At 47.6% G+C, this 128,077-nt stretch overlaps 6 protein-coding genes and 1 long non-coding RNA gene across 14 annotated transcripts; 5 read left to right on the top strand and 2 right to left on the bottom strand.

Moving 5' to 3' along the window:
- Window positions 1-13,529: 13,529 nt before the first annotated feature.
- On the bottom strand, window positions 13,530-36,490 carry CLPTM1 (CLPTM1 regulator of GABA type A receptor forward trafficking). Its single transcript, XM_083369235.1, has 14 exons — window positions 36,370-36,490; window positions 31,238-31,356; window positions 25,942-26,065; window positions 24,988-25,146; window positions 23,400-23,517; window positions 22,988-23,073; window positions 21,531-21,651; window positions 19,844-20,088; window positions 19,087-19,180; window positions 18,160-18,350; window positions 17,435-17,530; window positions 16,111-16,246; window positions 14,901-15,068; window positions 13,530-13,890 (listed from the first exon to the last, which is right to left on the bottom strand). The coding sequence occupies exons 1-14, from the start codon at window positions 36,427-36,429 to the stop codon at window positions 13,571-13,573; spliced, it is 2,037 nt and encodes a 678-aa protein (XP_083225361.1). The 5' UTR covers window positions 36,430-36,490; the 3' UTR covers window positions 13,530-13,570.
- Window positions 36,491-39,923: 3,433 nt separating this feature from the next.
- LOC310644729 lies at window positions 39,924-45,589 on the top strand. Its single transcript, XR_014493364.1, has 3 exons — window positions 39,924-40,080; window positions 44,967-45,023; window positions 45,555-45,589. It is a non-coding gene; the product is annotated as an uncharacterized lncRNA (long non-coding RNA).
- A 1,148-nt stretch (window positions 45,590-46,737) lies between these two features.
- On the top strand, window positions 46,738-58,374 carry RELB (RELB proto-oncogene, NF-kB subunit). The gene is made up of 9 exons (XM_083369236.1): window positions 46,738-47,265; window positions 48,081-48,238; window positions 49,390-49,481; window positions 50,321-50,452; window positions 51,944-52,048; window positions 52,475-52,690; window positions 53,154-53,222; window positions 53,996-54,073; window positions 55,383-58,374. Exons 1-9 carry the CDS (start codon window positions 46,858-46,860, stop codon window positions 55,727-55,729), a joined length of 1,605 nt encoding a protein of 534 aa, XP_083225362.1. The 5' UTR covers window positions 46,738-46,857; the 3' UTR covers window positions 55,730-58,374.
- A 1,037-nt stretch (window positions 58,375-59,411) lies between these two features.
- CLASRP (CLK4 associating serine/arginine rich protein) lies at window positions 59,412-80,180 on the top strand. Of its 3 annotated transcripts, XM_083368917.1 has the most exons (22): window positions 59,412-59,631; window positions 61,302-61,398; window positions 62,048-62,162; window positions 62,892-62,989; window positions 63,629-63,730; window positions 64,197-64,276; window positions 65,332-65,416; window positions 66,240-66,385; window positions 66,504-66,600; window positions 67,376-67,454; window positions 67,798-67,871; window positions 68,449-68,490; window positions 70,388-70,609; window positions 72,426-72,701; window positions 73,166-73,348; window positions 73,641-73,680; window positions 76,721-76,781; window positions 76,894-76,952; window positions 78,004-78,050; window positions 78,144-78,226; window positions 79,310-79,334; window positions 80,000-80,180. In XM_083368917.1, exons 3-22 carry the CDS (start codon window positions 62,064-62,066, stop codon window positions 80,046-80,048), a joined length of 1,947 nt encoding a protein of 648 aa, XP_083225043.1. In that variant the 5' UTR covers window positions 59,412-59,631; window positions 61,302-61,398; window positions 62,048-62,063; the 3' UTR covers window positions 80,049-80,180. The 3 variants fall into 3 exon arrangements, 1 of the variants encoding a protein (XP_083225043.1); XR_014493231.1 differs by having other exon boundaries at window positions 73,641-73,684; window positions 78,004-78,226; window positions 80,000-80,041; XR_014493232.1 differs by lacking the exon at window positions 80,000-80,180 and having other exon boundaries at window positions 73,641-73,684; window positions 79,310-79,332.
- Window positions 80,181-80,406: 226 nt separating this feature from the next.
- Window positions 80,407-91,747, bottom strand: GEMIN7 (gem nuclear organelle associated protein 7). Of its 4 annotated transcripts, XM_083368923.1 has the most exons (3): window positions 91,626-91,699; window positions 90,642-90,692; window positions 80,407-81,733 (listed from the first exon to the last, which is right to left on the bottom strand). In XM_083368923.1, exon 3 carries the CDS (start codon window positions 81,722-81,724, stop codon window positions 81,344-81,346), a length of 381 nt encoding a protein of 126 aa, XP_083225049.1. In that variant the 5' UTR covers window positions 81,725-81,733; window positions 90,642-90,692; window positions 91,626-91,699; the 3' UTR covers window positions 80,407-81,343. The 4 variants fall into 4 exon arrangements, with proteins under 4 accessions (XP_083225049.1, XP_083225048.1, XP_083225047.1 ...); XM_083368922.1 differs by lacking the exon at window positions 90,642-90,692 and having other exon boundaries at window positions 91,626-91,747; XM_083368921.1 differs by lacking the exon at window positions 90,642-90,692 and having other exon boundaries at window positions 80,407-81,736; window positions 91,626-91,704.
- LOC310644146 (bone morphogenetic protein 2-like) lies at window positions 84,289-89,709 on the top strand. Of its 2 annotated transcripts, XM_083368919.1 has the most exons (4): window positions 84,289-85,116; window positions 85,517-86,118; window positions 86,774-87,120; window positions 88,720-89,709. In XM_083368919.1, the coding sequence occupies exons 3-4, from the start codon at window positions 86,781-86,783 to the stop codon at window positions 89,598-89,600; spliced, it is 1,221 nt and encodes a 406-aa protein (XP_083225045.1). In that variant the 5' UTR covers window positions 84,289-85,116; window positions 85,517-86,118; window positions 86,774-86,780; the 3' UTR covers window positions 89,601-89,709. The 2 variants fall into 2 exon arrangements, with proteins under 2 accessions (XP_083225045.1, XP_083225044.1); XM_083368918.1 differs by having other exon boundaries at window positions 84,289-86,118.
- A 392-nt stretch (window positions 91,748-92,139) lies between the features above and the next one.
- PPP1R37 (protein phosphatase 1 regulatory subunit 37) lies at window positions 92,140-127,468 on the top strand. 2 transcript variants are annotated; one of them, XM_083369382.1, is made up of 14 exons: window positions 92,140-92,615; window positions 93,505-94,460; window positions 108,824-108,921; window positions 110,467-110,512; window positions 112,402-112,502; window positions 113,155-113,274; window positions 114,122-114,272; window positions 116,575-116,730; window positions 117,959-118,071; window positions 119,409-119,550; window positions 119,642-119,808; window positions 120,257-121,226; window positions 122,278-122,368; window positions 122,707-127,468. In XM_083369382.1, the coding sequence occupies exons 2-13, from the start codon at window positions 93,716-93,718 to the stop codon at window positions 122,358-122,360; spliced, it is 2,892 nt and encodes a 963-aa protein (XP_083225508.1). In that variant the 5' UTR covers window positions 92,140-92,615; window positions 93,505-93,715; the 3' UTR covers window positions 122,361-122,368; window positions 122,707-127,468. The 2 variants fall into 2 exon arrangements, with proteins under 2 accessions (XP_083225508.1, XP_083225507.1); XM_083369381.1 differs by lacking the exon at window positions 92,140-92,615 and having other exon boundaries at window positions 92,828-94,460.
- The last annotated feature ends 609 nt before the right edge of the window (window positions 127,469-128,077 follow it).

The following is a 128,077-nucleotide window of genomic DNA, read 5'->3' as shown; positions in this document are numbered from 1 at the left end:
GCTGGAGGCAACTTATCCTTGCAGCCAACGGCTCGGGACAGAGAGTGTCGGGTGAATTGGCGGGCCGAAGGGCAGAGGGCCAAGGGCCCATTGGTGGTGGTGGTGGCTGGCTGGGGGAGGGCAGCAGAGGAGGAAAGCTTCCTGTAAATGGGCCGAGGAGAGTGGCAGGGGGCGAAGGAGGGGTGGCCAAGGGTCCGTGCCTAAGCATCCCACTCCGCTCCCGAGGGGGGGGGTCTTTCAGTCCCTGAGTTACCACTCTGGAACCCTCACCCTGAATGAGAAGGCGGCCAGTCGGCTCCCAGACTCATTCGGTCCCTGAGCAGACACTCCGTGAGACTCACACTGGGACGGAGACCCTTTCGGTCCCTGAGTGAGCAGCCAGGGGGAACCACACTGGAGGAGTCAACAGCGCCCCGGTTGGAAGCCTCTCCCAGTCCCTGAGGATCCCCAGCTGAGTCTCAAACTGGAAGGGAATCCTTTTGGATTGCTTTCCTCCCAACATGATACCCTGAGATATGTCAGTAGCAGCCAGATCTCTTAGAACCAAAAGTCTCTTATAGTTTCAGCAATTCTTCTAAAAGTCAGTTTTGATTGCATTAAAAAGGACCATTGAGGTTTGCTTTCTGCTTCTAAGAACCATTGCCATGGCTAAATTTACGCCAGGCAGAAAACTATAAAATCTGTTACCAAGCACTGGCCACACTGGTCATTTACAGGGGCCATTGTGGTTTGCTTCCTGGGTCTAGGAACCATTGTCTCAAACTGGAAGGGAATCCTTTTGGATCGCTTCCCTCCCACCATCATCCCCTCAGAAATAATGTGAGTAGCAGCCAGATCTCTTAGAACCAAAAGTCTCTTATAGTTTCAGCGATTCTTCTAAAAGTCAGTTATGAGCTTTCTTGATGGAGATCATGTTCATTCTTGCATTCCATTCCTCCTTCTTCCATCAACGCTACAGGCTGACGACTCAGTCTTCTAAGGTGTGCAGAGTAAAGGCCTTTGAGATAAAAAAAACCCCTAACATTACTTCAGCTGCCGTTGGACTTTTACTCCTAAGAATGCACAGTACACACTGCTTACTATTACCTCAGTTTATTTATTTAATTAATTTATTTTATTGGATTTGTATACCGCCCTATTCCCGTTGGACTCAGTTGCAGTTTCAGGTGTTACTTAGCTAGGAGGGACCATCAAGTAGTGGAAGACCATCCACCTCCCTCCATATCCCAAAACTTTGAAGAATAAAACTTACATAACAGCTGAAGGCTAACAGGGCTTGAGCTGGAGACATTTTCATGCTGTTTTTTCTTCTTTCTTCTCTTGATTTTGTTTCTTCCTCTGCCATGCTAGCAACTCTTGTCTCTTTCCACGAACCTTTGGCAACAGGTGCGCCATTCTTCCTCCCCTCAGGTTCAAAGACTCAAAAACTACAGTATCTTCTATTGATCAACGGACACACCTTGCATTAAAGAGGGCCGTCGAGGTTTGCTTTCTGGTTCTAAGAACCATTGCCACGGCTAAATTTACGCCAGGCAGAAAGCTATAAAATCTATTATCGATCAACAGCCACGCCTAGGATTAAAAAGGGCCATTGAGGTTTTATTTCTGGTTCTAAGAACCACTGCCACGGCTAAATTTACGCCAAGCAGAAAGCTATAAAATCTATTACCAAGTACTGGCCACACTGGTCATTTACAAGGGCCAATGAGGTTTTATTTATGGTTCTAAGAACCCTTGCGACGGCTAAATTTACACCAGGCAGAAAGCTATAAAATCTGTTATCGATCAACAGCTACACCTAGGATTAAAAAGGGCCATTGAAGGTGTTTTTTTGGTTCTAAGAACCCTTGCCATGGCTAAATTTACAGCAGGCAAGAATGGTATAAAACCTATTATCTAAAGGTCAGTTGTGATTAGCGTGGGGAAGTAGCATTCTTAATGGAGATCATATTCATTCTTGCGTTCCATTCCTCCTCCTTCCATCGACGATGCAGGCTGACGACTAAATCTTCTGTCTTCTAAGGTGGTGCAGAGTACATGTCTTTGAAATAAAAAATAACCCTAACATTACTTCCCTTGCCATTGGAGTTTTACTCCTAAGAATGCACAGTACCCACTGCTTACTATTACCTCAGACACAGGTGCTATACTTACTTATCTAGGCATAAGGGACCATCAAGTAGTGGAAGACCATCCACCTCCCTCCATATCCCAAAACTTTGAAGAATACGAGACATGGCTAAACTTACCACAGCGTAGGAGGCAACATCACAGCCAAAGCCTAACAGGACTTGAGCTGGAGACATTTTCATGCTCTTTTTTCTTCTTTCTTCTCTTCTTTCTTCCTCTGCCATGGTGGGCAAGTCTTGTCTCTTTTGAGGAACCTTTGGCAGCAGATGTGCCATTGTTCCTCCCCTCAACCTCAAAAACTCAAAAACTACAATATCTTCTATCGATCAACGGACACACCTAGCATTAAAAGGGCCGTTGAGGTTTGCTTTCTGGTTCTAAGAACCGTTGCCATGGCTAAATTTACACCAGGTAGAAAACTATAAAATCTATTATCAATCACCAGCACACCCAGCATTAAAAAGGGCCAGTGAGATGTTTTCTGGTTCTAAGAACCAACATCATGCCTAAATTAAGCCAGGCAAGTAATCTACTAAGGGTTTCCATGGCGACATCTAGAATTAAAAAGGGCCACACAGATTTATTTTCCAGTTTGAGGACCTAATCTAATGTCTCACCCTAGTAAAAAATCTAGTTACTAATTTATTGAGAAGGCAATACCTCATAACAAAGTTACACATCAGATTTACTTTGGGTTCTAAGAGATCTGTCTGCTACTGACATTATATCTCACAGTATCATGTTGGGAGGGAAGTGATCCAAAAGGATTCCCTTCCAGTTTGAGACTCAGCTGGGGATCCTCAGGAACTGGGAGAGGCTTCCAACCGGGGGCTGTTGACTCCTCCAGTGTGGTTCCCCCTGGCTGCTCACTCAGGGACCGAAAGGGTCTCCGTCCCAGTGTGAGTCTCACAGAGTGTCTGCTCTGGGACCGAATAAGTCTGGGAGCCGACTGGCCGCCTTCTCATTCAGGGTGAGTGTCCCAGAGTGGTAACTCAGGGACTGAAAGACCCCCCTCGGGAGCGGAATGGGATGCTTAGGCACGGACCCTTGGCCACCCCTCCTTCGCCCCCTGCCACTCGCCTCGGCCCATTTACAGGAAGCTTTCCTCCTCTGCTACCCTCCCCCAGCCAGCCACCACCACCAATGGGCCCTTGGCCCTCTGCCCTTCGGCCCGCCAATTCACCCGACACACTCTGTCCGGAGCCGTTGGCTGCAAGGATAAGTTGCCTCCAGCCAATAGGGGGCAGCGTGCGATGGGGGATCGCAGGGCCTGTGGGCTGCGGTTGCTCCCCGTGTTTTGGGGCCTTGCAGCTCTCTCGCCAGGACCGGAGGGAGGGGGAGTGGTGAAAGGGGTCCCAGCCACTGGGGCCACTGGGGGGGACAGTCAGGCAAGAGTGTGTTGGGGGGGACCAGGGAGGGAGGGGCAGGCGCCTCAAGGAGACTTCACAGACACATTGACTCGCAACTCAAAAGAGGGGAGGAGGGGGTGATGGGGTGATGGCGGGCTGGGGGTACACACAGGCAAACAGCAAGGCCAGTGTGGCTTTTGCCCACGCTTCCCTCCCAAGACGGTCACAGTTCCAGCCACCCAGCCCTTGCACATTGCCCACGCTTCCCTCCCAAGATGGTCGCAGTTCCAGCCACCCAGCCCTTGCACATTGCCCGTGCTTCCCTCCCAAGACGGTCACAGTTCCAGCCACCCAGCCCTTGCACATTGCCCGCGCTTCCCTCCCAAGATGGTCGCAGTTCCAGCCACCCAGCCCTTGCACATTGCCCGTGCTTCCCTCCCAAGACGGTCACAGTTCCAGCCACCCAGCCCTTGCACATTGCCCGCGCTTCCCTCCCAAGATGGTCGCAGTTCCAGCCACCCAGCCCTTGCACATTGCCTGCGCTTCCCTCCCACAACAGTCACAGTTGCAGCAGCTAAGCTGTCCTTGCTGTTCGCCTATGTGCGCCCCAGCCCGCTGCCACCCCCCCGCACCAGCCTTGTTCCTCCTCCACACTTTTGTTTGAGTTGCGAGCCAATGTGTCTTTGTGAAGCCTCGAGGCGCCCACCCCTCCTTCCCTGGTCCCCCCAACACACTCTTGCCTGACTGCCCCCCCAGTGGCTGGGACCCCTTTCACCACTCCCCCTCCCTCCGGTCCTGGCGAGAGAGCTGCAGGGCCCCAAAACCCGGGGAGCAGCCGCAGCCCACAGGCCCTGCGATCCCCCATCGCATGCTGCCCCCTATTGGCTGGAGGCAACTTATCCTTGCAGCCAATGGCTCGGGACAGAGAATGTCGGGTGAATTGGCAGGCCGAAGGGCAGAGAGCCAAGGACCCATTGGTGGTGGTGGCTGGCTGGGGGAGGGTAGCAGATGAGGAAAGCTTCCTGTAAATGGGCCGAGGCGAGTGGCAGGGGGTGAAGGAGGCGTGGCCAAGGGTCCGTGCCTAAGCATCCCATTCCGCTCCTGAGGGGGGTCTTTCAGTCCCTGAGTTACCACTCTGGGACACTCACCCTGAATGAGAAGGTGGCCAGTCGGCTCCCAGACTCATTCGGTCCCTGAGCAGACACTCTGTGAGACTCACACTGGGACAGAGACCCTTTCGGTCCCTGAGTGAGCAGCCAGGGGGAACCACATTGGAGGTCAACAGCCCCCGGTTGGAAGCCTCTCCCAGTCCCTGAGGACCCCCAGCTGAGTCTCAAACTGGAAAGGAATCCTTTTGGATTGCTTCCCTCCCAACATGATACCCTGAGATATAATGTCAGTAGCAGCCAGATCTCTTAGAACCAAAAGTCTCTTATAGTTTCAGCAATTCTTCTAAAAGTCAGTTGTGATTGCATTAAAAAAAGGCCATTGAGGTTTGCTTACTGGTTCTAGGAACCATTGCCGTGGCTAAATTTACGCCAGGCAAAAAACTATAAAATCTATTACAAGCACTGGCCACACTGGTCATTTAAAGGGGCCATTGAGGTTTGCTTCCTGGTTCTAGGAACCATTGCCATGGTTAAATTTACACCAGGCAGAAAACTATAAAATCTATTATCGATCAACAGCTACACCTAGGATTAAAAAGGGCCGTTGAGGTTTTACTTCTGGTTCTAAGAACCATTGCCACGGCTAAATTTACGCCAGGCAGAAAACTATAAAATCTATTATCGATCAACAGCTACACCTAGGATTAAAAAGGGCCGTTGAGGTTTTACTTCTGGTTCTAAGAACCATTGCCACGGCTAAATTTACGCCAGGCAGAAAACTATAAAATCTATTATCGATCAACAGCTACACCTAGGATTAAAAAGGGCCGTTGAGGTTTTACTTCTGGTTCTAAGAACCATTTGCTATGGCTAAATTTAGGCCAGGCAGAAAACTATAAAATGTATAATCCATCAACAGCCACGCCTACGATTAAAAAGGGCTGTTGAGGTGGGGTTTTTTGGTTCTAATAACCATTGCCATGGTTAAATTTACGGCAGGCAAGAATGGTATAAAATCTATCATCTAAAGGTCAGTCGTGAGCATTCTTGATGGAGATCATATTCATTCTTGCGTTCCATTCCTCCTTCTTCCATCGATGATGCAGGCTGACGACTCAGTCTTCTGTCTTCTACTGTGGTGTAGAGAGTACATGTCTTTGAGATAAAAAACCTAACATTACTTCAGTTGCCATTGGAGTTTTACACAGTGATTACTATTAGCTGAGTTTGCAGGTGTTACTTACCTAGGAAGGACCATCAAGTAGTGGAAGACCATCCACCTCCCTCCATATGCTAAAACTTTGAAGAATACGAGACACAGCTAAACTTACCTCACAGCGTAGGAGGCCACATCACAGCCAAAGGCTAACAGGGCTTGAGCTGGAGACATTTTCATGCTCTTTTTTCTTCTTTCTTCTCTTGTTTCTTCCTCTGCCATGCTGAGCAAGTCTTGTCTCTTTCAGGAACCTTTGGCAGCAGGTGTGCAATTCTTCCTCCGATCAGTCTGCAAAGCTAGAAAACCCTAACCTCTCTTATAAATCAACAGCCACAGCTAACATTAAAAAGGGCCGTTGAGGTTTTATTTCGGGTTCTAAAAACCATCACCATGGCAAGAAAACTATACCGCAATCAAGGAACGGTCAAAGAAGCTAACAACGCATAGTGCAACAAAGAACCACCAAAACTATTTTCAACAACAATGAAAGAAGCCAAACATAAACTGACAGCAAACCAGACTCCCTTCTGCTAGCACTGATGATGTTCCCTAGTTTGCTAATGAGACGTCTACAAGAAAACCGCCAAGCTCAGAGAGCACCAAGGACGCCTCATTTCAACTCTGAGGTGGGAGGGAGGTGATGCGAAAGGATCGCCTTCCAGTTTGAGTCTCAGTGAGGGGGTCCTCAGGCACTGGAAGAGGCTTGTAGCTGAGCGCTGTTGACTCTTCCAGTGTGATTCGCCCTCACTGCTTGCTCAGGGACTGAAAGGGTCACCCAGGCTGACCCCAGGGAGGACTTCCAGTGTGAGTCCCCCACAGTGTTTACTCAGGGATTCAATGAGACAGGTAGCAGTCTGACTCCCGGGCTCATTCAGTGTGAGTGTCACAGAGTGGAATCTCAGGGACTGAAAGACCTCCACCAGTAGGGGCATCGCCATGCTTGTTGGTATGTGGAATGCTCTACTACTGCTCTTTGTACCACTGCTACTTTGTAAACATTTTTGCAGCAATAAACATGTTGCAAACAGTAACTGCCAGGCTTCCACACTTTCATGATATACTGGAGAGTGAATTAAACCATCTCTCTTACTGTTGATGTCTTCTTCTTCGTCTATATGGATTCATGCCTTTGAAATTAAAAGAAATCAACATCACCAAATGACCAACTTATGTTCAGAGACTAGAAAAGCAATCAATCAAAGGGGATTTTTGTGTTTTATCCTATGAGTGAAAGAAGACAATGTACAATGAATTGGAACATTGTCCCCTTGAGAATTCCTGAGAACATGCAACTAGTTGTCTTTTACATGCTTTGCTTCTTTTAAGGACTTGAGCCTTGACTAAAATTTCCTCAGGTCTCAAGAGTTGACTTGGGAGGAAATAAGGGCAACTCCAGGTACTGAAGCAAGTTCCTGAGAGTTAAGCCAGGTCCTGGGTCTGAAGTAATTTTTAAAAGGACATAATAATAATAAAGTTGGAAGATACCTTAGAGGTCATCTAGTCCAACCCCGCTCAGGCAGGAAACCCTATACCATTTCAGACAAATGGCTGTCCAGGCTGAGGTTATCTCAGATTCCACCAATATTTTACTCTAAGAACTTGAGCCTTGGCTAAAATTACCACAGGCCTCCAGAATTGACTTTATATCAAGAAAATAAGTCCAATTCCTTGACCTGAAGTAATTAGTGTTAACTTTTTTGTTTAGTTACTTGAAGTAGCTAGTCCTCTACATATTTTGCTTCTTTTAGGGACTTGAGCCGACTAAAGTTACCTCAGGTCCTAAGAACTCACTTTATTCCTGAGAGCAAGATCAGCTCCTGAGTAATTTTATCTTTACCTTTAAAATTATTTTTAATTCTGACTTGCCTATAGTGTTTTGTTCCTTCTAAAAGGACATGGATGAGATTACCTCAGACTCCACCAATATTTTAAAATGTGCACCTTGGCTAAAATTACTTCAAGAGCTGACTTTATTTCAAGAAAGTAATGTCAACTTCAGGACCTGAAGTAATTTTAGTTAACTTTTCCCTTTAGTTACTTGAAGCCACTAATCCTCTACGTGTTTTGCTTCTTTTAAGGATTTGAGCCTTGACTAAAACTTCCTCAGGTCCTAAGAGCTGACTTTATTCAAGAAAGGGCAACTCCAGGGACTGAAGCCATTTTGCCTTTAAGCTAATTTTAATGCTTGTTCACTTGTGGTAGTTTAGCCCTTTTAACCACACCTGGCTAAAATTAGCTTACTGCAAGGACATGACTAAGATTTTTTTCTCCGAAGACTCAGGGCGGCTTACAAGATTGCCTCAGACTTTACTCCAAAGCTAATTTTAACTCTTATTCGCCTGTGGTGGTTTGGTCCTTTTTAAAAAGGACATGGCTTCCACCAAAATTTTATACTAGGAACTTGAACTCCTGGCTAAAATTCCCTCAGGCACCAAGAATTCACTTTATTCCTGAAAGGAAGGTCTGCTCCTGAGGCAATTTTATCTTTCAAGCTAATTTTAACTCTTATTCACCTGTGGTGGTTTGGTCCTTTTTTAAAAAGGACATGGCTGAGATTACCTCAGTTTCCACCAAAATTTTAAGAACTTGCGCTTTGACTAGAATTACTTCAAGACCCAGCGGTTTGCGTTATTCCCCGAGGGAAAGACTGAGATAAGTATCTTTAGTGACCTGTGGTATTGGCGTCTTTGAATGAAACGCCCTTGAGATATTACCTCAGCCACCACTGGCGTTTTACTCCTAAGGATGCACGCCGCGCTTAACATTACCACAGGTGCTATCCTGACTCCCCGAGAACAAGCTATTAATTAGCTAAAGAACTCGCGCTCCCCTCCCTCCGTATCTCACAACGTAGAAAAGTCTCCGCTAGAATTACCTCAAAAGCTCAAAAGCCCCTGCCCGGCCTCGAGCTCGAGGACTTTGGCCGCGGGAGCACCGGAGAGAGAATTATTTGCCCTCCGGCGCCCCGCAGCATCGTCCCTTTCGGGGAACGAGAGACGCGACAGCGGCGCCTGCTGCCTGTGCAGCGGGCTCGCTTTGCTTTTTTGCACTCAGCCTGAGCAGCCCGCCAACTTTTTAAATATCCCCGCCTCTCGGAGAGTGGAACAGACCGCTCAGCCAATTCTAGGGAAGCGTTTTCGGAGCAGCCAATCACGGGCGAGATGGGCCTGCAGAAAGGAGCCCGCGAGGCGGTCCAAAGGCGCTGGGCAGGAAAGGCGCGCGCAAACACAGGTTCGAGCGTTCGGCTGCTTCCCCGGCTCGCGGGGCGGTTGCCATGGAGACGCCCTAGGGGCGCGAGGCGGCTCGTCACGGCCAGATGGGCCTCGGCCGCACAGGTGAAGGCGATTAGGCGGCTGCGACGCTGAGTGTTGTGTGTGCGTGTAAAATACCTTCTCGAGGCTTCGCCCCCACCCGGGGACCCTTGGACTGCAAATCCCATCCGTCAGACAGCCAGCGGGTTTCCCCTTATGCATAGGAGGCTGGAATAGGTTGGAAGTTGCCCCCCCCCCCGCTGCAAAAGCCCAGTTTTTAAAACATCCCCGTCATTTTTGCAGCAGTGCTTTTTAGGATTGAGAAATCCAGAGGGTGGCTTTGGGCTTCTACTGAGGAATGCTTTGCATTACAAGTCCCATCAGCTACCTCCAGGGTGGTGATGGGGGTGTTAATAGGGATGGTCCCTTCTTGCAACGAGTTTATTTTTTTTTTTTGCTCATGTTGAGCAGGTTCCCCTCCCTGCTTAAAATGCTTTTTCAAAAAAAATCTGAAAATGTAATACATGGAAAAACAAATAAAATTATGGTTATATGTACAGTATAGGAGACACTTTGGACTACAGGTCCCATTAGCTGGCCTTGGGGGGCGGGGCTGATGGTGATTGCCTCTCTTGCAACAGACTGCCCTTCTGGTTGGTTAGTAGTCCCCTCCACCTAAAATTCAATGCTTTTTTTGTTTGCATCTTCTCCACCCTGTTACAATCTTGCCAGGCAGTCCTTGATTTATTTTGAATTTGCTTTCTAGGGATTCCGCTAAAATGTTATAATAGGGTGTCTGATACATAGTATCTTGCCCAGTGAAAGAAATTGACTCAAGTTTGAAACTATTTCTTCTTTTTTCTATTGTTGGGACTCTTCCCTACCCACAGTTAAATGTTTTCAAAAGAAGTCTGATACATTTATATCCCCATCATAAGGATTTTAATAACTTGTAATTTGAGGGAACACCTGCTGCCAGCATCAAGCTCCCTTGGTCCAGTGCGCTCCCACAGGGAGGGTCTTCTCAGGGTGCCGCCGGTTCAAGATTGCCGGCGGGTAACACCCAGGGGTAGGGCCTTCCCAGTGGGTGCGCCTGCCCTGTGGAACCAGCTGCCTGCAGAGCTTAGGACTGCCCCCCCCCACCTCCGTTCATTCCGCCGGGACCTGAAGACCTGGCTCTTCGAGCTCTCTGGCCCAGGCTGAGAATTTTTTAATATTAATTTTAACTGGGTTTTTTTTATTTTTCTCAGGGTTTTATTTAATCTTTTTAAATTTATTTTAACGTTTGTATTGACTTTCTTTTAAATGCCCTGTAAACCGCCCTGAGTCCTTCGGGAAAGGGTGGTATATAAATAATGAGAGCCCTCTCCACAGTTTCCACCATGTTGCGCTCTATACTATATCTGAATAGTACCTCTGCATGCTTTGGAGTAAAAAGTTGAGCAAAATCACTCCCCGAAAGGATGTTATGAGTGAGATCGCAAAAAAAAAAATGTGGCCGGGTGGGAGAGAGGCCCGGTCCAACTCAATTCATTATTTTTTTAAGAGCTGCAAGAGATACAGAGATGGGAGGGGGGAACATAAGCCTGGAATTAAAATGGGCAGTTTCAGAGAGCGCCAGTTTAAACGTACAGGCAGTCCTCAAGTTACGGCCACAACTGAGCCAATTTCTGTTGCTGAGACATTTGTTCAGTGAATTTTGCCCTCCTGTACAACCTTTTTTGCCCCAGTTGTTAAGTGAATCACTGCAGCTGTTAAAGTTAGTAAGTTCACTGGGTGGGGGTTTTTTTTGCAGACGTTTCATAACACAAGTAGGTAACATCATCAGTGCTAGAAGGGAGGGGGGGTTGGGAGGAGGAGGATAGGTGGTGGACATGGAGGAGGATGATGACTGTGGGGTCCTTGTGGCTCTCTGAGCTTGGTTATTTTCTTGCAGACGTTTCATGACCCAAGTAGGTAACATCATCAGTGCTAGAAGGGAGTGGGGTTTGTTTCTGATTATATACAAAGAGTTTGCCCTGTAAATGCTGATGGGAGGGATCTTTCAATGGTTCCCCGAATAGGCTGTTCTTTACCACTAGCTTGTTTGTCTGAATGGGTAGTTCCTTGACTGGGGTATGTTTACTTGATTATTGGTCGTGTGTCAATTTCATCACTCAGGGAATTATCAATGCAAGCTAACAGTAAACCACAACCTAGTGGAGGAATCCCAAAAGATCCCTCCCACCAACATTTTCAGAGCAAACTCTTTGTATATAAACAGAAACAATCCCCACTCCCTTGTAACACTGACGAGATTACCTAGTTGGGTCACGAAATGTCTGCAAGGAACCCAGAAATTTCAATACAGGTAACCCTTGACTTAGGACCAGTTGGTTAGTGACCATTCAGTTACCACTAACCTCTCCAGGACAACCTATAACCTGGATTTGGAGTTCCGACATCCCCCCACCCCCTCCGGCTCCCTGCAGTCAAGCGATCGCATTTTGGGTGCTCAGAAACTGGCCGCCATGTGCAGTGTCCCATGGTCATGTGACTGCAATTTAAAATATCGTTCTTTCCCAGTCACTGGTGTTTACTTTCCGTTTCCAGCAAAAATCACCCACTGGGCATAATAAGTTTCACTTAAAAACTCTGGCATTCGTTTAAGGACTGCTGCACAAAAAGGCGGCAAACCGGACACGGTCATCTGGTGACCTGCTTAATGACCAGGAAAAGTTACAATCTAAATTCCAGTTTCAGTTACTGTCATAAGTTGAGGGCTACATGCCGTTAAGTTGCCAGTATAAGCCAGCTTCTGCAGTTATTCCCTCGACAAAGTCTGCCCTTCACCAACCCAGAGGGCGCCTTTGAACCCTCAAGAGAAGCGTTTCCCAGGAAGCACTCTGGGAACTGAAGTCCATGCATCTTAAAGAGGCCTGAGATTGATAAACCCCCGAGTTAAAGGTAAAGGTTCCCCCGCACATGCGTGCTAGTCGTTTCTGACTCTAGGGGCCGGTGCTCATCTCCATTGCAAAGCCGAAGAGCCAGCGTTTGTCCTAGGACGTCTCCGTGGTCATGTGGCCGGCATGACTAGACGCCAAAGGCACACGGAACGCTGTTACCTTCCCACCGTAGTGGTCCCTATTTGCATTTTTACATGCTTTCCAACTGCTAGGTTGGCAGAAGCTGGGACGAGTAACAGGCGCTCACTCTGTTACGCGGCACTCGGGATTCGACCCGCCAAACTGCCGACCTTCTGATCAACAAGCTCAGCGCCCTAACCCACTGAGCCACTGCGTCCCCTTAAAAAAAAAAACCCCGTTAGGTCTATAAGTCAATACAGGTAAGTCCTTAACTTACAACATTCATTTAGTGACCGTTCAAAGTTACAACAGCAAAGTGACTAATGACCGGTTTTTTTACACGCGTGACCACTGAAGCACCCCCATGGTCAAAATTAGGATGCTTAATTCATATTTAGGATGGCTGCAGTGTCCCAGGGCCCTGTGATCCACTTTGGCGAACTTCTGACGAGCAAACTCAATGGGGAGGCCAGATTCACTTAATGACCGTTAACAATTACACAGCTGCAGTGATTCTCTTAACAACCGTGGCAAGACAGGTTGTAAAATGGAGCAAAACTCAATGCTGTCTCGCTTTGCAACTGAAATTACTGAATTGTGTTCACAAGTCAAAGGACTACCTGTACGCACCAGTAACAATACACATCAATACAGCTCCATTTTTTGGGGGAGGGGAGGACCCCCCCCATCCCGGCTACAAACATGGAGCATTTTTTTAAGCAACACTAACTTCACTTTTGGTTTTCACTGGTTTTCTGCCATTCCCCCAAAGACCCAGCATTCTGCAACCTCTCCCGCCCCCCGCCCCAGAGCCCCTTCCTCAAAGTCCTTATCCCAAATCCTGTCGAGAAGAAACAGGAGGCGGCCCCAAAAAAAGAGGATCGGTTGTTTTGTTGGTTGTTTTTTTTTTAAACATAAACACCCACATGAATTTATTCAATCCATCGTCCTTCTCGGGAATGCAATGATGAGAAACGGTATCGTTGGCATGGGTGGCATCGGCTCTCTTTTTTTTTTTATATGACACGGAGACACACAAAGACTTGGCAGGAAACGAACTCCTGAAAACGACCGAACGTCTTAATGACCCGCATGATGGAGATGGCGCTCACAATGATTGGTTACTGGTTGGGAGGATTTGCTTTCAAACACAGAAATTTACAGCGGGGTTGGGGGTGGGTGGGGGGGGGCGAGGTGAGGTTTCTCTCGCAACAGATACAACATGTCACACTTCACTTCCACATTTCAAGGGGTCTCCTCGTGGCTCTGGCTGACCGACCCGTCTCCTCCCCCACCTCCTGCCTGTCTCCCCCCCTCCCCCCCAGAAGTTTTCCTGGAATATAAAATAAAGCGACTCTGCCTCTGCCCAGCCCCTACCCGTTCGCTTCCTGTCCATTATCCAACAGTGAGAGTGTCCAGTTAGGAATTTTTTTTAAAATAAAAGAGTGGGCTAATCTTTCTTCTTCTCCTCTGCCGTTTTGACCAGGTGGGCTTCAGGGACGGCATCGGGCGAGCCCCCTGAGTTGGCGGCGGGGGTCTCTCCAGCTCCTCTCTCTGTCGCTGCGGTGGCAAGGCTGTTGACGGGACCCTCGGCGTTAGCCCCCGGTGGGCTGCTGGCCAACACTGCAGGGACACCGTCTGGCTGAGCTATACTCATCGTCGTCGTCGTCCTTCCTGCTTGGTCTGCCCCACTGATGCCAAATTCATTCACGCGGGTTAGATCCACCCGGTAGATCCACCGCTGGTAGAGGTAAATGAAGAAGACCACATCTGGGGAGGACAAGAGAGCAAATGGTAAGCTTGAAGCACAGCTGGGCGAGGAAAAGAGGGTTTAGAGCGGTGTTTCTCAATGTTGGGAACTTTAAGACCTGTGGACTTCAACTCCCAGAATTCCCCAGCCAGCCAGCCGGGCTAAGTTTGAGAAACACTGATCTAAAGCTGCTGCCCCTCCCACTTTAATCTCGCTTTTCCCTCAATTCTTGGTGTCCCCTAGGGGTGATAAATGTTAAATCCAGAAGGGTTGGATGGGTGCCAGGGGAAGGAAAGGCCTTGAGGGAGAGGTTGGTGAGTTGATTGGTTGGAGAAAGAGATGAGAGAGAGAGAGAGAGAAAGATAGAAAGATGAAATAGACACAGAAAGAGAGAGAGAAAAAGAGAGAAATAAAGATGAAGTAGACAAAGAAATAAAGAGAAAGGAAGGAAGGAAGGGAGGAAGGAAGGAAGGAAGGAAGGAAGGAAGAAAAGAGAAAAAGAAAGAAAAAGAGAGAAAGAAAGAAAGAAAGAAAAAGAAAGAAAAAGAAAGAAAGAAAGAAAGAAAGAAAGAAAGAAAGAAAGAAAGAAAGAAAGAAAGAAAGAAAGAGTGAGTTATTGGCCGCCCATCTTACTACAGGGTAATGCTGGGCGGCTCAGTTACATCTAAGCTAAAACATAAAAAAGTTAAACTCTAACTTTAAAACCAAAGATCACATGGGGGGAGGGCAGGGATGAAGTGGGGAGGAAGATGGGATCTGTTGATCAACCACCTCCACTGGACTGATTTCCCACGGGGGCCCCTGAGCCAACTGGCAGAGCCACGTCTTTAGGCCCCAACAAAAGATAGGAAGGTTGGGCCCAACCTCACATGGGGTGGGGGGGGAGGTGTCCCAGAGGGCAGGAGCCACAGCCGAGAAGGCCTTCGTCCTGGAACCCCCACCAGCCAGAATAGCCGGGTTGAGGGGCTAACCCCGTGGCTGCAGGACAGAGCAGGGGAGGGAGGGCCGAGACGGAGAGAGAAGCCGTTACCGTCGCGAAGGCAGCCTATCCTGTACATCATCGGCATCTTGATGACGAAGGCGAAGAGATCATCAATGAAGGTGTTCAGGGCTTTGTAAGTGAGCATCCTCCAGGGCAGGTGAGCCACCGACTTCAGCTTGTAGTTGATGAAGAGCTGAGGCGTCATGGTGATGAAGCCTGGAGGGCGAGAGGGACCAGGTAGTCCTCGACTTACGACCACAATTGAGCCCAAAAGGTCTCTCGTCAAGGGAGACACTGGTTGAGCGAGTTTGGCCACGTGTCACCACTTTTCCCATCACGGTGGTTAAGCAAATGGCTGCAGGGGTTAGGTTAGTAGCCAGGTGGTTCAGTGAATCTGGCTACCCCATTGGCTTTGCTTGTCGAAAGGTCGCAAAGGGGATCACATGACCCGGGGCGCTGCGACCGTCATAAATGGGAGCCAATTGCCAAGCGTCTGAGTTTTGATCAGGTGCCCCTGGGGAGGCTGAAATGGTCGTTAAGTGTGAAAAAAGGGTCATGAGTCACTTTTTTTAAGGGCTGCTTTAACTTTGAACGGTCACTAAACGAATTGCTGTAAGTCAAGGGCTACCTGTACTATTGCAACAAGAAGCTTGGCAAGCACTGTTCCCTGATCTGTGGCACAATGGTTAGAGTGCAGCACCGCGGGCTAATTCTGCCCGTAGCCAGGAGTTTGATCCTGACCGGCTCAAGGTTGACTCAGCCTTCCGTCCTTTCGAGGTCAGTACAATGAGGACCCAGATTGTTGGGGGGGGGGGGCAAGAGGCTGACTCTGTAAACCGCTTAGAGAGGGCTGTCAAGCACCATGAAGTGGTATATAAGTCTAAGTGCTATTGCCCTTCCTTCCTTTCCCTCCCTCCCTCCTTCCTCCCCTTTCTCATTCTCCTTCCTGGTGCCACAGTACTTAGAATGCAGTATTGCAGGCTGACTCTGCCCACTGACAGCAGTTCGATCCTGACCGGTTCAAGGTCGACTCAGCCTTCCATCCTTCCGAGGTCGGTAAAATGAGGACCCAGATCGTTGGGGGGCAATGTGCTGACTCTCTCAACTGCTTGTAGAGGGCTGTAATGCACTGCGAAGCAGTATATAAGTCTAAGTGCTATTGCTATTGCTATGTGGACCACCTCAAAGGACTCGCAGATGGGAAGCCAGACCCGGGGGCATAAGTCAAGCTGTTAGGGGGCAACCTCTGCGAACTCACCAAAGGTCAGCAGGAACCCATAGAGCATGCTCAGGATCCAGGAATACCAGCCTTTGTGTTCCATGTAGAGCAGGCTGTATACTGCGTAACAGCCCAGCAGTGGGAAGAGAATCCAGGAGAGGTATCGAAAGGCCATCTGTAAGGGAGGTTGAGGGCAGACTGGAAAAAGTCAAGCATACCAGGAGTTCGGAAGAGGGGAACCCACCCAGGGCCACCGAGAAGCTCGTCACCAAGTTGCATGGATAAATGTTTGATGGAGTCACCCATAGGTGATATTTAGTATAGCATTTCTCAATCTTGAGAGCTTGAAGATGGGTGGACTTCAACTCCCAGAATTCCCAACAGCAAGGGAGTTGAAGTCCAGACGTCTTCGAAGTCCACGCATCTTGCTTTCTGCAAGAGCTAGGTCAGTTTAACATTCTAGGACAGTGATGGCGAACCTTTTAGAGACCGAGTGCCCAGACTGCAACCCAAAACCCACTTATGTATCGTCGGGTGCTGGGTAGGCCAGCCATGCTGAGGGGAAAGGGAGAGGTTTCCAAGCCGAGCCATGCTGGCTCAGGAATTCTGGGAGTTGAAGTCCATGAGTCATAAAAGAGCCGAGGTTGCCTACCCCTGGTCTACGGAGATTCTCAAGTCATCCAGGTTCACAGTTGTCCCAAAGATGCTTTTTCAAAAGGCAACTGGACTCCGTCTTTCCTTGAAGACGTTTCGCTTCTCATTCAAGAAGCTTCTTCAGTTCCGACTGAATGGTGGAGGATGGATTTACATTCTGTGCAGTTATCTGGTTGTTAGTACTCATTCTGAGTGAGGGGTCAAAGAGGTCAACTACATTAAAGTTGAACAACCCTCTCTCAACAGAGGGGGAGGGGTACGACACCATCTATCTCCTCTTTGCAACACGGTCCTTCCAGCAGTTCCAAGAAGGTTCCAGAACCGTTTGCACTATTCAGGTGACCCTGGGGGCACAGATAAACAAGTGGCCTCAACGACTCTCGGGAAGAGCGCCAACGACCAGATGACTGCAAGGAACATAAATCCTTCCATCCTCCACCATTCAGCAATAACTGAAGAAGCTTCTTGGATGAGAAGCGAAACGTCTTCAAGGAAAAATAAGGGAAGTCCAGTTGTCTCCCCAAAAAAGTACCTTTGGGACACCCATCTTCAAGTTGCTGAGGTGGAGAAATACCGATTTAGTACCTCTACCTCTTTCTTTGGACCACTAGAGTTGGATGCAAAGACCACCTTTCTAGTCCCGACAGGAAAGAACCAGGTATCCTCGAATACCTGGCATGTGTCCACATCTGGGAAGGCTTGAACTTACATCATCATAGATTTTGGTCGATGATTCGATGTACGTCGATTTGTCTTTGAACGTCAAGCGTGGGACAATCCCGGCAATTTTGTTCTCACGATCCAGCTGTTCGGCAGAAAACAGGGTGGAAGAGAACAGAGAGAAGGTTAGATTTTGAGACATCAGGCTGCTTTCAAAGACATTTCCCCTTCCCAGAATCCCCTCCCTGAGTGCACTGAGGCTACAATCCTCATCATCATCCCCAATCACTGTATGCCCATGATGGGCTGGGGTGGGTGGGAAAGGGTGGACTATAAGCAGGGGAGGGCTGAAAAAGTGTGTCTTACAAATAACTCAAGATGGTGAACGTATAGAATACTCCCTCCTACTCCTATTTTCCCCACAACAACAACCCTGTGAGGTGAGTTGGACTGAGAGGGACTAGCCCAAAGTCACCCAGCTGGTTTTTCATGGCTAAGGCGGGACTAGAACTCACAGTCGCCTGGTGATCTGTCCAAAGTCACCCAGCCAGCTTTCATGCTTAAGGCATGACTAGAACTCACCATGTCTTGGTGATTGGCCCAGCTGGACTTTGTGCCTAAGACAGGACTAGAACTCCAAGTCTCCTAGTGACAGCTGGCTTTCACGCTTAAGGCAGGACTTGAACTCACTGCCTCCTGCTTTCTAGCCTGGTGCCTTAACTATTCGACCAAACTGGCTTGATTCTTCCTCAAGTTATGGGTCCCGCTTCTTACCCGGACATCCATCACTTTTGTGATCTTCCAGAGATCAATGAGCAGACCGAAGAAGACGCTGACTTGCACCACAAAGTTCGTTTCGTTATCCAGGATGTAGAGGAGGACCACGAGGGACTGGAATACCCCGAAGAACACCGACCGGACAGACAGGCCCTCCAGAGACTGCCTGCTGTTCCAGAACTGAATATCTAACAGGGCGGATCAGAACACAACGAGGTTGCAAAAGGACGTAATCCTCGCTCACATCATTTGCCCTACCAGACTAGGCTCCTTTCAACAAGAATCCTGGCGACTTTTAAGTTAAATGGACTTCCAACTCCCAGAATTCCCCAGCCAGCTGTGCTGTGCTGGCTGGGGGAATTCTGGGAGTTGAAGTCCACCCCTCTTAAAATCAGCAAGGTAAACACTGGATTAAAAGAACCACCGAATGTCTCTCGAAGCCGTACTAGGTTAGAATTGGTCACGTGGCCAAACGCGACAACACGCAGCAGTGCCCACTCAACCCAGCGTTGGGAAAAAGATCCAGGAGACGTCCTGCTTTTAAACAGATAGTCCTCGACGTTATGAGCCTAAATGGAGACCACCCGTGATAGTCAGATTTTTGTAACGGCCGTAAAGTCGGTCGGTCCTGTGATTTTACGACCTTTTTTTGAGGTGGTTAAGTGAACGCGGGCGTCACTTAAGTGAACCAGCAGTTTGCAATGGGCAGAGTGCCGGAAGGAGCCGCGTGGCCCAGCACCTGGAGTTCGGTCATGTGACTGAACGTGGGAGGTGGGCGAGCGACGGAATTTCGAATCGGGATTGTAAGTCGCCTTTTCGGAGTTGGCCGTAACTTGAAACATTCGTCTGCAAGTCGAGGACTGCTGGTAATCACAGCAGGGAGACGGGAGGGGAGGAGCGATTCTCCAAGACTTTGAAACCTACCGTTCTTGAAGGCAAGGAACTCAAAAATGCTATGCACAATGGAAACAACAATAGTCAGAGCCAGCAAGTAAGGATTTGTTTCTAACAAAGCCACCTAGAAGGAAAATAAACCAAGGGGTTGTGAGACGACACACAAGAAACCATAGGCACATAAGAAAAAGATCTGTAACAATGTCCCTAGTCAGCATGACTCAAGGCACAAACCCAGATCCCCAGGCCTGAGGACAATACCCTGTCCTAGTTTTGATTTTTGATTTATGCATTTGAATTTTTGCCTTTATTATTTTTACAAATAAGTAAAGGTGGCGAATATATCCATCTTCCTCTTCCCATTTTCCCTACAACCACCCTGTGAGGTGAGTTGGGCTGAGAGAGAAAGACTGGCTCAAAGTCACCCAGCCAGCTTGCATGCCTAAGGCAGGACAAGAACTCACCTTCTCCTGGTCATTGGCCAAAAATAACCCAGACAGCTTTCATACCTAAAACGGGACTAGAACTCACCCTCTCCTGGTCATTGGCCCAGTCACCCAGTTGGCTTTCATGGCTAAGGCAGGACTAGATCTCACAGTCTTCCACTTTCCAGCCTGGTGACTTAACCACTAGACGAAACTGGCTCTCTATTTTTCCAGAATTTCTAAAACCTCCACGTTCAGCTTTTTAATACAAGGATTCTAGTCCTCCCTGTTTTAGATGCGGCTCCGGAATCCAGAGCCTGAGGTTTCCCAGGGTTAAATGAGTCGTCTTCCCCACCACTCACCTTCACCGAATCCTGCTCCTCGTCGGACTGACCGTACAAGTCCTCCCCGAGGAAATTCCAAGGAGATTTGCTATTCTGGGCAGCGTAGAGCTGCCACCGCCAGAGCGAAAGTGGACAGTAAGACAGGCGGAAGGGCAACCGTTCCACGCTCTCATTAATGGGGTAGTAATCCTTTTGCAAATTCCAGTAATCGTTGAAGTAAAGGATGGGGTAGTAGTCACCACTCACGGCGTCGAACTTCACATCTGGGAAGAAACAAGCCCAGCATCAAGATGCTGCCAGGGGAGAAATGGAGACCAGGGGGAAACCAAGTCTACGCTCAGCACCCTGGATTTTACGGAGGGCAGGGGAAAAAGGCACTTCTGGCCCCTTGCAGGATCCCATTTTTCCCACCTGTCCAGTAAAATTACTCGGAAGTTGGGAAACTGCCAGCTAGACTGCAGGGAGGGAAGTAAAGCAGGAACCTAGCTTCGAATCACTGCTGTGGGAAAAGGAGTGGCAGAACCTGGGGCCGGGGTAAAAAGAGGAATTAGCCTAGAGTCCCTATGCAGTCACAGGCAAACTGAGTCCAATCCTCCTGAAGCGCCGTTGATCCTTCTCTAACGCTAAGCAAGTGCTGACCTTAATTGAGAAGATTCTTGCGCGTGGCTGGCTGAGGAATTCTGGGAGTGGAGTCTACAAATCTTAAAAGTTGCCCAATTTGGAGACCCCCTCGAGATACAGCCAAGAAAACAGCAGTTATAATGGCTCCCCAGATTTCTAGCCTGTGCAATATCCCTGCCGTCACAGGATCGTGACTTCCTACATTGCCTGCTGGTTTCCCATCAGCAGTGTCATTGGGAAAGCCAGCAGGAAGTCAGAAATTGCAATCATGCAAGGTCCTTGCTTAACGACCCAGGTGGTCCACATGGAACAATAGCAAACTGGAATGCAAGATTTACTGTTGCAAAATGTGACATCCTGGTCCCAGTTGCTATTTTAACCCGAGGACTTACATGTACCGTAGCTTTGTAAAACACGAGGCATAGGAGAGAATGGGTGCTAAGCTGTTCTGAACCAGCCCTCTTCTCGCACCCCTAATCAAAAGAAGAGTCTGGAAAGCGTCCAAGACCAAAAGGCTTCTGCCAAGTTTTAATTACACTGTTACAAGAATACAAGAGCTTGACTTCTCAAACGGAAAAGTTGCTTTCAGCAACCAGCCCCTCCCCAAACACTTCTTTTATAGAGAGCTCAGGGCGTGGTCTCCCTGTGCCTCCTCCCGAGGAGTCCCATAGCCTTTCTTTGTTTGTCCCTGCTCGTCTGCCTCCTGCGTCGGGCGTCCTTGAACAGGGCCAGCTGTGGGTCATCATCCTCCGCACTCTCGGGCTCACACAGCTGAGAAGAGGTTCCCGGCTGAGGACTCTGCAAAGTCTCCAAATCATCATCAGCCGGTTCGTTTCCCTCCTCCCCCACATCTGAGTCCTCCGATACATCGGACCCGGCTGTCGGACCCACAGGCTGGCCCTGAGTCACAACATAAGCAAAGACATCAAGGAAAAACTGGAGAGCAGCTGCTATGCTCATAACTAGTTCCAAGCATCCCAAAAGATAATTTTGTCCAAGCGCATCAGAGAAAGGGAAGCTCCACCCGCCAGCATATCCTGCAGCCAGAGCAACTCCAGATGTTCGGAATTATTTGAAGTCTTACACTGATCCAGAGGGGGAGGAACACTGCCCTTCACCCATGGTGTGTGGTCATCCACAATATTGATGGTGAGGTTGGGGTGCCAGTGCGAGATCACCTCCACTGGGCCATAATCTTCAGCTCTCTGCAAGATAAGCACAAAGCGTAAATAACATTTCTTTTTTTGGGGTGGGGGGGTTGTAGCAAAAAAGAGAAGGGGACATTGTAGAGCTCTCAGCAGCCATCCAAAAGACTGAAATTTGATGGGTTCAGTAAAAAAAAACAAAACTATTTGGGAAGGGCTGTCTATGGAGATTCTCAGTGATCCAAGTCAGGCTTGTCCCAAAGCAGCTTTTTAAAGAGGCAACTGTGTTTTGTTTTTTTTCTTGAAGAGGTTTCACTTCTCATCCAAGAAGCTTCTTCAGTTCTTCTCTTCTCTTCTCTTCTCTTCCATTCCATATTCTATTCTATTCCATTCTATTCCATTCTATTCCATTCCATTCCATTCCATTCTATTCTATTCTATTCTATTCTATTCTATTCTATTCTATTCTATTCTATTCTATTCTATTCTATTCTTCTATTCTATTCCATTCCATTCCATATTCTATTTTATTCCATTCCATTCCATACTCTATTCCATATTGTATTGTATTAGTTCCTCACTCCACTCCACTCCACTCCTCAGCCAGCTTGCCAGAGAACCCAACAGATCTGACCGCAGGCCTAGCTAGACTCATGTAGGGTGTTTCCCAGTCGCAGTGGGAAAGGCCCTAGTGCTTCTTCCAGGTGAAATACACAGGTGTGGCTCCATCTGTATGCACAAAGCGTAACCCGAATATGATTCTCTCTCTCTCTCTGTCTCACTTTCAGACATCCACAGCTCTGCCAAGAAGTCCCAAATGGCTTAGGTTTTCCTCCCCTTCTTTCAGATCTCACGAGCTCTGTCAAACCTCGCCTCCAGTTTCCAGTGACGGCCACTTGCCACGGGGCTTCTACTGGGCTCACTTATCTTTCCAAAAGACCCCTAAGCCTTTTCCATTAAGTCCAGAGCTATAATTTGCAAACTGCCTGGATTTTTCCCCCCTTTAGTCTAAAAGATGAAAAAAAAAATCTCTATTTCATTAAATTATAAAAGGGGAAAGGGACCATTCAATCCATTTCGCTTCTTCCTACCTCCCTTGTTCTCCTCCAGTGATATGAGGCCAGTCTGTGGAATTCTACCCAGCTTCCTGTTCTTCAAAAGAAAGAGGCTGGTAGGGGAAGGTGGGGGCACTTATTGAGAAAAACCCCTCAAAGGTGCAAAGGAAACTATTTCGGCAGGCAAACTATAACAGCCGCTTGGCAATTTCTTTCTTTCTTTTTTTTTGCAGAGGCCAAACTCCATCAGAGAGCTGTCAAGCTGAGGACAGAACGGCTCTAGGGGGGAAAAAATGGGACTTTTGAAGGAGAAACAACAAGAAGAGAAAATATCGCATTACTTTTATCATTTCGGGATCCGCTTCTGTCTCCCCGGTTAGTAAGTTCTTGGTTTTCTGAAAGCGTCTACGTTTGTACTTATTGATCACTGCAAGAAAAAAACAAAACGGGGGGGGGGGGGGGGGGAAAGGTAAACTTTTGATCTAAGTTTCATCGCTTTGGTAGAGTGGTTAAGGCACCAGGCTAGAAACCAGGACTCTGGGAGTTCTAGTCCCGGCTTAGCTATGCAAGCCGGCTGGGTGACTTTGGACCAGTCGCCAGTTATAGAAAGGGATAAATGGAGACGGACAACTACGTTATTTCAGGGGAGGGGGGAACCTGTCAAATGTTGAAAGCATTTCCCACAACCACTGCCATTGCGTATTTTGGAAAAAAATAAATAAATTGAGAAACGAGCTTGGAACCGGCGCTTACTTCGAGACGTGTGAACCGTGGCAAGGCGCCTGTAGAGAGTCTTCTCTTTGGGATCAGGGTGGAACCCACTTTTCGTAAAGTACACGTGGATGTAAATGGAACCGTTGTGCTGGACGCTCTGAAATCACACATCAATATTTATAAACGTAACTTACATGCCCTCCAGCAGGGTGGGGGGGGGGTGGTTCCTCACCCATTTGATGACAAAACTATGACAGAACCTGTGAAAAGGCCCAACAGCCACCACCTGCTCCTGGAACTGGCTGGTAAGATTCATGCCCAACCACGTTAAGAACCAAGGGCTTTAAAATGTCCAAGAAAAAGCCCATTTAGTGAACGGTTACGATGTGACAGTTGTAAATTTACAATGGCACTGGAAAAAGCGACTTACCCTGAAAGTAAGGCCTACACCAGGGGTAGGCAACCTTGGCTCTTTTATGACTGGTGGACTTCAACTCCCAGAATTCCTGAGCCAGCATAGCTGGCTCAGGGATTCTGGGAATTAAAGTCCACCAGTCATAAAAGAGCCAAGGTTGCGTACCCCTGGCCTACACCAACCATAAGCCCTAGCTTGATTTCTGGGGGTGGGCCTAATATACGCCCTAACCCCAAAATAAGCCCTAGTGTTGGGGCAAGGGACACACCTAAAAATCAAGCTAGGGTGGGGGTGTGGAGCTGCCCCACCTGCCCTGCAGCCAGTCCTTTCCTTGCCGGCCCACTTCTTCTTCTGAGGCCTCTTCTGCAGCCAGGCCTGCATTTCTCAGTCACAGGCTTTTCCGGAAGGCCTCTGCAGCCAAGAACCGAGCTATGGATTCAATCCATACCTTGGTTCTGCAAGCCCTCAGCAGCCGAGCACCAAGCTATGGACCGAATCCATAGCTCGGTACTCGGCTGCTTAGGCCTTCTGGAAAGGCCTGGCTGCAAAATCCAGGCCCGAATGCAGCTGCAGAACTTCGGCTCCAGAAGACGTGTACCGGCTGGGTGGGGCTATCAGTGCTGGAGGCAAGGCCTGCCCCGAAAATAAGACCCGGTGCCTCTTTTGGAGGCAATAAATAAACAAATAAGACCCGGTCTTATTTTGAGGGAAACACAATATGATCGTTTTTCATACCAATGACCATCACAGCCTCCACGTAGTGACGTTATTAAAATTCAGACCTTTGGCAACTGACTCATATTTATGACATGTGAAGTATCCCGGGGTCATGTGATCATCTTTTACTTTTGACCAGCAAAATCAATGGGGATGCCGGATTCACTTCACAGCCGGGTGACTAACTTAACAACTGCGGTGATTCACTTAACGACTGTCGCTAGAAAAGTCATCAAAAATGGGGCAAAACTCACTTAACAAATTTCTCACCTAGCAACATAAATTCTGGGCTCAATTGTGGTTTTAATTCGAGGTGTGCCTGTAGAATCATACAGTCAATAATTTCCCGTCACATTAAAAATTGCAATTTGGTAATGGCTTTGGGACACGCTTCCTGTGGCATGGAGTGCATACAGAGCATTTGGAGCCGAGAGAAAAATCCGGCTATCCGCAAAGATATGGAGAAGAGGCCAACTCTGGCATCTGTTCACACACCTCAGGAATTTCCAATTCAGTGTAATGTTCGTAGCAGCCATCCAGATTCTCTCCACTTGTCCAGTCTCCGTAGACCAGATCTCGCTGTTCCCAAAACAGTGCCGAGGTTGCATTGAAGTCAGTAAAGTGCTCATGTTCGGATATGTAGACATGGAGATCCTGCCAAGAAAAGAAAAATTCAGGGGGAAAAAAATTCATTACAATGAGTTGGAACCCAGACTCTAGGCTGGAAGATATATCTATTTGGAGCAGACAGACCCACGTATCTTATTCTGAAGGAGGAAAGCTATGGGTCGTTGTTTGAAGCTTCTTGGGAGCAGGGGAAAAATGGTAGTTCAGCAGAGCTAGAGTGAAGGTGCTGGCCTAGAAAGCAGGAGATGGTGAGTTCTAGTCCAGCTTTAGGCATGGAAGCCAGCTGGGTGACTTAGGCCAACCACCAGGAGACTGGGAGTTCCAGTCCTGCCTTAGGCATAAAGGTTGACTGGGTGACTTTGGGCCAATCACCCAGGAGGCAGTGAGTTCTAGTCTTTCCTCAGATGTAAAAGCTAGCTGGTCGAGGTTGGGCCAATCACCAGGAGACAGTGAGTTCCAGATTTGCCTTAGGCATGTTGTTGTTGTTATTTCTAAGAAATAATATAGATGGGATAAAAATAAATAATGAAGAAGACATGTTGAGGATGTGTGTGCAATGTCCAGTATATGCAGAAGAGTAAACATGCAAGAAGACATTGCAGCATACAAAATAAGATAAAACTAGGCCGAACCATTTGACTTAGCATTTCAGAATAAAAAAGGCAGGATATAGCTAATTAACCAACACCAGTTAACAGAATGCTATTTTTTATTATTATTATTTGGGGGGGGGGGAGGAGAGAAAAACCCAAGTTTCAATTCTGCAAGCAGAATTCTCCACCCAAGAATCAAAATCCCGAATCAGGATTCAGCCATCCTCACCATTAAAGTGTCCTTAGGGAAGAGATTGCGACTTGGTGCCCTGGCTGCCCCGCCAGGGGTCGATGGATCCTGCGTTGTTGGCCCACGGCGAAACCAGCTACTGATGGCCCAGATAATAAAGATTCTGGAGGACGAGAGTGTGGGGGTGGGGGGGAGAGAGAGAAAGTTGAGCATTTGCACCAATTTTAAAACCAACTTTTTCCATCAAGAGGCAGCGGCCACTTGGGGAAATTCCAAAGAAATTCAGATTGGACAAAGAGGCCCTCAGGAGATAACCCTTTCATCAAACATTATAAACCTGATGGGGCATTAGGTTTTTTTTTATATCATTTTTCTTTTATTATTCTCAACTGAAGGGTCTAATACAGGTAGTCCTCGATTTGCAACAGTTTACAACTGCAGAAGAATCCCATCAGGCCCTCAGCACCGGGCCCCAAATTTCATCAAGACAATTCAATCAAGAGGCAAAGAAAAGTAGTTTGAAAACCAGAGTCTGGCCGGGAGTGTATATTAACCGAGAAGTTATTTTCTGAAACCAAAAGATGCTGGGTTCAAATATGGCTTCTTCCAGAAATGCAATGCTTGTATAACTTTGCTAAGCTGATTTATTTATTTTACGATAGTTTTATAGCTGCCCATCCAATATCCGTGGGACTCTTGGCAGAGTACGCAAGTAAGACACAAGCTAACAATCCAATAATTCAGACCCCTTGTGCAATTCTTCACCTCTACTACAACGCGAAGTCCACCCTACCGCAGATGGTTGTTATGAGGAATATGCTAAACATTTTATCATGTAAATACCAAGAATTGCTAATGGAAAGAATTCATCAACAGAGGGACTGTAAAAGGGAGATTCTGGCCAAAACAAGTAAAGAAGAGAGAGATCTAAATAACTGCATTTTAGCCCTTTTCCAAAATCTATCAATATTTTTAACAGTATTAAATGAATAATTTAGCAAAGAGCCAGTTTGGTTTAGTGGTTAAGGGACCAAGCTAGAAAATGGGAGACAGTGAGTTCTAGTCCCATCTTAGGCATGAAAGTCAGCTGGGTGACTTTGGACCAATCATCAAGAGACAGTGAGTTCTGGTCCCGTTTTAGGCATGAAAGCTGGCTGGGTGACTTTGGACCAATCACTAGGTAGAGATGCTGAGTTCTAGTCCTGCCTTAGGCATGAAAGCTGGCTGGGTGACTTTGGGCCAGTCCCTCTCTCAGCTTCCCCACCTCACAGGATTGTTGTTACGGGAAAAATAAGAGAAAGGTGCGTTGAATATTTTTCCAGCCTTGAGTTATTTGTACAAATAATAAAGATGGGATACAAACAAACAAATGTTTTTACCTATTCCCCCCATTTGAATGGAAGCTTCATCCCCAAGTCTAATCTATATTAAATCTATCGTGTTCTCTGATTGTCAATCATTTCTGGGTGAGGACATCTGTGGCAATATCCGCTGAGTCGATAGGAGAGATAGCATCCCAAAACTGAAAGGGCTGTTACCCTTTGTGGTTTGCTGCATTAACGACCTCCCATGTTTAAAATTAGGGCTGAAGATAAATCAACACACTGGAAAGACAAAGCCACAAGGTTGCGTTTCGGATGCTTCATGAGTCATCAGCGAAACCTGAAAAGCAAGGAGAGCCTCTGCATGTTGCCAGCTTGCTCAATCTTATGTCTTGGTTTCTTCACTTAACAACTGTGGCAAGAAAGGTTGTCAAATAGGGCAAAACTCAACCAATGTCTTCCTCTGCAACAGAAATTGTGGGCTCAATTGCAGTCGTGAGTCGAGGACTATCAGTATATATATCTTCTATTTAACGACATCTTCTCATCCTCCCTACTTAAATGGACCATAACATTTTGGACAATTTTCAATTTAAGGTGAGATGAATTATTATTTTAACGTTAAAGTGATCCACGGAGCCCATTTAGGCGACGACAAAGGAGCCATTTCCAAATTGCAGCATTCTTTGCAAACTCATGAACCGAGAAGAAACTGTAGCGCAGCGTTTGCCCATATTAGAATAGAATAGAGCTGGAAGGGACCTTGGAGGTCTTCTAGTCCAGCCCCCTGCTCAAGCAGGAGAACCTAGATACCATCTCAGACAAGTGACTATCTAGCCTCTTGTTAAAAATCTCCACTGATGGAGCGCCCAGGATTTCTGGAGGCAACTTCTGTTCCACTGGTTAATTGTCCTCACTGTTAGGAAGTTTCTCCTTAATTCCAGGTTGCTTCTCTCTTTGATCAGCTTCCAACCATTGTTTCTCGTCCTGCCCTCTGGTGCTTTGGTCAATAACGTGACCCCCTCTTCTTTGTGGCAGCCCCTCAAACACTGGAACGTTGCTATCATGTCTCCCCTATTTCTTTTCTTTAGACTATCCAATCCCAAGTCCTGCATCCGTTCTTCGTATGTTTTAACCTCCAGGCCTTTGATCATCTTAAGTTGCTCTTCTCTGAATTTTTTTTCCAAAACTCTCAACATAAAATTAGGGGAAGAACACTTGGATGCTGATCCAGTTCCCACCTGATTTGCACTCAGAGATTGAAATATTCAGCAGCTTCATTGTTTGGAAGTTTAATGAGTGGCTGGCACTCCACGGGTGCCAAAGCATATTGCTGAGGTAGCTCCAGGATGCAATCTGAAGTAATAATTTTAATCAAGGCTTTGGAAACAACATTTCTGCTCTTTCCCACTGGGTCACCTTGATTTTCAAAGAGTCCATTCTACTAGAATGGATCGGCTCCTACCTGCACAGGTAGACCACCAGTGAGCCCAAACTTTCCGTGGCTAAGCGAAACATTTGTTAAGCGAGCTTTGCCCCGTTTTACAACCCCTCTTGCCACAGTTTTCAAGGTAACCACTGCAGTTGTTAAGTTAGTAACACGGTTATTAAGTGAATCACTGAAGGTCATAAAAGATGATTGCAATGAGCCCGGAACACGGCAGCTATCATAAATAAATATGAGTCAGTTGCCAGGCATCTGAATTTTGATGACCTGACCAGGGGGATGCTGCAACAGCAGTAAGTGTGAAAAATGGTCAGAAGTCACTTTTTTTTGGGGGGGGGGTGCTGTTGTAACTTTCAACGGTCACTTAATGAACTGTCGTAAGTTAAGGTCCACTTGCATTGTTTGTGCTGCTGGAGCGGCTGAGACCTCTTTGAAAAGGTGTCATAAAAGTCTCCTCACTGGAGGAGCAGCTATATCCTGGGTGCAGATAGTTCTCAACTTACAACAATTCATTTAGTGACCGCTCAAAGTTACAATAGCACTGAAAAAAGTGACTTAGGACCGTTTTTCACACTTATGACCGTTGCAGCGTCGCCGTGATCGCGTGATCAAAATTCAGACGCACGGCGACTCATATTTATGATGGTTGCAGTCTCCCGGGGTCACGTGATCCCCTTTCGCGACCTTCTGTCCCGCAAAGTCAATGGGGAAGCCAAATTCACTTAACAACCGTGTTCCTAACTTGAACAACTGTAGTGATTTGCTTAACAAGGGTGACAAGAAAGGTCGTAAAATGGGGCAAAATTCACTTAACCAATGTCTCGCTTAGCAATAAAAATTTGGGGCTCGAATGTGGTTGTAAGTTGAGGACTCTCTGTACTGGTGTACCTTGACTTCTAAACACAATTGGGACTGGATCTCTTGATTGCAACTTGTTACAGTTGCAAGTTGAGGCACCTCATTTTGCAACATTTTTTTGCAGCGGTAATTAAGTGACTCCACTTAATGTTAAGTGAATCCATTGTTAGGCAGATTCCATAGTTGTAAATGGGAAGGTGTTATTCACAATGGGTCTGTGCCACAAACTGGCAAAAATATGCTGGAAACTGACAAAAAAACACACCACCCTGTGAGAAATTGGGGTCACATGACCACACACCACCGAAAACCTGAAGAAGGATGTTGATTTACTGTCAGGGGTTGCTTTAGTTCAATATCTCTTAAATATGGCAACTTTAGGATGTGTAAACTTCAACTCCCCAAATTCTGAGATCAGAAGTCAACATACATGGAGAACATTTCGGGAGGGGAGGCCTGCTCTGGTGTAAGAAATCAAAGTCTCAAGGTCTCTCTGCCCTGGAAAACATTGACCAAATTCTAAGCAGCAGTAAGAAATGTACAGATCCAACACTGAAAAATATGCATTGTTGCGTTGCCAGGCAATTTAACACTTTACTAAAGAGGCACTGTCACAAAAGTGCTTCTTGCATGGTTACACCTCCAGAAGTGGTGAATGCTCCAACACTGGAAGTTTTTAAGAAGAGACTGGACAGCCATTTGCCTGAAATGGTATAGGGTTTCCTGCCTGAGCAGGGGGTTGGACTAGATGACCTCCAAGGTCCCTTCCAACTTCTACTTCTTCTTCTTCTTATATTATTTTTACAAATAGCTCAAGGCAAAAAACGTATCAAACACACTTCCTTCTTCCTATTTTCCCCATAACAACAACCCTGTGAGGTGGGTTGGGCTAAGAGAGGAGGACTAACCCAAAGTCATCCATCTGCTTTTATGCCAAAGGCGGGACTAGAACTCACTGTCTCCTACTGATTGGCCCAAAGTCACTCAGTGGCTTTTTGTGGCTAAGCTGGACTAGAACTCAGAATCTTCTGTTTTCTAGCCAGGTGTCTTAACCACTAGACCAAACTACCGTAGCTCTTTCAGGCCCCAGCCCTCTCTGCATCTACAACAGCATAAGTAGCAAAATTAAACACTAGGCCTCATAGTGTAGAGAGCAACAGCCACAAAGGGGGGGGGGAAGACTCTCCGAGCTTAAGTTGATTTCTTGCAGACGTTTCATTACCCAACTAGGTAACGTCATCAATGCACCAGGACGCTGGGCTTCGCAAACGGTTGCTGAGATGCTAAACAAAAAGCAGACCTCAACTTGGCCATTGACCCTCGTATGACTCTGGGTAACCGAAAGACTAAGCTAGCAGTCAAAGGGAAGTCCCTTGCTTAGGTTTTATCTCTACAAGACTCTTGTTTGGCCACCCTGGAGAAGCCACTAGTTCCTCATCCACTGATAAGAGAAAGATACGATTGCTGCAAGAACCAGGCTGATTATTTTTCAGTAAGCCTGCGTACGTTCAAGCCCTTCAGAAACACAGCTGTTCCATTTCCTAGAGAAGCTAATGCTTTTTTCATACCACACAGCAACACAACGTGCAACGTGGGCACCTGGCCCTTTTAAGACCAACGCTCGCAGGACCGACTCACCCTTCTATCATGCATAATGCACAACGGGAAGACGAGAAGGTGGATCCAGAAGGGCTGATTTTTTTTTTACCTGAATAAAACTCCTTTGATGATCTGCCAGGCATTCGGAGCTTGTTGCTGGGGCTGGTTCTGTTGCTGAGTCTCCACGACCCCTTCGCCACCCCCTGCAGTTCCATTGCTCGTCACTTGCTTTAGGAGGAGGGAAAAAAGAGAGAGAGAACATGGGGATGACAAAAAGCCATTGGACACAATAAATCAGATTTCTTAAGTAGGGGAAATTCCGGGCAGTAGGTGCTGGTTTCGAATTCAGGTGTGGGGGGCGGGGCGGGTCTTCCACAAACGTGTCCCTGGACTTTAATTTTACAGGCTCTAGCAAGCATTGCCAGAGAATAGGGATCGTGGGGTTTACAGGTAATCTTCAGAATTTCTTCTGCTAAGCATAGCGGTGGTTAAGTAAATCGTGTCCAGTTCTGCAATCTTTTTTTTTTTTTTTTGGCCAGGGATGTTAAGCGAATCGCTTCGGTCGTTAAGTGAAACAGGCAATCTCTAAGTGCACCTGCTTTCCCCGTTCCTTGCTGGAAGCCAGCTGGGAAGGTTGCAAATGGTGGTAACGGGACCCTGGGATGCTGCAAGAGTCGTAAGTGCAAGGACTAATTATAAGTCAGCGCCACTGTAACTTGGAACGGTCTCTAAACGAATGGTCATAAGTCAAGGACTACCTGAATGCTACTGTTTTCATGGGCTGCCTCCTATTTTTTAGCAATCTAAGTCAACAATGGGTTTGCAGAACATAAGCTTGGCAGACTTGCTTTTTTCACTTCAAGCACAGACAACTGAAGCTTCCATTAATAAGTTGTTCAGATGCATTGCCTGGTTTTCATTCTAGCCTAACGCCAAAGCAGAGGCACAAAATATTATGCGTGGCTAGAAGTTTTCTAATGGATAATCAACCCATTAGATCTCCTACATGTTGGTGTGAAACTGGGATGTTATTCCTTTGTGAGCATCACTCCACTTTTGCTGATGAATCTCATGGGGCGCTGCATTCCCAGCTAACCAGTTTGGTGAGATCTTTTGTCTCCTCCTAAATATAACTTTAAAACTTGGCTCTGACCTTATTTGCAAATATTAAACAGGCTTGATTCTACTACTATGTACTAATCTCAAACAGGGAAAGTTGTCCAATTAATCTCACCTTTGACCTGTATTCTTTAATAAGTGACTAAACTTATCAGGAAGTTATGCAACAAGATCAACAAAATTACACACATAAGGACTTCTCATTGATATATATATATATATATATATATATATATATATATATATATATATATATATATATATATATATATATATATATATCTCACTGGAATTATCCACTCATGACCATTTATAAGCAAGTTGCCCTTAAGTGGGAAGGAACATCACATTTTCAATTAACTAAGTAATTGGGGTTTTAAATTTGTCTTTTTACTGTTAAAGTAGTAGCAAATTTACTAGACTGGAAATCTTCCCCTAAAAAGTATTAAGACTGGTCTGGAATTTAATTTTAATTTAATTTAATTTTAATTTTATTGAATTTATATACCGCTTTTTCCTGAAGGACTCAGGGCGGTTTACAGGGTATAATTTTTAAAACATTAATACAAAAATTAAGACCAATTTAAAAAAGATTAAACTAAGTCCCTGCAACATGTAAAAACCCAGTTAAAACCCCAATTAAAACTCAGCCTGAGCCGAGGTTTAGTAGGTTTTGATGGTGCAATTGTATTAGGATGTATGTTGGGGCACTAAATCTTAATTTTACTACCATTTGGGAATCAAATAAAGCATCAACTTTTCAAGTGTTGAATATACTATTTGCACAACACCTACCTAAATTATATTGTTTATAGCTATAGGAAACCTCCCCCAATTAATTCCATTTTACAGATTATGTTCCAGATTTACAGTTTATGTTCCTAATCAATCCATGGGGCACACACTAAGTCCACAAAGTTAGCTGAAAAACAAATATTTGAATTTGGAATATGGTGAAGGTCAAAATTCACTAGGAAAGGATTCAATCCTTTCTCCAATCTTACATTTCGACCCAGTTACAGAGGGGAATTTAAGTCTCTGAATCTGGACTGAACATTTATTAGAAATACTTGATTTTTATTCAAAGGGTAGGATTGTTATCCTTCATCTGAAAAGAAGAGAGGCAGCGCCAGATTGCAACCAGAAAATATTAAATGAAAACAGAGAATGTGATAAAGAGAATAAAGGGGAAGTCAATGAAAGCACCCAGGTGATAAATGTTCCAGGGGAATCCCAAGGCACATTGAAACGCACTGCTCTTAAAGATACGGATGGTGGGCAATCAGAGTTAAAGAGCAGTTTCCCAGCAAAGGATGCAGAACCACAGGTGTGGAAGGGTAATTCCATGGATTTATCCTGTCTGCAGCAGTTGGCACCAGCAACATTCCAGGCACTGTTGACTAAATATTGATAAAAATTTACAGCATTTCTCCAGGATATACCTCCGCCCTCTGAATCGATGGCTTTTCTGGAGAACAAAAAAAAAAGTAATTTTCCACTATTAGAGGGTGCTTGTCTAAATGTACGTGATGTTCTACTGAAATACTTCATTTTAGAGAGGCGAGCCTTGAGAAATAACTCAGGCACAGACTTTACCAATGCACCAGGCCAGGGTTAGATAACGTTGGCTCTTTTATAACTCGTGGACTTCAACTTCCAGAATTCCTGAGCCAGCCATGCTAGCTCAGGAATTCTGGGAGTTGAAGTCCACGAGTCATAAAAGAGCCAACGTTACCTAACCCTGCACCAGGCCCTGCTAAATGATTCAATAGTTCTCAACTGTTGAGATACAACAGAATTATTCCTCTCCAAAAAAAGGATGAGTATGGGAGGGAAAAAGACAGAGGACTGAACCAAGCTACTCAAGGCAGACAACACCCTCTATGAATGGGTGTTTTTGTTTAATAGTGGCTTTTTATTATCCCATTTGTTTCTTACTACATACTAGTGTCCTCTGGTACCCAGTTCCAGAATGGCTGCTGTTTGGCAATGAGCATTTACAAGGAGAGACCAGAGCATTTCGTTTCTGGTCATGAGTTCAGAAAGGATTATTTTTTTTAAATAAAATATATAGAATAAGTCTCATTGGGGAGCAGGAGGCTTGCTGCATTTTTAGAATTTTATGTGGCAGAGGGAAAGAGGTAGATTTTGTCATCTAAACCAGATTCCAGGTGATAGATCACCAGGGCAGGAACCTTTACAATAGCAGGAAGCTCGACAAAGAACTGAATCATTCACCTGGCAGATGAAAAAACAATTCAGACTCTGTGTTATTTCCCCATGGAAGAAACCACAAAGCAAAATATGCTGGAAAAAAGGAAGAAAGCAGAATGATATTGGCCTGTGGAGGGGGGGGGGAAACTGCACCTAGCAGGGAGGCCAAAAGTCAATTCCCCAAAAGAGAGAAAAGAAAGATAAGCCAAAAAAGGAAGATTGAAAGGAGTTGTTAAAGAAAACAAACACAGGCATTAATTCCCCCCCCCCAGAAGAAGCAGCGCAGTAGCAATTAATCCTGGCTAATTGCTGATGGGCATGGTGGTACTACTTAGAGAGCAGGGACAGATGCTTTAATGCAGGGGTCCCCAACCGGGGGTGGGGTGCTCAAGGATATTCCAGGGGGTGCAAAACTTGGGTTTAGAAGTTTCAAAATTATAGTGTACACACATAATTTGTTATTTTGCATTTCTGTAAGGGGTGCGAGAATATATCAGAAGCGTTCTAGGGTGCGAGGTATAGAAAAGGTTGGGAGCTGCTGCTTTAAGGGTTCACTTGGGAGGAAAGATGGAGCAGAGATTCAGCAGGGGTCTCCAACCTTGGCAGCCTGAAGACATGTGGACTTCAACTCCCAGAATTCCCCAGCCAGCATCTTCAAGTTGCCAAGGTTGGAGAGTCCTGAGATAGCAGTGGAACAAACAGAAAAATGACAGGACACGGTTCCGTCTTCATGAGGGAGGGAGAGGGAGGGGGAAAAAAGCAGAAGCAATCGACTAAACCTCGGATGAGAAAAGGAAGATGACTATCCAGAATGGTGAGTTATCAGGAAGACGGTCCTTTGCTTTACAGCTGATGAAATAGGAGGCCAAACCGTCACATGATTCATGGTTATCCAAATTGGCCATTAAGTTCCATAAATAGCTTTGACCCAACAATTGCATCCTATCCTCCGTGGCCACTGTGAACATGAAATTGAAATAATGAGAGTACTGAAGGTCCCTTCTAGTGGATTTGGTTGATGGTTGCCAGGTTTCTGCCATCATTTGCTTGGGTTTTTTTTTAATTGTTGGAATTATTTCATTGCTGAATTATTTCATTGTGGAATTCTTTTTACTGATTTATTTCACTGTGGAATTATTTCACTGTGGAATTAGGTCATTGTGGAATTATTTTGTCCTTCTGGGTGTTTCTCTCTGTGAATTGCCCAGAAAGTAGAGTGGTGTAAAACAAAAATTAGATTAGTTTAACAAATAAACATTTAACATTTAACAAATAAAATCCATATATAACACAACAGACACAGATGAAATCTTTCGGATGAGCCGATTCCACCTGATCCAAGTAGTTAGGATACCCCTTCCTTGATAAAAGCCTGTTTTACTACCCACCCTCCCTCCCTCCCTTTTCCTCGGAGTTTTTAGCCAAACAAGTTAAAATTAGGGAGGGGGGGAGGTGCCTGATCCTGAAAAGCGTCAAGGAATTCTGATCTAACCTATTTCCCACCCCACCCCTCCCGCCTTTCTGGAGACGTTGGGACTACCGTTCCCAGAAGCCCCTACTAGCAAGGGAGCGACCGCCTGGGCCGGGGATTCTGGGAGTTGTAGTAGTCCCAGCCCCTCAGGTCACGGACGACGGGATTGGGAAAGGAATCTTGACTTGTAAGAGCCCTGATGCCGAATGAGGGGAGATGGGGGTCACGTGGGTGGGGGAGAAACAGGGCCTAATGGAGGCCCGTCAGGTGATCCCAGGGAAGGGAAGGGAGGGGCGGGGAGGGGAGAAAGGAAAGTACCCCGGGGGCAAATGGAAGCTGAAGCCCGGGACCACCGCACCAAGGGGGAGGGAGGCCGCCCGGGGGAGGGGAACACCCTGAAGGGAGGAAAAAAGGCAGAAGAGCCCCGCCGCTTCTACCTGTTCAAGGCCGGCTCCCGGCCCTCCGGCCGCTACCACCTCCGTCTCCGGCGCCGCCATCTTGCTGCGCCGTTGCCTGGTGGAATTCTCGCGAGACTTTCCTCTCTTGCCCAACTCCCGTTCTTCTCTTTCGCTCGTTCCCCCCGCCCCCCACACTCACACACGCTCCCGGGTCACGTGGGGCCCTCCCTTTCTCACACGTACCGCCTCCCGCGGAGGCGGGGCTGGTTTGCAGCCTTTCGGGCCGTAATGTGGAGAGAAGCGGCGCGGCCGATTACCGTATTGACGGATTGCCTTGTCTGGGACGGGCGCTGAAGGAGGGTGAAGGAAATAGGGGCAATTAAGCTGACTTTGTAATAATGCCGCTTGGGGTGTGTGTGAAAGCCCTAATAAGCAGGCATAGACATAGAATGAAGGCTACTGCTAAGCTCGTAAGCCGCCCTGAGTCTTCGGAGAAGGGCGGGATATAAATGGAATTAAAATAAAAAAAATAAATAAAGTATGGTAGCAGGGCTCTTCCCCCCTCAGAGGGTCCGCCCTGGCGAATGCTCCCCGATCGCCTCTTGAGACTCCGAGCCAAATCTCCGCAAGAGAGGAGCCAGCAGTTTTTCCTATATGAGGGGGTCCCTGGTGCCCTCTCAGCTTGGCTCTTTTCTTGCAGACCTTTCATTACCCAGCTAGGCAACATGCCTCAGTGCAGCCTTAGAGGAGGAGAAGGGGGAAGGAAAAGGAGGAGACTCTTAAGAGTGCAGAGAAGAGCAACAAAGATGATCGGGGACTGGGGGGGGGCTAAAACATACAAAGAGCGGTTGCTGGAACTGGGTATGTCTAGTTCAGGGGTCTTCAAACCGTGGCCCTTTTATGACTTGTGGACTTTAGCTCCCAGAATCCCCCAGCCAGCCATGCTAATCTAACAGTAAACGTCACCAGATGCAGAAAAAAAGGCTAAACCCATGGTGGTCTCCCATCCAAGTTCTAATTCTAATCTTGCTTTTCAGAATAACAGGGATGTTACAGCAGTGGGTTGTTTCCCCCCCCCCAACCTCAGCAGCACATACACTGCTGGCTGGGGGGAATTCTGGAAGTGGAAGTCCACACCATTTTAATGTTGCCAAGGCTGGGAAACACTGCTTTAGCCTCTCTTGTGCATCTGGCGATGTTTACTGCTGATTATGATTAGCCAATCAGTCAGATGTTCAGATATTATTTGGCATTTTCCCCCCCACACACACACACCTATCGAGTCCTTCCCAAGGACCTGGGATAGGCAGACGTTGTTTGATGGTGTTAAAGGTCATGTCGCAGGATGTAAGCAGTTCCAAGTAAAGCTGCCTTCTGCAATTGACTGATCATCATTGTGTCAATGCCAATGTTGTTTTCAACTTATGCAGATGTTTTGGGATTGCACCCAAGGCACCGGTCACTATTGGTGCTTTTTCCCCCTCTCTTTTGCCACTGTCGTTCTATTTCCAGGTCTTTGTATTTTGTTATCTTCTCCAGTTCTTTCTCTTCTCTTCTGTTGTCTCCAGGCACTGCAAGAGCTGCTAATCAGATTTTTTTTTGCCTTTCTTATTGACAGTGGTTAAATCTGTGGTTTATTATGTGTTGCTATGACAGGTAGTGCTCAACGTATCACAATTAAGGCCAAAATTTCCATTGCTAATCAGGACAGTTGTTAAGTGAATTTTGTCCCATTTTACGACTTTTCTTGCCACAGTTGTTAGGCAACTCACTGCACTTGTTTGATCAATCAGAATAGAGCTGGAAGGGACCTTGGAGGTCTTCTAGTCCAACCCCCTGCACAAGCACATTTTGATCACATGACCAGAGGGAAGCTGCAGTGGTTGAAAGTGTGGAAAAAGTGTAACTTCGAATGATCCTTAAAGGAAGGTTGCAATATAAATTTAAAAATAAGGACTCACTGGAGAAGAGCCTCATACTGGGAAAGGTTGAGGGCAAGAGAAGAAGGGGATGACAGAGAATGGGGTGGCTGGATGGAGTCAACGAAGCAGGAGGCATGAGCTTAAATGGACTCCAGAAGATGGTAGAGGACAGGAAGGCCTGGAGGAACGTCAGATCTACACATACAGACACCCGCGAGAATCTACGAATATATATATATATATATATATATATATATATATATATATATATATATATGTGGATCCTTGGTTTTTCGGGTTTTTCCCCGCGTAGAATTAAAGGTGTAGGCGCAACGTTTCGACGGAATCCCATCCGTCATCATCATGCTTCTCCCAGAAGAAGGAAGCAGAAGCCTGATGATGACGGATGGGATTCCGTCGAAACGTTGCGCCTACACCTTTAATTCTACGCGGGGAAAAACCCGAAAAACCAAGGATCCACATACAGGCACCCGCGAAAACCTCAGAAAACAAATATATATATATATATATATATATACATACACACACACACACACACACACACACACACATATATATATATATATATATATATATATATGAAAACAAATAAGTTTGAAATGTATATCAGTCTCCCTTTAATTCTTTGTTAGCAATCTAATATATATATATATATATATATCCCATTTATATCCCGCCCTTCTCTGAATACTCAGGGCGGCTTACAATCTAAGCACAAATCAATGTGCTTAGCAATATTACAACCATTCCTTTGGGGAATTTATTTTGCATATAAATCTATCCTTAAACGTATATTACAGCCATCCCTTTAGCTACAAATATCCTCCTCGATTGGTATTTTTAACTTTGTAATTTACAACCTCCCTCACCTGTAAATTATCAATCGAGAACATTTGTAGCTCGGGATTGGAATGAGGACTTTCACTTCAGCTCCTTAAATGTCAAATTCCAACTTCCCCCCCTCAAACTCCTCCCTCCCCCCCCAAACAACTAAAAATATCACTGCAAGTATTTTCCACTGAATTTCAAAATCACCTCCTCCTAATCCAGGGGTAGGCAACCTCGGCTCTTTTAGGACTCATGGACTTCAACTCCCAGAATTCCTGAGCCAGCTTGGCTGGCTCAGGAATTCTGGGAGTTGAAGTCCATGAGTCCTAAAAGAGCCGAGGTTGCCTACCCCTGTCCTAATCCATTCCAGAGGATGCACATGACAAGGCCACCCCGTCTGGGGCCTGGAAGAAGCCGCCTTCACCGGGAAAAGACGCTCCTCGAGGCTCTTGGCAAGCAGAAAACGAAAATAAAAATAAACGCCCGAAATTCTTCATCCACTTTCCTGGAAGCGCGGATCGCTTTTTTTTTTTTAAAAAAAAATTCCCCTCCCTCCCTCCCTTCCCGAGGCTGCTTTTTTTTCCTTTTTTTTTTTAAATAAGGTCTCGGCTTTGGCCCCGCCCCTTTTCGGGCTGGGCTGGGGCTTTCCCGTTCCAAGAAGTCTGACCTCATCGGGGGCTCCTCCAATCAGGAAGCAGCAGCCGGCCCAGCAGGGGGAATTCCGAGAAACCCTCGGCTCCCTTTTTCGGGACCGAAAAGAACTTTTTTCTTTTCTTTTTTCTCTCTTTTTTTTTAAAAAAAAAAGGGAAGCGAAGAAGAAGAAAAAGATTTAAAAAAAAAAAACTTAACGATCTTCGGCGCTGCGGGGATTGTGGGCTCCCTCCGGGGGCGATGAGCAGCCTGGGACGGAGCCGGCGGCCGCAGCCGGAGCCGGAGCGAAAGCAGCCGGAGCCGAGGATGCTGCATTCTTCTCTCGGAGGTAGGTGGAGGGGTGGCCGAGAGAGAAAGTGGCCGGGCTGCGGGGGTGGCCGGAGCTGGGCTCAGCGCCACGCTGGCTCCTCCGGGCTGGGAAGAGGCAGCCGGGCCTGGGCAACGGGTGAGGGTCCCTCTCTCCCCCACCCCCCCCCCCCCCCCCGCTCGTGCTTATTTTTATTTATTTTTATTTTTATTTTATTTCCATTTATATCCCACCCTTCTCCGAAGACTCAGGGCGGCTTACAAACTTAGCAATAGCCTTCATTCTATGTCTATGCCTGCTTATTAGGGCTTTCACACACTCCCCAAGCGGCATTATTACAAAGTCAGCTTAATTGCCCCCAACAATCTGGGTCCTCATTTTACCTACCTGGGAAGGATGGAAGGCTGAGTCAACCTTGAGCCTGGTGGGACTCGAACCTGCGCTAATTGCAGGCAGCTGGTGTTACTTAAGGAGGCATTAGCCCACTTCTCTACCAAGGCTCCTTATCTTTCCCTGCCTCCGAAAATGCAAGCAGTTTCCCTTTGCAGTCCTCGACTTACAACGGTTCATTTAATGACCGCTCAAAGGGAGAACGGCACTGGAAGAAGGGACTCGAGGGCTGGTTTTTTGCGTTTAACGACCGTTGCGGTGTCTTTCCCCTCCCCCACGGACAGGTGGTCAAAACTTCAGAGGCTTGGCCACTGCTTTGTATTTACCGCGGTTGCAGCCTCCCCTGCGATCCCCTTTTGCGCCCTTCTGACAAAGTCAAAGGGGGGTGGGGTGGGGGAAGACGGGTTCACTTAACGACGGACTCACTAGCTAGCCCAAACTGGGGCAGTGATCCGCTTAACAGCGGTGGCCAGGAAGGGAGCAAGAGGGGGCAAAACTCATTTAAGAAACGTCTCCCTTAGCATCATAAATTTTGGGCTCAGCTGTGGTCGTAATCAGTGGGACGGCTTGCCTCCAGAAGTTGTGGGTGGTCCAACCCTGGAGGTTTTTAAGAGGACAAGTTGGACAAACCCCTTGCCTGCGATGGCAGAGGGTTTCTTTCCTCCGAGGAGGTCCCTTCTAGCTCTGTTCTCATTTCCAAGAATTGCCTTGTTTTCCTCGGCTGGGTTTTGCAGGTGAGCGTTGCCACAGGAGAAGGGGCTTCTTAGGCGGTCCTCCCACCCTCACCCCGTCATTTGGAAATAAATGGTTGCAAAAGAAGATTGGGCTATTTTTCTAGCTTCACTTTCCACCTGTGTTCGCTTGTGAACGAGGAATATTAAAAGTTTGCCGGTATTCAGTGGTAGCCTCTGCTCCTGGGTGGGCTATATAAAATGAGAGCGATCCCCCCCCATACGAGCACTGAAGATATTGCCTAGTTTGGTAATGAAACATCTGTAAGAAAGCCACCAAGCTCGGAGAGTACCAATGAACCTCACACTCCTCCTCCTCCTCCTCCTCCTCCTCCTCCTCCTCTTCCTCCTCTCCACAAACCTCACTCCCTTCTAGCACTGATGACATTACTTAGTTTGGTAAAGAAACATCTGCAAGAAAGCCACCAAGCTTAGGGAACACCAAGGATCCTACAGTCCTCCTGCTCCTCCTCCTGCTCCTCCTCCTCCTCCTCCCCCCCACAAACCCCACTCCCTTCTAGCAGTGATCATGTTACCTAGTTGGGTAATGAAAGGTCTGCAAGAAATCAACTAAGCGCAGAAAGCACCAGGGACCCCAAACTCCTCCTTCCTTCCTCCCTCCCTCCTCCCTTCTTTTCCTCTATGCTGCAAATCCCATTCCATCCTAGCACTGATGATGTTGCCTAGTTTGATAATGAAAGGTCTGCAAGAGAACAAGCACAGAGAGCACCCAGGGCCCCGTAGGACTTGCTTTCTTTACTGAATTTCTCCTTTTACAATACCTTTGGACTGCCTTGAGCCAAAGACGCGGAGTGACGTACAACAAAGTGTGTGTATGTGTGTCAGGGAAAGGGAGAGAGGTTATAACAGTGGGATATATAAATTACAAAATCGTGGAGTCTTTGGTGCTCTCTGAGCTTGGCTGTTTTCTTGCAGAGAGCATCAAGGACCCTACAGTTCCACTCCTAGCTACAAATATTCTCCTGTCTTGGTTAAATCACATCATTTATTGATTCCTTTCCATCTTGCTGCCGCCATTCTCTTCTTCTTCCTGTGACAAACGGGTTGGAAGGAAGACTCTGGAATTGGTTTTCCTGCTACCCGGATCCAGCAAATGGGTGTGTGGTTTTAGGAAACCTGTTTCTTGCTATTTTTGTATATTGAGTATTTGTACTGTGTTTAACTGGAATTGTTGTTGCAAGCCCTGAGAGAGTTGTCGGAGTGGACCATCTATGCCAATAATAAAAGATGCATGAATGTTGGAGTCTGGGCTTGCTCCAACTCCAGTTAATGGGCTTTGAATGAGTTTTAATGAAAAAGCAATTTATATCCTCAGCAAAGTCACTCACTCCACCTCAAATACAAACCAGGGCTGAGTTCACAAACTACAGAAGGGTAAAAATGTGTTTTCATCTATTACTGATAGTCCTCAACTTACGACCACAACTTGAAACCCGAATTTCCAGTCCTAAGCAAGGCGGCGGTCAAGTGAATTTTGCCCCATTTAACGGCTTTTCTTGTCACGGTTACTAAATGAATCACTGCAGTGGTTAAGTTAGTAACACGGTTGTTAAGTGAATCCGGCTTCCCCATGGACTTGGCTTGTCAGAAGGTCGCAAAAGAGGATCATGTGACACACACACACACACACACACACCGGGACGCTGCGACCGTCATAAATATGAGCCAGTTGACTTAATTTTAAGGAGATATTGCAAGGGTCGTAAGTGTGAAAAACGGTTATACATCACTTTTTTTTCCAGCACCATTGTAACTTTGAATGGCCACAAAGCAAACTCTTGTAAGTCAAGGACTACCTGAATTTACAACAGCTTGCAACCATGTATTTACTGAACTGTTAGAAGTTACAAGTGCACTGGAAAAAGTAACCTATGAGTGGTCCTCACACTAAACAACCGTTGCAATATCCCCAGGGTCATGGGATTAAAATTTGGGCACTTGTATGATGGGCACATAGGGACGCGGTGGCTCAGTGGGTTAGGACGCTGAGCTTGTCGATCTGAAGGTCGGCAGTTTGGCGGGTCGAATCCCGAGTGCCGCGTAACAGAGTGAGCGCCTGTTACTCGTCCCAGCTTCTGCCAACCTAGCAGTTGGAAAGCACGTAAAAATGCAAATAGGGACCACTCCGGTGGGAAGGTAACAGCGTTCCGTGCGCCTTTGGCGTCTAGTCATGCCGGCCACGTGAGCACGGAGACGTCCTCAGACAAGTGCTGGCTCTTCGGCTTTGAAACGGAGATGAGCACCGGCCCCTAGAGTCGGAAACAACTAGCACACATGTGCGGGGGAACCTTTACGTTTACCTTTATGATGGGCACATGTATGATGGTTGCGTTGTCCCAGGGTCCCGTGATCCCCATTTCCTTCTGACAAGCAAAGTCAAAGAGCGTCAGGTATGTTCGCTGCCTTGAGTTATTTATAAAAACAATAAAGGCGTGATATAAATCAGAGGCCCCCAACCTTTTGGGCACCAGAAACCGCTTCCGTGGAGAAAGGTTTTTCCGTGGACCGGAAAGTGCGTGGTTTTGCATGCTGCCTGCATCCCACAGATGGGGCTTTGCTTGTCTGTGCGGACCGGTTGCTGGCATGCTGTGGCCCGATACCGGTCCACGGACTGGGCGTTGGGGACCCCTGGACTAGAAGACCACCAAGGTGCCTTCCGACTCTTATTCTGTACCCTTGTTTTTGAATTCTGATTACGAGGGCCCCAGAGATCTAGCTAGCCTCAGTTGCATTGTGTCTCATTTTGTTTTTAGTTCTTTTGCGTTGCTGGCATGTTGTGGCCCGCTACTGGTCCACGGATCGGGGGTTGGGGACCACTGATCTAGGCCGGGTCTCCTGTTTCAGCAGGGGGTTGGACTAGAAGACCTCTAAGGTCCCTTCCAACTTTGTTGCTCTGTATTCTGATGGGGATGGACTGGAAGACCTCTAAGGCACCTCCCAACTCTTATTACTCTCTTCTGGAATCCCATGCCTTTTTTAAAAAAAATTCCATTTATATCCCGCCCTTCTCCAAAGACTCAGGGCGGCTTACAAGCTTAGCAGTAGCCTTCATTCTATGTATATGCCTGCTTATTAGGGCTTTCACACACACACCCCAAGCGGCATTATTTACAAAGTCAGCTTATTGCCCCCAACAATCTGGGTCCTCATTTTACCTACCTGGGAAGGATGGAAGGCTGAGTCAACCTTGAGCCTGGTGGGACTCGAACCTGCACTAATTGCAGGCAGCTGGTGGTACTGAAGGAGGCATTAGCCCACTGCTCCACCAAGGCGCCTTAGCAGAGTCCCAAAGACACGCTGAGATACTTCGGTGATTTAGCACAGAGGTCCCCGACCTTTTGGGCACCAGGGACTGGTTTCGTGGAGAGAGGTTTTTCCACGGACTGGAGAGTACGTGGTTTCGTGTGCTGCCTGCATCCCACGGATGGGGCTATCCTTGTTTGTGCGGACCGGTTGCTGGCATTCCGTGGTCCGGTACCAGTTCACAGACCAGGGATTGGGGACCCCTGATATAAATGAATAAATACATGACAAAGGTCTCATTTTGGCACAGGCTGTCGGATGAATCTGCAGAGAGTCAGACAAATTCAGAAAGTTGATTTTATAAAGTAAATTATAGCTAGCCAAAGGTGAGCTTCTCATTTAATTTACGCCTGATTTGTGAGGGGGAATCCAGATTGCAGGATGGAATTGTGGGGACGGGAAGAACGCCTGCGGCATCTTGCTCTGTTTTATTCTTATTTTTTTCCTTGGGTTTTTTCACAGGCACCCTGCTTGCAGCTTCTGACTTATCCACGATGCAGCCGACCGGAGAGACTTCTGGTAAAGATTTTCGGCGTCTTGCTTTGAAAGGCAGTCCTCGGCTTATAACCACAACTGAGCCCCAAATTTATGTTGTTAAGTGAAACATTTTTTTAAAGGGAGTTTTACCCCCATTTGACAACCTTGCTTGTCACAGTTGTTAAGTGAATCACTGCAGTTGTTAAGTCAGTAACACGGTTGTTAAGTGAATCTGGCCTCCCCTACTGACTTTGCCAGTCATAAGCTTGCAAAAGGGGATCGCGTGATCCCCCCCCCCCCCGGCACACTGCGACCATCATAAATATGAGTCAGTTGCCGAGTGCCTGAATTTTGATCCCCGGACCGTGTGGTCGCTGCAAAAGTCGTAACACTGAAAAAAAGGTCATAAGTCACCTTTTTCAGTTTGGTCACTAAACGAACTTGTAAGTTAAGGACCAGCCAAATTCAAGTCTTGCCAACGGCTGAGCTAAATGAGAAGCTGGTGTGGGTGCTTGCAAACATAAGGAATATGCAGTACCTCGTATAATAATATTTCCCTTTTTTCTTTTGCAGATGAACTAGGTAAGTACCTGGGGGTTAAAGAGGGGTGCTGCCAAGGACAGGTAAGGAGATTATTCTTCACCTAACTGAGCTATTAGTTTGAGGCTTGAAGCTCCACCTTTTCTTTCTGCTTTTACTCTGCATCTCCATGAAAGGGCATATATACATATATACACACATACACATACACACACATATGTATGTGTATATGTATATATGTCTGTGCATATGTATATATATACATACATATACACATACATGTACATATATGTATACATATACATACATACACACACATATACAGTATATAATGTAGGTAAAGGTAAAGGTTCCCCCGCACATGCGTGCTAGTCGTTTCTGACTCTAGGGACCGGTGCTCATCTCCGTTTCAAAGCCGAAGAGCCAGCGCTTGTCCGAGGACGTCTCCGTGGTCATGTGGCCGGCATGACTAGACGCCAAAGGCGCACGGAACGCTGTTACCTTCTCACCGTAGTGGTCCCTATTTTTCTACTTGCATTTTTACGTGCTTTTGAACTGCTAGGTTGGCAGAAGCTGGGACGAGTAACAGGCGCTCGCTCTGCTATGCGGCACTCGGGATTCGACCCGCCAAACTGCCGACCTTCTGATCTGTATATATATGTACATATACATACACACACACACACACACACACACACACACACAACCTTGGTGTTTTTCTCGCAGACGTTTCGTGACGGAACTATGCGACTTCATCAGTGCTTCCTTAAATTGTGGGGTCCTTGGTACTCTCTGAGCTTGGTGGTTTTCTTCCAGACGTTTCATGACCAAACTCGGTAACATCATCAGGGCTAGGTGATAATGCTAGCATTGATGATGTTACCTAGTTGGGTCAAGAAACATCTGCAAGAAAACCACCAAGCTCAGATGCCACCAAAGGACTCCACAATTCAGGAAACATTGGTTAAACAAGCTATGGGTGCTGGATGTGGTCTCCACTAAACCATCCTATGGGTTTTTTGTGTTTTTTTTGCTTGCTTAGCAAGTTGTCTGAACCTGATAAGTTGTGGTTTCCAAGCCACGATTTATGGGGAGTCAGCTAATTTGCCACTTAGCCAACAAAGCAGAGCTTGGACGAACGAGTTGGTCCCAACTGCTGGCCCAGCCTTTCTCTTCTCTTCCTCTTCCTCTTTCTCTTCCTCTTCTTCTTCTAGCAATCATAGATGAGTTGATTAAAGAAGATGGTTTTGGTGAGGAGCCAGGATCCGTCCGGGCCTCTCTGAACGGGCCAGCCAAGCTGATTCCCAGAAGCACCGACTTCACCCCCTCAGGCGAGATGCAGATAGCTGGAGGGATGAGCCTCTTGCAGAACGGGCTGGAGCCTTTCGGGGTCTCAGGCCCCCCCACCCCAAGTTCCCCCCGAGATTCCTTCCCCTCCCAGCTGTCCCACAGCCTCAATAATTTGTCCTTGCGGTCCCAGCTGATCTCCAGGGGGCTGCCCCCCCTTCCCCTGCCCCCCAGCCAGGACTTGGATGCTCCTTGGTCAGATCCCGGTCCTTCGGGGTGCCCCAGGGGGGCCCCAGAGCCCCTGGAGGATGCCATGCGAGACCCCCCCGAGCTGGTGATCATCGAGCAACCTAAGCAGCGAGGGATGCGCTTCCGGTACCAGTGCGAAGGACGGTCCGCAGGGAGCATTCTGGGCGAAGGGAGCAGCGAGACGAACAAAACGCTGCCCACCATTGAGGTGAGCGGCATGGGGAGGGGGGTGGAGTTAAAGGGCAAGCTCCGTCCATGGGGGAGGGGCTTAGAATGGAGAAGCCATTCTGAATCCAGGTGTGCCCTCCAGGTGTTGGGATAAGGTGGATTGCAAGTTGACTGGGAGCGTCTACTTTTCCTCTGGGGACTGATGGATAAACAGAAAACAGCCACAAAAACGCTGTTTTTATAAACTGCCGTATTTCCCCCCAAATGAGACCCAGCTGGAAAATAAGCCCAAGCATGATTTTTTGCAGGATGTTCATAATATAAGCCCTACCCCAAAAATAAGCCCCAGTTGAAATTGTCAGCAGTTTACAGAGCCAGCCTGTTGCCCCCAACAATTTGGGTCCTCATTTTACTGACCTCGGAAGGATGGAAGGCTGAGTCAACCTTGAGCCGGTCAGGATCGAACGCCAGGCTATGGGCAGAGTTTGCCTGCAATACTGTATTCTAACCACTTCACCACCACAGAAGGAAGGAAGGAAGGAAGGAAGGAAGGAAGGAAGGAAGGAAGGAAGGAAGGAAGGTCAATAGTACTTAGACTTATATACCGCTTCACAGTGCTTTACAGCCCTCTGTAAGCGGTTTACCGAGTCAGCCTCTTGCCCCCAACCATCCGGGTCCTCATTTTACCAACCTGGGAAGGATGGAAGGCTGAGTCAACCTTGAGCCGGTCAGGATAGAACTGCTGGCTGTAGGCAGAGTTAGCCTGCAATGCTGCCTTCTAAACCATTGCGCCACCACGGATAGTCTTGAACTTTTCTTGGGGGTGGCATCTGACACACCAGGTTGTTTCTCCAGCTGCAGAACTTTGAGGGCATCCCAGAAGTGAAAGTGACGGCTTGCTTGGTCTGGAAGGACTGGCCTTATCGGATCCACCCCCACAGCCTGGTAGGGAAGGACTGCAACAACGGGCTGTGCGAAGTGATCCTGAAGCCTCGAATCAATGCCAGGCACAGGTATCACCCTGTCTTTGGGGTGGAGGGTTTGGGGTTTTGAAATGATGATGACCATTGATTTTGGGGCCTTCACACCGTTGAGGTATACCCAATAGTATGCCACTGGCCATACCCAAATCCGGCAAGCGTCCTTCATATGTTTTAGTCTCCAGGCCTTTAATCATCTTAGTTGCTCTTCTTTGTACTTTTTCCAAAGATGTTGAGACTTTGGAAAAAGTGCAGAGAAGCGCAACTAAGATGATTAAAGGCCTGGAGACTAAAACATATGAAGGATGCTTGCCGGATTTGGGTATGGCCAGTCTAGAGAAAAGAAGGACTAGGGTGGGGGACATGATAGCAGCATTCCAGTATTTGAAAGGCTGCCACAAGGAGGAGGGGCTCAAGCTATGCTCCAAAGCCCCTGAAGGCAGGACAAGAAGCAACGGATGGAAACTCATCTAGGAGGAAAGCAACCTGGAATTAAGGAGGAATTTCCATCTGTTACTTGTTGTCCTGCCTTCAATGCTTTGGAGAGAGCTTGACTCCTTCTTCTTTGTGGCAGCCCCTGAGATGTTGGAACACTGCTATGTCTCACTTAACAGTGGAAATTTTGGATTCGATTGTCGTAATTCAAGAACTTACAAAAGGATTTTGCAAGTTCCTTCCTTTCATCATGGACTTTCTGTTTTCTCATATCCTGGACCGAAACTGCTTCAACTTCTCCTCCCAGGATGCTGCTGTAGGGCAATTGCATGCCAAAATAACAACATTCAAAGAAAATTATTCCCCCCACCCGCGCCATCGCTCTGCTAAATACCTAACACAGCACTAGCTTAGGCCCAAAGATATTTACCCGTGCACAGGTAGTAGGGCTGTATTGCTGTTGTCCTCCTCGTTTTCTCATCTTATCCATCTTCTCATCTTTTTTCATCTTCTCATCTTTCCTACCACCATCTCCTATTGGTATCTTACGGTGTATCGCTTGTTGTTTGTATCTTAATGATTTATGACGTTAGCTTACAATTTACGATCTATGACTTATCATTTGCTTGTTTGCACCCTGAGAGCTTGTGCGCCAGAGACCCAGTTCCTTTGTGTCCAATCACACTTGGCCAATAAAGAATATTCTGATATTCTAATCTAATATTTCTAACTGTCCTCTGCTTTGATAGCTTTAACAACCTCGGGATCCAGTGCGTGAAGAAGAAAGACATAGAGGAAGCCATTGAGAAAAAGCTACAACTTGGAATTGACCCTTTCAAAGGTGAGAAGAAGAGCTCGCTCTGCCCTAAAAGTAGCCTTGAGAAGCAAAGTGGGAGAAAGCAATGAAGTCCTCAACTTATGACCAATTGTGTAGCATCTGTTCCAAGTTATGACCTACCTGAAAAAGGCAAGTCCCTCTTTGAGGGAGATGGATGGTACAGAAATGTGGAAATAAATAAATACATACATATTCCTTTTCCTGGTCTCAAATAATGTCACTATGTACACACACAAACAAACACACACACACAATACAACAACCCAAACTCAGGTGTTTTACACAAGCATCTCAGCAGTGGTAGTTCCAAGCAGGATCCTTAATTCACAACAATAACAAATTTTTTGATTTCGCCTAGGCCAGGGGTAGGCAACCTTGGCTCTTTAATGACTCATGGACTTCAACTCCCAGAATTCCTGAGCCATCATGACTCAGCTTGGAAACCTCTCCCTTTCCCCTCAGCATGGCTGGCTCAGGAATTCTGGGAGTTGAAGTCCACCAGTCATAAAGAGGCCTAGGCCTAGGCCAGAGGTAGGCAACCTTGGCTCTTTTATGACTTGTGGACTTCAACTCCCAGAATTCCTGAGCCAACATGGCTCAGCTTGGAAACCTCTCTCTTTCCCCTCAGCATGGCTGGCTCAGGAATTCTGGGAGTTGAAGTCCACGAGTCCTAAAAGAGCCAAGGTTGCCTACCCCTGGCCTAGGATGTGCTGAATGAATTCCAGGTTAAAAACCACTGTCCTGGGCCCTGATTTTGTTTTTTTCTGTATGGATACTACATACGAGTATTCTGCTGTCTGCTATGCTTGGTCCACCTATCCTCTCTTGCTCTTTCTGTGTAGCTGGTTCACTGAAGAATCATCAAGAGGTTGACATGAACGTGGTCCGGATCTGTTTCCAGGCTTCTTACCAGGACTCTATGGGGAAAACATGGCACCTGAATCCTGTCCTCTCAGAAGCCATCTTTGACAAAAGTAGGTAGAGTTTAAAGAGAAGGAAGAGGCCAAGGTTGATTTCAGGGGAAACGGAAGGAAGGAAGGAAGGAAGGAAGGAAGGAAGGAAGGAAGGAAGGAAGGAAGGAAGGAAGGAAGGAAGGAAAAGAGGGAGGGGGAGGAAAGGAAGGGAAGAAGGAAGGAAGGAAGGAAGGAAAAAGGGAGGAGGAAAGAGAGGGAGGGAGGGAAGAAGGAAGGAAGAAAAAGAAGGAAGGAAGAAAGGAAAAGAGGGAGGGTGAGAGGGAGAGGGAGGGAGGGAGGAAGGAAGGAAGGAAGGAAAGAAGGAAGGAAGGAAGGAAAAGAGGGAGGGGAGGAAAAGGAGGGAGGGGGAAGGAGACAGGAAAGAAGGAAGGAAGGAAAGAACTTATGGCAAGTTATAGGTACATTTTGAGGATGTCAGACATTAGGAAGGCAATGCTGTTTGCGTTGCTATTTATTGTTTTGGGGGAGTTCTGATGTTGTTGGGGTTATTTTTTTTGCAGAGCTGTATGTTCCCTTAAAAAGAACAAAACCCGCCAGGAAATGTGGTATAAGAAAGGGCTGTTTTTAGTGATTTGGTTTTGAAACGGAAAGCAATGAAAGAAAACTGCAGTGAAAATAGCCTTTTTCTTTCTAGTGAAAAACGTGCTCTGAGAAGCCCCCGCCAAGGCTGGCGGTCAATTAAAAAAAAGAAACTTTATGCATCATTACACAATTTTTCACTGTTGTCCTTCCCTGTCACCCCTTGAAGTGACCTACGCATTAGGATAGGTTTTGTTGCCCCCTGGGTGTACTTGGGGGTCTGTACTGAAGTCTGTGCAGGGTTTTCTGCAAACCAACGTTTCTCTGACATGGGTCCAGTTGAGGATTGGTTTGTGTGTGTGTGTTTGTGTGTGTGTGTGTGTTTGTGTTTACGTGTGGTGAGTCACTCACAAGGACCAAAGCTTGTGAGTGTTTTCAGGCTGGAGCCAATTTCCGGAACTTCTCTCTCTTTCCAAAATGGAGAACGGAGAGGGACGGATTCCTTGAGGACGTCTCAAAGGGGTTTTTCCAAGAGGCAACTGTATTATTTTTTCCTTGGGGGAAGAAGAAGATATTTCACTTCTCATCGAAGAAGCTTCATCCATTCGGGCTGGAGGGAGGCGGCGAGGATGGAAGGGTTAGTTTGGACATCATCCAGCCCGAACGGATGAAGCTTCTCCGAGGAGAAGCGGAACGTCTTCAAGGAAAAAACAAAACAAAACAAAGGAAGTCCAGTTTCCCGAAAGCAACTTTGAGAAAACCAGGTCCTGGATGACTGAGAGTCTCCATAGATATTTTCCTGAGGATGGGCTCCAGCACGACTCTGAAAGCTCGGAAGATTAAATCTCTGGTCCCAGTGACCGACTCAGATTGTAACGTTATCCTGGGACACATATATTTGTCTTCATCGACTTACGCAAAGCACGGGGGGGGGGGGAACAACCTTAATTCCTTCGCTTTCTCTCTGCACAGAATCCACAAACACATCAGAACTCAAAATCTACCGGATGAACAAAGAACAGGGAAGCTGCACTGGCGGCGAGGAATTTTATTTGCTGTGTGACAAAGTCCAGAAAGGTAATGGGGCTGGGTGGGTGGGGGAAACTCCAGGGATCTTAAATACTCCTTCCCCATTCTACTAATTTGGTCAAATCAGGTCCCCTCTATAGTTCCAGGCACAGAACATGCTGGCTGGGGAGTTCTGGGAGTTGAAGTCCACCCATCTTAAAGCATGCTGGCTGGGGAATGCTGGGAGTTGAAGTCCACCCATCTTCAAGTTGCTGAGCTTGAGAAACACTGTTGTAGCTTTTAAGAGAAAAGCACCTCCAGTGGGAAAGCTCGTCGATAGCTCTTTGCCCTCGTAGCTTTGCTGGCTGAGGAATTCTGGGAGTTGAAGTCCACAAAGCTTGATTTACAGGGCAGCCAAAGAAGGCAGGAGAATTTAGAGTCCTTGAATTTTGGTTCCCAGCCATGCTAATCGTTGCTTCTCCGTCTGCTTTGCAGAAGACATCTCTGTCATTTTCCGGAAAGACGCTTGGGAGGGCAGAGCTGATTTCTCCCAAGCAGACGTCCATCGGCAGATTGCCATTGTCTTCAAGACCCCCCCGTACCAACACCTCGACATTCTGGAGCCCGTGGAAGTGGAGGTGTACCTGCGTCGCTTGACGGACAGTGTTTCCAGCGAACCGTTCCCTTTTACCTACCTGCCCAAAGACACAGGTAAGACAGGAATCGGAGTAGCCGCCTATTACAAGGAATCTTTGACTTACGACCGTTTTCTTTTACTCAAAAGGCGACTGGATTTTTCCTTGAAGACATTTCGCTTCTCATCCAAGAAGCTTCTTTAGTTCTGGCTGAAGGGTGGAGGTTGGAAGGATTTATGTTCCTTGCAGTCATCTGGTTGTTATTACTCTCTCTGAGAGTCATTGAGGCCACTTGGAGGTTTATCTGTACCCTCAGGGTCACCTGAGTAGTGCAGATAGGTGTGGCACCTTCCTGGAACTGCCAAAAGGACTGTGTTGTAAACAGGTGATATCGTATAGATGGCCTTTTTGACCCCTCTTTCAAACCAGCAGGCCTCTTTGTCCAGAATGTGGACAGAATGTGGAAAAAGCACCTTTGGAGTAGCCCTGACCTGGAGTAGTATCTTTCAGAATAAATGTACAGTTCTTTCTTTACACAGATACATACCGGGTCAATAAAAAACGGAAACAAGGTATGCCTGACGTCCTGGAAGAGCTTTCTGGTTCAGGTGTGTATCCTTTGGGGTGAAAACAGTGCCACATTGTGCCGATAGAAATGGGTGGAGATTGTAGCAGATGAGCAGGTGGAGCCCGAGGCAGGAGGGATCAAACACGTCATCAGCCATGAGTCCTTGCGAGCTCGCAAGAGATCTATGTTCAGCCCATCTTGAAGGCCTCTCATATCTCCCGCTCATTTCCCTTGACTGTTAGTTGTCCAGATTCTTGTAGAGAGCTTAAGCTTGTGATAAATCTTTACATTCATTTGAACTGCCTGAATTTCCTGATTTCCCGGGCGCTTGAGAGCAATAACCTGCTCTTGGTTTTTTCTTCTTCTTTGATGTCCAGATCAAATTTTAAACTGCCCAAATGAAGCCACCTTCTTGGCTTTGTCATTGGCCAAAAATACATCATCGTCAGTAGTATCCGACATACCGGCAGATGAGCCAGGCTCCCCACATTCACACATGGTGTTGTTATCCACTAAAAGCCTACGCTTGAGCATATTGGTCTTACGCTTCAAGACTCCAGCCCTGAACCTATTCAGGGTCTTCCAAGTAGTATAACAGAGGTTGGATCCTTCAGCCACATCCTTCTTTAGTGTTATTCCTAGCTTGATGGTCTCCTTCCTCCATCTTTTAATTCGGTTTTGTTCTTGCGTACCCTCAAGAATGTTCGTTCTTGACATAAAGCCGTTCCCAGATCTGAGTGGGCAAGCTTGGGGGATGCCTGGGGAAAGCCTGACCTTGGTGCCCTGACATTAATGTCCTGTTCCCGTCTTCAGATCCTCATGGGATTGACGCAAAAAGGAAGAAGAAGAAGCCTGACTATCTGGATCACTTCAACTTGACACCTTCAGTAGGTCAGTGTGTGACGCCTCACACCCCCCTTGGCCAGCGCATAGTAGGACACTATCTCCTAACCATGTGCATTTCCATTAGCTTCAGATCCCAGAATTCCATAGTCAACATGGCCACGGATGGGAATTCTGGGAACTGAAATCTACATAGTTGGAAGTGGTCACTAGAAAATAGCGCACTAGAAACATCTGAAGACCATTCTCCTGTGCTGAGTTGAAGTCCTGCATGATCCCTAGAAAGAGTCTGACTCATGGGCTGGAGAGGTGTTGGGAAAATCCCAGCCTGACTGGAAGGAGGAGTCAAGCAGGGCACTAGCCTTGAATCTTTGTGCATCCACAAGAGGAATAAGCCTTACTCCCGCTAAGTTCTATAGAAACTTATCTGGTTGTTCCCAAGGGATGGCGGGAGATACTTGTAATATAGGCAGAACATAATAAAGTTGTCACCATGGACCTTCCCCGAGTGGATCTGGTTTCAGGCACAAGCAGGAGAAAATAAACGCCACTGGTGGTCACAGAAATGTCATCAAAGCCTCACCCATATGTTGCATGTAAAAGGGGCTGGTTTTTTTATTGTGTGGTTGCATTGTTTCAGTCAGGGGTGTCAAACTGCCAGCCTGCGGGCCGGTTGCTTCATGCAGAAGGCACGCCCACCCCAGCTCCGGCAATGCAAAAAAAGTCACAATACGTCGCGACAGGTGTGACGCGGTGAGTTTGACACCCGTGGTTTAAGTTAACATCTGAGGTGTGTTGATTCAAAGATTGTTGCCTGTGATACACCGTTTTGCCCAGTTGAAGGTTACAAACAGACAAACAGAAGCGTTTTAGTTCATACAGGTAGTTCTTCACTTACAAGCCTTTGTTCAGTGACTATTCGAAGTCACACTGGCACTGGGAAATGTGATTTACAACCATTTTTCATACTTATGACGATTGCAGCATTCCTGTGATCACATGATCAAAATTCAGGTGCTTGGCAACTGGCATGTACTTATGACGGTTGCAGTGTCCCGGGGTCACGTGATCCCCTTTTGTGACCTCCTGACAAGCAAAGTCAATGGGGAAGCCAGATTCACTTAACAACCGTGTGCCTAACAACTGCAGTGATTCACTTAACAACTGTGGCAAGAAAGGTCATAAAACAGGGCCAAACTCACTTAGCAATGGTCTCCCTTAGCAATGGAAAGTTGGGGCTCAATTGTGGCCGTAAGTCGGCGCTGTGCTGTTGCAGCGCTGATTTCAAGGGGAGGCAAACCGGAATGGCTAAGTGACCTCTGGATTGCTAAACCCTGAATCCTTGTTTCATTTGCAGACTTCTCCCTGCCCTCTCCGGAAGACAGGGGTTTCCTGGCCAGCATGGACCGCATCACTCTGCCGGACCTTTTTGAGGAATTTGGCCGGTTTTCCGGATTTTCACCCTACGGCGGCCCTAGCTTGAGCGACGTGATCCTGCCTTCCGCTACGAACTATGCAGAAAGAGCAGAACAGGAATTCTTGCTTGATGCTTATTCGGTCCACTCGGGCGTCACCGTCCCTCTGGCGTTGCCCGGGGACCCAGAGCCCAACGGTGTGGCAACCTTGGTGGGAAGCAGCATGTTCCCCAGTCAGTACAAAGAGAATGAAGAAGAACTAGAAATGGAGAGCACCGCAGCCGTGTGACAGAAGGGCCGCAGTCTCCATTTTGGACTCAGGAGAAACCAATGAAAGATTTATTTCTGGCTGGCAACTGATGGAGGAAAAAGCTAGTAGTGATCCCTGTGCAAGGAGAAGACGTGAAGAAACAGGAAAAGGGAAGATGATTGCCCTAACTGTGGAATAATGGAAGAGAGACTGCAGAAGTGAGGGGGAAGGACTCCGTGTGCACGTCCCGTTTTCTCTTCTGCGGTTGTCTGCGTATAAAATCGGGGCAAGCGAGAACAGGGTGGATTTTTGAATTCCCGCTAAGCTGCAGGATGGTTTCATTGCGTTTGGCTCCGTGTGATGCATGAACCTAGGCAGAAAAATAATACAGATAGTCCTTGACTTACAACCACAACTGAGGCCAAAATTTCTGTTGCTAAGCGAGACGCTTGTCCAGTGAGTTTGCCCATTTTTATGATCCATAATAATAATAATAATAATAATAATAATAATAATAATAATAATAATAATAAAGTTGGAAGGGACCTTGGAGGTCTTCTAGTCCAACCCCTTGCTCAGGCAGGAAACCCTTTCTTGCCCCAGTTGTTAAGCGAACCCCTGCAGTTAGTAACACAGCTGTTAAGTGAATCTGGCTTCCCATTGACTTTGCTTGTCAGAAGGTTACAAAAGGGGATTGCATGACCCTGGGATAGTGCAACCATGATCAATATGAGTCAGTTGCCAAGCGTCTGAATTTTGATCCTGGGATGCTGCAATGGTCTAAGTGTGAAAATCAGTCACACGTCACTTTTCTCGGTGTTGTTGTAACTTCAAACAGTTGCTAAATGAACTGTTGTAAAGCTGAGGACTATCTGTATTTTAGGGCTTAGCATGATGTCAAAGCACAACTGAGGATGGTTGGTCTCTGACAAGTAGCAATCACACATAGGGTTGTATACCACTTCACAATGCTTTTACAGCCCTCTCTAAGCAGTTTACAGAGTCAGCCTGTTGCCCCTCCAATATTCTGGGTCCTCATTTTTACCGACCTTGGAAGGATGGAAGGCTGAGTTAACCTTGAGCTGGTCAGGATCGAACTGCTGGCAGTGGGCAGAATTAGCCTGCAATGCTGCCTTCTAACCACTGCACCACCATGCTCAGTTATGCATGCCACTTTTTTTGTACAACGTGTGTATCAGTCACGGAACTGTTTCTTAAAATGTGTGTGCGCTCACGTATTAAAAAAACAAACCCATATAAGTGCCTTGGGGCCATGCACAAACGATAGGGTTTCCCCCCCCCACACACACACACATACATCCCCCAGGACAGTTAAATCTAGATCAGTGGTTGAATATTTCTGGACGGTGTCCTCTTTTAACAGTTTCTGCACACATGACCTAAAGGAGAGAAGTGGTTTTACATGTCATGAGGGAATTGCACCGACGGTGCCATGATGTATGTGAGTTATTGTGTGACTATACTGGATGCCTTTGCCTATACGTATTGCCAGATTTAGCTAGTGTGTCACAAGGATAGTTATACAAGGGCCTTTCAGAGGCTGCCACCACATTGTCTTTGCCTGTAAGGGGAGGGCCCTGATACGCCCATTGAGGACCTCAGTTCAAAATAAATGGGGAGTAAATACATATCATCATCACGATGCATGAGACAATATTTTGTTGTGCCTTAACGTACTTCCAAGGAGTCTCTGTATACAGGTAGCCCTTGACTTACCACCACAATTGAGCCCAAAGTTTCCGTCACTAAGCAAGACAAGTGTTGACTGAGTTTTGCCCTGTTATATGACCTTTCTTGCCACAGCTGTTAAGTGAATCACTGCACTTGTTGTAAGTTGTTAAGTGAGTTTGGTTTTCCTGGCTTGTCAGGAGGTTGCAAAAATGATCCCATGACCCCGGGACATTGCAACCGTCGTAACTCTGAACCACTTGCCAAGCATCCGAATTTTGATTACGGGACCATTTGACATGCCGCGATGGTCATATGTGTTAAAAAAAAAAACTTGTCCTAAGTCACTTTTTTCAGTGCCGTTGTAACTTGGAATAGTCACTAAATGAATGTTGTACGTGAAGGACTACCTGTATTGAGTTACACAGACCTAACTCAGGGTTTCAGGGACACTGCAACCATACATAAATGCATGCCCATGGCCAAGAGTCCGAATTTTAAATGCTGAACAGTCACTAATGAATGGTTAGTGACTATTGTGACTATATACATAAAGAAGCAGCAGCTCCGGTGTTAGCCCCATTCCTTTGGTGGCCAAAGTTACAATGGCGCTGAAAAAAGGCAACTTATACAAGATATCCCCAGGTCACATGATCAAAATTTGGGCACTTGGTAACTGGCATGTGTTTACAATGGTTTGCAGAGTCCCGAGGTCCACTCAATGCAGGAAGCCAGATTCATTTAAAGACTGCAGTGATTCGCTTAACAACCATGGCACAAAAAGTTGTAAAACCGGGTGTCACTCACTTAACAAACACCTTGCTTTACAATGGATAGTCTGGTCCCCACTGTGTCGTAAGTCAAGGATTACTTGTACGCATGAATCTGTTTTTATATGGAGTTGAGCCACGAACCTAATCTCTCTGACAGTAGTTTTTCGAAAAACGTTTAAATTGTGTTTTTGAGATTCTTTCTACCTGGGAAAATTACAAAGATTTATCTGATGACTTCTGTGTGCAACGAATCATTCTCTTTGTATTCCTAACTATATTTCTTCCCCTCTCTTCAAAGCAGGGTGTTTTAATTTTGAATGGAGGTGATCTTTTTTTTTTAAAGAGGTTTGGGAAATGGCTTTGGGAAAAACGGAAAAAACCTCCTGTTTTCCCCCCCAGTCTTTCTGGTTTTTTTTTCCAGGCATTCCCAACTCTACTTTATGACCACAATTGAGCCCAACATTTCTGTGGCTAAGTGAGACATTTGTTAAGTGAGTTTTCTTGCCACAGTTGTTAACTTAATCCACCCGGTTGTTAAGTGAACCTGGCTTCCCCCATTGACTTTGCTGATCAGAAGGTTGCAAAAGGGGATCACGTGGTCCCGGGATCCTGCGACCGCCATGAGTCAGTTGTGTCTGAATTTTGGTCACATGACCATGGTGATGTTGCAACAGTCACAAGTGTGAAACACGGCCATAAGTCACTTTTTGCAGTGCCGTTACGATTTCGGTCACTAAATGAATGGCTGTAAGTCAAGGACTGCCTGCATCTGTAGCTCAGGGTTGGATTTTGCATTTTGGAGGTCACAAAAGATGCCAGGCTGGGGAATTCTGGGAGTTGCAGTCCACACATCTTAAATGGCCAAGTTTGACTTAACACACCAGGAAAGCACCAGGTGGGGATATCTGACGTGGTTTCAGACAAACGAATCATTCAGAACAGGACTCAGCCACAGCCAAACTGCCTCACAGGGGGGGCTCGGGATTCGAACCCGCGCGTTAGAACCCGCAGATCGAAGGATGCTTTCTGCGCCTGCGCATCTCTGAACGAGTAGAAGCCCCGCCGCCGCCCCCTTCTTTGCGCCTGACCTGAACTTTCTGAAGGGAGCCAACCCGAGCTTTGATTGGCTGACGCCCTCGCAGTCACACGACCTGCTTTGGCCAATCCGAGGGCCGCAGGGAGGACCTCCTGTTGCGCGCTCTTTCCCCTCCCCGGTTGCTACTCTATAGATCCGAGTCATTTCCGCTTCCGGGGGCGAAGCTGCGACTTTGGCGCAGGGTGAGGAGGGGTCTCTCCTGTCCTCTGACCGGGCGGCGGGCAACCGGTGGCCGGGAAGAGGCCGCTTCGGAGCCGGAGGACTAGGGTGGGCGATTCCGGGGGTGGAGGAGAAGCTGCCTGGATGGTGTGGGAGCCCGCCTGGTGAGGTTTCTCTCGGCCTGAGAGGCCGCCGCCTCCGTGGAGTGACTCCTTCGGCTATAGGCGAGTGAGGGCTTCATATTCTTACCCGCCTTTATAAACCAGGGGTATCCCCTTCCCCTAAAAATGTCTCAATATCCCATCCTTAACGGTTACAAAGAGCCCCATTTAGCTTCTGGCCTTGGGAGAGGAGGAGGAGGGGAGCTGCAGAAATCTAATAATAGTAATAATAGAGCTAGAAGGGACCTTGGAGGTCATCTAGTCCAACCTCCTGCTCAGGCAGGAAACTCTGTACCGTTTCAGACAAATGGCTGTCCAGTCTCTTCTGGAAAACTTCCAGTGTTGGAGCATTCACAGCTTCTGGAGGCAGGTGGTTCTTGAGGACCAGCATCGCTTTTTTTTAAATGAGGGGCAATGTTTTCTCTCACTGATGAACTAGAGAAGCGGTAGAGATCCTGAAAAGGATTATGGAAGTGTTTTCTGTCAGGTGTGGAACCGGCCTTCCAGTTTTCCTATTGGGATCTCATTCCCCTTCCCACAAAGCTTGGCCACCTGAATTCCTTCCGAGGTCGGTAAAATGAGGACCCGGATTATTGCGGGCAATAGGATGACTGTAAACCGCTTAGAGAGGGGCTGTAAAGCAGTATATAAGTCTAAGTGCTATTGGTATTGCTATACATTGTTACTATGTATGTACATATATGCTACATATATCATTACTAGAGATTTATTTGGTTACAAGTAGTCCTCGAGTTATGAGCGCAATTGAGTCGAAAATTTATGTTGCTAAGTGAGATGTTTGTTAAAGGAGTTTAGCCCCATTTTACGAACTTAGTTGCCACAGTTGTTAAGTGAATCACTGCAGTTAAGTTAGTAACATGGTTGTTAAGTGAATCTGGTTTCCCCTTTGATTTTGCTTGGCAGAGGGTCGTGAAAAGGGATCACATGACTCCAGGATACTATGACCGTCATAAATATGAGTCAATTGCCAAGCCTCTGAATTTTGATCATGAGACCGTGGGGATGTTGCAGTGGTCGTTAAGTGTGAAAAATGCTCTTAGGTTACTTTTTTCAGTGCCGTTGTAATGGTCATTAAATAAACTCTTGTAACTCGAGGATTACCTGCTAAGTCTAAGTGCTATTGCTATTAACTGCCAGTGCTGTTGTATTTATAAGCGCATAAAAATATTTTGCTTAATGATGAGAATCAGTAGGTCTGTTGTATTAATGTAGCTTCTAAAGCCTTGTTTCTTAAAGTGTGATCTGAGGACCCCTGGAAGTCTCTCAAGATTCAGGTGTCCTCAAAATTATTTGCCAGCCTATGCTGAGAAATAATATAGTATTAAAATCACATCAGACAATTGTAAGAAGCAGTAGTGGCAGAGAATGTGTCAATTCTAATGGATAATGTGATAAATATCAGTCAATGTAAGTTATAGTACCAAATGTTCTTTTTGGGGTCCTCTATAATTTTTAAAAGTGGGAAGGGTTCCTTGGAGGAATTTAAGAATCACCCTTGCATTAATTTTGATTGCTGCAGTTGTAATTTTGAATAAAATTTCCATTAAAAAAATGAATTCCCATACCTGCAATAATATTTGGTGGTGCTCTTTGTATGACTGCCTAAAATCCTGGGGAGAAAAACTGCCTGTCCATCAGGTAAATTGCGAGCTATTTAACATTTAGATTAAAAAATTACAGTCTTTACATTTTCTGACTTCGTATTTATTTAGGGCGCTCCTTTCACAGAGGAAAAACAAATATCTTAATTCACTGTGCTTGGGGAAAAGGAGAGGATCCATTTTGACATCTCTCAAGATCCTGCTCTCAGTGAGTATTGGTTATGTGTGCCAGGTCCCTGTCTGCTGTTTCATTTGCCATCTAAGGTTCTTTGACTGCTGTACTTCCCAGTTCATTTTTGCAGTTTGCAGTATTTGACCTACCTTCAAATTGTTGGGGGGTTTTTTTTTGGACCTGGAGTAATTGATCTACCTAATTCTAGGAAAAAGGCAAGTGAAAGAATCGCCATATATGAGTTTCAGTAGGTGGAATCTGCTCAAAGGCAATTCATTTTACCTTGTCTTGACGGTACTAAATGGTTCAGTAAAATCAGGTATCCAGAGACTTTGGAACTGATCTGTCTTCAAGGGGTTGTAGAAGCTTGATTGGAAGGAAGCGAGACCAGCATAGAAACTCACAGGGTGGATTAAATCTTCACATAGAACTATGCCTGATACCTCGTAAAAACAAGTTTAAATTCTGGTAGAACTGTACACAGTTCTGCTTTGTCATTTTTGTCATTTGTCATTCAGAGACCAATGTAGTATCTGATATGATTAATAAAGAATATTTTGGCAGAGTCTGTTGGAGGATGGGGCGCAGTGTGGAAAAGTGGATGTGTTAGATTTTGTTATATTTCCCTTTCCTCTTCTCTCCCCCCCCCCTCCCCTCCTTCACTTTTCCTCACCCTGTGGAACAGCCAGGAGAAAAGCAGGATGTGGCACGAAGCTCGAAAACATGAGCGGAAGCTGCGGGGGATGATGGTGGATTATAAGAAAAGAGCAGAACGTCGGAGAGAATATTACGAAAAGATTGTGAGTGTCTTTCTCCTTGGTTCATTTTGGGAGAATGCCTTACGTCTACCGCCTGCCTCTTTCAGGATTAATACTCTTCAAGAAATGAGCATGAGATGTTACATTTTTCTTGCAAACAGAATTTTCTAGTATTGAATACAGGGAGTCCTTGGAAATACAATCTTCCATTTAGTGAACATTTGAAGTTACAACGGCAGTGAAAAAAGGGACTTATGGCCACACTTATGACCGTTGTAGCATCCCCGTGGTCACGTGATCAAAATTCAGATGCTTAGCAACTGGCTCATATTTATGACAGTTGCAATGTCCCAGGGGGGTCACGTGATCCCCTTTTGCGATTTTCTGACGAGAAGTCAATGGGGAAACCAGATTCGCTTAACAACCACGTTACTAACTTATCAGTTGCAGTGATTCACTTAACAACTGAGACGAGAAAGGTCGTAAAATAGATCAAAACTCACTGAACAAATGTCTCAGCAGAAATTTTGGGCTCAACTATGATCGGATGTCGAGGACTACCTGCATATAAAAAAGGCCTTAAATGCAATCCTTACAATACCAGAAGGAGAATAAAGCTGACTTGCAGTAAACGAATTTAATCAATAAAAAATAAAATATCAATAGGACAGAATCCTGGAAAGATCCCACCCATCGGCTGTAATTGTTCTGTAGAATTGGATCAAGTGTTGTTGGTTTGGGGCAGTTACCTGTGGGTTTCTTTCCTTCCAGAAAAAGGATCCAGCCCAATTCCTGCAGGTCCATGGGCGCGCCTGCAAGGTGCACTTAGATTCCGCTGTGGCTCTTGCAGCTGAAAGTCCAGTGAATATGTAAGTAATTTGCAGTTCCAGCCTGGCCAACTGTGGAGCAGTGCTTCTCATCCTGACTGGGGAATTCTGGGAATTGGAGTCCACAGAGCTTCAAGTTGCCTAGGTTAGAAACACTCTGGAGGCGAATAAGGACGATGACCTTGATGGAGGGTAACACAAACTCTGTTGTGGATAAGCCATCCACAACAGGCAGATAATATTTGCAAGAAGCTCAAGCAGACACTCCTGCTTGTACAGCAGAGTCAGACTTGCAATTCGCTTTCCATATGGCTTACTAACTTAACTGCAGGGATGCGCGTCACAACCGCGGCAAGAAAGATCATAAAATGGGGCAAATCTCAATAGCTGTCTCATTTAGTGACAGAAATTTGGGGCTCAGTTGTCATAAGTTGAGGACTACCTGTATGTGGACTTCAACCCCCAGAATTCCCCAGCCAGCATGAACATTGAGAATTCTGGGAGTTGAAGTCCATACCCCCTGGAAATTGGCACGGTTGGGAAACGTTGCCCTGCCAGAGAGGAGAGAAACTGGAGATTTACCCGCTGAAAGGGTGGGGGACTGTCCTGTGTACAGTAAGCACTGAATGTTGGTCTTTTTTTTTAATTGGGACTCCACCCTTTGGTATTGTGTCCGTACAGGATGCCTTGGCAGGGGGATACCAACAACATGATTGACCGGTTTGATGTACGGGCTCACCTGGATTACATCCCCATGTATACTCCACCCCTGCTGAATCCAATGTAAGGCATTTGTTCCTTTTTTTCTCCCCCCATCTCTGATGCTGGAATGAACAGCTCCTTGCTTCCGTCAGAGGTTGAGAGGAGAGCTTGGTTTGGCTTCGGAGATACTTTCATTGGGAAGGGATAAATTTTTCTATAACCATGGTGGTGAACCTATGGCACGTGTGCCACAACAAAATTGCAGTCATTTGCCTGGCAAATCCCATCAGATGCAGATAGATGCTAATGGGATGTGGGAACCCAGCTGGGATAAAATAACTTGGCCTGTTTATTTTGGGGAGGGGGTGGGGGGGAGGGAAAGGCTCAGTTAACACGGGGAGTTTCTTCATGCCATGATGTTTCAGAACTGGGGTGCTGTGGGAGCAGCACACGTTGGATCTGTCCTGCAAGTCTTTGTGCAGTTTTCAAAGCAGACTTGGCCTGCTTAGAATTTTAATTTTGGCCTCTTCCTCTTAAACGCCTCCAGTTCCCCCGAGCAGGAGTCCGACGAAAGGAAATGCAACTATGAAAGATACAGAGGACTCGTGCAGAACGATTTCGCTGGCAGTAAGTTCTCAACTTTTCTTGCCTTGCTGTAGAGCACGGAGGTTTAAGGTACAAAGTGTGTGTGTCTGTGCGTGTGTGCATGCGTGCGCGTGCGTTGAGCTGAACTTCGTTGCATTGAACTTCGTTGAGTTCAAATCCTGATGACTTTATAGACTTTATAAAACTCCTCGTTTTCTTGACTAGCACAGAAGTAATCTGCTATCACGTTTTACTAGGACAGGTGGGGAACCTTGGCTCTTTTATGAGTCGTGGACTTCAACTCCCAGAATTCCTGAGCCAGCATGGGAGAACTGTGCCCCCCTTTAGGACTCGTGGACTTCAACTCCCAGAATTCCTGAGCCAGCCATGCTAGCTCAGGAATTCTGGGAGTTGAAGTCCACCAGTCATGAAAGAGCCAAGGTTCCCCACCCCTGTACTAGGACATCTCAGTCTGTCCACAGCCCTGGGATTTTTTGCAGCCTCTCATCTAGTTACTAACTAGGTCTGACCCATAAGCTGCTTTTCCAAAAGGCAACTGAAAGGTTCTTCTTCTGATCCAAGAAGCTTCTGCAGTTCTGAACCGAAGGAGCTTCTTGAATGAGAAGCAAAATGTTGTCAAGAAGGAAAAAAAAAGTCCAGTTGCCTTTTGGAAAAAGCGCCTTTGGGACAACGATGACCTGGATGATTGAGGATCTCCGTGGGTTTGACCTTGCTTAATTTTTGTTGTCTTCTATGATCAGAGGGTTGATGAAGTGCTGCCATCTGTTTGGGGCTAGCAGGGCAGGAGCCTAATCACACACACACTGCAGAGCAGCTGTCTGAAAAGATGAATTGGCCTGTTTGGGAATAGGACAAACGCTGTCACCCACACGTCTTTGGATTGGTGCTGCAGGGTCATTCATCAGAGCTGTTTGTCTTCTCCTGAGTTGGCTTTCTCCAGTTGTGCCCAGAGGGTGATGGGTGGGATAGCGGAGGAGAAACAGATCTGCGTTGTACCCGAAGCCAGCCTAGTTTTGCTGCAAATGGACCAGCTTTGTGGGAATCTCACCTGCCTGCTCTCCATCCCTGCTTTACAGTCTCAGAAGAGCAATGCCTGTATCAGATCTACATCGATGAGCTGTATGGAGGACTCCAGAAGCCCAATGAGGATGAAAAAAAGAAGTGAGTACAGTCAGCTGGACCATCTTCGGACACGTCGGGTGTGATTCCGACCCTTTCGGGATTGTGGGGTCCTTAGTGCTCTCTGAGCTTTGTTGTTTTCTCGCAGACGTTTCGTGACCCAACGAAAGAACATCATAAGTGCTGAATAGGATTTATAAAAAAAGAGCAGATCCCTCCCACTTCTAGCCCTGATGGTGTTCTCTAGTCCGGTCATGAAATTCTGCAGGAAAGCAATTAAGTTCAGAGAGAACCAAGAACCCCCACAGTCCTTCTCTTTCTCCTTCCCCTGCTTGTCTGTATCCTCCTCCTCCTCCTCCTCCTCCTCCTCCTCCTCCTCCTCCTCCTCCTCATGTTTGTCTATATTCTCCGACTTCCTTCTTTTCTTCTCTTTGTCCTTTTCCTCCCCTCCACAAACCCCAATCTCTTTTAAACACTGATGATGTTCCCTAGTTGGGTAATGAAACGTCTGCAAGAAAACCACCCAGCTCAGAGAGCACCAGGGGCCCCACTGTTCAACCCCGAGCTGCAGTTATTCTCTCCTATCGGTACCTTTTGTGCCTCTCCCCCTGTCGCTCTTGCCTGACCTTATAGAGACTGAATGTTTTGGATTGAATTCCTGAAGGGAAGAGATTTATGTTCATGTCTGGTTTGAAATCTGGCAGCTGGGAGGCCGTATTGCTTACCAGCCTACAGGTTCCATCTGGTTGAAAAGCAGTCTAAAATGTTCTGAAATAAACAGGGCGAGGGGGAGAATCCCGGCACGGATGTCCTGCCCTGGGACTCCTGGCAGCCTGTACCTGACAAGACACATTTCTCTACGTAGGTTGGCGGAGAAGAAAGCTTCTATCGGCTACACCTACGAGGACAGCACAGTGGCAGAACTTGAGAATCCTTCTGAGAAACGAGCAGAGGAGGAAGACTCTGAGGAAGACAGCAACACCGACGAGGATGAAGTCATCCCCGATATCGGTAGATCTCCAAATCACTTTTAGGATTGGGCCCGTCACAGAAGCAGGAGCACGGCAGGGAGCGGCTGGCAGGCGTGGTCGGATGGGGGCAAACGTCAGCTGTTTTACGTTGCTTTCAGATGTCGAAGTTGACGTAGATGAGCTGAACCAGGACCAAGTGGCCGATCTGAATAAACAGGCAACCACCTACGGGATGGCCGAAGGAGACTTTGTCCGGTAAGATTCCTCTTCCTTTTTTGGAACTCCTGAGAAGCTCAGACACGATACAGGTGGTCCTGTATCAGCCTATAGGAAGTCAGCCTCTTCCCCCAAAGCCCCTGAAGGCAGGACCAGAAGCAACGGATGGAAACTAATCAAGGAGAGAAGCAGCCTGGAACTAAGGAGAAACTTCCCGACAGCGAGGACAATTAAACAGTGGCAGAACTTCCCTCCAGAATTTGTGGCTGCTCCATCACTGGAGGCTTTTAAGAAAAGATCAAACAGCCATTTGTCTGAAATGCTATATAGGGCAATGATGGCGAACCTTTTAGAGACCAAGTGCCCAAACTGTAAACCAAAACCCAGTTATGTATCGTCAAGTGCCGGATGGGCGTGACCATTGGGTGGGTGTGATCCATTGGGGGGGCCAATTGGGTGGGCGTGGCTTTGGTGGTAACGGCAGACTGGGTGGGACTAAAAAGTTCAATCAATCAATTCCATCTTGGCGAGATCTTTTTTTTCCCTGCAAGAAGTTGAAATTGATTGATTAAACTTTTTTTTTTGCACACGGCGGAGGAGGCCTAAAGCGAAAAGGTTTTATAAAACCCAGCTGAAGGCCTAGGACTGGGGCGACAGCGCGTGTGCCCACAGAGGGCTCTGCGTGCTGCCTGTGGCACGCGTGCCGTAGGTTCGCCACCACGGGTATAGGGTTTCCTGCCTGAGCAGAGGGTTGGACTAGATGACCTCCAAGGTCCCTTCCAGCTCTGTTATTCTTATTTTCTTTTTCTGGAAGGATGTTGCGGAAGGACAAAGAGGAGGCAGAAGCTATCAAACATGCCAAAGCTCTGGAGGAAGAAAAGGCCATGTATTCAGTAAGGGGACAGAACTCCGGGCCGGGCCTGGCTGTTCTCTTCATTTTTTTTAAAAAATCCCATTTATATCCCGCCCTTCTCCGAAGACTCAGGGCGGCTTACAATCTAAGAAGCACAAATCAATGTGCTTAGCAATAGCCTTCATTCTATGTATATGCCTGACTGAGGGAGGCCACGTCCGATGCTTCTCCTTGCTGACTCGTCTCAGATCCTCTCCGATGCAGGCCCAAAAGCTGTGGGCCATTCTCCCGCGTCCACTGCGGATAAGCCGGGGAGCGATGATAGGCTCCATCAGAGCCTGGGGCCTTTTTCTTTGATCTCTTAGGTCTGCCTTCTCTTCCAGGGTCGTCGCTCCAGGCGGCAAAGGAGGGAATTCCGAGAGAAACGTTTGAAAGGAAGGAAGATCAGCCCTCCAAGGTAGGCCTGTCGGAGGTTTGGCCCCTTCCGCTGTTTGTTGCGCTGGAGTCTCCTGGGGTGGGTTGGTGGGGTGGGTGGAAGTTGCAGGATTCTGCTGGGAGGCAAACACTCAGCTACCGTTCATAAGTAAAGGACCACCTAAGCTGGTCTAAGGAACTTGGGTGATTAGATTGTGTGATATGACTAGATGACCTCCAAGGTCTCTTCCAACTTACCACCATCATCATCATCATCAGTAGACCCAACCAGAAAATAAGCCCTGGCATGATTAGGACGCTCCTAATATAAGCCCCATCCCCAAAATAAGCCCCAGTTAAGATCGTCAGCCAGACAGATGCATTTAGTACCGTATTTCCCCAAATACAAGCCCTAATCAGAAAATCAGCCCTAGTGTGTCTTTTGGAGCAAAAAAATAAATATAAAAGACCTGGTCTTATTTGGGGGGAAACACGGTAGATTTCCTTTTTTTTAAAAGTATTTTCTGGGCTTGGAGTGAAGTGACTTGCTGGAAGGAAGAAGGCTACAGTTTGTTTTTGAAAACAAGGTTTTTGTTCTCACAGTCTTTCTCTCCTTACAGTTATGCTCGGAGAGACAGCCCCACTTACGATCCTTACAAACGGTGAGTAAAGGCAACCAACCGCTCAGCCTTTCTTTTTGTGGCGGGGTGGTGGTGGGCAGAATCCCTTAATTTGCATTTGTGAAGGACAGTCAGCAAGGGGTGTCTGTGTGCAGAAACAGCCTGGCCTTGAAGGGAGCCAGTGTTGTTGATGACTTGGTATTTATTTTCATTCTATTTTTAATGGAAAACTTGAAAAAAAAACCTCCCACAAATGACCGCTCAGGGTTTTCCTTGCTGCAGTGCTATTTTAGTCTGTTGAATATTGATGCTTACTCGAATACCGTTTGTGTGGGGGCCTTGGTGCTCTCTGTGCTTGGTAGTTTTCCTGCAGACGTTTCCTTACCACGCTCGGCAGTGTCATCAAGGTCCAGAAGGGAGTGGGGTTTTGCTCTCATTTTTATATACTAGTTTTTATAAAGTAGTTTTATATACTAGCGGCTTGCCCTGTCAGTGTTGGTAGGAGTATTCTAGACCAGGGGTAGGACACCTTGGCCCTTTTATGACTCGTGGATTTCAACTCCCAGAATTCCTGAGCCAGCATGCTGGAACTATGGGCCCCTCATGACTCGTGGACTTCAACTCCCAGAATTCCTGAGCCAGCATGGGGGAACTATGTCCCCCTCGTGACTCGTGGACTTCAACTCCCAGAATTCCTGAGCCAGCATGGGGGAACTATGAGCCCCTCATGACTCGTGGACTTCCACTCCCAGAATTCCTGAGCCAGCATGGGGAACTATGGCCCCCTCATGACTCGTGGACTTCCACTCCCAGAATTCCTGAGCCAGCATGGCTCAGCTTGGAAACCTCTCCCTTTCCCCTCAGCATGGCTGGCTCAGGAATTCTGGGAGTTGAAGTCCATGAGTCATAAAAGAGGCAAGGTTGCCTACCCCTGCTCTAGATGGTTCTTTGATTAGGCGGTTATTTACTGTTAGCTTGTTTATCTGTGTTGGAAGCTCCTTGATTGGGGTATTGTTTACTTCCTGATTGTTGGTCTAGTGTTAATCTCTGCTCAGATGGGCCTTGATTGCTGGTGAGGTGGTGTTTTGATCTAGCTACAGGAATCCTTCCATCAACGCTGATTGGGCAAGCAACTAGTATATAAAAATAAGAGCAAATGCCACTCCTGTCTAGCACTGATGAGGTTACCTAATTTGGTAATGAAATGTCTGCAAGAAAACCACCAAAGTCAGAGAGCACCAAGGACCCCACAGTCATCGTCATTCTTCTACGCCCCCAAACCCCACTATCTCCTAGCACTGACAGTGTTAGCTAGTTGGGTAATGAAACGTCTGCAAGAATGCCACCAAGCTCAAGGGAGCCTCAAAGATTCCTTATTATATTCTGCTATGAAGTGAGACAAGGGAAATCTTGGTTACCCAAAGTCTGAAAATTATAAATATCAAAGGTGAACTTGGAATAGTGATGAGAAACTAAAAATTGGGTAAAAATTAGCAGCAGGATATGGATTGTTTATGAAGATTGAACGTAATTAAGATACGTATCAGCTAAAAAATTTATTGATAAATGTAACGACGATGTCTTTATTGAGTTGATCTAACTAGAACCGTACTACCTTGAATACGAGACAGCAAATGTTCAGGGAAGAAATATCTGATGTTGTAACCTGAGACTTGCACTAAAGATGCTGTTATTGAACTATGGATTAACCCAGTCGCCACGTTGCTTTTTAAATACTCAAATGGAAAGTTGGAAAATTAATATATTTTTTTTAAAAAAGCATCAAAGATTCCTCAGTTCAACCTTGAGCTGCAAATATTCTTTTCTGTCAGTAATGCCCTCTGCGGCAGACAAGCCTGGCAAATGCCCAAGAGCTGCTCTGGGCTGGGATCACGCACCCCCCTCTGTTCTCCAGTGATGGCCTGCCTTCCTCCCACAGATCCCCCTCGGAATCCAGCTCTGAGTCTCGCTCCCGATCCCGCTCGCCTTCGCCTGGCCACGAGGAGAAGATCACCTTCATCACCAGCTTTGGGGGCAGCGATGAAGAAGCCGCTGCTTCGCAACCCGGGGCCCCCCCTCGGAAAACGGCCTCCCTCAACAAGGCACGCTCCGGCCAAGCGCAGCAGGGCAGCGTTGCGGCAGGTCATAGTGCCTCCTCCCGGTCGGTAACTTTTGCACCCGCCTCGCCTTTTCCCAAACCTTAAAAGCAGAGGCCCCCTTTTGATCCTTCTGGGGGGTCAAAGGTTGAGAGTTGGCTTTTGACATCATCCGGTCTGAATGCTTGGTCCGGTCCCGACTGGTGTTAGGGGGATCTGCGTTGCCCTTGGTCATTCCCCTTGCCTGAACGATCCTTTCAGGATGGAATCTGGTCAGGGATCAGGAAAGAGGGTCCCCTCCTGTCCCAGGACAGATCCCACAGGAGGCATCCAACCGTTGGCTTCGTCGAAGGAGAGACGGGGCCCGGGATCCTGGATCCTGTACGGCTGCCTTAACTTTGTAGAGATCCTCTTTAAATTAAGGTGGGGGAGAATCCTTTGGCATGGGAAGCTGGTTTATTGCAAATTAAGCCCTAGCACGGGGGTCTTCAAACTTGGCAACTTTAAGGCTTGTGGACTTCAACTCCCAGAATTCCTCAGCCAGCTGGCTGAGGAATTCTGGGAGTTGAAGTCCACGAGCCTTAAAGTTGCCAAGTTTGAAGACCCCTACCCTAGCATGTTCCCAGCCAGTCAGCTCTGCACGTGAAATGATGGCTGCTCGCTCTCCCCACTGTCGTCATCGTTACCCCCAGGGTATTTTTTTTAAAAAAATCCACCATTGAAAAGACGAAGCTTGTGGTACTCACAGCTAGTCCTCGACTTACTGCCACAACGGAGGCCAGCACCAATGCTGCTAAAAGTTTGTCCAGCGTCTTTTGCCCCCTTTCGTGGCTTTCCTTGCCACCTTGGTGAAGGGAAGCCCTGCAGTTGTTAAATTAGTCACGTGGTCGCAAAGCGGATCTGGCTGCCCCCGTCGACTTCGCTCATCAGAAGGCGGCCAAAGGGGATCGCGTGACCCCACCCCACCCTCGGGACGCGGCTACCATCATAAATATGAGCCAGTTTGTCGAGCGTCCGAATGTAAATCACGTGAAAAATGGTCGCCGATCCCATTTTTTTTCTCCAGCACCGTTGTAACTTCGGCCACTAAACGTACTGTCGTAAGTCGAGGATTACCTGTATTTTGTTTCTACATAACGTGCCATGAAAAACGTAATCCGCAGCAAGATTGTGGCACAGCAGCAGAGGGCAATAAATAGCCGCGTAGCATCGGCCATTCTGCCAGCGAAACCAAGGCTTGGGAACATGAGCTTTCCAAGACCCCGTCTTTAGCAAACCCTAATCTTTACATTGTTGGGGGGGAAAAATTCCCCCTTGCCTCATTTGAGCCCTTGTGGCAAATAATAATGAACCCCGCGGGGGTCCCAGTCTCTTTTCAGCATAGGTTCCCACGTGCGGCATTTTGTTTTTTGTTTTTTAAATAAGCCTTTTCCCTGGCAGTTTTGCGAGTTTAAAGGGAGCGTTTCCTCCCTTTAAAATAAAATTTGGAATTCTCAAGAATGGGACAGCCCCCCTGCCCGGGAGGATGGGGGGATTCTGAGCTAGGAGTTTCGACCTTCTGCCTCTTGCCGTGACATCTTGCGGTCAACCACCCTCCCCGTGCCTGTTGCACTCGGCTGAACCCAATTCTCCCAACCCTTCCTGACTCCAGGAAGTGGGTGCCCGGAAGAAGACCGAGAAGGCGGGGAAGTGAAGGGCAGCCCGAACCATTTGCAGACGACTGAGCTGTGGCCGTTAATTTGGAAGCGTTTTTTCCCCCTCCTCCTTTTGGGGAATGTCCAGCAGGATTAGACCTTGGCAGTCGGGGACGTCCTTCGGCCTTTCTCCTCCACTGCCGGTCTCCTGCGTGACCAGCCAGCATCCTGCCTCTCCTCCTTCCAGGCGACGCTCCACCTCCACCTCCTCCTCCACCTCCTCCTCCTCCTCCTCTTCCTCGTCCACTTCCTCCTCCTCCAGCTCGCAGTCCAGCTCGCGGTCCCATCGGACAAGTAGCTACCACAGGACCGGCAACTACAACCGCTCCCGCAGCCACAGGTATTCCCGGTCCCACAGCAGGACCAGGCGGTACTCGGCCGGAGGCTCCCGGGACGGGCGCCGACACTCCAGGTCGCGGTCAACAGAGCGGGGCTGGCGTTACGGCTCTCGACGCAGATCCAGGTCAGTGAGCCAAGCAGCAGGAGAGCGGTATCTACCTCTTTGGGGTGTGTGTGTGTGTGTGTGTGTGTGTGTGTGTGTGTGTGTGTGTGTGAAGGATAGAGGTGCCCTAATCTGGGGGTAGGCAACCTCGGCTCTTTTGTGACTCGTGGACTTCAACAGCGTAGCTGACTCAGGAATTCTGGGAGTTGAAGTCCATGAGTCATAAAAGAGCCAAGGTTGCCTACCCCTGCCCTAATCCAACCTTGGCAACTTGTGGACTTCAACTCCCAGAGTTCCTCAGTGAACAAGAGCACTTAGCTGGCGGGGGAATTCTGGGAGTTGAAGTCCGCAAGTCATAAAGCTGCTGAGGATGGACGCCCCTGCTTGGCTGGCGGGGGAATTCTGGGATTCGAAGTCCGCAAGTTGTAAAGCTGCCAAGGTTGGGGATCCCCTGGCCTAACGCAAGGCTCTTCCCTCCCTCTCAGGAGCCATTCCCGGTCTGGGGAGCACTATCGGTGGAGCAGCGGCCGAGGAGGGAGGCACTGGAGCAGCAGCCGCAGCAGCCAAAGTGAGAGCGAATCGCGGAGCCGCAGCCGTTCAGCGTCTCCCGCCAGAGAGAAAATGCTCAGGCCTGCGGCTTCGCCTGCCATAGGGGAGAAACTGAAAAAGTGAGTGTGCAGTTGTATTCATTTTGATTTCCTGATTTCATTTATATCCCACCTCGATCGTTTTGATAGATGACTCTCGGGGGGCAAGCAGACTCAGCCAGCTCAGAGAGCAGCAGATTCAAGAGAGCAGCAGATTCACTGTCAAGGGGCAGCTTCATTAGGACACGTCAAGTTAGTCTCGGAGCTTAGCTGGAAGGCCTGCACGTTGCTGACTCAGATTAATCCCTGTCTTGCATCCATCTTTTGATCGATACCCATTTCTCTCTTTCTCTCTCTCTCTTTTTTTTTTTAGGGCTGAAACGGCTGGTGGTAAAGAGACAGGAGCTGCCAAAGTCAGTAAGAATTTAAACCTCACCTCTTAATTCCCATCACTGCAGACAAACAAAAGACTCGGGGGACCGTACACATGCGGGAAGCGTGTTTTCTGTGGGGCCTTGCCTAGAGTTTGCATGGCCGTGCTTGATGGGTTTCGTATTTAGGGAAGGGTGGAGAGATAGAACAAGAAGAGTTGGAAGGGACCATAAAAGACGGTCCTGCTTGCTGTCAGAGACCGCAGCCTCCTTTGTCACCTACAATCCTCCATTTGCTTGAGGCCTCCTTAATTCTTTCATCCCATCTTCAAATAACAGAGTTGCCAGGGACCTTGAGGTCTTCTAGTCCAACCACCCACAACCTTAGTTCTGGGAACTGAACTCTTACGTTACTTGACGAAAGCTGGCCTAAACTTTGCAGCGGCCTCGGGTATTCGTCTCATTTGTCTGGGAAGGCTTGGCTTCTCTCCTCGAGGAATAAAAGGTGGGAGGGCCAAGGTGTACCAGGTAGTCCTGGACTTAACAAATGTTCACTTAGTGACTGAAAAACGTGCCTTGTTGACCATTTTCCACCACTGCAGCACCCTCCACGGCCAGGTGATCAAAATTCGGACGCTTGGCAACGGAGTCCTATTTATGACAGGTTGCCGTGTCCCGGGGTCCCGCGATCCCCTTTTGCGACCTCCAAGTCCACGGGGGAGACAGATGGTTTCACGTAACTAACGTGGCGAGGAAGGTCGTAAAGGGGGGCGAAATTCATTTGACAAGTGTCTCGCTTGGCGATGGAAAATTTGGGTCTCAATTTTGGTCGTAAGTCAAAGGGCTACTTGTACTCCCCCGTCCTCCATTGTCCCCCCACCCCCCGGTTAGGCGAGAAAGATTGTGTTCTCTGGAATTTTCTGATTTCCAAGTATATTGAGTCGCAATTCCCAGATTTCTAGGATCAGTCCAGCTAACGGTTAGAGGCATCAGAAGGAGGATTAAAAAAAATTGGGCTTGATTCAGTGCCAAATTCCTGGCTGGGGGAGGGGGGGATGGATATTGCTTTGATCCCTGAGGAAATGTAATGTGAGTCAGAGGGCTGCAGACAGGACAGGAAAAAAATGTTCCGAGTCTGAAAACTTAAGCATCGCATTTTTGGAATCCTGCCCTGTGTACAAACAAGCTTGAAAGCCTCCGATTTCTGGAAGAATTGCAGATATGTTGAAATCAGAAAAGCAAAGGGGCTTTGATTTTTCAAAAATATTTTTTTTAAAAAAATGGGCCAATAACTCTTACTCTTGTTCAGATCTCTAGAAGGAACTTGGCCTTTGACATGAATGTCAGAAGCTTCATGATTTGGTTGCCTTGTTTCCTTATGTGGCTACCATGTGTATTGTATTTTTTATTATTATTTTTATTATTTTTTTTAAAAAAACCCAATGTTTTATTTTAAATTTATTTATTAAGATCCCACCTTTACTATTTTTACAAATAACTCCAGGTGGCAAACATATCCAACTCACATTCCTCCTCTTGTTTTCCTCACAAAAACAACCCTGCGAGGTTGGATTGGGCTGAGAGATTGACTGGCCCAAAGTCACCCAGCCAGGTTTCACACCTAAGGCGGGACTAGAACTCACAGTCTCCTGGTGATTGGCCCAAAGTCACCCAGCCGGCTTTCATGGCTAAGGCGGGACTAGAACTCACAGTCTCCTGGTGATTGGCCCAAAGTCACCCAGCCGGCTTTCATGGCTAAGGCGGGACTAGAACTCACAGTCTCCTGGTGATTGGCCCAAAGTCACCCAGCCGGCTTTCATGGCTAAGGCGGGACTAGAACTCACAGTCTCCTGGTGATTGGCCCAAAGTCACCCAGCCGGCTTTCATGGCTAAGGCGGGACTAGAACTCACAGTCTCCTGGTGATTGGCCCAAAGTCACCCAGCCGGCTTTCATGGCTAAGGCGGGACTAGAACTCACAGTCTCCTGGTGATTGGCCCAAAGTCACCCAGCCGGCTTTCATGGCTAAGGCGGGACTAGAACTCACAGTCTCCTGGTGATTGGCCCAAAGTCACCCAGCCGGCTTTCATGGCTAAGGTGGGACTAGAACTCACTGCCTTCTGCTTTCTAGTCTGGTGCCTTAACCACTAGACCAGACTAGTTAGCGTTTCCTATTAGCATCTTGTAACCAGGATGTTTTTTTAAAACAAAATATTTTGCAACACAGTTATGACTTGCAAATGAACTCTGAGTCAGTACTGTTGTGTATGTGTAGTTATTGTGTTGGGGACTCCAGGGAGCCTTTTCTTTTGTCACTTAGTGAGCTTTTGCATTTTGAATTCTGGAATTGCTCGCCCCCACGCTGTTGCTTCTTTTTACACCCCTGAAATAAGCTGCCTTTTTATTATTATTATTATTATTCCTCCAAGCTCTGATTTGTGCTAGTAGCAGTAACAGAGTTGGAAGGGACTTTGGTGGTCATCTAGTCCAGCCCCCTGCTCTCGCAGGAGACCTATACTTTTTCTGATAAATGGAGGTCCGGTCTCCTCTTAAAAGCCTCCAGTGATGGAGCACCCACAACGTCAGGAAATTTCTCCTTAGCTCCAGGTTGCTTCTCTCCTTGGTTAGTTTCCATCTGTTGTTTCTTGCCCTGCCCTCTGGTGCTTTGGAGAATAAGTTGACCCCCCCCTCTTCCTTGTGGCAGCCCCTCAAGTATTGGAAGACTGCCATTATATCACCCCTGCTCTTTCTTTTCACACAGTTGGCTTTGTGGATCCTTTGAGCGGGGAAGATAGGATCTCGCTTCTTGCTGGGCCACAGTAGCCTTACAGGGAGAGGCAGGTAGCTGGCAGCGCTTGGGAACTCAAAAATACACACTTTTTCATTCTTGTATGTTCAGTGAATGGCTGTCTCGTTCTTTTCTCTTCCCACCCCCACCCCCCACTCAATGTAAATAATACTTTATTTATAGGAGAGACTTTTTGGAGACCCTTGTCTTTCTCCACACACGCCTTCCCCAAATGGACAAGGTGTTCAGGCCCAGGATAAACTTTTTAATATGTTTCTGTTTGCTTCTGCTTGTAGCCAAAGCTGACTCCGCAGGAGAAACTGAAGCTGCGTATGCAGAAGGCGCTTAACCGGCAGTGTAAGCATCTTGAGGGTTGGCACAGGGCAGAGGCTGTCACAGACCTAGGGGACCCTCCCCATCCCTTTTTCTTGTCTGCCCCCCCCCTCACTTTTTTGCTCTGCCTCTTCAGTTAAAGCAGACAAAAAAGCAGCACAGGAGAAGATGATGCAACAGGAACACGAAAGACAGGTAAGCTGGCAGTGAACTGATTGGCCCAGTGCAGTAGGTGAACTAGCACGGGCACATTGTAAGATCCAACTGCAGCTACTCCTTGACTTACGGCCATAGCTAAGCCCAGAATTATGGTCATAAGTGTGGCCGATGGTTAAGTGGGTCACCAAGTGACCGTGGCCCAATTTTCTGACTTCTGCAGCAGTTGTTAAATGAATACAGTGGTGCCTCAGTACTCATCGTTCATTGGTTCCGGGAGGCACGATGAATAGCAAAAAACAGGAGTACCAAATTTTTCCCAAAAGGAATAAGGGAGTGTGTTGCAAAGCAGTCGACACCGACAGGTTCTAGCTTCTGCATAGAGTACCAAACAAACGATGAGTACCGGGGCAAAACTTTTACATCAAAATGCATCGAGTAGCAAATTCAATGAGTTTTCAAAGCAGTTGAGTACCAAGGTGCCCCTTTACCCCCAGTGCTAAGGGAACCCTGGACGCTTTTTGCCAGAAATGGGGAGTAAATGCCGGGTTTTAGCCAAAAGATGGGTCACAAATCATGGTCGTGTGACTGCAGGATGCCACAAAAGGCACAAAGGGGAGCTGGTTGCCCAGTGCCCAAAGATGGGATCAGGTGAGAGAATAAGAGAGTTGGAAGGGACCTTGGAGGCCTTCTAGTCCAACCCCCTGCTCTGTCAGGAGACGCTATCATCCAGGAAAAATCCAATCTCTTCTTAAAAACCTCAACATCACCCACAACATCTGGAGGCAAGTTGTTCCACTGATTGTTCTAACTGCCAGGAAATTCCTCTAGGTTGCTTCTGTCCTAGGTGATCACGGGGGGGGGGGGGAGGGAGGGGGGAGGAGACAGCAGCTGCTGTCCGAACTTTGAAACTGGGTTATAAGTAGTGCTAGCCATCAGGGTTTAAATAGTGCTAGGGAGATCAGTTGTGATGCTAAATGCCGGCCATCAGTTGAGAATCACCTGTAGAACGCAGCACGGTTGGTTGCTATGAGGATGTCCCAGGTGCCTTTCGTCCTTGGATTGACTGGACTTCCACCTTTTCTTCCAGGAACGAGAGGATGAGTTGCGTGCCATGGCTCGGAAGATCCGGATGAAGTAATCTCTCGGGTTTTCTCGTCCTTGTGGTGTGCCGGGGGTGGTGCCGGGTGTCTCCATCCCCGCGGATCTCCATTTTTTTCTTCTCTGCAGGGAGCGGGAACGGCGGGAGAAGGAACGGGAAGAGTGGGAGCGACAGTACAGCCGCCATAGCCGCTCTCCTTCTCCGCGCTACAGTAAGGGCTACCTTTAGAGTACAGAATGTTTGAAATTGGAAATGGGGGGGGCGGGGGTGCCAGACCCCAGTGGTACCTCCAGCCCAGTGATACATTCCACGAGCATTGGAGGAGGAGGAGGAGGAGGAGGCTGGAGCAAAGTACGATGGCGTACAAACACAGAGGAGCGTTGCCCCAGGGCGCCACGGGTTTTTACAAGTAGCCTTTGACTTAGTAGGTCGCTTAGCGACCATTCAGAATTAAGACGGACTACAGCAGCGGCCCCCAACCTTTTGGGCACCGGTTTCCGTGGAGGCTTTTCCACGGAGCGGAGGGGGCGTGATTCCACATGCTGCCTGCATCCTGCGGATTGGGCTTCCTTTGTTTGCACGGCCCGGTTTCTGGCATGCCACGGCCCAGTGCCAGTCCACGGCCCAGAGTTTGGGGACCCCTAGACTAGAGATACCACTCAGTTCCAAAGTTTGGCAGTGTTTCCCCCCCCCTTGTGGTCACATGACCGCATGTCGGGCACTTAACTGAGACACATTAACAGCCGTTTGGAGCATCCCACAGACCTCATTTACAACTTTTGCTGAAAACCAGCATTTATTTCAGTCCCCCCCCCCCAAAAAAAAAAGAAACAGCCTAGGGCTTTTAACTATTGCAGCATTCAATCATGGGCCGTCACATGAGGGAGACCTGATTTGCAACCGTCACAACTGACAATATTTTGCTACCTGTTTTCTAAGGGAGTTTGTTTATATCCCGTCTTTACTATATATATTTTTTTTACAAATAAGGCATTGAACATATTCAGTGCACCTTCCTCCTATTTTCCCAACAACCATCCTGCGATGTGGGTTGAGCCAAGAGTGACTGGCGCAAAGTCACTCGGCTGGCATTCATGTCTAATGCGGGACTGGAACTCACCGTCTCCTGGTTTATTGGCTCAAGAGTCTCCCAGCTGGCTTGCATGCCTAAGATGGGACTACGACTCACAGTCTCCCGCTTTCTAATCTGGTGCTTTAGCCTCTAAACAAAACTGTCAAGGTTCCGGAGATGTGAATACAGAGGTTATATGATTTGTTTGTATTTGTTTTTCAGGTCGAGAATACAGCTCCTCAAGAAGGTAAGGCCTGCTTCTTACCCGCTTAAGGGGCAAAGATGGGGCAGAATGAAGGGAGTATCAACGCCGTGTTGAAACTGGCAACTTTGGAAATGAACATTTGTCAGCCATTGGAGTTGGGAGTAATTGATGTCGAGTACCTAAGAGGCTTTGTTTTGAATGCAAGAGCTCTGCTGAATCAGGCTAAATTTATTTTTTAAATGTATTTCTACACCTCCCCCGCCAATCCCAAAGAGACTTAATAGTTTTACTTAGGGAGAAAATGCAAATGAAAACCTCCAAAGGCCCATCTGGTCCAGCACCATCACGCAGTAGCCAACTTGATGCATCCAAGAGGCACCCCAAAGTTGAATGAGGGGAACCTGTAAAATGCAGGCCAGTTTTTCCTCACGTTCGCACTATTTCAGGGGTGGGGAACTGTGGCCCCTTTATGACCTGTGGACTTCAGCTCCCAGAATTCCTGAGCCAGCCAAGTCCACAGGTCATAAAGGGAGGAGAGTTCCTCAGCCCTGCTCCGCTTGAAAAACAACAGGTGGGGGGAAAGCCATTGGTGGCTATTTTGTGGCTGAGTAGTGAAAAGGAAAGTGCCACTGCGGCAGGAGTCAGATTGTTGTGGGAACCACGTTTTTCCATTTCCCTTGATGTCTTTGTTCTTTGGTTTCTCACAGGCACTCGCGGTCACGATCCCGGAGCCCTCACTACCGCCACAAGGACTGAGTCCTGGCAGAAGGCCAGGCCGGTGAACTCTCAGTCTGCCTAATGACCTCTCATGTAACAACCCTGCCGTGTAATAATGCTGTACATTGCTGTTTTTGTCAGAAAAATAAAAGTTTGAAAAAAAAAAAAAAACACCAAACGCGTTCGAGACGTTAGCTCTGAGCTGCCACCCTCCCGTGTGCAAAACAGCACCAGAAGTGGGGATGTTTCCTTGCCTGGTTTCAAAGCATACGAAATTAAGGCACCTGCAGGTGTACAGGGAGTCCTCGGCTTACGACTACAATTGAGCTCCAAATTTCTGCCGTTAGGTGAGACATTTGTTGAGTTTGGCCCCGCTTTACGACCTTTTTTTGCCATGGTTGTTAAGCGAAACAGTGCAGTTGGTGAGAAAGGTTGCAAAGCGAATCTGGTTTCTTCCACGCTGACTCTGCTTTTCCGAGGGTCGCCCAAGGAGACCTTGGCCACAGCAGTGGCCGTGTCAGTTGCCAAGCGGCTGCATTTTGATCATATGACCACGAGGATGCAGCAATGGTTGTGTGAAAAATGGACATAAGGCACTTTTTTCCCCCAGTGTCACACCAACACGGTGACTAAAGGAATTGTTGTAAGTCGAGGACTACCTGTATTAGGATTAGAAGGGGGGGGGGAAAGGAGCATTTTACACTCTTCTCCCTCCCAAGTAATTGGAGGTACAGGTGGTCCTTGAGTTACGACCATAATCAACCATGATTATGGTTGTAAGTTGCGACGGTTGTTAAAGGGGGTCGCCACACACCTGGGCTTGATTTTACTAACTTTTTTTGTGGTGCTTGTCAAGTGAGGCAGGTGGTCGTAAAGCGAACCTGTTGTTTGCTGTGAGGTGATTTTTTCCTCTGTTTTTGCCAGAAACAAAAAGCAAACGCCAAATTTCCGGCAAAAATGTTATCAACGGCAGTGTGTGATTGTAGGCCGGTTGCTTGCGGTGCCCAAATTGTGGTCATGTGACCACAGAAGAGGAACATTCAAACTTCAAAACCAGGTCATAGCGTCCCTTTTCCCGGAAACTGTCAACGTTTGACGGTCACTTAAGTGCTTGGCTGTAAGCCGAGGACTACTGCAAATGAATCGGGGAGATCGAGCTGCCTGCCATTTCTGGAGCAGCCGCTCTGCTTCTTACAGAGAAATCCCAGCTGCTTTGCTTGTTACGGAGGCTGAGATTCGTTTATTTTAGAGCTGCAACTCACAACAAAAGTGACCGGACGCAAGTTTGAGTCTCTGCCTTAATCCGAGGCTCTCCTATCGCAAGAGGTCGGCTTTCAGATTTCAAAGGAATACGCGATAATGTCTGAGCAACGGAGGAGGGCTTCCCGCTGAATCCCGAGAGGGGTCTGAAGCCCAGAAACCTGGAAGTTCAGGATATCGATGTCCGACGCTCCAAACAGGGCTGTGACGTTAACCTTCTCGTACATGACAAAGTTCACCGGCTGGCCGACCATGGCCAAGAGGCTGCGTAAGTAGCGTTCCCGCATAGCGACTCGTGCTTCTTGCTCCAGCTCCAGGTGGGCCGGCTCCTTACATGCTCCGGAAAGCAAGCTGCTGGGCCCCAGGGCCTGAAAGCGAGGAGAGTTGGGATCAAAACCACGGCTTGACCCATCAGGTCCACGGGGCAGGCGCAGAACAGCCACAGGCACCGTCATTGTGTATCCCTGCTTAAAAAGGGGAGAAAAAGAAAAGATAATGCAATTTCATTCAGAACTAAAGATAATAAACAACTGGAGCTGATGTTTTAGATCAGGGGTTTCCAACCATGGCAGCTTTAAGACTTGTGGACTTCAACTCCCAGAATTCCCCACAGCCAGCCAGCCATGCCAGGAATCTGGGAATGGTAACTTGTCCATCCTTGAAGGGGATGGGTATCCCAAAGGTGCTTTTTCCAAAGGCAACTTGACTCTGTTTTTTCCTTGACGATGTCTCGCTTCTCGTCCAAGAAGCTTCTTCAGTTCTGACTGAATGGTGCAGGATGGAAGGATTTATGTTCCTTGCAGTCCTCCGGTCGTTAGCGCTCTCCCTGAGAGTCACTAAGGCCACTCAGTTTATCTGTGCCCTCAGGGTCACCCGACTCCTGTAGCCTGCAATTTTTTTCTTTTCTTTTTCTGGAAATCCTTTCATACTCCTGGACCATTCAAAGGAAGTTTAGGAGTATGAAAGGATTTCCAGAAAAAAAAATGCAGACAACCATGACCTGGACGACTGAGAATCTCCATAGACAAGGAGTTGGGTAGTTTAGAAATCTCGTCCGTATCTCTCTCTCTCTCTCTCTCTCTCTCTCTGTGTGTCTATCTATCTATCTGTCTATGTCTGTCTATCTCTATCTGTCTATCATATCTGTCTATCTCTATCTGTCTGTGTATCTGTCTATGTCTGTCTATCTGTCTATCATATCTGTCTGTCTATATCTGTCTGTGTATCTGTCTATGTCTGTCTATCTCTATCTGTCTATCATATCTGTCTGTCTGTCTGTCTGTCTATCTATCTATCTATCTATCTATCTATCTATCTAATCTATCTATCATCTATCTATCTATCTATCTATCTATCTATCTATCTATCTATCTATCTATCTATCTATCTATCTATCATGTCTGTCTGTCTGTCTGTCTGTCTCTCTATCTATCTCTACCGACCTATTCAGCTCATCCTCTGCAATCTGCTGGACACCACGGAGTTAACCGAGGCTTAACAGCCTTGTAAACAGGAAGTGCAGCGGCACAAGGACAGCCTATTTTCCAACTCTGGATGGTGGCGGCACCAAGTTGACGCTTCCTTGCTGTGCCAACATCCCCTCCGGCAGGCAGCCAAGCCCGGGTCATCGGCAAAGAGCATGTTTTCCACAGTAAGCGGGATAAAGCGAGCAGCGGCCAAGGACATCGCCGTCTCCGAAGGAAAGCAAGAGGGCAAACGGGCGGGGAAAAAGCAAGGCTAGCAACAGCACTTAGACTTATATACCGCTTTCACAGCGCTTTACAGCCCTCTAAGCGGTTTAAAGAGTCAGCACATTGGCCCCTCAAAAATCTGGCTCCTCATTTTACCGACCTCGGAAGGATGGAAGGCCGAGTCCAACCTTGAGCTGGTCAGGATCGAACAGCCAGCAGTGGGCAGAGTTAGCTTGCAATCCTGCATTCTAACCACTGCACCGTGAGGGCTCACACACAGCCTTGATCTTTTATATAAGCCTTCCCCCAGCCTGGCCTTTAATGTTTGACCAGAGCAGTCTTCTCCAACCTTCCACAGAATTTGGATTGCAAGACGTTAGTCGTCACCGAGACACGACAATTCAGCCATCAAAGGGAGCCTTGCAGAAACCAAGTCTCTACTTGCGGTACAGGTAGTCCGTTACGTACGAGCACAATTGGGCCCAAAATTTCTGTGGCTAAGCAAGACAGTTCTTGAGTTTTGCCTCATTTTACGAACTTTCCTGCCACAGTTGTTAAGTGAATCACTGCACTTGTTAAGTTAGCAAGACGGTTGTTAAGGGAATCTGGCTTCCCCATTGACTTTGCTTATCAGAAGCTCGCCAGAGGGGATTATGTGATCCCGGGACACGGCAACCATCATAAATATGAGCAGTTGCAGAGCATCCGAATTTTGACTGATGGGACCATGGGGAGGCTGCAACAGTTGTTAAGTGTGAAAAAACGGTCATAAGTCCATTTTTTCCAGTGCCACTGAAACTTCGAATGGTTACTAAGTTGTGAGTTGAGGACCACCTGTATATATTGTTACAATTCACCGCAACAATCTTGCCTCTTCAACCACCATGGTCCCGTACATACAAAACGGCCCCACTCTGCTCTACTCAGTTCAGGAATCCTCTCCTTTCAAAAACGACCTGGCTTGCCACCAAACCTCTGTAGAGATTCAGTTCCGAAAACCAGCGAAAACAATTCTTTTACTTAGGCCAAAGAGCCGGCTGCGCTTTTAAAGCAATTCAGGGAAAAGATGTCTAAGCCAACTTCTCTGAATAAACCAGGATAGCCTCTGATTCAGAGTGGCAGTCCCCATGCCTCAGATCGGGCTTAACTTCACAATGACGGCCAAGGCAGCAGGTTATTCTTCTTGCTGTTGTCATGGGGGTGTCCAAACGTGGCCACTTTAAGACTTGCAGACTTCAATTCCCAGCATGGCTGGCTGGGGAATTCTGGGAATTGAAGTCCACAGGTCTTCAAAGTTGCCAGAGTTGGACGCTCTGCTGTAAAGGTTTCATGGGCAGCTCCGTCGTGGCCCGATGTGTTGAAGAGGCCTCAAAAGGGCCCCGGGAAATGTTGGCTAAGGGATGATTAGAACGCTTGGGTTTCAGGGGCAGAAAATGAGCGAAAGGGGCGAGACTCTCCCGATGCGTAATTCAGCCTTGAGGGGCAGTCGAGCTATAGTGGCCTCCACTCCGATGCCCCTTTGAGACACGGCAGCAGGTCTGGCTGAACTCCAGCACGAGGGCCGGGAGTATCACGTATGCCCGAGCAAAATATTTTCCAGCTTTTGCTTCAAGACGCAGCCAGGTTACTGGAACGAAAAGCTCCAGGTTTAAGTCTCGGGAGAGACGAACGCCCCCCCCCGCCCACTCCCCATCCCTGGTCAGACCACATTCCTGCGTAGTGTGTTTGTTCCAAGCGCCTGCCTGCACCGGCTGAAGGCCTGGCGGCTTCCTCTTCTGTTTATGCGCTCTTTCCACAGACGGCTCATTCTCCGAGTGTGTTGTCTGGCAGGAGAGGAAGTCCTGGCCTCTGGAAGCCCTCTCCAACCGGCCTGATAAGGACCCGGCTCAGACCTGCTGCAGGGCTATTATTTTTGGCAAGGCTGCCTTGGCTTCTGTTGGAATGTGACCCGTGAAGGGACTCTGCTGGGAGGACGAACGTTAAAAGAAACAACGGTCGCGGGGTTTCAACATAAAAAGCGGCGCTGATTTGGGGATGCCGCACAGGACAAATGGCCAGACCTGTCCAGGAAAGGGCTGCTAGGCTTATGTGACCAAAGCTGTACCGTGAGGTCCTTGGTGCTCTGAGCTTTGCAGACGTTTTCATTACCAAACTAGGTAACGTCATCAGGCCAAGAAGAGAGCGGGATCTGTGTCGCGGAATACGAGGAGGAGGAGGACTGTGGGGTCCTTGGTGCTCTCCAAAGCTTGGTTGTTTCCTTGCAGACGTTTCACTACCATACTAGGTAACGTCAGCAGTGCTAGGAGGAGGGAGGGTTTGCTCTCTGTAAATCCTGTAAACGTAGCACAGGTGATGTAACCCAGTTGGATAATGAGACGATCGCAAGAGAATCACCACGCTCGGACCCCTGCAGTCCCCTTCTTCCGATGGGAAATTTGGCAATTCTGGGAGTTGAAGCCCGTGCCTCTAAAAGCCAGCAAGGCCGAGAAACTGGACTAGGCACTGCTTGCAGAAATGTCTTCCCATTAGACTCATTTTTTTCCGGTCACAATCCAGGCCGCGGCAGCTAACGTTCAAGGCCTCCTGGCAAGTTCACACGATGACATCTGCACGCAGCATGCAATGTAGCAAGGCCTCTTGAAAGGTTGAAGTTGCCCAAGGGGGATTCTGGGAAGGGGCACCCCTCCGTTCTGTGCTCGATGCTGCTATCTTGGGCAACTACCAAGATGGCGTTACAAATGCCCCTTCTTCCCTATGTGGGCCCAAGAGGTGGCACCTACGGCTTCTCCAGCAGGGCCAAAGAGCCACTCTGGTGCTGCTTCAGAGAGCAAAGAAACAACAACTTTCAACAACTTGTTTGTTCTGGCTCCGGCCACTCGCCTGGTTGACATCACATCCTGAGAGCAGGGAGACCGGCACAGCCCAGACAATCTGAAAGCGAGCCGGGACCTGGTTTTTCCTCATTGGAAGAGAACGAGGCAGGAAGGTGGACGGAGAATGCCAAGGAGCCTCGCTCTGCCCGGGAGGTTTCCAAGACGGCTTCCCGCTATGGGTGATCCAGAAGAACCGGGAAAAGCTTGAAGGACAAGCAGGCAAGGAAAAGGCCATTAAGTGGAGAAAGGAACATGGATTCTGGCCGAGAACCTCAACTTTTGCAGGTAAGTCCTTCAGGAGAGGTGGATGGTAGGTAGAAAGAAAGCAGGACTACAAAAACAATGCTGCTTCTTTAGTTTAGCTAGTATGTGGGAGTAGTAACTGAATCCAAAATGTCTGTTGCTAAGCGAGACAGTTGTCAACTGAGTTTTGTTCCCTTTTACGACCTTTCTTGCCACAGTTGTTAAGCAAATCACTGCAACTGTTAAATTACTAACATGGTTGTTAGACGAATCTGGGTTCTGCAATGTATTCAAAATGGACTGGTGTGTGTATAGAGTGCAAGCACAGGTATATGTGTGTGTGTGTGTGTGTGTATGTATACACACACACACACACACACACACGAGCTCATAGTGTACATATAAACAGCAAGTAATATGGTAGGTCATAGATATATATGACCTATTATATGACCTATTACTTGCTGTTTATATCTACATTGTGAGATATAAACAAATTTGTGTGTTCAGTCACACATGGCCGATAAAGAATTCTACTCTATACATTTTCTTTTGAGAGAGGGTATCAGAATTTCATTTTTTTAATTGTGTGCCAGTGTGCCCGCAGGAAAAAAAAGGGACAATAAAGGTTATTTTACATATTTATCAATAATTTTCTCTCTCTCTCCCCCTCCCTCTCCTGCCCCGACATCTCCAGTTTCACAATGGTTTCTGGTAACTTGCCGAGTTGGGTGATCTTCCTCGTCCCTCTTGCCTTCTGGGCATCTGAATGCCTTCAGATGGCATCACCAGGCGCTGCTGAGCCAACGGGCAAACGTGATCCGGAGCACCTTCCCATCCAAAGCTTCCAAACCGTCCTGTTAAAGCGGCTGGGTTTGCAAAGGCGCCCAGACCCAAAGCCCAAACTACGGGTCCCCCAGTACCTGATGGATTTATACCAATTCTGCCTGAGGCGGCCTCCAGCCTCTCCCAAGGACAGCGAGCCGCCCTTCCTGGAAGCACGAGCAGCCACAGCCAACACCGTGCGCGCCTTCCATCATGTTGGTGAGACTCTTGCTCAATCTCCCATCTTAACAGGGCTGAGGGAGGAGGGCGGAGAAACTCTGGATCTCTCCGGGAACCGTGGACCAAAGAGTTAAGGTGTTGGCAGGAACCAGCACGTATAAAACTCTTTAAAAAGAGCTGAGAGTCAGAAGAAGGGGCAGACAGACACAAACATCCCAGGCTGATGGGGGCTGCTATGGTGGGGTGGACTTAGCTCAATGGATTTGCATGCCTTTGCATGCCAAAGATGCCTGGGGTGAATCACCAGCAATCTCCAAGCTAAAGGCTTTAAGAGACAGGGTGAAACCTTCTCTTTCTTCCTGAGAATCTGCAGCCAGTAAAGCAGATAATGCCAAGCTAGGCAAACTCTCGGCCTGACTTCTTTTAACTCTTTTAAATATTCCGCGGCAGACCCACCAAACACCAGGGTCCAAAATTAGAAAGATCAATTGGCCAAACGCCTAAATGCTTCCCCAACAGGAAAAAAAACAGTTGTTTTGCCTTTTGACAAAGCACCTTTGGAGCAACCATGACCTGGATGACTGAGAATCTCCATAGACATTTAGCTTCCCCAGCAGTTCTATGGAAGTCACAGCTGTATTTTGTTGTTGTCTATTCTTGAAAATAGGGCCTTGTGCTTTAACTGCTGAGCTGAGAACTGGACTAAAAAGTCATTAATTTGGGTTCTGGTGCCATCTATGGAGCAAGGAAAGCAATGGTCTCCCCAAAGATTGGTTGACAGCCAATTTTAGCAGCTAAAATATTCCTCAGCTCAGAGAAAGAGAGCGTGTTGTACTGGCAACTTCCTTGTGTGCTTGTGGTTTAACAACCACACAAGGAAGTTGCCAGTATAACATGATAGCCATACAAGTGAACGATGTGTTCTGAGCTTGTTCCAAAACTTTCATTTCTTCTTCAAGCAAAGCGCTGAGCCTTAAATATAATCGGCTTTGGATCCAACCCTAGCTATATCCAAGTCAATGTTCCCCTTATGGAACCAAAGACTAAACTTCTATTTTAAAGGCAATACCATTTACCGTATTTAATGAAAAATGTGATGTATGACCAGTTTTCACACTGCTATCTGTTGCCGCATCCCCAGGGTAATGTGATCCAAATTGAGACACTTGGCAAGTGCTCACATTTATGACAGTTGCAGCCTCCTGGGGTCACGTGACCAGCTTTTGTAACCTTCTCATCTAGCTTCCGACAACCCCAGTGATTCACTTAACAACCTGTGATTCACTTAACAACCCCAGCGATCTGCTTAATAACTCTGGTCAAAAGGTTGTAAAGTGAGGCACAACTCGCCTTACAACTGTCTTGGAATTAGCAAAGGAAATGTTGAGCTCCACTGCGGTCGTAAGTCGAGGATTACCTGAGTGTGACCTATTCTAGATGGAAATGACAAGAAAGGGAATGTTGTTGTCCCCAGGTCACACTTGTCAGCTTCCAAGACACACCAGGTTGGTTGGAGAAGGAAATAGGCAACAGGGCAAGAGACTTCCTGTTAACTTCAGCAAAGCCGTCATTTTATTTGAACTGCCCGTCCTACTTTTCCCTTACTTTTCCTCATTTTTTTCCCCTCTTCGCATTTAGAGGATTCGGTGCGTCTCCCCGAAGGTGCAGGAAATTCATTCTACTTCCTGTTCAACCTCACCGTGCTGCCGTTGGAGGAGGAACTGACTGCCCTCGAGTTGCGTCTCTTTCACTCCCCGAAGGAAAGCCACGGCTTACACATCAACGTTTACCATGCCGTGGATCCCCCACCTGTCTCCCCAAACAAGAGCCGACTCCTCACGTGCAAGTTTGTGACTCCCGGCCAGCCGAAATGGGTGAGTTTTGATGTGACAGCTGCTTTCCAGAAGGCAAGAGAACAGAAGAAGCGTGACCTCGGCTTTCTGGTTGAGCTGCAGCCTTCCAACAGCAGCCGCGATCTTCCACCCCAACCGATTTCCCTTCGTGCAAGACGCTCTCCCGGCAAAGAGGAGGCTCAGTGGGCTGTGGAAAGGCCTTTACTGGTCACCTACAGCCACGACCAAAGAGGGCAGCCTCTGAGCCACAGAAGAAGGCAAACCAGAAGCCGCCCTATTAGAGGCAGAGGCACGGCTAAAGTCCCAGCCTCCGCGAGGAAGCCGAAGAACCTCAGGCCAAAGACTAAAACCAGCACGAGGTGCAGAAGGCACCGCCTGTTTGTGGATTTCAAGGCGGTGGGATGGAATGACTGGATCATCGCTCCCAGTGGCTACCATGCTTTCTACTGCTCTGGGGACTGCCGCTTTCCACTGGCCGACCACATGAACTCCTCCAGCCACGCTGTGGTGCAGACCATCCTGAACTCGGTGAACTCTAAAGTGCCCAAGGCATGCTGCGTCCCCACAGAGCTCAGCCCCATTGCTATGCTTTACCTAGACCAGCACGACATGGTGGTCCTCAAGAGCTATCAAGACATGGTCGTGGATGGATGCGGGTGCCGGTAGAAGCAAAAGTGCACAGAATTGTCTTTTCTCAGTGCTAAAACTTAGGGGAGACGCTCACTAAAAGTGACGGACAATAAAATCCGGTCTGTATTGCAAAAGGGATCAGAATGGTCAGTGCAACGTCACCACAGAGAGGAGCTAGATAAAATCTTCCCTTACAGAATTGATTTATTTCCAAAGGTCAGCAACAGCTCTAGGCTGGTACCATGATATCTTCCCAGAGGGGCCACACTCTGAAGGCCACTGTTGGGATTAATTTCACGAATGAGCAATAATAATTTCTGCCTGCTATCTTTTAATGCAACAATAGGTCAGCAACCATCTTGAAGGTAACACTTGTCACTCTCATCTAGCAGGGATTATGGAAATTACAGCTCCAGACAGCTGGGATGCACCAAATTATCTACCCCTTGTTAGCAATAGCAATAATACTTAGACTTATACAACCCTTCATAGTGCTTTACAGCCCTTTCTAAGCAGTTTACAGACTCAGCATATTACCTCCAGCAATCTGGGTCCTTATTTTACTGACCTCATAAGGATGGAAAGTTGAGTCTACCTTGAGCTCATCAGGATTGAACTTCTGGCAGTTGGCAGAGTTATCCTGCAATACTGCATTCTAACCACTGCCCACCACAGCTCAGATATTAATGAGTATCTAGATATTCTTATAGAATTATTTTTATTTTTTATTTTATTTTATTTTAATTCCATTTATATCCCGCCCTTCTCCGAAGACTCAGGGCGGCTTACAAGCTTAGCAGTAGCCTTCATTCTATGTATATGCCTGCTTATTAGGGCTTTCACACCCCCCCCAAGCGGCATTATTACAAAGTCAGCTTAATTGCCCCCAACAATCTGGGTCCTCAGATGAACAATAAATGAAATATTTATCAAGCCTACCACAGTAATAGACCCCAGGCCAAAATGAAAACCAGGACAGACATGCTGAAACAAACAGCAAATGCACATAACTAAAGAGAGAGATTAACAGACACCCATGGAACGTTCATTCAATAGCATTTTGTTTTCTGCACTTACATCTGTTTCACAGCTTTAGAGAGTTTCTCCAGTCAAAATGTTAATGTTGTGCTAATCAGAATTATGAAGGCAAATATTTGGTATAAAAATTCCTTAACAGGCAGAAGAATCCAATCCTCCAATTGCATGCAGCTTCTTATCCATCAAAAAGACCATTTTGGCTGCAATCCCACGGGGCCTTAGAAGGTGGCAGCGTGGGGGGTTTACTACTTTCTGATCAGAAAGGGAATGAAATCTAACACAAAGAGGGCCATCTCGCTGGTGTAGGAAATTTGAGGAAAACCACCATTCCTGGGCAACGAGTTCCCAACCACAGATGTCTTAATGACAGCTGAGAAACAATTTTCCAAAACTTTAACACAAAACAACCTGCTCTCTAACCCAGTGAAACAATAGCAGCTCTTAGACATCCTGTTAAACCAAACCAGCTACATTCTAGTTCCTAATTGAGCAAATGGTGTGAACCCAGCCATGGGTGGTTTATCCAACGCGCATATCCAGATAGAAGCTACTTCTCATGTGGCAATAAGCCAAGGCTTGTTAAAACCATGATTCGTGGAAGGCAAGCTTTCCAGATTTTTTAAAAAAAAGCTAACGTCCCCTAAAGGCAATTCCTGGGGGGTTTTTTCTGTCTGTGCCACCACCCAGAAACGGGGGAGGCACAAAACAAAACCAAGACTCCAATTTCCTATCTAAGAAACTCTGGTTTAAAAAGTTTTTTTCCTGGGCTAACAGACAATGGCTTTTAATCCTGGCTTGGTTTCTTTTTTGGGCCTTTATAGCAGACTTTGAGCCAAAAATCAGCCATGTTGATCAAGAGCTGGACGGGATTAAAGGCCCAGCAGGGCAAGGCAGCCTAATGTCGCCCGGGGGTGGTGGTGGTGGTGATGGAGGGCGCCTGGTTGGGGACCCTAACAACCTCCCCTTGCCCAGAAAAGTAGCATTCCCGTTTAAAAAAAAATCCCTTAATTAACGTGAACTAACTTGCACAGGCCTGGCTGGAACTATCTCCTCATAACCGTCCCAAATTCGGCCGTCCTGAAGCGCCAGGAAGCAACGTGACCCCTTTGCCCGGAAATACTAAGCTCTTCCTTAAGCAGATCGCTCGAGACTAGGTCCTCTCTGGTCAGAGGAGGACTGCCAAATCTATGACTGCAGACCAATGAGCCGGGAGACGAGTAAGGCGCATGCGTCATTTATTTATTTATCTCCCCCTCTATGCGGAGCCTTGAGAGAGCGAGGTGAGGGAGCCGTGAGCTTTTTCGTCCGAGTCAGGCGGTGTTTTTGTTTGGTTCAGTCCGCTTCCCCTATCGGCACATTCGGCATCCTCTTTCGGTCGCCCCCGGACTTTCTTTTTGAATGTGACGTTTTTAAAGTTCGCTTTCACTACCCGCGGTGAGATTTGACGGGGCTTGTCTTTCCTCAGACGGCCCATGGAAAAAAAATCGAAAGTGCGGAATCGAAACCCAAACCAGGCGCTTTCACTCCTGGAGTCGGGAGGGGAGGGGGGGCGAGCGGGAGGCCAGGCAGCAGCAGCAGCAGCAGCGGCGGGAGGAGGAGGGGTCGGGTCGCTCCGCGCGCTAGCTCGCAAAACTCGCTCGCTGATTCGCCAAACTCGGGGAAAAAAATAAAAATAAAAATAAGCGTGGGAGCCTCCTCGGGGAAGCCGGGCGTGGGAATCCCGCTACAAATGACGCGCGATCCGAGGCCCGCACACGGCTTGGGGGAGACGAGCGGGAACGAAAGCCGAGCCACCCGGCTAAGCCTTTGTCGAAAGTGCGTCGGCCGATGCGCAGGCCGCAAGCGCACTTAGTCCTGGCGGCGACGGCGGCGGCGGCAGGGAGAGGCGGCTTCTTTCGCGTCCGCACCTGGCTGAGGCGGCGTCGTCTCCTCCGCCCTTTCTCTGCCTCGTGAGCGGCTTTGGCCTCCCGCTTGCCCGCCCTCCTGCCTCCCGGCGCTCCGCTGCTCCTCCGGGTGCGTATTTCAACCCGGCGGCCTCTCTCCTGCCGCCGCCCGTCTCGTCCCGAAGAAAGTGGGGAAGGGGCTTCCCCAGGCTCCGCTCCTGGGAGGAAAGCCCAAATAGGAAGCCTTTCCCGGGACGCTCTCTTTGCTTCGCCTGGCCGCTCCCGGAGCTCCTGCTTGTTTATACCCGGAGGGGTTCCTTCTCTTGACACCTCCCGCCACCCCTCCTTCCTTCCTTCTCCCCCTCCCCACCCAGTGGACGGTAACCCTTTTTTTAAAATATATATATTTCTCTCTTCCTCTCGCCCCAAAACTGACTTCGTACCTCGGGGGGCGGGTGGGTGGAATAATTCCCCCCAACTTTTCCTTGCAGGAGCCAATTGCACGTGCATGCTTCTGCAAAAAGTATCTCTCACCACCACCACCCCGTTATTTTATTTTATTTTTTTAAAAAAAACTTTTCTGCACCAAGAGCGGACCGTCGTGGTGCTTTTATTGGACTTCTGTCAGCTGCGGCTTATTTATTTTGTGGGCCTTGCGGTTCGTGGTTGTGTAAACTTTCCTTTTGCTTTCCCTCTTTGCTGTGGGAGAGCTGCTGTGAGACGTGTTTTATCGTCCGGTTATTTAGTCCGATGCATTTCCGGCTTATGCCTACCCTACCTGATCCTTTTTTCCTGGGAAGGATAATGAAACCGAACGGCATTCTTTGTTTTGCAGGCTAGAAAGGGATTGCTGTGGGACCCATTGATTATCCTCAGCTCCCCATAATTCATCCCTCTCCCCAATCCGGGTTGTTCCCTTGATGCTGTGTCTCTCCTAACAGTCGCTTCCTTCTAATCTCAACGGAGGGTTTTACTTTACCCTTGCTTTCTATCTCTTTATCCTCCTCCCCTGTCCCCAGTTTCTTTTAATCTTCACTCATGCTTCATGCAGTGGCTTCCTTTGGTTCAAGAAGAGCGCAGTCCCTCTTCACTACTGCTTATAAGGAGAAGGCCTGGAAAACGTGAGAGCTTTTTTTTTCCTTCTTTTCTCCCCTTTCCTGAAGGGGTGGGCAGCAAAAAGATAGCAAGGAAAGGTGAGTTCTGTTCCTGAGTAATGACTCCAAAGGACTCATGAGAAGGGAAGAAGGAGCTCCCCCTTTGTCAGAGACCCATCTCACCTGCTTGGCTATGGAGTGTGTGCAGGTTTCACCTGTACAGCAACAAGGCAAAGCTGTTGAGGGGGACCGTGTGCTGCTGCTCCTGCCCGCTCCTGCTGTGCAGGAGGAAGAGGGGACCCTTTTGGGGGGCTCTGACTCCTGGGCTGCTTCCCAACTGAACAATAGCCAAGATGGCAGGAAGACGTTTCAAGACACTAAGGAGTTTTGTTCCAACAGTGCTGAGAGCCTTCCTTCCCAGAAGGATCATGTCAGGGATACTGTAGAGCGTTGTACTGTGTGTTCTTTAAACGAGGACCTGCAAGAGAGCTGTGATGGGGCAGAGGAGGACTTGAAATCGTTGGAGACTTTGAACCATCAGCAGGAACGGTCACTGGTCAGCGAAGTGGCTGATGGCAACGACACCTCTTCGGTGGCAGAACCTCTTGGGACGACGACTGCTCAAGAAGGCCTTAGGGACAAGGACCCGTCTGCTTCCGAGCAAAATAAGCCTTTGCCTGACAAAGCTGAGTCCTCTCCTCAGAACGGCTGCCTAAGCTTGGAAGCAGCAAGCGGGGACACACCAGCAGATGACCTATTAAATCAGGGTTCTCCACTTGTGGATGAGGGGAAGCTTAAGCCCGGGGCAAAGCATGTGACTTTCCCTTCTGATGAAGACATCGTGTCTGGTGCTGTGGAGCCTAAAGACCCTTGGCGGCATGGTAAGCAAAGATCCCTTGTTCCCAGTACCCTTTTCCTGGGTTATACTGATGGTGATGATGATGTTGTTGTCCGTTCAGTCAAGTCTGACTTGGCGATTCTAAGGGCCAGGTCTCGCCTCATCTTCTGATCTTGCACTGCTTTGAATTATTCTGTGTTCTGGCTGGTGTCAGCTTTCATGGTGTCCAGACACGGTGTTCTCTGGCAGCCTAGTTCCCTTTTCCCCTCGTTTAACTCTTCTAAATGTCATTGCTTCCTCTCCTCCTCTCCCCCCCCCCCAAGGGACATGTCCAAAGTAAGTGAGACGCAGTTTTGTGATTTTTGGCTTCTAGTGCCATGCCTGTTAGTCACCCCTGATGTCCAGGGAATAAACAGGAGGTCTTCTCTGGCACCATAGCTCAAATGACTTTGAATCTAAGCCAGTTGCGTTAAATAGAGATTAGGTGCTTCGTTTGTTTTGCAGTTGTTAGGATTTTGCAGAATGTTTTAAGTTCTCATTCAGATTATTCTCATGAAGTGTTCTGAATTGGAGGCAATTGAGAAGGAGGGAGGGAGAGACCTTGGCACTCCACTAACAGTAAATCATTATTTCTTTGCATTTGATTTTATTGGGCACTTTTCTGCTGAAAAGGCTACAGACCTCATGACTAATCAGGACTACCATTTTGCAGAACACAAAAATCCTATTTAAGAGGATGCATGACAAAATACTAAAAGCTGACTTAACTGTGCAGCAGTTAATTAACAAAGCAGCCAATCGCTAGGCAGGGAAGGCTCCTGAAAACAGACTTTTTATTGAGGAAGTCATAAAAGGAGGCGGCAAATTGGCAGGTCTCCATACAGTAAAAATTGTAGCTCCTACGGTGACAGGATCACGGGTTAGCTTACCTGAATCAGGCCACAGTTAAAAGTGGACATTTTTAAAAAAAAATTTAAAAACCCAAATGTTGGCAATATTAATTTTACGAATGAGACTGAAAATTGTTACTTCCCAACCAATAAAGAAGTGCTTTATGTTTTATGTAATACATTGACGAGGAAAAATAAAACTTCAGAAGCACTAAATAAAGACGTTTCTTGTTTTTAAACATCCTAATTATCTGGTTTTCTAAAATGTCGATACATGCACATTTTTTGCCATTAAATTATTCGTTTTTTCAGAAAGGCTCCCTGACGAAAGGACTGACGAAAGTTTGTTTTTACTTTCAGGCCTTGGAGGTTACTTTCCCTTTGTGTTAACGTAAATAGCACCCTGAGCGTTTGGTTATAGCTTTAAAAATCCACAGCCTGAATGGTTAACGTAACCCACAGAACTTCTTGATTGTCGTGAACTCAGACTTTTGAGATTATAATGATAAAAATAATGCTGCATTAATATTTTAAAAAGACCCAGTTTGGTGTGTATAAGTGTGTCTGTGTGTATAATGTTTCGATAACTTTGTCTATGGCTACTAATGTCCCTGTTTAGCAAAGAAGTTGCACATGAATGATTTAAGAATGGGAACAATGACTCCATGGCTTAGGGAAATATGATGTGGTTGGACAGTGTAGTCCAAGGGTAGGCAACGCTGGCTCTTTTATGACTTGTGGACTTCAACTCCCAGAATTCACTATTAGAATTGGCAATATTTTCCATTTTTTCCCATTTTCATTGGGTCCTGAGCAAAACTGATAACGCCAGTAGTTGAGACAGTGCATTATTAACTATTTCGGAAGTGTAATGTTGCAAAAATGGGATTTATTTCAGAAAGCCAGGCTGCCTAAACGACTTTTGGAAAAGGATAGCATTTTGTCATCGTCGTTTCGGTCCAGGTCCTTGAAGGTGAATTCTACAGAACTGTGTGCAGGGTGTGTGTGTGTGTGTGTGTGTGTGTCTGTCTGTGTGTGTAGGACAGTAGTGTACTTTCCCTTGGATCGTCATCTTTATACTGTAAGCACTTGATCTCTGTCAAAAATCGGAAGATGTGTTTCCTTTTTTCGGAAACCTCTAAAGCTCTTTTAGCTCCGATGTTATGTATATATAAGGGTAATGTTGACTTTTCTGTACTTCTGTGTGATATTTTGAGGATTTCCTGTGCTGGTGCTTAGGCTCCTCCTTTAATTACAGCATTAGCGTGTCTTGAGGCAATATGGAGCACAGTAGTGAAATATTTTTGGTCAGGTTCACTGAATTCTTTGTCTTGAGAAATAAACGAACATGTAGAAAATTAGTTTGAATCCATTGACGCTTGACAACACCAGGAACTTCCTTGCTTGAATGCAGGTACACTACAGATTTTTGAACATGCAGATATTAGATACTGCTAAGTTTGTAAAGCCGCCCTGAGTCTTCGGAGAAGGGCGGGATATAAATGGAATTAAAATTAAAATAAAAAATAAAAAAATAATTTTCCCCCCTATCTGCTGAGTGATAATCCTATAAGCACCTTAGCGTTGCCTTCTTTAACCTATAGTTGGCTAAGACCAAGGAGGGTTGGGTTGGGGGAGCAGGTTCAGAATATTCCTCCTTTTTCTTCTCCTTTCTCTTCTCCTCCCCTCTATTCCTTTTGCTTCTCTTCCTCTTCCTCCTTCTCCTCCTTAACCCTTCCCGCCCACCTTTTCATCTCTATCACCAAGTATTATCTACCTAATGCTGGTAGGGATTGTTTGCACTGCATATCCGGAGCTTTCTGAACCAGACATAGTAGATGTAGCTCCTGCCATGGCTTATTTAGACGAAATCCCATTTACTATACAATTTTTGTTGTTGGTATACGTCAGCGGCACCTGCGTTTAAAGCACCGTGCGATCGGTTAACATCTGGGTTTATTGAAGTAGGGTGGATGGAATCTGATCAGAGCCTTCCATCAGTCGTTGCTTTTATACTCACGTCTCTGGCTGTTTGCACATAGAAATCCTCCAATGTCTGGAGCTTCTACAGCTGTCTTTATTTCATTAGCATGCCTTGAACAAACCTCCTTGAAGTGGCAGGAGTGTGCTGTATGCCAAGGGTCTCCAACCTGGGCAACCTGAAAACTAGCGGAGACTTCAGCTCCCAGATTTTCCCCACTCAGCATGCAACTGGCCTTCCATCTATGAGAAACAGCTGATGTGCAAAAACAAATAATAAAAAAAAGAATAATGAAGACCTGTGTTTTGAAAAGCAAACAAGCCAAGGTTTCGCAAAACACACAAGCTTCTGTGAAATAAGTTACATAACCAATCAACAATACTTCCCAAAAATAGAGAATGGGAGCAGAGACAAAGCACGATTTATCTTCCTATTTATAGAAGGTTATCTGTTCCCCCCCAAGGGGATTGTTATTTAACACAAGAGACCAGCTCCAGGGCTGTTGATAAGCCTAAAATAACTGAGTTAAGGAACATGTTGAAACCACCCTTTCTCCTGGAGGCAGAAGATAACGTTGGGATTCTCTGGCCACAACTGTTTCAAAGGTTTAGTCACAGGGGTAATAATTATGACGCGTGGACTTCAGCTTTCAGAACTGGCTCAGGGATTCTGGGAGTTGAAGTCCACGAGTCATAAAAGAGCCAAGGTTGCCTACCCCTGGTTTAGTGTTACCTGCGGATCCACTCCTGTGGAAGACAATTGATCTGATGCCCAGATGGCAATAAGGAGAGGCAGACTTGAAAAGAAATTGGAAGGGGCTTCTGACATGGTTGAAGAATAATCCTAGAGACCAGATGTCTGGGGCTACTACTTTGAGGATGAATCACATGGGGGGGGGGGACCCCAAATGGTTTTTCTTTGTTTCTTTTTATTTACAAAAGACAGACTTTAAGCCATCTGCAAGTAGGTCTGCCTGGTTGCGATTCCTTTTGCCAAATGGGTTTTTTCCCTCGGCCCTGGAGTCCTGCTGCATTCCCTCCAAAATGCACCTTGCGGTTGTGCAGCGGATGTGGCTTCTGCCACAGATTCACACCAAGCCGCCCTTGAGCTTCTTCGCTCCTCTCACCTATAAATAGGACAATGGGATTGTCCTGAAATGCTTCCAACATCAGGGTTTTTCCGCTTTGACCGCTTGAAGTTGGGTGGACCGCAATTCCCAGCATTCCTCAGCCAGCCCTGAAGGGTGGGGAATTCTTGGGAGTTGGAAGTCTGCACCTCTTAAAATTGCAATCCGACTGGGGATTTGTTATTCGCATCTGAGTTCCATTCCAAGAAAGCTCTTTAAGCTCTCAGAATGACACAGACCAGTGTTTCTCAACTCCTAGAATTCCCCAGGGCCAGCCATAAAGGCTGGGGAATTCTGGGAATTGAAGTCCACCCATCTTAAAGTTTGCCACTGTTAAGGGGAAAAAACAACCCCTGCTTTACATACAGTATAGGGCAGAGGTCCCCAACCTTGGCAACATTAAAACTTGTGGACTTCAACTCCCAGAATTCCTCAGCCAGCTTGACTGGCTGAGGAATTCTGGGAGTTGAAGTCCACAAGTCTTAAAGTTGCCAAGGTTGGAGACCCCTGGTATAGGGAACAGCATGTTCGTTTATCTTCATGATGTTTGTGATCCTGGAAAAAAAAAAGGATCTCGGATCCTACCTCTCTTTCCCCAGAGGAATTATGAAAGAAAGGAGCAGATGCCAGGTGGAACGCTGGATCAAGAGGCTGCGGCTGTTTCGTTTTGTTTTTTTGTTTGCCAACTACCTTCCAGAAGTTGAGCTGCCACCATCTTGCAAAGTAGCTTGGGAATCAAGCAAAGCTGTTCTCAAGCTGTCTGCCATGATAAGGGGAAAGGGGAAAAAAAAATCCTGTTCTCTCTGCCACACCCGTTGTTGTTTCAGTGCAGCGGGAGGGGTTGAGTGTTCCTGGCACACGATGCAAATGGTGGACGACAAGAAGGATCGCATGCTTTCCTCCTGAGGTCTTTTGCTGGCCCGTCCAGAAACACATGAGTCAGATTCGCCCGCCCGCCAGGCAGCCCGGGCCCTGGATCGGCGGCATCGTCAACAGGCGAGACGAGGCACAGGGTTTCCTTCCCAATATGGTTCAGTGTGTGTGTGTGTGTGTGTGTGTGTGTGTGTGAGAGAGAGAGAGAGAGAGAGAGAGAGAGAGAGAGAGAGAGAGAGAGAGAGATCTCAACTGATCAGCTTTTCAGGTTCGAGTCCCAAGCACTATATAACGGGACTGAGCTCCTGTTAAAGGTGATCCTTGACTTAGAACCATAGTAGGGCATCAGCAACAGGCGAGACGAGGCACAGGGTTTCCTTCCCAATATGGTTCAGGGTGTGTGTGTGTGTGAGAGAGTGTGTGTGTGTGTGTGTGTGTGTGAGAGAGAGAGAGAGAGAGAGAGAGAGAGAGAGAGAATGGCTCAACTGGTCAGCTTTTCAGGGTTTGACTCCCGAGCACTATATTACCGGGGTGAGCTCCTGTTACAGGTGATCCTTGACTTAGAACCATAGTAGGGCCCTAAATTGCTGAGTTAAGATATTTGTTCACTGAATTTTGCCCCGTTTTAAGGACCTTGCTTGCCACAGTTGTTAAGGGAATCACTACAGTTGTTAAGTTAGTAACAGGGTTGTTAAGTGACTCTGGCTTCTCCATTGACAGCTGTTAAAAGTTCCCCATCCTGAAGGGGGAAAAGCCGGTGCCGGTTCCTATGTGGATTCTCCTGATCTTTGTCCTTCTTCCCGGCACCTAGTGGCAAATCTCCAGAAACTGTGAAGCCGGAGTTTGGTTTTCAAAAGCAGGCAAGCAGGCACTCACCCCTTCCCTTCAGTAGTCAAAAGTTAGGTCCGATCTCAGTCGCCAAAAGCACTTCTGGAGAAGAGCAGGGTTATTTTTGAAGCCACAGCTTTCCTCCTTCCACACACACACGTACACTCCGTTATTATCTGAAGCCTGCTTCTGCCGGGTAATTGTGCACTGTCTGTTCTGGTGTGTATAAAGTTGTGGCTTGGTTTCCCCCCTGCTTGGGACTTGAAGGGCTGCTGTTTCCAGCTGGGCCTTTGCAACCGCAGCTGAGTCATGTCTGCTCATGACAATTAACATTTTCTCGGGAAGCCTTATGTAAGCAAGCGTTTCCCAGCTTGCTCAACTCAGAGATCCGAGCAGCCTGTGGAATCGGCAGGTGTCTGTCTGTCTGTTTTCGGCAGGTGGTCTGTGCATGCGTGTGTAGCACAGGAGGGGCGGGTGGCTTAAAAGGTTGCTGCAAGTCTTCGGCATCTGAAATGGGACCCGATATGCTTGTAGCTTGTCCGGTGCTCCCATAAATTGCAAATTGCATTACGGAATGACAGGTTGAGACTCCCGAAATTGAGGAAATGAGTTTTTTAAAAAGTTTTTTTTAAAAATTTAGATTCGTTTTATCCTGCCTTCATTATTTTTATAAATAACACAGGGTGGTGAACGTACTTAATACTCTTTCCTTCTCCTGGTTTTCCCACAACAACAACAACCCTGAGAGGTTGGTTGGGCTGGGAAAGAGCTATCGGCCCAAAGTCTGCCAGTCAGCTTTCATGCCTAAGGCGGGACTAGAACTCACAGTCTTTGATGATTGGCCCAAAGTCACCCAGCCAGCTTTCATGCCTAAGGCAGGACTAGAACTCACAGTCTCCTGGTGATTGGCCCAAAGTCATCCAGCCAGCTTTCATGCCTAAGGCGGGACTAGAACTCACAGTCTCCTGGTGATTGGCCCAAAGTCACCCAGCCAGCTTTCACGCCTAAGGCAGGACTAGAACTCACCGTCTCCCAGTTTCTAGCCTGGCGCCTTGACCAGCAAACCAAACTGGCTCTCTATGGTTTGATTTGCCTCAAGGGCCTGGAATTTTAGGATTGCAATATTTGATTGATTAGATGATTGGACCAATCCCACTTTTAATCTACTAGTCCCCTGGCAATATTGATTGTAGGTAAAAGAAACCCGTGTTAGGAGTATGGAAACATAGTTTTATTTTCTCAAGAGGCTGAGAAAGGGTTAACTCTGAGTTCTGACTCCTGGCTGAATTCCCAGATGGAAAACCTGTTGGCTTTGGACAGGAACATGGGGTTGGTTTTGTTTGTTCGTTTCTGTTTTTGCCCAAGTCAAAATCTTGAGACCCAAATCGGTGGGTAAATACTGACAGCAAACTTAAGTATGTGACCCTATTTGCATTTTTCTTTCTTTCTTGCTGGAACTTTTTCTTAGCTTTACGACTTTCTTGCCTCTCTAGAAAGAGCTCCCTAAAGAAAGATACCACAGGCAGTCCTTGACTTATGGCCACAATTGAGCCCTAACATTTCCATTGCTAAGTGAAACATTCGTTAAGTGAATTTTGCCCTGTTTTATGACCTTCCTCGCTACAGTTGTTAAACGAATCATTGCGGTTGGTTAAGTGAATCTGGCTCCCCCCCCCATTGACTTTGCTTGTCAGAAGGTTGTCAAAGGGGATCACATGACCCCGGGACGTTGTGACCATCATAAGTCTGAGTCAGCGGCCAAGCGTCTGAATTTCGATCGTGTGACTGTAAGGGATGCTGCGACGGATGTGTGAAAAATAGTCCTGTCCATTTTTTCAGTGCTGTTGTAACTTTGAATGGTCACTAAATGAACTGTTGTAAGTCGAGGACTACCTGTATTTCCAAGCTGTTTTTTTTTCCTTGCAAGAACATTTGGGAGTCGGGGAGTCAATTTAATAAAATCCACCGTGTGTGAATTGGGCAACCATATAAATTTGTATAATATCACACTATGAAACGTGGGACCTGTTACACTCCTGTGATTTATAGTTACTTATTTGCGTCCATACTTTGATCAGAATTTACCACTTTATTAAGCAAACATGTAGAGCCGCCCCTCTACCACAAGGAACTAAATAAGGATAAAATAAAAACAGAATACCACAGGACGGCTGTTTCCTTAAAGGGCCGTTTTTAGCAAAGTGTTTGCCATTTTGAACCATAATGGTGGGATCTGCAGAATATATCATCCACCTCGACAATACCCTGCGCCAGGAGTCTCCAAACCTGGCAGCTTTGAAGACTTTGTGGACTTCAATTCCCAGAATTCCCCCGCCAGCCATGCGAAGTCAATGGGGGGGTGGGGGAGAAATGCCTGATCCACTTAATGACCGCGATTCATTCAACAGTTGTGGCAAAAAAGGTCATAAAACTGGGTGCAACTCACTTAACCGCCTGGCTTAATGATGGAAATTCTTTTGGATTTTTTTGGGTTTTTGTTTTTTTTGCTATTTCGTATTTTAACCTTGTCTTGAACAAAATATCATATATAATAAAAAGAAAACCAATGGAAATTCTAGTCTTGATTGTGGTCTTACGTCGAGGACAAGCTATAATAAAGGTAAAGGTAAAGGTTCCCCCCCCCCCCCCCCCGCACATGCGTGCTCGTCGTTTCCAACTCTAGTGGGCCGGTGCTCATCTCCCTTTCAAAGCCAAAGAGAGAGAGAGAGAGAGAAAAAAGTTGGGTTTTTCTTTTATTTCCCACTCATCTTTTTGAACAGGAAGCCTCCAAGGCAGCTTTTCTTATTGTTTTGTTTTTTGCCCAAGGCAGGGCACACCTCTTCGCCTTGTCTGGTAGCCTCTCCCCGCTTTAGTCTCTTCAGCATTCCTGCGCCTAAGGCCGAGAGAGCCTATCCTGGAAGCTTTTGCAAATTCATTATCTTCAGACATAAAAGGAAATATTGCAAGGTTTGACATCCTTGTGTATGTGTGTGTGTGTGTGTGTGTGGGGAAATAGAACTGTGTCCTATTTTGCCCTGCACCTGAATACAAGCTTTGTGTGACTAACCTGATCTGGGCTGTGCGCCAGGTAAAGGCAGCTAAAGTAAACGGAGCTGCCTTTTTGCACCGCCACCCAGCATCTCACCCGCAACTGGAACAACGGGGGAATAAGATCCAACTCACATGGTACCTTTCCCCCATGAATAGCATTAGCCCTTAGACTCATATACCGCTTCACAGTGCTTTACCGCCCTCTCTAAGCCGTTTGCAGTCAGCCTGCTGCCCCTAACAATCGGGGTCCTCATTTTTACCGACCTCGGAAGGATGGAAGGCTGAGTCCAACCTTGAGCTGGTCAGGATCGAACTGCTGGCCCCATCATTTCTAGAGAATGTCATGCAAAGCCAGGTGTCTCGTGCAGACTGACAGCTTTTGTATGCTTTTGTAAGAAAACATGATTTACAAACAGCTGTGGCTTGGTTTAAACAAGGCAAAATCATAAGCCGTGGTTTACACAACTACTATGTCTGGGTTCCCACAACTGGGGTTGGAAGAAGTGGCTTTCATGGTCCGGGAGAAAGGTTAGATTATACATATGTAAACCAAAGTACACACAGTAATAATAAAAAAAAACTTCCTGGTACATTGACGGGGAATTACTTGGGCAAAGCTGGTATGTGTAAACAAGAGAAAATTCTTTTTTCTGCTAAGAAAATATTAGGCAAGTCAACTGTGCATTATTATTATTTTTGCATACATCTGAGCCGCTGGTTTTAAAAGTATGCTGTGCTCTTTGTTTAATTGTAGGTGTGTTTCATGTCAGCTGTACGAAAGGTCTGTTCAAAGACGACACTATTTTCAGAGCTTAATTAGGATGATTAAACCTTGTTTTAGAGTACAATTTCCAGGAACCTAAAAATACTAAGTAATAGTGTGACTGAAAGTCTGGTAATCCTCGACTCAACGATAACAGAATTTCCGTTTCTCACCAAGGCGGTTGTTAAGTGAGGTGTGTCCGATTTTACAGCTTTTTTTTGCCACAGTTGTTAAGCAAATCACTGCGGTTGTTAAGTAACTCAGACGGTCGTTAAGCAAATCCAGCTTTTGCTCATTGACTTAGCTGGTCGGAAGCCGGCTGGGAAGGTTGCAAATGTCGGTCACGTAACCCTGGGACGCCTCTGTTGTCAAAAGGACTTGCAGGTTACCAAGTACTTAAATTGTGATCATGTAACTGGGGAATTCTGTGACGGTCGTAAGTGTGAGGACTGGTCGTAAGTCACTTTCCCCAGTGCCATCGCAACTTTGAACGATTGCTAAACAAGCCTGTAAATATTAAGCTACTGCACTGTGGTGTTCAAGGAGAAAGATCTGTAAAACTTGGTCCTTTTATGACTTGTGGACTTCAACTCCCAGAATTCCTCAGCCAGGCATTCTAAGCAGGCCAAGTTGGGCGAGCAACTCTTTGAAAACTGCACAAAGACTTGCAGGACAGATCCAACATCACCCCAGTTCTGAAACATCACGGCGTGATGAAACTCCCCGTGTTAACTGAGCCTTTCCCTCCCCCCCACCCCCTCCCCAAAATAAACAGGCCAAGTTATTTTATCCCAGCTGGGTTCCCACATCCCATTAGCATCTATCTGCATCTGATGGGATTTGCCAGGCAAATGACTGCAATTTTGTGCTTGGACCTATCGCACGAAGGCACGTGACAATTTATTTGCCCAGCCACAATTTCAAGGAATCCATCAGCCAGATTATAGAGCAGTGATGGTGAACCTTTTAGAGACCGAGTGCCCAAACTGCAACCCCAAACCCACTTATGTATCGTTAGGTGCCGGGTGGGTGTGGCCCATTGGGTGGGCACGGCCCATTGGGTGGGCATGGCTGCGGTGGTAACGGCAAACTGGGTGGGACTAAAAAGTTCAATCAATCAATTCCAACTTTGCGAGATCTTTTTTTTTCCCCCTGGGAGAAGTTGAAATTGATTGATTGAAACTTTTTTTTTTTCAAACGGCGGAGGCCTAAAGCGAAAAGGTTTTATAAAACCCAGCTGAAGGCTTAGGACTGGGGCGACGGCACGCGTGCCCACAGAGAGGGCTCTGCATGCCACTTGTGGCACCCGTGCCACCAGTTCGCCACCACGGATCTAGAGTTTACCTTGGTGGAAGGGTCAGCCATGCCACCTATGTAGATCTGGCCTTTCCTGAACTCCAGCTTCTTCCTTCTAGAACGGGGGGGGGGGGGGGAGAGAATGTGTCTCCAAACTTGGCAGCTTTAAGACTTGTGGACTTCAACTCCCAGAATTCCTCAGCTAGCCGTGCTTAAGGTTGCCAAGTTTGGAGACATCCCACCCCCCCTTCCTTCTAGAACAGACATGTCAAACACAAGGCCCGGGGGCCGCATCCGGCCCGCGAAGTGGTTTCATGCGGGCCGCGAAGCCATCCTGGAAACAGTGAGGGAACGGCCCCCACTGCCTTGGCCCTGGCCCAGAGACCCTCAGATCTGTCCCACTCCTGCCCAGGCCCCCATAGGCACCCTTGATGCGAACGATGTAGAGCTGGCCACGCCCACCCAGTAGGCCATACACACTCTAGCCACGCCCACCCAGTAGGCCACGCCCACCCTGGCCACACCCACCCGGCCCCCTGAGGGCAACCGCAATGCTGATGCGGCCCTCAATGAAATTGAGTTTGACACCCCTGTTCTAGAAGATAGTTTAATAATAATAATAATATAAAGTTGTAAGGGACCTTGGAGGTCATCTAGTCCAACCCCCTGCTCAGGCAGGAAACCCTAGACCATTTCAGGCAAATGGCTGTCCAGTCTCTTCTTAAAAACTTCCAGTGTGGGAGCATTCACCGCTTCTGGAGGCAGGTAGTTCCACTGGTTAATTATTCTCACTCTCAGGAAATTTCTCCTTAGTTCCAGGTTGCTTCTCTCCTTGACTAGTTTCCATCCGTTGCTTCTTGTCCTGCCTTCTGGTGCTTTGGGGAATAGCTTGACTCCCTCTTCTTTGGGGCAGCCCCTGAGGGTTTGCCCTTCAGGTCATCTAGTTGACCTCCTCCTTAACCCTGGTGCCTTGCTAGCCACCCTTTCCCCTTTTAACCTAAAAGAATGGCTTGGGGAATTGACCTTAAAATGCGCCCTCCATTTCGGAGAGCTCACCGAAGCCAATAATGAACTGCAGAGCTAGAGTCATTGAGCAGGTTTCAAGATGCTTGCCCCCAAACTCAGCTTTCTGGAATTTATTTTTTTTTTTAAAAAAGAAAGCTAAACGAAAGAGTCTCTCCTCTCTCCTCCTGGACTTGAATGCTTGGCTTGCTGATAAATAATACCCTTAAAACCGAAATGCGTGGCTGCTACAACCACTTGCAGATTTCTTGTCTGGCCAGTGGTGGTGGAGTTTATCCTTTTCTGAACAACGGAGCCAGGCACGGGGCTAGGATTGGGGTTGGGTGGGGGGAATGGTGATCTCTCTGCTTCGATAATCAAGGTTAGATTCTAACCTTGTAATTAGATGACTGCCTGCCTACCCAGGCCTGACCCTGACATTTCGTGAGTCAGGACGGTCTCTTTGGCAGCTCCTGAAGCTGTTCAGGTTGGCTCGGCTATTTTCTTTGGGTAAATATTTGTGCTTAATGGCTCTTATCAGTTTACATGCTGGTGCCAAGCTTCCCAGTTAATCACAAACCACCCGGGCTGCATAATCTTGCAGAAAACAGTCTGGAGGGACCTTTGAAGGAATGCCAGTCTCTTTTTCCTTAATAACTAATAGCCCAAAGAGGGCTTCCTCTTGGAAAGAAGAGGAAGAAAAAGAAAGAAGGAGAAGGGGGTGGGAGGGAGGGAGAGAGAGAGAGAGAAGAGGAAGAAAAAGAAAGAAGGAGAGGGGGGTGGGTGGGAGGGAGAGAGAGAGAGAGAGAGAAGAGGAAGAAAAAGAAAGAAGGAGGGGGTGGGTGGGAGGGAGAGAGAGAAGAGGAAGAAAAAGAAAGAAGGAGAGGGGGGTGGGTGGGAGGGAGAGAGAGAGAGAGAAGAGGAAGAAAAAGAAAGGAGGGGGTGGGTGGGAGAGAGAGAGAGAGAGAAGAGGAAGAAAAAGAAAGAAGGAGAGGGGGTGGGTGGGAGGGAGAGAGAGAGAGAGAGAGAGAGAGAGAAGAGGAAGAAAAAGAAAGAAGGAGAGGGGGGTGGGTGGGAGGGAGAGAGAGAGAGAGAGAAGAGGAAGAAAAAGAAAGAAGGAGAGGGGGGTGGGTGGGAGGGAGAGAGAGAGAAGAGGAAGAAAAAGAAAGAAGGAGAGGGGGGTGGGTGGGAGGGAGAGAGAGAGAGAGAGAAGAGGAAAAAGAAAGAAGGTGGGGGTGGGTGGGAGAGAGAGAGAGAGAAGAGGAAGAAAAAGAAGGAGAGGGGGGTGGGTGGGAGGGAGAGAGAGAGAGAGAGAGAAGAGGAAGAAAAAGAAAGAAGGAGAGGGGGGTGGGTGGGAGGGAGAGAGAGAGAGAGAGAGAGAAGAGGAAGAAAAAGAAAGAAGGAGAGGGGTGGGTGGGAGGGAGAGAGAGAGAGAGAGAGAAGAGGAAGAAAAAGAAAGAAGGAGAGGGGGGTGGGTGGGAGAGAGAGAGAGAAGAGGAAGAAAAAGAAAGAAGGAGAGGGGGGTGGGTGGGAGGGAGAGAGAGAGAGAGAGAGAAGAGGAAGAAAAAGAAAGAAGGAGAGGGGGGTGGGTGGGAGGGAGAGAGAGAGAGAGAGAAGAGGAAGAAAAAGAAAGAAGGAGGGGGTGGGTGGGAGAGAGAGAGAGAGAAGAGGAAGAAAAAGGAGAGGGGGGTGGGTGGGAGGGAGAGAGAGAGAGAAGAGGAAGAAAAAGAAAGGAGAGGGGGTGGGTGGGAGAGAGAGAGAGAGAGAAGAGGAAGAAAAAGAAAGAAGGAGAGGGGTGGGTGGGAGGGAGAGAGAGAGAGAGAGAAGAGGAAGAAAAAGAAAGAAGGAGAGGGGGGTGGGTGGGAGAGAGAGAGAGAGAAGAGGAAGAAAAAGAAAGAAGGAGAGGGGGGTGGGTGGGAGGGAGAGAGAGAGAGAGAGAGAAGAGGAAGAAAAAGAAAGAAGGAGAGGGGTGGGTGGGAGGGAGAGAGAGAAGAGGGAATAGGGGGAGGGAATGGGGGTGTGAAGGAATCTGTTGAAGATAGTGTGGGAGCATCATATTCACAAAAAAGACAAGTTGAGTCTAATGGTTAAAGTGCTGACCTACAAACCAGGAGATTGTGACTTCTAGTTCCACTTTAAGCATAAACGTCAGCTGGGCGACTTTGGCCCATTCACCAGGAGACAGTGAGTTCTAGTCCCACCTTAGGCATGAAAGCCGGCTGGGTGACCTTGGAACAGTCCCTCCCTCTCTCAGCCCAGCTCACCTCACAGGGTTGTTGTTGTTGGGGGGGAGAAAAATAGGAGGAGGAGGAAGGGTTAAGTAAGTTCAGCACCTGGAATTGCTTGACAAAGGCAGGATAAAAATCTAGCAAATAAACGAGCAAGGCTGAGCTGCTTCACTCCTCCCAAAAAAACCCGTACTCCTCCCAGCACCTTTTGTCTTCTTGTCTCCAGATTCTGTCCACTTCTGAGGTTCTGTTGTTGTTGTTGTTGTTGTTGTTGTTGTTGTGCTCCTGAAGCTCCGGGCACCTAAGCGAGGGGGCTTTTCGTTCCTGGCGGCTCCTCTCCATCCCTCCCTTTCTCACTTTCTTTGCAGCCCAGAATGTGACTGTGGAAGAAGTTCTCACCGCCTACAAGCAAGCCTGTCAAAAGTTAAACTGCAAACAGATACCCAAACTACTGAAGCAGGTCCAGGTGGGTGCTTTTTCTTAAAGGTATCCCTGCCTTGATTGATTGGATCTGGCAGGAGGAGGAGGAGGAGGAGGAGGAGGTTATATCCATTATTGGGGTTTATTTTTGGCAGCCGTAGAAAGCCATTTTGTGTTGAGGCATGCCGTCAGTCTACCTAGGCCAGGGGTAGGCAACCTTGGCTCTTTTATGACTCGTGGACTTCAACTCCCAGAATCCCTGAGCCAGCATGGGGGAACTATGGCCCCTTCGTGACTGGTGGACTTCAACTCCCAGAATTCCTGAGCCAGCATGGGGGAACTTATGGCCCCCTCATGACTCATTGACTTCAACTCCCAGAATTCCTGAGCCAGCATGGGGGAAACTTATGGCCCCCTCATGACTCATTGACTTCAACTCCCAGAATTCCTGAGCCAGCATGGGGGAACTTATGGCCCCCTCATGACTCATTGACTTCAACTCCCAGAATTCCTGAGCCAGCATGGGGGAACTTATGGCCCCCTCATGACTCATTGACTTCAACTCCCAGAATTCCTGAGCCAGCATGGCTCAGCTTGGAAACCTCTCCCTTTCCCCTCAGCATGGCTGGCTCAGGAATTCTGGGAGTTGAAGTCCACGAGTCATAAAAGAGCCAAGGTTGCCTACCCCTGACCTAGGTGCTGTTCATACAGGTAGCCCTTGACATACAACCCCAACTGAGCTCAAAATTTACATTGCTAAGCGAGACCGTTGTTAAGTGAGCTTTGCCCCCATTTTACGACCTTTCTTGTCATAGTTGCTAAGCGGATCACTGCGGTCATTAAGCTAGTAACACGGTTGTTAAGTGAATCTGGCTTTCCCGTTGACTCGGCTTGTCAGAAAGGTCACCAAAAGGTGATCACAGGAGCCCAGGATACTGCTAACGTCATAACTATGACTCTGTTTCCAGTTTTGACCACAGGGATGCTGCCGTGATCCTAAAGTGTGAAAAACAGTCGTAGAGTCATTTTCTTTTCAGCACCCTTGTAACTTTGAACGGTGACTAAATGAACAGTTGTAAGCCAAGAACTATCTCTACAGCCTTCCCAAGCTTTTCCCAGTCCTTCCTGGAGAGACTTGAACCCAGATCCTCTACTCATAGAAGCTACTCTCAATTTCTCATAGCCTCTATCCATCCGAGGAAAAAGAGAAAGGAGACCGCTTCTGATCTCAAGCGAACTCGCAGAATTCTGTTTAGCATCCATCGTTACCCTCTGGATTTTGAATTTTAGGGGTTCCATCTTGAGAACCGTGGCCAAGAAGAAAATATGAATTCTGTCTTTAATGGTAGAGCCGAAACAAGCTGACTTGGCTTCTGAAGAAGGTCTGGGGCAGATCTGGAGTTTCTGCTTATTATTTATTTTATTTTATCTTTCATTACATTTATATATGCTTCCCATCTTACTATCCAAAGTTATAAGATACCAGCAGGGCCCTGGCACGCATTTCTGTTCTCCCCCGTGCTTCTCTCCTGCTCTGACCTTCAGGGTGGTTCCTTACCATAAATAATAATTTGCTATCATTCTGTTGCAGGAATTTAAAGATCTAACCCCTCGGATAGATTGCCTGGATCTAAAAGGTACGTCTTCAAGTTTTGCGTTGGCAGAGCTGTTTTGCCGACGTGGTCACCCCTTTACCCTCTTCCTGTTCGAGAATTGGTTCCAGTTATCTGCAGAACGGATATCACAGATCCTGGGGCCATTTTGCCGAGCGCCACGTGCCAATTTGTCATTATCCTTTGCCGGCTTGTGTCAGCCGACGTTCTAAAACTGGCTCAGGTTTTCGCCAGCTTGCCACCAAGACGTCTGCGGTTCATCTTTCTCCAGTTGTAGATTTACAGAGTTAATCAAGTTTGGGGTGAGGAGGGGAGGGGAAAAAACCCGGTAATGCACCCAGTAGTGCAACCAGATTGACAGGTGGCTGATGAACACCTGTATCAACTTTTCCACAATAGCCAGAATGACTGACTTGCACGGTCCTGTTTGAATTCACCTGCGATGAACTTTCCTCTTTCCCCCCTCCCCCAGTTCCCTCATCTGGTTTATATTTCGTAACTAAGCAGTCCCCTTTAAAACCGTCGGTAAACATGTGTGTTTGCACAAGGATGACAGCCTGTTGGCTGCAAGATGGTTCTCCTCTGCAGAGGTGCTAAACAGAAGCTTCCTTTCGAAAGGAAATGCCTGTTGGGTGGGGGGGGGGCAGGGCCATAAATAGTCAGGGCTCCAGGTGTGTGTGAGAGTGCAGACGGTCATCCGGATGGAAAATGAATGGGTCACACTTGATGGCCGAGAGAAGAGAGAGCAGCTCTGTGTGGGTTAACAGCCGCTGCGCTGAGCATCTTTCGTGACCTGTGCTGAATCTGCATCACGAGCTCATTTTTTCCCCCAATTCAAGGTGCTTTGTGAACGGGCGCTTCTTCATTCTTATCAGAAAGTTCGAAAAAGGGGCAAAGAGACCCCGGATTTTCCATGGCTAAGCAAGACCGTCGTGAGTTGTGCCCCGTTTGATGACTTTTTTTTTTTTGGCCACTTGATCAGCGAATCCCTGCAGTTGTTAAATGAATCTTGCAGTTTTTCAGTCAATCTGGCTCCTCCCCCCCCCCCCCCCCAAATTGGCTTGGCTTGTCAGAAGCCAGCTGGGAATTTTGTGGGTGGTGATCCCATGACCCCGGAACGCCGCAAAGTACCTGCCAGTTGCCAAGCAGCTGAATTTTGATCATGTGACCATGGAGATGCCTCAACGGTTGTTAAGTGTGAACACGGGTCATACGTCATCTTTGTCAGCGCTGTTGCAACTTTGAGTAAGGCTTGGAATGACACAACAGTCTGAGGCTTTCTGAATAGAAATAGAAGAATAGAATAGAATAGAATAGAATAGAATAGAATAGAATAGAATAGAATAGAATAGAATAGAATAGAATAATGGAATGGAACAGAATAGAATGTCAGGGACCTTGGAGGTCTTCTAGTCCTTCCCCCTGCTTTTCCAGACCTCCTTGGTCTTACCCTCATTTAACACACACCCCACACACACACACCACACACTCTCTACTGCAGTCTGTGCAGCTTTTTCCAAGATTCAGCCATTCACAGCCATGATATATATCTATGGGTCTGACAGCTAGTTATACCAACAGTTGGTTCACATAGTGTGGTGGGATGGAGGGTTTGTTGTCACTGTGTGTTGGGGGGAGAGAGCACAGGGGGAGGCTCAGCTAATCTCAATGTACACATGTTGTACTTTGACAATAAAGGTTTATTTATTATTATGATTCTTGATTTGAGGTAGCCTTGTCCCAGCCAGCTCATCCCCACTTTCCTGAGCAGGCAGAGGTTTGGTGCACTGACTCCCAAGATTGTCTAAAATCTCTCTTCCCCCACCCCCTTTAATTCTTTCCAACTGGCTGGTCATAAACCCCTCCCTCCCATTTTAAACCTTTACATACTGTTTGTTTCTCTTGTTTTACAGGCGAGAAATTAGACTACAAGGCTTGTGAAGCTCTGGAAGAGATTTTTAAGCGCCTCCAATTCAAAATTGTGGATTTGGAGCAAACCAGCTTGGATGAAGATGTATGTAACCTACAAAGATATTTTTTTTTGTAAATATTCCTCTCTTCTCTCCTTGGGGAGCAGAATTCTGTACCTTTCCCCCCCTCCCCCGTTCCAAAGTGACTGTCTCAGGAATCGAAAAGGTGCGCTTTCTGTCTTGAGGACCACAGCCTTGCGTAGACTCCAGGAAAGCCATTCTTAAACCAAGTTGGGCTTGCTGTCGACAAAGTGCCCATTTGCTTTTGTACAAATTCACATCCAGTGTGAATTGACCGTCTGGAAAGACGTCTGTGGAGATTCTCCGTCATCTGGGTCCTGGTTGCCCCAGAGGTGTTTTTTTCAAGAGGCAACTGGACTTCCTTTGTTTTTTTTTTCTTTTGAAGACATTTCGCTTCTCCTCCAAGAAGCTTCTTCAGTTCTTGGATGAGAAGCGAAATGTCTTCAAGGGGAAGAAAGGAAAAGGAAAAAAAAAAGAATGTCTGGAAAGATGCATCTTGCTTTTAAACTGCAGGCAAAGCTTTCCCCGGAGGCAGTGTCTTCATAAATGGAAACGAAATTAAATGAGCTTTGCTAATTCGGCGCCTGGGTTGCAGGCCAGATAATTGTTTGGGATGCTACCCTCTGCTCAGGCTGTTGCTGTTTTTCCCCCCCTCCTCCCTCTCTTGTCCGCTAGGGTGCCTCGGCGCTGTTCGATATGATTGAGTACTACGAGTCTGCTACGCACCTCAACATCTCCTTTAACAAACACATCGGCACCCGGGGCTGGCAGGCAGCTGCACACATGATGAGGAAGGTTTGTACCGACACTCTCCTAAGTTTGATTTTTGAAAACCACCTAGTTGTAGGCAGCCACGAGGAAGGACGACAAGAGGTCGAAATAACCAACATACAGGTGGTCCTTGACTTATGACCACAATTCAGCCCAAACTTTCTGTTGCTAAGTGAGAAGTTGGTTGTGAATGCCTGCCCCGCTTTACGACCTTTCTCGCCACCATTGCTAAGTGAATCACTGCAGCTGTTAAGTTTAGTAACCCGGTTGTTAAGTGAGTCTGGCTTCCCCCGTTGACTTTGCTCATCAGAAGGTCGCAAGAGAGGGATCCCGTGACCCTGGGACAAGGCAACCGTCATAAAATATGAATCAATTGCCAAGCATCCGAATTTTGGCCCTGTGACCATGGGGAAGCTGCAGCGGTTGTTAAGTGTGAAAAAGGGTCATAAATCACTTTTTTTCAGTCGAACGGTCGCTGTAAGTCGAGGACTCCCTGTAATGGAAATGCCATTAGTATCTTTTCTCCTGAATTGGATGCAAATCCTAGGGATGGATTTACATCTATGTGTATCTGACTTTGTGGAGGAGGAGGAGGAGGAGGAGGAGGAGGAGGAGGAGGAGGAGGAGGAGGAGGAGGAGGAGGAGGAGGGGAGGGGTGGTGGTGGCAGAGCTGGGGGCGGAGTTAAAAGAGGGATCAGCCTAGAATCCCTGTGTAGTCACAAACGAGCTAAGTCCAACTGCCTTTGAATTCCGTCAACCCATATCTAAGTGCTAATCTTTAGTTGAGAAGGTCCCTGCACAGGCTATTTGGACCTTCACGTGGATCTTGTCTTTTGGCCTTGACACTTTGCTCTTTTCTTTCTCCCCCCAGACAAACTCCCTCCAGTACGTGGATGCCCGCAACACGCCTCTCCTGGATCATTCGGCCCCATTTGTGGCCCGCGCCTTGCGCATCAGCAACAGCCTGGTTGTCTTGCACCTGGAGAATGCTAGCCTGTCGGGTCGTCCCCTCATGCTACTGGGTGAAGAGCTTGAACTGTTCTTTTGTTAACTTTTTGCACCCCTTTGCCCCCACCCGGCGCTGCAGTGGCTCCTCGTCCCCTGTTAAGAGATCCACATGCTTCTTGCGAGTAAATTAACATTTTAGGCACAGAGAGCACTTGTGGCCACCTGGAAAACAAATGTCAGGACTGAGAGGTCCTTGGTGCTCTCGGAGCTTGGTGGTTTTACCTGCAGACATTTCCTGACCCAAACTAGGTAACATCATCGGTGCTAGAAGGATGTAGGGTTTGCTCTTTGTAAACTCTGTAAGCATAGCATTGATGATGTTACCTAGTAGGGTCATGAAATGTCTGCAAGAAAACCACCAACCCAACAGTCCTCCTCCTCCTCCTCCTCTCCCCCCCCCCCCCTTGTAGCACTGATGATTTTACCTAGTTTGGCTCATGAAATATCTGCAAGGAAACCGCCAAGCTAAGAGACTACAGTACCAAGGACCTCACAGTCCTCCTCCTCCTCCTCCTCCTCCTCTTCCTCCTCCTCCTCCTCCTCCTCCTCCTCCTCCTCCTCCTCCTTTCATTCCACAAACAGCACTCTCCTGTAGCACCCTGAGCTACAAATATTTTCCTTTAAATGTCAGGCAGTATTTCAAAAGTGCCTACAAGCCAAATGAAATGGTTCCCCTCACCTCTTCCCCACATTCTCTATCAACTCATTGTTATCTTGATTCTCTCTTTCTCCCCCCCCCCCAAGTGGGGCCCCCTTGGCCAATTCCAGGTGATATTTTATCTTCTAAGGCTGCTGCTAGAGTTTAGGAGAGACAATGGACATTCTTGCAAATAAAGATGCAAGAGCTTGAATAATGTATTGGAACCAGCCTGGCGGACTTTTAACATGCAGACCTGCAGCAATAATAAATGAAGGCTGAAAGACTATCCTCTTTGCTCCTGGCAGCGGAAGCCAGCATTGGTTGACTTGGTTGTTTTTCCATTCCAAAACTCCTCTTACAGGAGGAGGAGGAGGAGGAGGAGGAAAACTCTGTGACCCAGCTAGGAATGTGCTTTTTCCCACCTCTGTGGCTAATTTTTATGACCAATTTATGAGTTCCCACCCTTATTAGAAAAGTTGCGGGAATTGGGTTTGTCTAGTCTAGCGAAAAGGATGGAGGGAGAACATGATAGTGTTCCAATATCTGAGGAGCTGCCACAAAGAAGAGGGGGCCAAGTCGTTTTCCAAAGCTTTAGAAGGCAAGACAAGAAACCATGGATGGGCACTCATCAAGGAGAGAAGCAACCTAGAACTAAGGAGAAATTTCCTAGCAGTGAGGACAATTAACCAGTGGAACGGCTTGCCTCCAGAAGTTGTGGGAGTTCCCTCACTGGAGGCTTTTAAGAAGCTTCCAGCGAAGGCAGGCTTGTCCTGTCCTGCTTCCAGAGGCTTTGGAGAATAGGTTGACCCCTTCTTCTTTATAGCGGCCCCTCAAATATTGGAAGACTGCTATCATGTCACCCCACATCCTTCTTTTCGTAGACCAGGGGTAGGCAACCTTGGCCCCTTCATGACTTGTGGACTTCAACTCCCAGAATTCCTGAGCCAGCATGGGGGAACTATGGCCCCCTCATGACTCGTGGACTTCAACTCCCAGAATTCCTGAGCCAGCATGGCTCACCTTGGAAACCTCTCCCTTTCCCCCTCAGCATGGCTGGCTCAGGAATTCTGGGAGTTGAAGTCCACGATTCATAAAAGAGCCAAGGTTGCCTACCCCTGGACTAGACATACCCAATTCCTACCACCATCCTTCATATGGTTTAGCCTCCAGTCCCCTAATCATCTTCGTTGCTCTTCTCTGCACTCTTTCCGGAGTCTCAACATCTTTTTTTACATGGTGGTGACCAAAACTGGAGGCAGCATTCCCAATGTGGCCTTACCGAGGCTTTATAAAGAGATACTAATACTTCGCGTGAAGCATCCAGTCGATGACTGTGCAAAACAAAACCTTAGACTTAACTAGGCCTCCAGCTTAATCCATAGGACTTCTCTCCCCCCCCCCCCCCCCGGCTTAAGAGAGCATTAGGTAAAAGGAAGTTGGAAAAGAAAGGCCTCCTTAACACAGCTTGGATGCCAGGTGCCCCTCGGCTTGTGTCATGGTAAAAATCCCATCTCTTCACTTGAACATCGGGGATGGGATTTACACCGTGACATCATTGCAGCCAACTCTCATTTCTTCCATCCTTGCCGCCAGGGCTGACAGCCACAGGGGACTGGAAGTTTTGTTCGTCCGCCCAAGTTCTTGCTTGCTCATTGGGTTTATTTTTCTCTTCTTAGCGACGGCTCTGAAAATGAACATGAACCTGCGGGAACTTTACCTGGCTGATAATAAACTCAACAGCCTCCAAGACTCGGCTCAGCTCGGCAACCTCTTGAAGTTCAACTGTTACATACAGATCCTGGACCTCAGGAACAACCATGTCCTGGATTCAGGTGCGGGGAGGGGGGTCTCCCGCCTCAAGCATCCTCATTTTGGGAGGGAGGGAGGGAGGGAGGAAGGAAAGAAAGGAAGAAATTGCAAATTCATTCTCAGCTGTAAGGGTACAGCTAGATTGTTTAGTGACTGGAGTTATGAATAGATTGTTTAGTGACTGGAGTTATGATGGGCTTGCTGGGGAGATACATGACCTGTATTTGCAGTTAGGCCTGAATCTCTCTCCCCCACCCCGACCCCCAAACCCGTCAACTTTGGGTTTTTGGCAACTTGGGTGCATTTATGCAGCATCCTGCAGCCACACGGCTAGATTTTACAGTGGTTTTGGCAACCAGCATTTCCTTCCATTTCGGGGGTGAAACTGCACCCATAGCCAACCCCTGGTTTGCTTAATGAAAGCGCTTAATCAACCGCCGCAAAAAAGACCGTCATACTGAGTAGGTCATACAGACTCCATTATGATCATAAGTTGAGGACTGCCTGTTCTCAGATTCCGAGTCGAGAGAAATTCAGATGCTGTGGCTGGAAGACATCTCTGCAAATGAACTAAGCTTTTGGACCTCTTGATTTATTTCTGCGGAATTTATTTTGGTCTTGCTGGCCAAAGAATACATAGAAATGTCCCGAGAGTAAAATGAGACTTTGATTCAGACAAGATGAGCATCTTATTTACGGGTTCGTTGTGTATCTTTGAACTTTTAAATAAATCTCATCCAAACTTGACAAGTATCAGCCGTGCTTGATTTTAATGCCCTTTATTGCAACAAAACTCATATAGCATTCTGCTTTTGAATCGGCCCAGCTTCCAAGAAGACAAATTCTTCAGATTTTGGAGGATTGGCCTGTCAATTGGTGATTGGTTTTTAAATAAGGTTCTTTTTGTTGGATCCTAAAAATGCGTAATTTCTTCGAGGAACTAATAAACAGCGTCAAGATACCTCCGATCCAAGAAGCTCATTTTTCAGCATTTCCTCTTTTCAAACAATCCTACCCAGAAACTAAATAAATTATTTAAAGCAGATGCCGACATCTCGGACAGCTGTAACCCCAAGGGGAAGTTAATCCAAAGTTTCCAGAAAGAACAAACGGATGTCTTTATTCCCTTAAGCTAAAAATACAGAACATGCCGAACTTCTGTGTTACCATGTGCTATTTTTTTTTAAAAAAAAAAGCAAAACGAGAAAAAAACAACTTCCCTTTCTCATCTGCTTGTCTTCTACTTCCCAGGACTGGCCTATCTCTGTGAAGGGCTGAAAGAACAGCGGAAAGGCCTGGTCACCCTCGTGCTGTGGAATAATCAGCTGACTCACACTGGCATGGCCTATATGGGGATGACCCTGGTGAGTCCAAACCTCTTGCCGTATTTTGGGGCAGAGCTTCTAATTAGAAAGCTGGAGAACCTGACATAGAATCGTTTTTTAAGCAAGGCAGAGCATCAATCTGCCCACGTCGGATGGTGGCTGGGAAGCAGTCTTCACAAGACATTTCCCCCCCCCCCCAGATCCTTTTACTAGGAGAGTGTAGGGCAGGGGTGTCAAACTCAATTTCATTGAGGGCCGCATCAGCATTGCGGTTGCCATCAGGGGGGCGGGTGGGTGTGGCCAGGGTGGGCGTGGCCTGCTGGGTGGGTGTGGCTAGAGTGCGTATGGCCTACTGGGTGGGCGTGGCCAGCTCTACATCGTTCGCATCAAGGGTGCCTATGGGGGCCTGGGCAGGAGTGGGACAGATCTGAGGGTCTCTGGCAGGAGGAGGGTCTCTGGGCCAAGGCCAAGGCAGTGGGGGCCGTTCCCTCACTTTCCAGGATGGCTTCGCGGGCCGCATGAAACCACTTCGCGGGCTGGATCTGGCCCCCGGGCCTTGTGTTTGACATGTCTGGCATAGGGTGTAGATTTGGAAAGAAGGCACTGAAGTGTTTCAGGTTTGATTTTAGAAAATGCAAGAGGGGGTCCTGCCGGGACCTGAGTCGGGTCTACGACAACTGCGCACAGCCAACTTGTTGCAAACAGTTCGCCATGAGACAAGGCTTCCACCAATTATCAAAGAAATACTGGAATAGAATCATTAAAGAAAGGGTGCCAAAGGTGGGGCAGAATGAAACGTGACATAGCAAAAATTAAAATATAGTTTTTTAAAAATTATTTTAAACAATTAAATTGTGTTGTCTTGCGGCTGAGTTGGCCGTGGCGAGTTGTCCCATTCTAATCTGAGTCCACCAGCGTCTGGTCCTGCTGATTCACTGCCTCGTGGCTTCCCTGACTCACGGATTGAAATGCTTGCTAGATCCTTGGCTGCCAACGTGATGGATCAGCCACCAAGGAATCAGAGTAGACTGTAACTCTTAGGCGGTCTTAGCTGCCCAACAACTCTTTTAACTTTTTTTTTCTGTTCATGGGTGTAATTTGTCTAAAGAGGGAGGGAGGGAGGGAGGAAGGAAGGAAGGAAAGACAGGGAGGAAGGAAGGAAGGGTCAGGGAAGGGAGGGAGGGAGGAAGGAAGGACGAAAGAAAAACAGGGAGGGAGGAAAGACGAAGGAAGGAAGGGTTAGGGGAGGGAGGGAGGGAGGAAAGAAGGACAGGGAGGGAGGGAGGGAGGAAGGAAAGGGCGGGAAGGGCAGGAGGAAGGAAGGAAGGAAGATGCAGTGATTCATAACCCACCATCTGCCCTGCTTACGTCTTCAGCCTCACACCCAGAGTCTTGAGACCCTGAATTTGGGACACAACCCGATCGGCAACGAAGGTGTCCGCAACTTGAAGAACGGGCTCATCAGTAACCGCTCAGTGCTACGGCTGGGCTTGGCTTCAACCAAACTGACCTGCGAAGGTAAGCCGACGTTGCCGCTTCCCCCAGGATGGCAGCAGAAGCCCTCCCAAACTGGGGCCGTGAGGTCTGCCTGATCTCTCTTGGTGTCCAGGTGCCGTGGCCGTGGCGGAATTCATCGCCGAGAGTCCTCGTCTGCTTCGGCTGGACCTGCGAGAAAACGAGATCAAGACGGGAGGACTGATGGCTTTGTCCTTGGCTCTGAAGGTCAATCATTCTTTGCTCCGGCTGGACCTGGACCGGGAGCCCAAAAAGGAATCAGTAAGTCAGGGTTGGAAGCCAGCTCCCAATATGGGCCCTCCCTAAGGGACCAGCTCCCCAAATGCTCTAAAGCTGGCTCTGGTTTTTAAGGCACAGCGTTAGAAAGCAAGAGACCATGAGTTCTAGTCCCACCTTAGCCATGAAAGCCAGCTGGGGGACTATGGACCAATCACCAGGAGGCAGTAATTCTTGTCCTGCCTTAGCTATGACAGCTGCTGGGTGATTTCGGACCGGTCACCGGGAGACAGGGAGTTCTAGTCCTGGTTTAGGAATAAAAGCCGGCTGGATGACGGGGATGGAGTTTGCGACCTGCCTCACCTCTGGACTCGGGCAGATTTGACTGACAAGCAGGCCCAAAGGAAAGAAAGTTCCTCCCTTGAAACTCCTCAGTTGACCACCTGCTCTAACTCTGCCGATTCACCTGGTTCTGCCTCCCTCCTCGTAACAGGTGAAGAGTTTTCTCGAGACGCAGAAAGCCCTCCTGACGGAGATCCAGAACGGCTGCAAGCGCAACTTTGTCCTGGCCAAAGAGAACGAGGAGAAGGAGCAGAAACTCCAGCAGTCGGCCTCCATGCCCGAGATCACAGTCACGGGACCTCTGGAGGAGGAGGAGGAGCAGCAGGCAGCGGAAGAGGACGGGCGGAACGGGGACGTGGTGTCCAGCCTGGAGGAAGTGGAAGAAGTTGCCGAAGCCCTGATGTCCCACGAGAACGGAGCAGCGGAGGAGGAGGAGAAGGAGAGAGGGCCCAACGGCCGCGGCAACCTCGGCGACTCTGACTCGGACACGGAGGAAGAGGAGGAAGAGGCATCGCAAAGAAAGGCTTTCTTTCCGCCAGAGCAACACAGCAGGGCCAGCCACACTGAAGGCCTTCCCGGGGTGGGCTCCCTCGAGAAGGACAGGGACCCCCGCGGAGCCGAAGACGAGGCCTCCCCCTCGTACACTGCCGAAGAAATAAAATGTGAACCTCAATTAGGGACTGCAAGCAGTGCGCCACTGCGGTTCCCTTCTCCTGGCAAGGAGAAACGGATATCGGTTTCCAGTCCTGGGCGAGGCCATAAAATCTTTGTGGTGACTCGGGTGGAGAGCTTGCCGGAGGAGGCGAGGGGAGCGCAGCAGAAGGCAGGCCCCCCAGCTCTGCCTGCGCCTCCTTCGAGGCAGGCCGATTCTCTGACCGCAAAGACTGAAGGCTCAAACGCAGAGGCCAGTGGAACTGTGGCTGGACCCACAGCCAGCTCGGAAAGTCCGCCCCCCGCACCGAGTTCCCATTTGGGACCGGGAAAAATGAACTCTGGCTCCTGCGAGGACAGCGTCCACCTCACCCTGCTTCCTAACGGACTCAAAACGGAGTTTCTTCACGTGCTGCCAGACGCACCTTTCGGATACGATGGGAAAAGAGCCAGCTGTGCTGTGGAGCATGGTAAGAAAAGACAAAAAAGATTGATATAACGGTGGAATGAAATGGCCGGTTTGGCCCCCCCGGTCTGCATTTGATTTATTGTCCTGAAGGGTGAGGCTGAGCAAGGTGGGAGGGGGAGGAAGGCAAGGGCTGATGTTCAGGTGAAAGCAGGGGGAGGAAGGACAAAGGCTAGATCAAAACATTTGAATCAGGGGTGTCCAAACTTAGCAACTTTAAGGCCTCTGGACTTCGACTCCCAGGATTCCTCAGCCAGCATGCCTAGCTGGGGAATTCTGGAAGTTGAAGTCCATAGGTCTAAAAAGTCACCAAGGTTGTGGACACCCCTGATTTAAGCGGCATTAAAAAGTTCCAGAGTTTTAGAACGGCGCGGTGGCCTAATTTATTTTGCTTGGGGTTAAATTTAATTTAATTTTATTTTTAACTTTTGTATGTTATATTTTAATTGCCCTGTACACTGCCCTGAGTCCCTCGGGAGAAGGGCGGTATATAAATCTAATAAATAAATAAAATAAAATAAATAAGAGGTGCAGCTCTCACCTCACAATCAGGAGGCTGTGAGTTTGATGCTCGGTAGCGGCAGATATTTCTCTCTCTGGGTGCGATGAGTTATTGTCTGCTGCGAACTCTGCGTAGGCGTCAGGAAGGGCATCCAGCCAGTAAAGGCTCAAGCTCCGTTCAGTCACCCCGACTGCACTCCAATGGGAGGGATTGTTGTTGTTGTTGTTAGCTGCGAAGTCGTGTCCGACCCATCGCGACCCTATGGACAACATTCCTCCAGGCCTTCCTGTCCTCTACCATCTTCTGGAGTCCATTTAAGCTCAATGGGAGGGATTACAGGGTCGTTAAAAGAAAAAAGAAGTTCCAGAATTTAACCTCAGCAAATACGATTCTTTCCCATGGATGGGATAATAGTCTCGTGTTGAAGATGATGATGGTTTGGTGGCCACTGGGCTTCAGAGGGCTGCAGGACCGGTGGCTGGTGCAGCCCTGAACTTACGGTCAGCCTGATGACGGCTGCGCGACCGTCCAGTTGTCCATTTCTCTTTTTCAGAGCTGAACTGTTCCAAAAACGAGAAGGAGTTGGAGGAGTTACTCTTGGAAGCGAGCCTGGAGATGGGGCAGGAATCAATGTGACACTTTAGGTAAGGGGACAGCCTCCCCCCCCCCCCCCCCCCCGTGTGCAAAGGAGACTCGGTTGAAGGGCAATTAAGGTGCTCTTTAAAGGCAGTCGTTTGGCCACAGATTGATTGATTTTATTAATTTGTCTAGTTGTTTCCTTGCAAACATTTCATGACCCAACTAGGTCCCTCCCTCCCTTCTGTCACTGATGATGTTACCTAGTTGGGTGATGAAACGTCTGCAGGAAAACCGTCCAGCTCAAACAGGACCAAGGATCTTACAATACTGATGCTCCAATTTTTTTTCCCCTCCTCCTCCTCCTCCTCCTCCTCCTCCTCCTCCTCCTCCTCTTCTCTTTCAGTTGTGAGCAGTCGCTGAGCAGGCTTTGGGGAAACAGTAGCTTTACTCTCTGCCTCTACCCTGCGATCCCAAAGCGGACACTGGAATACCGGGGCAACCGAATGCCTTGTCCCTTCCCAAAGAGCTTTGTTTCCAGATGCAGCCCCCCCCCGCTTCTCTCTCCCCTACCCCCTTTTTTTTGGCATTCTTGATGTCTTCCTCTGAGAAGAGACCTCCTGTCTCGCGGGACCGATCCAGGAAACCGGCCAAGGGAGACCTCGATCTGGAGAAAAGCTTTTGTACTCGGAGTCCCCGGATGAATTCTGGACACGGGACGGCCTCTGTTTCTCCTTCTGGAACACTAGCCAAGGGCACTTGCAATTTCCCCCCTCCCCCCTCGCTTTCCTTTCTTGAAGAACCCCCCCCCCCCCGCAAGCCAGGTTGAATTGGTGGTCTCCGGATGTCCTGAACTGCCGACAAATGTTTTTAAACTTTTAAACCAACCAAGGAAGGGGGAAAAAAGCAAAAACAGACCAAAACAAGTCCTGCATTTCGGCTTCTCCTGCAGATGTGCAGATGGCGAGAGTTGTGACAGTGCTGAGTCAAGGTGGCGAATTTGTCGTGTTGTCGTGCCCACCATGCCGGAAAGAAAGGACACCCACTTTTTCTCACCTAAGCAGGACGATGCGGGCTGTTTCTATTTCGCGGCCCAGACTACTATTTATTTTTATTCCTCTCCTCTCTCTTTATCCACACCCACGGGCGTCCGTATCTTCTTTCCTTCCTTTGTCGCGTCTCCATGTTTGTTCGGTGTCTTTATTTATCGTGGCACGGGGAGTCTCTTGCTTCGAGGCGGCATCCCGGTCAGAGGGACCCAGCGGCCTCCTGGCTCTTTCGGTTCGTGAAAAGAAGAGAAGAGAAGTGTTCCCTTCTTGGTTCCACGCGGAGCGTTTGCCACCAGTCCAGGACACGTCGTTCATTTGGGGGGACGGGGATGATTCCTCTCCGTTCGTTGCCCGCAAACGTGAAAGCGCTCCCTGCCACCCGAGCCGACTTCTTCAATTTATTGTAAAAAGAATCCATGGCCTTCTTTTCCATCCGTCTGAACGCTGAACGCGGCTTAGGAAACTTCCGCGGATTGTCGAAAAAGAGTTGCAGAGAGGCACGTATGGCAAAAGGAACACGTGGCGGGAGGGGGGGGGTTTCATCCTGCCTGACGAACCTGACATGAGAGCCTTTTCATGAATGCTGCTGGGTTCAGGGTAGTTTTACAACCCTCCCCAATTCCCACCCACCCCCCAAAAAATGTACCCCCGTCTCTTGATGTCGCAGGCCTCTTTCCACATTTTTCTTATGGGTGCAGGAGGGGATTGAAAAGTTAGCTGCACCTCACCTGGGCCTTACAGAGTCCCAGAATTGCTCCTGCATTTCTCTCCCAGAGCAACGGGGGAGTCCCCACCCCCAGCCCAGCCAGGTTTTTCTTAACATTTGGCCAGAAAAGGTGGTGGTGGTGGTGGTGGTGGTGGGGAGGAACGCTAGAGACTAGGGGGAAACCAGATGAAGTGGGATTCTTCCCCTCCCACCTGTGCTGGGAATCAGAACTTGGCTTGGATGTCCTGGTTTGGGGTGCTCCGACATCTCGGCTGGAAAGGAGGTGAAGAAGACGTGGGTGGCTGCAGACCAGGGGTATCCAGCCTTGGCGAGCTGTGGACTTCAATTCCGAGCATGGCTGGCTGGGGAATTCTGGGAGTCGAAGTGCACGGGTCTTGAAAGTGGCCACGTGTGGACACCTCCGCTGCAGACAGTGTTGTGGGGGAGGTTGGACAATTTCTCAGGGAAGGCCTTTTCGAAGAACCCCCTCCCCCCAATATCACACACACACGCACACACTCTCTCCCCAGCAAAGCCAGCACACCAAGGCTGGTGCACGCTCACACGTGCGCTCTCTTCTCTTCAACGGTCCCTTGCTTGGAAGCTAGGAAGAGAAGGGGTCTCCAAGAGGTGAAGCTGCAGGCCTTCAGGTGGATGTGGTGTCAGGGGTCGTCCCCCCCCCCGAACGGAGCTCTCCATCCGTGCACGCAGCCACAGAGACTGACGTGCTGACCCAGGGTGAGCAGGTATCTTGACAATGGTGGATGTGGGTTGGCAGGAGGGGACCCGGCGGGCCAAAGTCCGGGTGGTTGGATAACCCAACCGTAGGAAGCAGAGACGTTCTTTGAAAACGGTGTTAAAAATGTCCCCTTAAATTTTGGGAGGTTTAAATGTCCTTCCAAAAAAAAAACAACAAAAAAAATCTGGGGAAAACTTCCCCAAACTGACTCTGAAATAAGTCTCCATCCAAACAGCTGAACGTGAAAGAAAAAGATTAGGAAGCCAATTTTTCATCATCGCTCCCCCTCCGCCCTGAAAAAAAAATAACCAAGGGATGACTTTGGCCCTTAACAGCCATCGAAGCAAAACTGGCAATTTAAAAAATAATCATAATTACAGTACTCATTTGATGAAGCAGAAAAGGAATGTTTTCCTCCGTTTCCTCTCCTCAAAATACTTGGGTTTCTTTCCCCCCCCTGTTTTTTTATTTGTTTCCTTTTTTTTTCCTTTTGTACAAAAGTGACCGGAGGACGTGTCCTTCCTGCAGAAGAGAGGGAGGGCTAACTACTACAGAATCGGTGCAGGACTTTTAAACAAAAAAAACCCCTTTGACTTCCTTTTTTTAAAAAAAAAAAAATCCGTGTTTGTTTGTTTTCTTAAGTGCAATGAAATCTTGATCAGGGAGCATGAAAAAAATGGCACTTTTTGCTGCGTAGAATTTCGGGGGCTGGGCCGGAGAGGCAATTTTCCCGTCTGCCCGTCTTCCTCTTGGCCACGACATCCCCTCACCCTCTCATACACACACACACACTTACGCACGCACAATCGTACCAACTTCCCTGTAAAGGGAGGGTTAATGTAGCCCCCTCTCCCCTCCCTCCCCCAAAATAAAATAAATGAAAATCCCTATCAATAAAGTTCTGGCTGCATTAACCCTCCATTTACTCATCCCCTTCCGTGGCATCAGCTTGATTTTCGTGGGGTTTCCCCCCCCTTCTCCTTTGGGCTATTTTTTTTGTCATTCCCGTCTGGGGTGTGTGGGTGCGTGTGTGTCGTTTTATTTTTATGGAAGCTGTCTTCTATTAAATGAAAAGCTGCATTCATCACGTGCCTCCTTTCCCTCTCTTCCAAGCGAGCGTAGGGAGGAGTTGTTCCGATGGCACGGCCGCCGGTTTTCTGCCTCATTTGGCCCAAGTAGACCAGGTAGCTTGACATTATTATTTTTTTTAAGGAGGGGGAGGGAGGCTAGTATTGGTTAGCCTGGTCCTTCTGCTTGTTTTTGTTTTTTTAATTGTGGGCTGGGATTTTTGTCCACCATCTAGAGCAGAGGAGGGCAACAGTGAGCCCTTCATGACTTGTGGACTTCAACCCCCAGAATTCCCAGCATGGCCGGCTCAGGAATTCTGGGAGTTGAAGTCCAGAAGCCATGAAGCAATGGCCAGCTCAGGAATTCTGGGAGTTGCAAGTCCACAAATCGTAAAAGGGCCATCGCTCCCCACCCCTGATCTAGAGTTAAATAAAAATGCAAATCCTCGTGCCCCAAATCTTTGCAGCAGCCCTCTTGGCGATGGGGAAGGAGGCAAAGGAGAAAAGAGAAAGGAAGGGCGTTTGCCTGGGGTTCACTTAAAACAGTCCTCGTCTTACAACTACAGTTGGCACCACAGAAATCCACTTGTAAGTTGAGGCCCCTGCGTGGGTGGGTGGGTGATTCCCCCCCCCCTTTTTTCCCCTTACATTTTCCGCAGTTGTTAAATGAATGGCACGGTCATTAAGCAAATTCATTCTCCTGAATGAGTGTTTTGTGCAATCTGCAAAAAAAAACAAAACAAAACAATGCAAATTGTGGCCACATGACTGCAGGATGCTGTAAATGGTCATAAAGGCAAGACGGTTGGCAAGTCCCCGAAATGTAATGACGACAATGTGGAGGGGCTGACATTTTACAGTTGCCAGGAGTACATTACCACCCATAAAGCACCTGTTCAGAGGCCATCCTCGTAATTTTGAACAGTTGTAAGAAGGCCAGTCATTAAGGACTACCTGTATACAACACTGCGAGTAGTCCTTGACTTACAACAATTCATTTAGTGACTGTTCAAAGTTATGACGGCATTAAAAAAAGGGACTCGACCATGTTTCACACTTGGGACTGTTGCAGCAGCATCCCCACGGTCAAGTGATTTACATTTGGATGCTTGACAACTAAATCCATACTTACGACTGTTGCTGTGTCCCGGGGTCACGTGATCCCCTTTTGCGACCTCCTGACAAAGTTAATCAGGAAGCCAGATTCACTTAACAACCGGGTGACTAATTTAGCAACTGCAGTGATTCACCTAACAACTGTGGCAAGAAAAGACATAAAATGGGGCAGAACTCACTTAACAAATTTCTCACTTTGCGGCATAAATTCTGGGCTCCGTTGTGGTCGTAAGTCGAGGACTACTTGTACAAATTTTTGTCTTGGTTTGTGGTTCTTAATGGGGCTGGTTTGCAGAGACCGAAACGTCTCCATGCTGATGTCTCCACACACGTTCCAGAATGTACTGGAATATCTTGGCTCTTCGGCCCTTGAGAAGAGGTGACAAATAGCTAAGATAAAATAAGATAATTCTTTTCTTTCTGAGGATTTAGAGAAGGAAAAAAATCCTCTTTGGTCTTGTACTTTTTATAATTAAAAAAAAACACTATAATTTTGTGTTTGTGCACTTAATGGATTTATTGCTCTCATGCCTGGTTGAAATAAACTTTCCTGAGGAAAACTTTGCATTTCCAATTTTGCACTTGATTATTGCCCAAGGTTTGCGTTTTAAAAATTTGAACTTCCCAGGCCACATCTTTGCATCCCGACGACAACTTTAGAATGCAAAGAGAGGTACAGACTTTTCCTCGGTTAGCAGTACAGGATTGAATGAAAACCAAGTTTGTAGACATCAGAGAAAAGGTCAAAGAAATGCAAGTTTTTCATTATGAGCTTAGCTTTCTTCCCTGTCGGAAGAGTGGAAAACAACTTTTAAGAAGAAAAATAAGAGAATTTTGAATTCAGACATTTGCTGTGAGCTGGAAGCAACTTGACTGAGAATGGCTGAGTTTCCTCAACTTCCTGCTTGAGTGTTCACCGAATCGTGGTTTGAAGAATTCATTCAAATGACAGCATTCACAGAACATGCAAAGCCACAGCTGGCCAACCCCATTACGCCAAGATGCAGGGGTAGGCAACCTTGGCTCTTTTATGACTCGTGGACTTCAACTCCCAGAATTCCTGAGCCAGCATGGCTCGGCTTGGAAACCTCTCCCTTTCC

This window comes from Vipera ursinii, assembly GCF_947247035.1.
Source record: "Vipera ursinii genome assembly, chromosome: 9".
Taxonomy (NCBI): domain Eukaryota; kingdom Metazoa; phylum Chordata; class Lepidosauria; order Squamata; family Viperidae; genus Vipera; species Vipera ursinii.
The sequence above is the reverse complement of the archived record's forward strand: the minus strand, read 5'-3'. Positions and strand labels throughout refer to the sequence as shown.

Bases quoted from the DNA above. Each gene is read 5' to 3' on its own strand.
- GEMIN7 (XM_083368922.1), bottom strand. From the start codon at position 81,724: ATGACGGTGCCTGTGGCTGTTCTGCGCCTGCCCCGTGGACCTGATGGG.
- CLASRP (XM_083368917.1), top strand. From the start codon at position 62,064: ATGTGGCACGAAGCTCGAAAACATGAGCGGAAGCTGCGGGGGATGATG. The intron at 64,277-65,331 runs GTAAGTTCTCAA...CCTGCTTTACAG, and splicing joins GCAGAACGATTTCGCTGGCA to TCTCAGAAGAGCAATGCCTG. The intron at 67,872-68,448 runs GTAGGCCTGTCG...CTCTCCTTACAG, and splicing joins AGGAAGATCAGCCCTCCAAG to TTATGCTCGGAGAGACAGCC.
- LOC310644146 (XM_083368919.1), top strand. From the start codon at position 86,781: ATGGTTTCTGGTAACTTGCCGAGTTGGGTGATCTTCCTCGTCCCTCTT. The intron at 87,121-88,719 runs GTGAGACTCTTG...CTTCGCATTTAG, and splicing joins GCGCGCCTTCCATCATGTTG to AGGATTCGGTGCGTCTCCCC.
- CLPTM1 (XM_083369235.1), bottom strand. From the start codon at position 36,429: ATGGCGGCGCCGGAGACGGAGGTGGTAGCGGCCGGAGGGCCGGGAGCC. The intron at 21,652-22,987 runs GTAATGCGATAT...CTTATCTTGCAG, and splicing joins CGGATCCCGAAATGATAAAA to AGAGCTGAAGATTATGGCCC. The intron at 17,531-18,159 runs GTAAGAAGCGGG...TCTGCCGAACAG, and splicing joins CAAAAGTGATGGATGTCCGG to CTGGATCGTGAGAACAAAAT.
- RELB (XM_083369236.1), top strand. From the start codon at position 46,858: ATGCAGATAGCTGGAGGGATGAGCCTCTTGCAGAACGGGCTGGAGCCT. The intron at 50,453-51,943 runs GTAGGTAGAGTT...CTCTCTGCACAG, and splicing joins AGAAGCCATCTTTGACAAAA to AATCCACAAACACATCAGAA. The intron at 52,049-52,474 runs GTAATGGGGCTG...TCTGCTTTGCAG, and splicing joins GTGTGACAAAGTCCAGAAAG to AAGACATCTCTGTCATTTTC.
- PPP1R37 (XM_083369382.1), top strand. From the start codon at position 93,716: ATGAGAAGGGAAGAAGGAGCTCCCCCTTTGTCAGAGACCCATCTCACC. The intron at 112,503-113,154 runs GTATGTAACCTA...CTTGTCCGCTAG, and splicing joins AAACCAGCTTGGATGAAGAT to GGTGCCTCGGCGCTGTTCGA. The intron at 118,072-119,408 runs GTGAGTCCAAAC...TTACGTCTTCAG, and splicing joins CCTATATGGGGATGACCCTG to CCTCACACCCAGAGTCTTGA.